General features: G+C 48.0%; 2 protein-coding genes across 2 annotated transcripts; both read left to right on the forward strand.

Annotated features, from left to right (window-relative positions):
* The first annotated feature begins 23423 nt into the window (after nt 1-23423).
* On the forward strand, nt 23424-78948 carry LOC119440606 (phospholipid scramblase 2-like). The gene is made up of 9 exons (XM_049662981.1): nt 23424-23437; nt 24767-24918; nt 29172-29240; nt 38837-38941; nt 42783-42860; nt 45954-46093; nt 70365-70535; nt 76846-77004; nt 78852-78948. Exons 1-9 carry the CDS (start codon nt 23424-23426, stop codon nt 78915-78917), a joined length of 954 nt encoding a protein of 317 aa, XP_049518938.1. The 3' UTR covers nt 78918-78948.
* Nucleotides 78949-95633: 16685 nt separating this feature from the next.
* LOC119440607 (phospholipid scramblase 2) lies at nt 95634-136331 on the forward strand. The gene is made up of 8 exons (XM_049662982.1): nt 95634-95708; nt 102326-102370; nt 106902-107012; nt 107609-107686; nt 109955-110094; nt 117879-118049; nt 124551-124709; nt 136263-136331. The coding sequence occupies exons 1-8, from the start codon at nt 95693-95695 to the stop codon at nt 136329-136331; spliced, it is 789 nt and encodes a 262-aa protein (XP_049518939.1). The 5' UTR covers nt 95634-95692.
* The last annotated feature ends 7848 nt before the right edge of the window (nt 136332-144179 follow it).

Here is a 144179-nt window from a genome sequence, read left to right on the forward strand (position 1 = left end):
TAGTGGTCGAGTATTATCCTCACCATAGTATGCCTTGCTGTTCGAGGTGTCGCTGGGTTGTGTGTAGGCAGTGCTGCGGAAGCTTAACCCTTGAGCGTCCTGGAGGGCCTTGGACTGGGAGACAGGACAAAATACACCAAGTGCAATGAGGAGGGACTGCTTACTGCAACATGACTTGAAATTGTTGACCGTGCAAATGAAACACCAGATGCACAGTTGAAGCTAGTGCCCAGGACTAATAGCGACACCATTGGCTTCATTTAAAATTTAAGCCCAATAATGACCAGCAAGCAGGACATTGTTAGAGAGATCAGTGGCTGCGGCTATATACTGTATTTTTTATCTACTGTCCCAAAAAAATGTTGATAAAGCTTACCAGCACAGTTGGCAAGGTATAAATTCTATTACTGTAGTAAAATGTTGGAGCCTAGCAAGGGTGTTAATTATGTGTGTAATGAGAGGACAAGGCTGAAGTATAATTCAGAGAAGGAGTGTGTTTTCCTTATTCCAACTTTACTGAAAAAAAAAAGTTTTTCTTCTTACATAACACTGCTTTGCTGCAGTTTGTTTTATTTTCCTTATCTTGTACTTATCCTAGATTGAATAAAATGAGGTTATAATGCAGCATATATGGCTTTCATTCATTAGCACTTGCTTTTGCCGGTGTTAACAATGAAATATGAACGCAGTATGCTTGTCACCTGTGTCAAAAAAGGACTGTAATGTAGCCAATGATAGGTTGAACAGTTCTATCTTTCTCTTCATTCTGAGCATTACTAATACATCTTTTAAATCTGTCGAAAACATCTTATAAAAAGCTGTATGACAGTCTCATATGCATTTTTGAAACTTGAATAATTACTTTAAAGGTGAAATCCAAAATATATATTACAGGTAAACACCAGATTTTTGCAAAGCAGATCAGAACATGAATGAACCAAGGCACACATGTGAGAAAATGTCTTAAGCAAGCTCTGTGATCATTACGACAATCAAACATGCCAGGACATGTTGCATTTCGGAAGGCTCATCAGCGATGTCTGAATCAGTCAAGGACGCGCTAGCAGATGTAGCAGTACCCTCTGCTAGCACATCAATCAGACAAGCCCTCAGAGATGTCCACATCCATTGTGGCTTGAGAGAGACCTGCCTGAATATAAGAAAAGGATATTTCACTTCGGAAATCGTGGGGGACATCTACCACAGTCATGAAAAAGGTATGATCAAACTGGAAACATGCATTATGGCTGCATACAGCTGTGCATCAGCTTACTGGCTCAACTTGATGCTGTTATGTTCCCGTGGATGTAGCTGCTTCACTTTAAGGTTGACTCATTGCTGTGGCATCGTCCTTTGCAAGCGTCTGCAGTTAAAGAATAACCCACCAGATATTTTTAAGGTCCAACAATAACATTTGCTGTGGAATGCATTTACACAACCTTTGCAGAGTCATGCAAAAGACCTCGCATGATCTGTGCATGCTTTCCCTACACACCGCATCCCCTTGTGTAGAAAACTATGTTTGATCTAAGTGTGCTTGTAAAATATACATACAGCTAATTGAATCTCGGGGAAAATGGAGCTGTAGTAACTTTGAAGTGCATGTTTCACACAAAAATATCAAAGATATAGCTGTAACACATACATAATGTAATGTAATGCCCCCTCTGTAATAACTCCGGGCCTTCAGGGTACTACTAATAAATGAATGAAAATGATGTTCACTCCTGTAATTTAAAGTAAAACTGTGTTATTTCATCTCAACTGTCATTTACCTGTTGTTTAAAATATGTCAACCAACATCATGTCTTCTGAAGAAAAAAGAAAATGATAATTAGTCTCAACATGGGGAGTGATTGAAACTTTGCAACATGATGTTCGAACTTTGCACTCACAAGCCGAGTTACTGCGCGCAAAATATTTTCTACAAAATTATTGTTCTTGGCGACTATTGCAAAACTTGGTATGTTATGTGAAGACTAATCTTTCATGGTTTCTTCAATTAATTAGTTTTATTGCAATTTTGATTGTTTTCAGCCAAAAGAAATACATACAAAATTCAGTCAATAATAATTTTTATAGCAGGAAATGTAATTCTTCGACAATAAATAGCTTCACATCGTGGGCTTTTTAGGAGTGTACGCTAGCTGATAAAAGTACTTTAAGGAGAAATAAATGTTTAACACTTAGTGGGAAATATGACAAAGTTGAAAAAAAAATGGCTTGAATAGTATTGCACCACTATTTCATCGGTTATAATTCACACGAGCACGTAGTCACTAACGATCGCGAATATTACAGTTCCATTTTCATAAATAAAAGAAACGTTCATTGTGCTTACCTATGGAAGGACAGACCATCGCGCCGATTTTCTGTTCGATTAGGGCATCCTGGCACACAACACTTCATCACGCAGGTGCGCCTACTGCTGACAGGAGTTCTCGCCGGTCTGCTAAGAGGCTGAAGACTTTGAGCAGATCTCGAGCAACAGTGTCGACTGCGCTACCTTAACTACGGGCCGGCACGGCTCTAAATATGTTCGGAGTCTCCGGAACTCCAGTCCATCCTTGGGCACAAGACGGGACAAATTTTTTTCCCGTAGGGAAACAGTCGCTTCGGACAATGTACGCTCGCTTAATCGCCTGCACATTTTGCGGGGGCGAAAGGCATCATTGTTTCCCAGAAGACGTCGTCAAACGCAACGAATCGTCATCGGAAGGGCGGCTTGGTTTCCTTCACACGTTTGCAGGGCGAAAGGTTCCCTCGTTTCCCTGAAACCACACCGAAACGCAACCAGTCATCCTTGAGGTGATCCTCCCGGGTTGTTGGGCGCAATGCCGGTTAACCGACGCCTTCGTTCGCAACAGCCTTGGCGCCTGTCTGCTAATTAAGCGGCGAGACTCAACTGCTTCACACACTCGAATTCCTTCACTAACCTCGACGCGCGTTTGCCACGCTGACTATGTGCGCATATTCCGAAACCCCCGCAGCAGACGAAACCGAAGCCATCGAAGCGAGCCTAGTAATATCTACCGCTTGCCTATCACGTGAGGGCCTATTTCCCATCATCCCATTCCTCTAAATTTTTTATGACTAGGCTTCAAGATTGTCACGTGATGCTCCCTCCTAGTTTTTTTTTTTCCTTCTTCCATGGGAGCGACCGCACGGCGGAGAGCCAACGCGACATCTTCCGTGGCGTGAAAGGCGATTGGGGCAAGGGAGTGAGGGAGGGGAGGCGACGTTTAGCTGTGGCACCAAACACGTATTTATATAAAAACGTTGCGAGGCGAGAAGGTGGTAAAGACTTCCGACGCTGCTCGACGAGTGTCCCGCTCTGATCTCATTGGCGCTGAGCCGTGCTCCCTCAAGGGCTGCAGAAGATAGCGCCAACATTTCCCCTTTCCACATGAACCACTACTACTACTCTGATCACGTCGAAAACCTCGGAGCCCTCGCCAGAGGCACTGGCAACAGTCACCAACGCCGCGCGCGTTCGGTGCGAACGTGGGCAAAACGCCGACGGCGTCGACCACAGTTCTGCGCGTTGCTGGTGCTGCTACATGTGCGTGTTTATACAGCTGATAAAACTACCTTCCTTACTGCGTATAGCTCTCTACTTATTTGCTGTCGCAATTGATGCTTCGCCTTTCGGGTGAAACTGTGACATCTTTACTTATAGGTTCCTACGTTGTCCAACTCCTATAGGTTCCTACGTTGTCCCGCGCTTAGTCCATATTTAACAGCACATATAGCAGTTTGGAATTTATACAGCTTGTTCCTGCCAAATAACGTTTCATTCGTACAATGTTTCATTTTACACACCAAGTGATATGCAAGCGGCAAGTGCTTTTAAGTTCCGTGGTAAGCATCGAGAAGGAAACCAATTGGTACAAATCTCATTATTTTCGACGGAGCGCCTATAGCACCTAAAGCTTTTAAAATCTATGAAGCGCACGTTTTGGAGCAATGACAGCTGGTTTGTTAGTACATTATATAAGCGTTTACCTGTACTGTCATCGCAGAGTAATTCCGCAGAAAACTTGTAGGATGTCGGAGGCTGTTTTCCTAATAGCCCCCCTTTTTTTTTCATTACATATTCGAACTGTTGTTCGAGGAACTGCTGCGGGTCAAGGCGATGTTTCAAGATGGACGTTGTGGACTACAAAAACGACGCCGTGATGCGCTTCGTGCGGTACCTGAGATGCTATGAGTGCTATTTTTTTTGTTGTCTGCAGGTGAGGCTTACCATAATTGACTGGTATTAAAAATCGTGGACAAAGAAACTGCTCCGAACCACTGCGTTACATACTTGCCATTTTGCTTCCAGAGCTATGACATGGCTTTATAGCGAATATAAAGTGCGAGCACACGATACCAGGACTGACGGTGATGTATTACTGATAGCATTTCTTTATACCGGCTGGAACGTTTGTCATGAAGGCAGGCTCTATTCACCGAGAAGAGAATCTATAAGGCTGAATGAGTGGATACGAAGCTTCCTTGCGATATAAACATACAATCGCAATAATTAATAGCGTACATCGGACTCAGCTTCAAAAGCAGGAAAGGCCCGAGACAGTAGAAGCACGAAATAGCAAACAATCTATGGGCGTTAGGAAAGCTAGCCAAAAACTTCCGCTCAGTTTGTTTGTAGCCTGTAATGCTGAGTGAATTAGGCTGAGAGAAAACGTAGATTCATCTGATACGCAGCGCGGTGTTAACGTCTGAACATGACAATCGTTTCCCAGGAAGATGGGGACTTGATGTAATCAACAATGATCGGACAATGGATGTGTCAGGCTAAAGCCGATATTTCTGCTAGGGAACTCGCTTTCTTCAGGATTATAACTATTTGCCTTGGAAGCGTTTATAAGCTCATTCTTTCTTTCATCCAACGGGAGACGAGAATAAGCGGATGTGCAGAGGAGGGTGAGGGACGTCAAAATGTTAAATAAGAAATACATAGGCCGCAACATTCTTACGGCGACGGATTATCAACGAAGCTATTTAGGCTTCATACAATATGAAATCATACATTTTTTTTTCATGCGGCACCACACTACGCCGACACAAGCGCCGCCGCGGTTGCCGCAGCTCCCATGCTTCTGCCGCAACCGCTGATGCCGCCGTGCGGGCACCTCCGACAAGCGTGACGTTTTAACCACAGAAGCACAGGCGACACCCACAGGCGCCGTCGCCACATCCTTTCCCCCTCTCCCCCTACCCATCTTCATTGCTGCAGCGCTGTCGCCACACTCTTTCCCTATCTCCCCACGAACGAGCGTGACGTTATAGCCACAGAAGCCTAGGCCATGTGCACAGTCGCCTCCATCCCTGTACAGTTGTATCGTCTCCATTCCTGTCCACGATACGGACGCAAGCCGCCCAAGGTACCCCTCCTGGGTGCGCATGCGGGGCATGCATACGGGGGCTAGAGGTAAACAGCTTCGCTGCACAAATTACGGCAGGATTCATCTCACGATGATTGTCGATGGTAATGTGATTAGTATTCGAGCAATGCAGCGACACACCATATAGTTTACTTGATATTTGTAGTGGTCATTCTAAGAATCCCGTTGCCCTGGCATATGCGACATACTCCGGTTTCCTCTCCGCTATGGCTCTCACTTGCCAAGGCGCCAGTGAGCGTAGCGGCATGACGATGACGACAACTATTTCGACTTATACAACTATGGAATACAACAATGTCGATTTCTACAACTTTGAAACCGTTCTTTCGGCTCACTCGCCTTTTTAGCGGCCGGAACCGCTCTTTGTACGTTACTGTCACTAAAGGTATACCTTCGGCATCATGCAGACCATAATCTGCACCCGAGGGGACATCTCGCGCAAGTCGTCCACCCGCTTCGCCAAACGCTGGGCGCCAAACGCTTTTCTGTTTAGCACACGAGGAATAAGGATTATAAACAGGGATAAGGTGCCTCAGAAAGGCTGGCCAACGTTTCGATAGGAGGACCTATCTTCGTCAAAGGCGGCCTCGTCATCCTCGGCGGGGTCCTCCTATCGAAACGTTGGCCAGCCTTTCTGAGGCACCTTATCCCTGTTTATAATCCTTATTCCTCGTGTGCTACTCCATTAGTCAGCCATCTTTTTTTATTTTGGATTTCTGTTTAGCACGTCATTCAGTCAGCCCGCTACTACAACAAGGTTACGTCCGTGTGCATTTTCCGCGAGCTTTGCTCTTGCTCGCTCCACGACAGAGCCGAATGTCCGCCCTGGAAACATCTCTACCGCCGCTCTTTTGTCGCCTTTCACCTTCTCCACAATTGCCTCTGAGGCAGTACTCAGACTTGAGTCACCGGCGTTTATCGCGTTTTCCCTCTCACATTCTTGCCTCCCTTTGCCATGCTTTTCCGCGTGACTCGGATCCGACACGGGGTATTATTGACCCCTTCGTTCCTGCCTTCACTTTGTGGTCGCTTCAAGGTAGGTAAGCCTCTTTCCTACTGCCCCAACCACCAGTTCAACCCGTTCCACGCATTCCACGCGCACTGTTTGCATTCCCGCTCCTGTCACGCCGGGAGACGGTGTTCCGTCGTCACTACCATTTTCGTTCGTGATGGCGGCCCTGTTCAGTTTTTCATCGGCTGCTCGAAGTATTTTTCTACTGCCTTCCATACATCTCGGTCTATATTGATCTCATTTTTGAGCTCTTCGATCCGTTTCACAAGCTCACCCTGGACATCCTCTATTTAGGTAGCCAGGAAGATGGTTAGATACAAGTATACATTCATACAAACCTATAAACTTTAGATAGATAGATAGATAGATAGATAGATAGATAGATAGATAGATAGATAGCCCCTGGAAAGTGCGTGAAGTGACCCAAGAGTGCGAACGCATTAAAATAGGTTTGCAAGTATATGACATTTAACTGTGTTACCCATGGAAGAAGAGTACACCTCGATAGCTGGGCTAGAAGGTGCGAAAATATTTAGTGCTGCAGAAACGCGACAAAGCACCACCACTGACCACAAGAACTAATCCGTCATGCGTCATAAAGCTCTCACATGACAGCGCGTGCGTCTCAACAAGCTACGGTAGTTGGCATTCGGCGACGAACGTGCCCATTGTAGTACTAATACAGGCGAAGAAACCAAAGAGAGCTATTCGCTTTAAAGCGCCAGAAAGCCAAAGCAATGAATTCGCTTTGTTAAAGGAATGGCGCCCTTGAAGGCGCATATTTGTTCTAGTGGGGATATTTAGGTCTTGTTTGTTGTTTAGTTACAGTTTCGTAGAGGGCGACGACGTAGTTTCTGTAAGCCGGCAGGAGGCCGCGAGAAAAGCCGCTTCTGAGGTAAAAAAAAATGCTCAGGAACCACCGACGATAATTGTCTATGTAAGCATGCAAGAAATTAGCCCGAAAGAACGAGCGAGCGAAGCTATAGCAACCAACGAACGAGCGAGTGATCGGGAGTGAAAGAAAGAACGGACGTATTCCTTGCCCAGCACTCCAGTACCGCATGCAAACATTCATACACATCAAAGCTCACGCGGACTAGCTCGTGCGTACCGAAGATCTATAAAGTTGGCGTTCGCGGACGAGCACGTCCCGCAACTCGGTTTCGCGAGACGACGCGACGTTGAAAAGTAGCGGCGAGAAAAACAGAAAATGGTCTTCTAGAACGGGCAACACAACCCCGTTCCTTGGCTACGTACGTACGTATGCATACATAGTATAGTATACCTATGTATACCATACATAGTATGGTATACATAGGTATACCATACATATATAGTATATGTATACCATACATAGTATGGTATACCTATGTATACCATACATAGTATACCTATGTAACCATACATAGGTATACTATGTATGGTTACATAGTATACCTATGTACTACGTAAACAGTTCCTTCCCACCAAAACTTCCTTAAATCCTCTGGCTAATGTTAACGCTCTTATGGTAGCGTTTCGTAGAAAATAAGGAGCGCATTTGCTTAGTCTTTAGGGCTTTCACATTTACGACAGTAGATAGTTCCCTCGTCTGTCAGAATGATGGCAATCACAGGGAAGGAAGGATTGCAACACATGTGAGACTTTTAACGCACGGAGTTCAACGCTTGTATAAACCTTTACGAATTTTTAAAAGCGAAGGTTCTTTGAGAAAGCTAGGGAATTTAACGCTCGGTATCTGGTGTATTATTTGCCTATGCACAGAATTGGTGGAATAAATTTACAAAATGGGCAAAGTGCATTTATATGATGCGTACGCACTTGGACTACGAAAGGGCAGGAGCTATTTATTTATCACTTGTCTTTAACCAAGAGAAAAAGTGGGTGTAGGTCATTTCTCCACAGCTTTTCGTTGCCTTTGCGATTTCGCCAGGTAGTGGAAGTCCAAGCACCACCAGGAACTCTCATCGGTCATGTACGTCAGCTGTGGTCCATATGCTATCCTACGTACGCAATTTATGACCGGGAGGGGATTAGGCTGCTGGATATTGTGGGTCCTTTCTGCACTTGCAGCCTACCTTGCAAGGGTGACGTCGACTTTGAAGTGAGTAGCCGGGCTTTCCCTATATCTTCGAGCATGATTTTAGCGCCAGCGCTCGAAGCCTGACACGACTTGTCATAAAGAGGCACGAACGTTTCCAGAATAATATTAATGATAATAACAGCAATAAAGACCTCGGCCTCAATTAGGTCACATCAGTCGAGATGTGACCTTTCGGGCTATTGTCGACGTCACACTTCGCATCTCCGTTCAGCACTATGGCGCCCCATATAAACGCCACTGCTATACGAAGCAGCCTGGGAAATGGCGGCGCACAATACCGTTCATTCTTATGTTATACACTGTGCCGGTTGTTTTTTACAAGTGCCACGCCACATATTCTCTATTCGAAGCATTTGCTCCGAAACTTTTGATCAAGACCGTACTACTGGGTGAGAACGAAACGTGAACAGGAATAGCTAATCAGTACACGTTATGAGTAAATATTTGAAAAAGTGATCTGGTTTCCGTGTGTCCTCACAAGCTTTTTACCTAGCCATTTCATAGAATGTCTGTCGACACATATCTAAATAATCTGTGTGATGACTACGGACCCAAGCAGCCTACGATCTATTCGTGGCCTATCAAATTATGCCGTCAAATGTTTGATCAGTTATTGTCTTAAGATCATGTTTGGCGCGTGGAAACAAGAGGTAAAATATACAGTAAACTCCCCTTAAGACGAACTCGAATGGACCGTGCAAATGTCATCGTCTTAAATGCTATTATACTGGGGCACCAAAATACCCACGACAAAAGGTAATAAACGAAACAACATTAAAAGCGAAATGTAGATGTAAAATAAAAATTCCGCCTCCACTCCACCCTGTAAAAGTGGATGTAAAGCGACGCTGTTGCTGAGGTTAGGTGACGTTAGACAAGCACCACCGCCACAAGCGACGTACGTACCGCGCGCACGCACGTGTGCAGAAGTGCAGCATACATCGTCATTCCCCTCGGCCCTCCGCCAAGCGCAAGTGCGTTATCGAACTAATTTAATTTCTCAAAGTAAATTGCGGCAAAAACATTGCAAAGTAGAACTTGCACACAAGTTGCAAACGTGAAAGCTTCGGATTGTAATTCGAATACAGGAGAAAACGTAATTTTGTTACGCGGAAGCTCAAAGACAAAGCCATTTTCCCGCTGCCGTTTGAAGTCTGTCCGAAAGGCCGCGGCCGCTAGGTAGCGGAATTTTTGGGGGGGTGAGCACAGAACCAGCCGACTAAAAATTCCGACCAACTAGAGGCTAACAGCTCGGCTGCAAAATAACCGCAGACTTGTGCGCCCTTGCAGAACTACAACGCAATTTCCAGCGCAGCTGTTTCTTTCGAGCATTCCCAATAAGAAATTAAGTTGTCTGAAGTTCAACTACTACTATACATACCTTACAACGTTCCCAGCATATTACTATCCTGTTTAATCCATTCCCTGCATATAACGCTTTCGAGCACATGTTATGGTAATTGTTTACTAAGGCAGTGATGCACCCCCACGCAAGTTTACTTCGCGAGAACATTGGACGTAATGTTCCCCCATTTTCACTAAATTCGATGTCGGTAACAGTAATGTTCATAGTTCTCCAAAGCAGCGGTATAAATTCTGTCTTGACCGTGAAGCCCACTTATAACGCTTCGAATCGCTTGCGCACGTAATTTATTGGAGAGGCCACAAATAATCCACTCACTTTAAGCTTTGGTGACATATAACCCTAGCATACCACTTATTTTGGGAAAATTTGGAACATTTGTCTTGCCAAGTTGAACTTGGGCAACTGGGACACCTACCACAAACCTCTTGTAACGCATAAAAAGACAGAGTGAAAAAAAAGTACAGAAGTTCAGTAAATGTTTGCAACGCTCCTTAGAGTGCGTCGAGGAACATTAAAGATTCGCCATGAATCCCCCCCCCCCCCCCCCCCCCCACTGGCCCCTATTTCTATTACATGTAAACTTTGTGTAACGTTCAATTATCTCGGGACATTGGGAAGTATAGGCGATAACAGCGATATGCACATTTTAGCACTTTATCTGAATTTTTTTGTATGGGCAGTATTCATATTCCGCATGCATTTAATTTCGCAAACAGATTTGCCATATCGTTGCCCTCAGTTTTGCTAAATGTCATCTCGGTGGCATTTGTAGTTGTGCCAGGGTACTGAATTGAATTTGGTGTGCTCTTGATACACTCAGGCGCAAGTTGGAATACGCTAGCGCAAGACAGGGGTAATTGGAGATCGCAGGGAGAGGCCTTCGTCCTGCAGTGGACATAAAATATAGGCTGATGATGATGATGATAAACTCATAACTCCCCAGAGCGCTATAACGCGCCATTTATTACAAAAGCCGCAATGAACACAAGCACTTTGAACGTTGCCTCCACATATCTCATTACTTGAGGCATACTTTCGTAAAAGATAAGCAAGGTGGCTTGTTTATTTCACTGAAAACACCGGATGTACGTACTTCGTATAACGTATGGGAATACCGAAAATACGAGGATTAGGTAATTATTTGTAATGCTCCGAAGTAAGCCAGGAAAGTTTAAATTTCGCCGCACATTGAAATTAAAATGCCACCCGCTTCTCCCTTCTCCACATTTCTGTCAAATATAAATTTGTTGTATAATGGAGAGTTCCTTTTGGGCATCGGGAAACACAGCTTATGACGGCAGCGTGATACTTTCGAACACTTACTGAAGAAATTGCTTGCAAAAACTGTGTTTGATCAACGCGCATTTCATTCCGTACATACATTTCTCATATTTGTTCCCCCATTTTTGCTAAGTTTCTCAATAAAATTTGTGCCAATTATTGTGCGATGGCATTATGCTAAAAAGGGCAGCGTGCTAAATATTGGGCCGCTCGTAAAAAAATTTTACACCGCTCCGGAGCACTTGAATGCGTAATTTATTCCAAAGGCCGATACTATCGCAATGATTTTGAAGGTTTGCGTATGCGTAACCTATAGCATGCGTTACATTCGCCAACTATCAACTTGTTGACATACAATGGACATACAACGCTTTCGAGCACTGGATAAATAATTTTTTTTCAGAAGGCTGGGATTTATTCCATGCGCATATAAATTGTTAACACAAATTTTCCGTATCGTTCTCCACATGTTCGCTAAATTTGATAACAGTGGCCTTTGTAGTTATGCCAGGGCAGCGGTCTGAATTTCGCGGCGCTTGTAAAACACACTCATCAGGCTACGGATGTTTTGCATACGTAATTTATTCAAAAGGCCGCATTTAACTCGCTAACTCTTAACTGTGCCTACGCGTTACCGCATAACTTGCTCTTTGTTTTTGACATATATAAACAAGGTGCCTCATTTAGTTCAACGAGGACCCCGGAGAAACCGACTTTGAAGTTGATGTCTATTAGAGGTGTTCTAGGACTCAGGGAAATATTGCGGATAAAGACACTATGACACCCTGGAACCCGAGGAAGTAACGTTTCACAAAAACTGTGATCACCCTGGACATGTTCAAAAGTTATCGTCCTTCACTCACCAGATGCTCTCCACTTAAACAAAACCCGCAGAGGAGACCGGTGAAGAACATCTGTATGCCTCGTAAAACGCACAATAATTGGAAGATGAGTATTCAGTAAGCATTTTCAAATGACCAAAATAAACTATGCACTTATAACTTTGGGTAAATATTATCGATAAAACATGGCCTCCATTTCCTTTAAATATGCAATCTCCGCCGTTTAAGTCCTTTCAGGGAAGCGCGTATACTTCTTAAGCGTCTCAAATACCACCTATAAAGGGACTGAAAATGAGGGTTTAAGGATTTTCTATTAACACCTAATTGACACACACGCTTAAAATTTGCCTGCCTATTGCCCTTAGCATCCTGATATTTTCTTTTTGAGTGATCTCGATGTTTCAGAAAACCGCGAGAACTGACATATCAAATTTTTGTGCGCGTTAACAGTCGCGTTAACAGTCGCATTAACTAGTCGCGTTAACACCTTCGCGGCAAAAGATACATTTATTGGGTTCGCATATCAAACTGGCATATCAAATTTTTGTGCGCTTCCAGCCGCATTAACAGCTTTACGGTAAAAGATACATTTATTGGGTTCGCATAATACAGAGGGCACCGTTTGCTTCTCCTGTAGAAACTTTTTCAAGGTGTTCTGATCCTTGCCTTTCGCTAAGCCGACTATCAGGGTTCGATGGTGCTTGAAGTTCGGCTTAACCTCATTGGCGGTTTTTGCCAAGTGCCGTTTCTTGTTTTTTATTTTTTTTTGTTTTTTTGGGGGGGAGGGGGGGGGGGCATTCCGTCTATGGGAATATAGTTAAATGTTGACACGTTGTTTCTCATACAAAGGAAAATTAGTCGCGTTCGTCTGAACGGGAGTCTACTGTATAAGAAGACAGAGTAGTTTACAAGATTTGTTTAGAGAAGTTTATAGACCGACTTTACTATGTATGTAACGGCCTAACCGGCCTGTAAACATTATGTTACTAGGAAGTGTGCGAGAACAAATCACGTGGCAAAAAGCAAGAAAATATAAAATGCCAAATTTTGCGCAGGATTTCTTGCTTTCGCGGTGCCAATGAGACCTCTAAAGTTGACTTAATACCGCCTTTTAACGATCACCAGGACCGCTTCTATAAATCTGCCATGTGTTTCTCTGCAAGGTTCGAACAACAAACGGCGTCGTCGTAGGAAAGATCACCAAGAAGTGGAGCGGCCTGATCAAGGAGGCCTTAACGGACGCCGACACATTTGGCGTCACGTTCCCAATGGACTTGGATGTCCATACCAAGGCTGTACTCATGGCGGCCACTATGCTCATCGTAAGCATCGGATTACATTTTTCAGCATCTTACTCGCTCACGCAGTTTAACGAAAAAGAAAGGTTGTGGGTTCCATCCCCGTAAACGACCGCCTCATTTCGATGTGGGCGAAATGTGCATGTGCCCTTGTACTTAACCTCAACCTCACGTTAAAGAACCAAAATGAACAAAATTAATGCAGAGCCTTCCAATATTGGTGCAAGTCAACCCACTGTGCAGGTTGGGAGCGTTGAACCCCACAAATTAATTTTTTTCTTCAGAAATGCAAAAGCAATAAGTGAAGGTAACATTCCATAGGAGTTAAACTTTTCTGAAAAGATGAATCTTTTTTTTTGTTTGTTTTGCAGAGGGTCAGATCTGTTTGTCAAGACGTTTATTGATGGGGATGATGACGATAATGAAGTTTCTCAAATTCACTGCAGGGTAAAGCGTTTTAACTAACGACGGAAGCAAAGGTGGCTGGTTATGCCCCACCCAAAAGAATTAAGACACATCATTGATTCCGACGCCTTTCAGTTTTTTTTTTTGAGCGAGAAGCTTGAAGCAAAAGGTTTTGTCGCTCCTGTACACGCAAACCAGTCTGTTTCTAATATCTTAGGAATGAGCGTGAATAGCTAAAAATACCTAAAACTAACATTAATTAATAATGGGTTGTTTGGTACTGGCTGTTTGCCTTCGCTAATGATATGCCCAACATAACAATTGGCCGGTACATACTCTTACGAATTGTTCTAGCGAAAGAACATTTTGGGAATACGGAGCCTGGGGACGAATAGACAAAGGTTCATAAAAAGTGATTCGCAAGAGGCAGCAGAATTCGCAAATACTAAGGTCGCTATCATGGTATACCGGCGTCTGTTCTTCACTAATCACAAATAAACGTTTTAGTTTTGTTCACTGATTACATTTAAAGTTATGAGCTTGGAGTACCTCTGTGGAATTAAAGCTGTCCAATACGAGTGAATGAACGAGTATTTAGATTACGCAACCTGACACTATCATCTTGCGGTCAAGTATGCCGTCCCCGAACTACGCCACAAAATACGTTGAAATCACGGGTAATTTTGCCTCCCAATGTTTGAAAAAAAAAATAGCTTGGAAATTATCAATACAACAACCAACAAGATTTAGCAGGCAGTCTGTAGTCACATACCGGAAATGGCTCCTCTGGCTTCACTTTCGCAATGGCAACAATATAAATAAATAAATAAATAAATAAATAAATAAATAAATAAATAAATAAATAAATAAATAAATAAATAAATAAATAAATAAATAAATAAATAAATAAATAAATAAATAAATAAATAAATAAATAAATAAATAAATAAATTCTGCGGACAAGAAATCTAAGCAGGGTGAGACAGAAGATTATTAACACAAATGAACACACTGAAACAAGTTTGTAACACGCTTCTCACACAATTTCTTTGGTCATAAGGTAGACGATTAACAAAATTTAAACAACTTTGTTATAATACAACTCGCAATGAACTAATGAATGATATAACAACATAAATTGCGGAAATGGTATACAGGTCACGGGCGCTGGGGAAATGCTTCAGTTAGTTTATTCCAGTCAGCTATTGTTTGTGGAAAAAAAAAGTACCGAAAAGTACCTGTCCTTGCGAAAATTGGTGTTTGAGAATGAGAGTAGTGGGGTCAAGTGAGTGTGCTTATCAAGGGGGATACGTATGTTGCGGTGTCTAAAGTTAGCCTATGATTAATCAACATTGAAAGAAATTCTAGTGGATTTTTCTTTCTTCAAATATGTAATAGTTCAATGCCGTTTGCGGTTAGTAATGCAGTGGGGGAGTCAGTAGTCAAAATTTAATGTAAACAAACCGGTACGGCTTTCTTTGAATTCTTTCTAGGTTCTTAATGATAATTGTTGTGTGAGAGTTCCGATCAACCACACGAGCGCTTTTCCAAGTATATACACGTGTCTCCCCCCCAGGTTTAAATTTCTGATTATATTTTTTCTACACTGTCACCCTCCTGCGCCGTTTTTTTTTTCTCCCTCAAACGCGCGTTTTCCTTTTTTTTTCTCTCCACACGAGATCCACACCGAGACTGTCCAAAATCCCAGACGCCAGGATACCTTTTTCGGCGCCTTGACCACTCAAGGTCTCGCCGCGACGACGCCTAGGGCGAACTAGTGAGGCTAACGTCCCTTGACGGACCAAGCTTCTCCCTGTCAACCACAAAATTACCCGATGCCTTGATGCTACGCTACTCAAGTCATGCTTTCAACTCGTATTGTGACCTGCACACTGACCGGCTCTTCAGGGACCCCAAACGCACGCCGACCACGACTACTCCGAACGCTCACTCGCCTCTCGCTCCCCCAACCCCCTCTGACGGTGGTTTTCTTTTCTTTTTTTTTATATATATATATAATTTTTTTTGTCACTTTCTCGCTCTCCCGCTCTTGTCCCCTCGTCTTAGAAACCGCGCCTAGCCAGTCAAGCGCCGGCGCTCATTTTCTTTTCAGTCTCCCCCTTTACAGACAGCCACAGCGGACATCGACGTGACGTCACTCCACTAACCCTTTAAAACTAACCCGCCGAGGATGACGAGGCCGCCTTTGACGAAGATAGGTCCTCCTATCGAAACGTTGGCCAGCCTTTCTGAGGCACCTTATCCCTGTTTATAATCCTTATTCCTCGTGTGCTACTCCATTAGTCAGCCATCTTTTTTTTGATTTTGGAACTATGGTCTAAGTTTTGGTCTAATTAAGGAAAAGTGAGAGAGCAGTTTAACGCTACGCGGGGCAGTATTGAGTTTGTGGCGTAGAAGGCATAATTTCCGGAAAGCGACAGAGAAGATGTTATTTATGTGAAAGTTACACGATAAGTTTCTCGCTACTGTTAGACCTAAATATTTATAGCAGGCTACTTTTAGTGAAGGTGCTGCAGCTAAATTGTAAGTGTAATCTAAGGGGACATTTTTGTGTGTTATGGGGAGATAGACACATTTAGTTGCATTAAGAAGCATTCCCCATTGCTCACATCACTTTAACACATTGCCTAAGTTATAATTAAGGTCACATTGGTCCCTAATGCAGCTAACTTCTCTAAAAAAAAAAAAACAATCGTCAGCGAATACACGAATTTGTACTCGGGTGTTAAACACATTCATAATGTCATTTATGCATAGCAAAAAAAAAAAAAAAGTAGGGGGCCGAGTACTGTGCCCTGCGGAACGCCATAAGTTTAAGTATTAACTTAAAAGTTACTGCTAGATAAAGATTTTATCGATGATTACCGCTCACTATCTGATAACAGCCGGGCCGAATCACGTATTACGCAAAAAATAACTCCGTTATATTGATGGCACTCATAATTAGGAAATATCTGAGGTCTTCGCTGAAACGCATTACATAACGTTTTACTAACTTGGGCAAAACATTCCTTAGGCGGCATTTATGCACAACCGAAAAGCTTGCGGGATATTGGATATCAAGATGTCAGAAATTCAGATCATTTTGTGCCTCCATTTTCCTACTTATTTCTGCTACTTAAGTCATGCCAAATCCATAAGAGAAGGGAAGCGCAGTCGAGGACGTCAGAAAACTAGGTGGGATGATAAGGTTAGAAAATTTGCAGGCGCAAGTTAAAATCAGCTAGCGCAAGACAGGGGTAATTGTAGATCGCAGGGAGAGGCCTTCGTCCTGCAGTGCACATAAAAATAGGCTGATGAGGATGACGAGGATGAATCATTTCATTTCATTTTATTTGGGCATTTTCACAAAATACCCACGAAGGGGGCAAAAGGAGAGTGTGTCTCCTGACTAGGCCCATTCTCCGTGAGGCACTTCGGGCAGGTACAGCAGGACAGTGTACACCATATACAGTAATACACATACAAACAATAAATAAACGAGAAATACTATAGCAATTAGGGAAATATAAGATAGAAATGCAAATAAAGCTGCAGGGCTCAACAGGGCTTTTTCGTTCCTAGGTGCGGTTCGTCATGGGCTCATCACCTTCGTTAATAGTATGCCTTCATTACGATATGCTGGAAAATCCTCTTACGAATAGTTCCAACTTCAGGGTCCGCATTCCCAGAAATCTCTCTCTAGAGTTGGTCGTAAAAAAAAAAAAAAGCATCAGCCAATCCTGATGCTCGACATAGCATTAGCGAAGCCGGTTAGCCAATGACAAAGCACTCTCAAAGCTTTGTGAGAATTTGGCTCGAGAGCTTTTTCTCGTCAATGCGAGCCCTCTCTTTCTTACGTGACGTGTGGATAACTTACTTGAAAAACTGATGGTGGAATTCATGTTACACTGCCATGGGGATATCTTGGTTCAAAAGTGGACGACACAATAAATCCATCGTGTGTTTTATGGCTCATATCGGCAGTAGTTGATGCTGTTATCTGAAAAGTCAACAAGCAGCCTCTCTTATCATCACTACATTTACGAAAAGTGCATTCTGCAATACCTTGCTACGATTTAGCTCAACATATGTTCTAAATCTCTACGCTGTTGCTCGAAAACAGCGTGACAAGATCTAAAAAAAAAAAAAAAAAAAAAAAAAAAAAAAAAGACGTGCTACGTGTGCTTGTGGTGGCGGCTGCACTTTTCGTACTGTGCTATGTTGCATCTTTACGTGCGCGTTGATTCACTGGTGCTCGATTTTATTTCAGGATTACATGTTCTTCGAGAGCCACTGCTGATTGACTGGTGACTCACTACCACCTGCGAGGCTGGGATGACGCTTCAGTCTATGTTCTGAACAATAAAAGGCTACTGTAAATTTAGGACGGAAAGTAGTGACACGCATGCGGACTAGCGCATTTTACTTTTGCGTTCACTTACGACTGAAGCTGCTGCCTAGTTTAGGAAAGCAACAAAATGAGAGAAACGTTGGTTGCATTAAATTGGCAAAATCTCAGCGGTGTTTTAATTCACCACAATGAACGGTTCTAGGAGCGCGGTCATATCACGCTGATAACGTTCCCAATCCCCCCCCCCCCTCCGCCCCCCCCCCCCCCCTCCGATGATCTCATTGTGTTGATTTCGACTCGCAGCGATAAGTCACGTGTCTCGCGTTGAGTCTGACAGCGGGGACGAGCACGCGTAAGACACGCAGAATGTACTATAATGTGGCACCGCTGAGCTCAAGGTCGTGGGGGGAGGGGGGGGGGGTGGAATGCAAAAATGCTCTTGTGCAGAGCACGGTGTTCACGTTAAGTAATTCCACGTGGTACACATTATTCCAGAGAGCCCAACCCCCCCCCCCCCCCCCTCATACTACAGCGTACCACATAATCGGATCGCGATTTCGGCCTGTAAAGCCTTGAAATTCCTTTCTTTTTTGGCATGGGGCGGGCTGAGTAATATACCTTGTGGCTGAAGGCGACAGCTCAAACCTTCGCTCCTCGGTACACGCAATGGAAAGCAACGCGCGAGCCGCGGTTGTGACTTATTCTCTCCACCGATATTGAGAAAAATGTCTGTGATATTCTTATAGGTTAACGTAATTTACAAAGGAGGAATATGTTCTGAGCTTCTCCCGCTTTTATATCATTTTAGACGCGGATAAAAAAAAAACGCAGTCATTGCCATCAAAGAAAGCACGATATGCACAAGAAGTTGGCCTTGAGTAGCCATTGCATGAAGCGAACATCGCTCTACAGTAGACGTGACTGTTGTCCATGGTAGGAGGAAAAGGACTGCGGGGGAGCAACGCGTCATAAGCAGAGGAGATACTTGAAAAAGATTATCTACGGCTACAGTAAGTCGTAAATCACTCCTTAGAAGAAAAGTGTAAAGGGATTCGAGGGGCTATAATATTGTCCACTTGGAATTCGCTGATAACATTGAAGAGGCGGACATTACTTGCATGAGAAACCGAAATGCATATTGGAAGAAATAGCAAAATTCTAACATTATTTTTATAAGTACTGTACGACACATACTGAAATTTAGGAACCGCAGCCGGTGAGTTCACAAAGCGTGTACACTTGGAAGTAATTGTCAAAATGACAACAGTTTAGAGATATTTCCCCAAGTTTTCGACGAATTACATTGGCGGTCTAGTTACTCTTGAACTTCAATGCCTAAAACGGTGTTTGTTTTTAAAGCAAGAGAAACAGTGCATTTCTACCGCAAGTCTAAGGGCGCATATTTCGAAATTGGTGACATCTAATAAATTAGTCCCAAGTGGATATGCCTTGCCAACTCACCGACCACAATTCTTAAACTGCGAATATGTGCGATAACGTAATTACTTTAGGACATAATTATTGAAGTTTTGAATATTATTGAATTATGCATTTCAATTTATTGTACAATTATTGTCAACTTCTTCGAGCAATAAAATTCAGGGATGAGAACTGTTCTATACATTACAGGCAATTATTAAAAGTTACGTTGTCTAAAACGAAAACAATAAGAAACTTTTATACCGCATTGACCAACTGCGGTACTCCTGCTTGAATAGCCAATGTGGTAAATGAATGAATAAATAAATAAATAGTGCATTCCACTCACTTACAAACCCTTTGCATGGCTTGCAATTTCTAGACGAAAGGTATGCGGGATATACGAGGTCAGTTTACTGCAATAGTCGTTTTTTTTTCTTAGAGATTTGCCGGAAACTTCCGGATGCAATGAAAATTTGGACATCGCCTGGCAAGAGAGCACCTGTCCCGCTTCGGCTGTACGGCTAGCCGTTTCTAATTGGTTTACTTATTTCCCGGTAAGTGAAGTGGTGCTGTAGAATTTCTCTGCGCTTTATCTCACCTGGGCAGCAAAGTTCCAGCGTTGTCTCGGTGGTCTTCTTAAGATTGTTACTCGATATCGAGGAATGAAGGCGTATAGCTATAGTAACACAGGGACAGTTCGCGATGTCACTGCAATGAAACAGGCGCGCCATCTGTCCCCGCGACGAAAAACAAATTTGGGCAGAACCAATCCCATAGTCCATGCCGACGTTAATGCGATTATTAGGGAAGCTATGTACGTAGCATCACGCCGTATTGCCGCCAAAGAGACGCTTCATGCCTGAGGCATCTATGCTGCCAGTCTCTTGTGTTTCTCTCTGGACACGCTGGGCAATCTAGTGGCGCCACCGCGAAGTGCGCGCTTGGAGCATGTGTGAGCATACATTCGGACAAGATTGTCCAAATATACAGGGTGATCATTTTTGAGTTCAAAACAATAAAAAATATCATGTTGCAGATAACATAATTCTAATCATTGAGCGGGAATATCCAGAGAGGCGTACATTACTTGCACGAGAAATCGAAACACATATTCAACTAATTGACAGAAATCCACTAACTATATTTAGAATAATTTACTTTATGGCACACACTGCAATTTATGGATCGTAGCCAGCGAGCTTGCAAGGCGTATCTGCTTGTAACGAATTTTCAGAATGACGCCAGTTTGCAGATACGCGCCATCAAACTTGCCGCAATAATGCACGCTCCTGTATGCATTGAAGAGCAAAAGTAACTGGAAGGCCTATGCTTGTCGTTCCACACTTGGAGAAATACTATCTCGAAACTGGTGTCATCCTGGAAATTCATTTTCCAGTGGATAATTCATTTTCCAGTGGATACGTCTTGCAAGCTCACCGGCTACAATTCGTAAATTGCAATATGTGCCGTAAAGTAATTAATTAGGAAACAGATTAGTGAACGTTTGTTAGTTAGCTGAATATATGTTTCAATTTCTCGTGCCAGTAATGTTCGCCTCTTTGAATAATCCAGCTCAAGGCCAAGAGTTATGCTATCTGCCATAGGCGAAAGCCAAATATGATTGCCATGTATATGGCGCGGGTTCAATTCCGCTCTGCACCGGAGACATTTAATCCTTTTTTTCGTGGAAGTACTGTTGGTACGCACTGATACGTACCCAACGACTCAATTTCGCGTGATAGAGGTTCAATAAAGAGTGACGCAACACATTCGCGCATACCCAGGGACCCAAGTTGGTGTCAAAGAGGTACACTGAAGTGCGGCACATACCTAATGCGCATACACAGTAGCACATACACAGTAATACAAGCTGGAGCGAAAGGGTGGCACATACCCACTCTCACATACCTACAGTGACCCAAATTGTTTCCACAGCTGGTTTCGAATTCGGATCACTCAGCACAGCAGCCAAATGTCTATCCATTAGAGCGTGGATTACCCATTTACCAAAGTTGGCAGGAAAATGGCTTACATAGGCAGACCGACAGGCAGATAGACACTGGAAAGTGCCTGAAGTATCATATGAATGCAAACCGCATTAAGAAAGGTCGCAGTTTCACCCGAAAGACGAAGCATCAACTGCGATATCAAATTAGTAGAGACCTGTACGGAGTAAAGATAGTAGTTTTATCGGCTGCATAAACTTGGGCACATTCGCTTACTAACTGAATTAACAAGCATGGTGTCAGCGCGCACAAGCAAACATGAATAGATCACACTCGATGGCTGCAGACAACCACTGTCAAAACGCTGGCGTGAGCAAGCGCGGTCGCAGCAGCGAGCGAAGGCTAGTGCAGTCTATCGCTTCAACGGAAACTGAGCGGAGTAAGCACAGCGCATACAAAGTTCAGAGCCGTCTGGAGATCGCTTTCAAGATACGGTGCGTGCGACAGCCCACAGCCGCGCAAAGCACAAGTACACAGATGCTGGCAGAGTAGAAGCCGCACCGCCTCCTTCGCGCGCTGCCTTCCCGCTTTCCTCCTTTCGCGTGGGAGGTTGAGTCGCCAGTTCCCCTGCGCCCGGTCGCATGATACGCATTTGTTGCCGCAGCTAAACGTCGCCTCCCCTCCCTCCCACCCTTTCATCCCCCCACGGCCCTTCGCACGACGGAAGACGTCGCGGTTACTCTCCACCGTGCGCTCGCTCTCCCTGAAAGCGCGCGTCCCTCGCGCGCTTTCACTTGCACATACAGCATACGGCGCGCGGCGACGATTTTATCGCTCTTGGACTTTATATGGAACCTTACGGCGACGGCGACGCCGGCGCCAGAAATCCACTTGGAGTGTCCATATAATTGCTATCGAAATAAAAGTTAATGGAACAAGTCATTTTGCCGCCACAAGTTGGATGCGCATATCTAGAAACTGGTGCCACGCTCAGGATTTGTTCCAAGAGGATACGCTTTGCAAATTTACCGGCTACAATTTGTAAATTGCAGTAAGTATCATAAAGTAGCTAGGTAAAAATCGCGTAGCAAAGTTTTGGTATTACTCAATTACGCATCTCGATTTCCCGTGCAGGCAATGTCCGCAGCTCTAGGACTAGAATTGTGCTACCTGACAAATGCGAATTAAAAAATTCAGAGCCCTTCCACTACTGTGAAGATGGCAGCCAGCGAAGCTGTGACTATGGCGGGTCTGTTGTAGTGGTTATTGCCCCCCCCCCCCCCCCCTGCCGATTGGGCATGTGGTAAGGTGAGGTGAAATGAACTTTATTTGGTCCTGAAGAACACCAATCAGAAAGCCCCGAAGGGGGTTCCACCGGGGTTGCTGGCCGCGCCGGTACTGGAAGACCGTGGCCCTCCGCCCGTTCGCAGACCTCCTGACATGCCGGGAGCTGGACTGAGGGTTTGCCGGTTTTAAGGGCCCTCTAACAGTCCAGCTCTGTGCTGAACTTGGCGCCACGTAACGCCGGGCACTGCCAGAGCATGTGAACGAGTGTGCACTTATCCGCCCCGCAACTAGGGCATCGTGGATCTGTGCCTTCAACAAAGTGACTAAACGTGCTACGAGACGGAAACGAACCTGCCTGCAGCATCCGGAGAGCCGACGACTGCGGTCTAGTGAGCTTGGAGTGCGAGAGGGTGTACCTCCGCCTTTACAGCTGATAGTGAGACGTAACTTCGTGAAAGGTGCCAAGTTGATCCCTGAAGCTTTGCGCGAACCCGCCTGCGGACCCACTCAGACCGCCGCGGCAGGTGATTTCTCGCGCACGGTTATGGGCAAGTTCGTTGAAGTTGGAAACTGACGGATGAACGCCTAAGCCCATGTGGGCCGGGAACCAGGTAATTGTGTGAAAGCCTACCGCAGCCCCCGAACTGAGGATAGCGGCAGCCTTCCTGGAGACCACCCCCGATGCGAAGGCCCGGATGGCAGCCCTGGAGTCAGTGAATATCTCAGGACGCGAAGGATTCTTCATCGCTAGAGCTATTTCTACCTGCTCTGCTGCGGAGGCAGACACCTTCCCAACGGATGTTGAGTTGAGTACGCGACCGCGATGATCAACAACCACGGCCGCGAAGCTATCGGAGCGGCCATACTAAACCGAACATGTCCATCATGAACGTTCCGGTTGAGAAACTCTCTTGAAACCTGGCCGTCGCACCGGGGAAGTTGGCGCTAGCGTTGCGGCACCGTTGTCGGGTCTTGGAGGGCAAGACGACGCTGACGTTTGGCCTCAACATCGCGCTCCCGCAACTCGGGACCCGCGGCTCTTCGCTGACGTTTCGCCTGGGCTTCAAAAGACCTCACTCTAGAATCGGCACGTCGACGACGAGCCCTTTCCCGAGCGTGTTGGCGGCGTCGTTGCTCAAACGCGTTAGGACTCGTCGTCAGTTGCTTATGAATGGCTCATACCCCTTTAAGCAATGGCTCATACGCCCGTAAACTCGGTCACCTACGTGGGAGACGCCCGCTACGCCCTAAGCGCGTCCTGCAGGACCTAAATAAAGTTTTTCCCAGTCCAGTCCAGTCGGCCTCCCCATTACGACAACAGAAGAGAAGTGAAATTCTACGCTGGAGTGATTAGCGGCAATGCAGCCAGCTGTGGAAGCAAACGACGACGACGAACATGGAACCAGTGGCACGAGCGCGTGCTCGGCACGCGCTCCTGCTCGGCACGACATCCAACGGCACGAAGTGCCAATGAGCCAGCTGCGGAAGACGACGACGACGCTTGAGCCAATGCTGATGATGATAGTTTTTTTGTACACGCGGACATGATCCTGGGGGAAATAGCCCTTAACATTTTCGCTGTAAAAAATGGTATGAACTCTAAAAATAAAACACCCCGTATAATCTTAGGCGCTCACTTGAGGTCTTCTATTGCCAGTATTCCTTTTATTTTCACATGCAAAGTGATCTCACATAACCAAATCACACAATAAACGTAGATTCCTTCCTAGAGAATGAAACGCGGGAGAAAGAAGATGCCCGTGTAAGGAAAATGAACATGTGGGCCCTTTTATCGTTGATGTTAATGTTGATTCCTTTTCTGTAATGTACTTTAAAGAAGCCCTCTCGTGTGGAACGCCAGCCGCTATATTGGCGCTTTGCAAGCTTCATTGCGCTTTCGATTCAACTTGAACTTTCTAAGCAACCATAAACAATTGAAAGGTCGACTATCCTCCTTATACTTCAACTTATACTATGAATAGAAGTAAAAACTTATTTTTTATTATTAAGCTAACTTTTTCTTTTGTTATCCGCGCAGCTATTATTACAATCCAGGTGTCACTGGCGTCGGCTGCAAACATCTGCCCCCAAGTCACGGATCGGATTCACCAGCACAGGAAAAACAAACCAAATTCGCCAATCGCGTCGTGAACCAGGAACTCAAGGTCAACGCCATGGCTCATCAAAAAGGTAAGCGGGCGTACTGTGCACAAATTGGACAAGAAAAATGGCACGGCGTGCTTTTTTTTTTGTGCAGAGTCCCATTGTAGAGCCCTCGATCGCTTTGGCGACCGAATGTGTACATTCGACTCTCAGTTGTACTTGGGTGGGACGCTAAAGAAGTACCCTCGAACTGTAAAGCATGTCATAATGTTTAAAATTGTTTGCTTAACGTTATTAATCGCTTTATGCAGTATAGGACTATTCAGTAAGGGTGGGGTGGATTTCGTTGTAGCAGAGGCTTCTACCCCTGCTTGGTCTAGTCCCCTTTGTTATCTACCTTGGCGGTGTCAATGACTGTTCACGGGTTGACGCCACATTTAAAATTTTGACGCTGGTTATTCGCGACTCAAGTTAAATGTTCGCTACCTAGCCACCGCGCTGAGAAACGGCCGATCCAGGTTCAGGTTTGAAGCGAAAGAGGGTGTCCTATCCCGGCATGCACTGAATGCCCCGTAGTTTTGAAATCGTCGTGATGCCTCCGTGCACAAGCTCTAAAATGAAAAAAAAAAAAGACGGATGTCGAAAGGCTTTTGTTGTGTAATATTATGCATGTCATCGTGGTGGAAAGACAGCAATGTATCATTTCATCGTTTCTAGAAAGAAGCAGACGACGCGCATCGGAGAACGACTAGGATAACAAGCTTCCGCATCGGGAAAAGCAGACTAATATTATATCGGTTTGTTCGAAGCACTTCACTCAGGTTGACTTCTATATTACCATTACTTCCTTTTTGTTTATTTTAAATATCTTACCGGCGTTTGAAATCGGAGAGTGTACTTTCTTCAGGTAGGCGCTTTGATAAATTATAGTGATGTACGCTTAAGCTTCATTTGAATTTGGTCTTAGCTCAACATTAGTGTTACTAATACTTTAAGCACCAGAAATTTTCACGCTATGTACTTTCATGTGCAGGCATGGTAGCAGGAATGATAACTGCCTCGGAAACTGTGAAGCAACATATCGTTTTCATAGCATGGTTTAGATTAGCGGTACGAGCAGAATATGCTGTTTTGACATTCAATGCGGTGACTTGTCACTTTATTTTCGCGCAAAGAACTTAGAAGCAACTGCAAACTGCGCTCGTTCAAGTTTAGGAGCGTTGGACCTGTGCACAGCGCCGCTAGTTTGCTTTCCGACACTGTGTACACAGCTAAATTACATTACAAGTGCTTCTGTTTGTTTCCATGTTATGCATTTACACTAATACAACTGACTTTGCAAGCAGAAAACCCTCGCTAAGTATAGGAAACCTGTTAGAAGCAACTGAACTTGGTCCGAATGGTTGTTATTCACTTTTCACGTTTCACCGGGTTTGAGAAGTTCCATGGGCGGCACGTGTCTGTTGTGTTCCCAAGCCTGGGCCCTATCTCGAAGACTGCATACTGTGAGCAGGAACAAGCGCCATTCACCAGATGCAGACGGCCTTATCACACGCATCAGCGAACTATAAAAAGAAGGTACACCCCGATTCAGAAACAGAACTATATATATATTTTTTTGTCCCAACACACACTGACCAGGTGACATTGCAGTTTTTAGCCTTGTTCTATCAGTGCAGAATATCCATATATAGCTGCTGAAAACACGATAGACATCACTGCCTATATGTTGCGAGATGCTATATGTGATATACTCAACACGAGTCGCAGTTTGGAGTTGCCTATGAAGGTCAAAAAAAGTCAAGTATGATACCTATAGCTGTGGAGCAACCCCGCGAACAAGCTCTTGCCCCTTTCTGAGGCCCCCTACGCACAAACATTTCCTTTTTAGAGCGAAAGGTCTACCACGATATGTCTCGCAACGTCATTCATCGCGTCGCAATGACCTTGAGCCGCCGGAGCGTGAGCCGCCGGAGCCCAAGTGTGGCAGCTGTGACGTCACGCCACGTGATCCGTGTGGAGAGGCGTCGCAGCTGCGCTCGCTCGGAGCCTCTCGCTGCGGTACCACGTGACTGTGCGAGGGTTTAATGGCTGCTTCGCCGGTGCTTGGTCACTCAGTCTCACGCGCCGGCTGGGCCGTCTGTGCGTGCGCTTCAGCGCAAGCGGCAGGCTGAATCCACTCATCCAGTAGTATTACCAAGATGTCAGGCTGCGAAATCTCAAGCAAAGGCAAAGTTGGCTGCTGAAACAGCGGAGCAGAGGGAGGCGAGATTAGTACATTATAGAGAAGCTTACCAAGCCCGGAAGCGTGCATTAATGAAACCCTGTTTGCCTAGTGCATTTAAATTTTCGAATAGCGCCAAAAAACACGGACAAGGGAGAACACGGGACGAGCGCTGTCCCGTGTTTTTGCGCTGTTTTAAAATGAATGAACCATACCAACTAGCTCGCACCCAAATCCTTCTGAGTGTGCCTAGTCTTTATAAAACCAAGCCAAACAGAGCTAGTGATAACTAGGTTTACAAAAGTTAAACCTCAGCCAATTTTTCAAATCTCCGGCTTGCTTGAAAGGCTCGTCCTTAAAAAAAATCAAAGCGTCTTTCTTAAAGAAACATGGTTGAACGCGAAGCTTTCTCCCTAGCAAACTGAATGAAAGTCAAAGTACAAAGCCAATGACCACGCAACGAACCCAAGAAATGCTGAGCGACCCCATGCGATGCTTATGTGATTTGATTGCTTGTTTAAGATTGTATTTTTTGAACATTGCAGTTGAATGAAGACACATTTCCTTAAGTTGCATAGCCTTTATTTTAGATCATGTAGCCGTTGATTGCACACACTCACACTTTAACGGACGACTCTACACTTGCACAGTTTTGCCTTGTGATCGCTGTGGTAGACGGTCAGAGGCTCTGCTATTGCCGATACACGGGATCGGTCTTACGGGCACGATCGCGCTCGCACCTACCTTCGCGTGCAGCAGCCTCTTCTTCCGTGCGCTGCACCCGCGGCCTACCCATGGTGACAGCCGGGAATGCATTGGATGACGCGCGTAATGCTGTGCAGATATACACAGTTCAGTCTGGGTAGCGTGGCGTTGCAGTTCCCATTGTTCTTATTGGTACAACTGCGAATGTAAACTGCAGTGTTCTACGATACGTATGTCGTGCGCCGATGTTCTATTGTGTGCGCAGATGCGCAGATGTATTTCCCTTGTGTAAACTGGCTTTCCTGCAGTGCGTTTTCGTCGTTCACGGACGAGTCAGTGAGACAGTCTCATCACTTCGACATTCATTTTCAGTAGAACAGTTATCAATAGGCACCACTTTCAAAATCAGTCGACTCTCAGGTGGAAAATAAAGGTTTCCCTAAGATTTGCCGCCGCGCGACCCGTGTCGGCCATGTGTACGGTCGCTCCGCCCTCTCTTTGTCATAGTTCCAAGCGCTTGCATATCTAGTTTCCTTCAGCTCTCCCAGCGACGTAATCCAGTCGCGCGTGTCTAGTTTCCTCGGGCTCCCCAGGTGGCGATAGTATACCATGCGAATGCTACCAATCAAGACCATCGATCAAAATAAAAGTGTGTGTGCGTGTGTCTTTCTTCGGTATGACCGCCTTCGCCATTCAGGAGAAATAAAATTTACTCATATCTTTGATCTAAATTCTGTGTCACCTCTATATGTCGTGTGCTAAACTGTTTCACTGGTAATCCACCTTCACAGTAGTGGAATGTCGCGTGATCTTTTTTTCGCTTCACTTGCAGTATGTCATAGCAACAAGGCTGCATTTCCACCTTTCTGAGGGTTCGCCCAGTGCGTGGTTCTCGTACTGTTGTACAGTGTGAACACGCCCTAGCTTTCACTGCAGTTGCAGTCAAACGTAGTGTAGAGGAGAATTTGCAAATATGATCGAGCACTCATAATTAGGTGTACGTTAAAGAACTCCAGGAGCGCACAATTAACCCTGAAACCTTGGCTATAAAGCACCCCCCCCCCCCCCCCCCCCCGATGGCCCACCGTTCGACAGGGGAGTGTACACCTCAAAATTTAATTTTATTTTGCTTTAAACAAGAAAAGCGTATATTATATACTTGAATTGAAGTACTGAAGACCATACTGATTTTCAACCTATTGTAATTCCCCGTCAGGGCTATTCGTCCTCATCAAGATATCTTCAGTTGCTACTGTACTGCGTCCCGAACGTCCCTGTGCCTGACGATTTGCTAACCGCGCCATTTCGTGTAAACACTGAAAGCGTTGATTCGTCAGGTATTTTTGCTGAGGTATTCTCTCTCCTAAGACAACCACTAAATTTGTTTATATGCATGCATGTGACTTCGCAGCAGCAAGCTTGTCGCCCCGCGGCCCACAGTCAGCGAAACCAGGTGGTTCCGCGCCTCCTCCCCAACCATGTGAGTTACCTATGTACTACGAAGCGCATTGTGCTTTTTTTCGTAGCACACGTCACCAGAGAAGTTCTTGTTCCTCCTTCTGCGCGCTTGGTTTCCCTTCTTAAACAGATTGTCTGGCCATTTTACAAACGAACACAAATACTTTTGGAAGAATTATTGGCGCACACTTCTCATCTTTAAGCAATAGCAGCGATAAGAGAAGCACTTAAATAATTCTCAATTTATTATCAAACTCAGCATTTTTTTTAGAAATGCCGCGTTGAGGACAGAACGCACTGGCCAGAGCGAACGTGACGTCACACGTGTGTGTGCATGGTGGTCGGGCCATTCTTAGCGTGATAATTCCATCACTCGTGCCCCGCTATCTCAACATTTTTTTTCTGAATTTTGCGCTACAAGTTGTTTCATTAAGTAACGCCGCATAATGGGAAATTATAGGTGTTGCGTAGTGGAATGTGTTAAAGGCACACCAGACGTGAGTTTTCGCAAGTTCTCCATGTGAAAAGCGTTGTAGAATTGCAACTGGTATCTGGTAACTTCAATTGGGCAGCCATCGAAGCGTATTAACGGAATGAATTGATGCTGACAAATGCAAGTCAGTCTGTTGAAAAGATGCTGGATAGCAGGGATTTCCCGGCCGCACAACCACTCGGCATTATGCGATGGCCAATATACACCGCATATTCACCTGAAACGACGCCGTCGTGGTCATTCGTGCAGTTGTGTATTCGTAAAAGCCGATCCACATTCAATGTTCCTGGCGGTGTCTTCCAGCGTCGTTCGGTGTCGACGTGCATCCCGGAGGCTCGATAATATGGCCAGGGTTGAACATGCAAGATCCTAACGCGGGCGCCTTTGCCTGCGTCGGCTGACGAGCCGTCCCTCCGCGTTGCTCGGCTTTTTCGTGCCGAAAGTTGAAAGCTGGGACACCAAGGACAGAACACGACGGATTCTTCTTCTTTATTATCGTGGAAACCAACGTTTCTAGTGAAGCCGAAATAGCTCAAGTCAGAGCCGTCGCTACTTGACAGCTCCAAAAACGCTCGCACAGCGCTTTGTTTTCTTGGAGAGAGAGAAAAAGTTTATTTCAGTTTTCGGTAGATTAATAAAAGACCCTCACTCCGGGATCTCGCTTGGTGCATTCACCGGTACCGATTTGATGAACGTGCGTCGCAAGAAATTTTTCTTGGGTTTTTGAGGCTTGAATCAGCCACCCGACGTTGGGGGGCAGGGAGAGTTTTGTTTCTGAGGGGAAGAGTGGTGGACTGGGATATCAGTGCCAGAGTATGTGTCCTCTGTTAGCATGTTTCCCGTAGTGTTTACATTTTTTGAGGTAGTGAGCCTGCTGAGCCCCGGGCACGGTAGAGTCTATGCAGATGTGGGTAGGGTGTTGTTTTGCACTTGTATTCTAAGTGTGGCCCTGTCTGCGTTGGAGCGCTGGGCATATTTTGCGGGAAAAATCATCTGTCCTACTGATAATGCTTTAATTATTTTACGGGCCTGGGTTGTAACAGCGGGTGGGTTGTGTGAGGGATATCCAGCGCACGGAGTAGCGTTTCTCAGGCGAGCTGGTTAGCCCATTCATTTCCGGATAGTCCCGCGTGCCCAGGTACCCAAATGATTTTATTGGTTTTTTAAGGTATTCGTAATGTATTTGATGTAAATTGGTTGGTAGGGGAGCCCGCTTTTAGTATTCTGAAAGCGCGTTTGGAGTCCGTGTAGATTGTAATGTCTGCGGCAGTGGTTGGTACATGCTGCACAACCCTGATTACGGCTGTAAACTAAGCCCAGCGGGGTTCCTTGGAAGTGGTTACTTCTGTATATACGTGATGACTGGCGGCATTTGTTACAGCTACGGCTGTTGCTTTGTTGTTGACAATTGCATTAGAAAACAGGCGTGCGTGTCGTGTTTTTTTTTTTCGAACGTATTTTTAGGAGTATAAGCCACTCTGTTCCCGTCAGCTTACGTGACGGGATGGATCCATATGTCGCGGAATGGGCGCTATGGTTAGTAGGGCAGAAGTGGTATGGGGGAGTATTTTAAGTTCTTGTGGTGGTTATTTTGTGGTGATGCCTTTGGAGCTCAGTATCGGTGTGGTCAAATAGAGGTAGTTTTTGTACGCGTTTGTGCACATAGGTGAGTTCCTCGAGTGTATTGCAGCTGCCTGTCTGTTCGAGAAGCTGCGTATTTCTGTTGATCGGAACGCCGAGTGCGAGTTTGGTTGTTTTGCGAATGAACATGTCTAATTGTGTTGTTTCCTTCTTGTTGAGGTTGGTGTACGGAATGTGGTACCGAACGCGGGACATGAGTAGCGTATTTCTGAGTTGCAGCATGTTCTGTTCTTGCAGACATTTGTACCGGTTAGATATACACCCCATCATCCGTAGTGCTGGCGACCCGTATATATTAGGAGGTGCTGTGTGGTGGCTGCGCCACCCAATCACGTTGGACGCGGACGTCTAGAGTTTTGAGTTGTGTGGGTTGTGGTATTGTGGTTCCCGCGCTATGTATGAATACGTGCGGTGGTTTCCATCTGTTACTGCGAACCTACAGAAGCCCTGACTTTTCGGGCCAGCATTTAAGCCCGATGCTTTGCGCTGCAGTGTGTACCGCATTCATCGCCGTTTGCAGGTGTGCTCAATGTGGCCTGGTGAGTCCCTGTTGATTCGTATTGTGGTGTGGTCAGCATAGGTGGTATATTTGATGTCAAGGATTGGTTGTAGAGCTTTGTGTATTCGAAGCATGACCAAATTGAATAGTGTAGGGGGTAGTACTGATCCGTGCAGTACGCGCTTTTGGGGATGTGTATATTCGCCAGATGTGTTCGCTTCGACCTCAAGCGCAAACTTGCGGTTATGAAAAAAGTGGCAGTTTCACCCGAAAGGCGAAGCATGGATTGCGATAGCAAACTAGTAGATAGGTATACGAAGCAAGGATAGTAGTTTATTAGGCCGTATAAAGTTGAAAACATTCGCTTACTAACTACCACAACTCGCTTACTATCACAGACAAGCACGGCGTCACGCGCGCACCGTTGAACATGAATACATCTCGCTCGATGACCGCGGAAACTCGTGAAAACGCCGGAGTGAGAAAGCGTGCCAGCAGCACTTCCTGCCCCCCCCCCCCCCCCCCCCCCCCCCCCGAGATCTATCCAAGCTACGTGCGTCCCGAGCGTTCTCCAGAGTATCAATGTGGGCTTGTTGAAGGGCATCTTGATCTGAGTGTTTTCGCGCGAATAAGACTGGATAAAACAAGACAGACAGGAGAGCGCCGTGTGCGTCCTGTGTGTCCTCTGTGTCTTGTTGTGTCTGGTCTTATTCGCGCTAAATAAACTCAGTTAAGCGAACGTTCTGTCGCAGCGCCGAGCCTGTCCGGTATTTCGGTAAACGCTTTGGCGGGTGGGCGGAGGCGTAAACTAAGGCCCTTCCATACTGCTACCGCTGTGATGAAGGGGCTTTAGCGTAAAAGTGAGTGGCCTGAGCGGCCTGCACGGTGCCTAGCAACCTGTTGACGCAGAGCTTAACCAGACAAAGAGCTACTATTGCTGTAACCAAATGTAAAACATTTTAAACAATGGGCTCATGATTACGTTCCTGCAGAACACTAAAACCAGCTGGAAGGTAGGAAAGCAGAAAGTAACACTTGGTTACTGATATCTTAGCTCTGTGTTTGTTTGGTAGAGCTCAGTACAACCGGGTGTCTGGCCCCGTGCAGGCCGTGCACGTTTGCGCCTCCGCATGGGTGACTAGACTAACGGCCCAATTCGCTTTTTTTTTCGTTTATTTTATTCGGACATTTCAGGAAATTCTCACGAAGAGAGGCAAAGGAGACAATCTGTCTCCTGACTGGGCCTAGCCACCCTACCTACGCCCATCCGGCAAAACGCCCAGTCCGCTGGCGCTTGAGTTTTCCCGAATAGCAGACAGACTAAAATTCTCTATTGTGGTGGTAATCCTCTGGCGTGAAGTGACATCCGCAAACACGTAGATGCTGGATCCGATCGAATACCAATAGCCCGAAGCACTGCTGCCACTCCACTTGCATGTTTCCTCGCAGAGGGACACGATGTCGCAGCTTGACGTGTCGCCGATCGCCAGATTTGCAGCCCACAACGTAACGAGGGAGATCCATGGTGCTCGCGAAAAGAAAGCTCGACACCAACACTGACCGCGTAGCTCGCGCCAAAACGGAGAACGTTGTAACACAAAGAGACGACACTTGCTGTGTGCCGGAAGTGCTTGAGTGTAGTGATGAACAATCGTTGTGTGTTCTCTTCCTGTTACTTCTTTAGAGAAACAAATTCACCAACATTCCAACTACTACGAACAACATTTGTTCACCATAAAGTTGGAAAATTATCGATGACGCGACCTGGGTAGCCAATCGGATAGCTCGCCCAACAGACATCAATTGGGCTAACTACGTCAATTGGGAGGATGCGGATGAAAACGAAGGGGAGCGGCGCCGCTGTGATCGATAGTGATGCACATTTTTAAAACCGATTAAAATCACACGCTTTACGCGGAGCACTTAAATGCATCACTTAATGATCAGAAGGACCTAACCTAACGACTCACTACGTTTGTACAAAATCGGCAAAATCGTTTCAGGGTCCCTTTAAGAGCCCATGACGTGCATCCCAGAGATGAAGATGCTTGTCTGTTTGCGACTGTCTGTTACCTTCTGTATCACGGTTTTGTGGGCTGTACTGCGTTTGTGAAGAGCTGCAAGTTCAGTATTTCAAACTTAGGCATGCTCCTCCCGGGAGTCTCTGTTTGCGTGTTGCCTCCCAGTTATTTTGTGCTTATGTACACTTTGCTAGGCGAAATCACCTGTCCACAGAAAACTATCATCATCAGCGTCGTCGTCTTCTTCTGCAGCTGGCTCGTTGGCTCGTGCTCGGCACGCGCTTGTGCCACTGCTCCCGCGTTCGTCGTCGTCGTCTTCTTCCACAGCTGGCTGCGTTGCCGTTTATCATTCTAGCGCACAATTTCACTTCTGTCGTCGTAATGGGGAGGCCGCGTTTACGGGGGTATGAGACACTGCTTAAGGGGGTATGAGCCATTCATTGTGTTACGTAACAGACAGATTTAATTTTGAAGCAATTTAATTTAGAAGAATCACAAGCCGAAGTGGCGGGCGAATACTGCTAACCACGCACCACGCCACCGAGCAAACTCGAGAGAACGCAAGTGACAACGGCGGACTGTGGGCGGACTGCCAGTGACGTCATTCTCTCCGTTGCAGCAGAATGCGTGTGTAACCTCTTAATTGAGAAATACTTAAATCAACCCTCGGGATTAACCCAGTGATAAATACAGGCACTGCACGTTCCAGCTTCGCGGAAGGGCCGATGAGATATTTTTTTAAAGGCAGATATGGGTATCTAGATTTGTATGAGATTGTTATCTGTAAGAGTACCGTGGGTGTTTATCCACGTTGTTTGGAGTGGGCCATTGATAATAGTTAGGTCAGGTGTTATGTCGCGCTGCACGGAGTTTTCGTACTTTGCTGGAGAGTTGTGCTCGTGGAGCAGCGTATATTGGGAGTTTTGTATAGTCTGGACTAAAGCGTTGCCTTGTGGCGTGTTGCGCGTATAATCTCAAGCAGTGGGCTCAGTTGGAGTCCCCGCTATGAGGTGACTGAACTGTCTTGTTTGTCTTAGTCTATCCAAATCTTTCAGAAACTAAACTCCTGTGCGAGGGCGATTATACACGTTTGCGATGTAGATTTTGGGAGGGATTGTTCTGCATGTTTGTGCAAAGTCTGGGTATTATTTTTAAGCTGCTTGATTTGACTGTGCTGGGAACGACTTCTGCAGCCACATATTTCCTGACTAGTGTCGCATGCGTTTTTTTTTTTTCGCAGTAGGCTGTTGCTCGTTAAAGTGGGTGGGCTTCCTGCAGTACAATTGTGTCCGGCTTTTGTTGCTGTGTGACAATGCTTTTATAGCTTCTAGCCGTCACTATTGATCACTCGTGAGGGTTGAGCACGATATGTGTTGGTCGACTGCCTGATGGCTGGCTCACCTGCGATTGTCTCTCTCTTGATTTTGAGTGGTCTCTGCGACTTACGGAGGTGCAACCGAAGCATGGCTGGCCCCGATTTCTGGACTAGCTTCTGCCCTTTCCTTGCCTTGTACCAGGCTCGGCATCATCGGTTGTGATCACTTTTTTCGGTTTCTTGCGTTCTTCTTAGCAGTTCCTGATATGTTTTAGGCAGCCTGATTGCATTGTCTGCTTGCTGATGGAGCTCGCACATCGGGTCATCGGCTTTGTTGTCACCTTCGCAGTTTGGGCAGTGCGGTTCACAGGCGTGGCGTTCCTCCGGGTGTGCAATCACTTTTCCACAGGTGCGGCAGCGTGACTTGTGTGCGTTGGGGCACACGTCGTATATGTGGCTGATCACGTAAGCACGTAGTACAAAATTGTGTTTTCGGTTTGTGGTCATCCCATCGGTATGCGGCTCCTTTGAATAAAAGCTCTTTGGGCATGTAAGTTATATTCTCTTGAACGTGATAACCGCCGTCGCTTTTTTTTTGCGCATCATTCGCGCTGAGGTTATCTAGTAACCTGGCGCTTCAAGCTCTTTCATTAGAGCTTCGGTTGTAGTGCCAGACTCTACGTTGTGGACGACACCGCGGCATGCGTTTTGGGGAGGGACTTCATGGTTGGCAATTTGAAAGCATTTTTCGTCTGCGTCCAGAGTTGTGGTTTTCAGAAGTTTTTTAACTGCCTCTGTGTTAGAATAGCTTAAGATGGAAATGTTTTGCAAGCTTCTCAAGTCGTAGGCAGCCGACCGCTTGGGCCCAACGCTGCGCTGATGCCTGCGGTAAGGCTTAATTAACAGCATTCGGTGGCTCCACTTGGATAGAGTTTGTCCCATGGCTGGCCTGAGAATGAAATTATTGGAGAGGGAGGTACCCGGTGTCGCTTTCGAGGCACGTGAGATTCATCCGTTTGAATCCGTGGTGAAGCGGGGAGTCATGATGTGTAAGATGGCCGGCAGCGTCGTTAGGTTTGCTTTCCGGTCGCCTCCGGCCGTAGTCGTATTCGTCGGTAGACCTACACAGCAGTTACGCTTAGTTTAATTGGTCGTGAAAAACGGGAATATCTCCTGAGGGTGTAGTATGATGCTCAACAAAAGTGATTAAGCCATCTATATAGTAGGTGCTTAGACATCTATCTAGACCATCTGAGAGCAGGAGGGCTGATAAATTCTCCCGAAAGAGTCGATTTTCGACGCAGCAATGTGGGAGTGTGTCGTAGAGCGCTCGTCGCCATTCCAGTACGCTTTTCTGGGAAGACATGACACTGAGGGTCCGAGGAAACGTGTCGTGCACACAGCTGGGAAATAGCGGCAAATAGAATTCGCTATCTCATGACGTGCGCCCAGTTCACAATGTTTACAACATCACGGGACAATCCCTTATAACTAATCATTCATATAATTATTGGGCTTACATCTAAGCATCTTCCTACTCCTAGACATATGCCAGTGGCCGGCTCTCTTCTATTATACGAAATTGCGCGATGAAAGAAAAAATGTTATACAGATTGCTGCAACAAATATACGTGTTTGTTATGGTGAGGACATATGGATATCGTTATGCGCTGATAGATTTACAAGCAGATAATTTAATAAAGCGAAGCTTTTTATGCCTTCTCCTGGCGCGTGTGGTCGGTTTATCGGTGAGTGAATCCTGGAGACGGTGCATTTGATTATAAGATTTAATTACACACTGCACGAAGGCTTCGCTTTGCATATTCCATCATATGCGTAGGATCAGAGATAGATTGGATCTGAACTGTTTTTGTTTCCGTTGGAGGGGCACGACTTGGTTGAAAGAAAGGTTTTGAAGTGCGTTGACTAGACGTGGTATGTAATGGCTGGTACCTTCTCGAGGGCGCAAGAAATGTACATTGTAGACAGAGACGTGTGCTTCTGACTTCTTGATAACTCTCGAGAATACAAGAAGCACAACGATTTTCTTTATTGCCAGCGTATTTTATTGTATTACAAATATGTTTGCTACATTGAGAAGTGTCACTTGTGTGAGCTACTGATTTATGCCTGTTCTACATTTGGATAAATTTTTTTCGCCTAACATTGCAGCCGTTATTCAAAAAGTCAAATAAAGCTGGTGAATCTGCAATTATGCGTATTCAAGTGGTATAGGCAAAGCAGTAACTGTCGGTTTACTGAATGTTAAAAGCAACACTAAAGACAAGGAAAGCAAAGAACTTCAACTTTAACCATTAGTGCACATTGCAGATATTCACACTACCAACACCGGGGTAATGCGATACTGCAGCAACTTACAATGTAAGCTTGCCAGTGTTCGCTACCGGATTAATGCAGCGAATGTTGGTGACGCTGCACATGCCGACGTATTGTTTCCTTGTTAAAATATTTTCATTAAAAATGTAACGAAGTGAAGCAACTGACAAACGCAAATCCATTCGCCTTCCGTCTCCCTCCTCCGCATTCCTATAGCACCATTTCGGAAGACGTAGAATCATCGCAACGTCTACATGCGTTGAAATATTGGAGATTTACTTGCTTTTAGGCAGGGAACCTTTGCTCCATTCTGAGCAAGTTGCACCATCAAGTGAGGAGCTGCTGTTATGTTGCACTGTTACCAAAATTACTTTGGCAACCGTCTCTTTATAATGGCGGGGCTTGTGTTCATGGGTCAGCATACTCATTCATGAGGACACTGACTCACTCTTTCCACGCCCATTCGTGATAGAGCTTAAGGGAGGAGCGAAGGGTGTGAATTAACGTGAGTTTAAACGGGAGTAAGTGATGGTGTGCATGAGTGGACGTGAATATGAATAGGATTGAGGGCCGGTTAACGTGACTACGAACGGAATTCAGGGACGGTGATTTTCAATGAACCTGAGTAGAAACGTGTGTGACTCTCGGCGATTGTGAGTGTGCTTTATTGAGTGCCGGTGAGTGCCAGTGGACGCGAATATCAGTGAGAGTGGGTGGCGGTAAATGCGAATGGTAGTGACTATGAACGTGGTAGTGTGTTGACGAGTATGAGTACGCATGAATTCGAGGGAGTACGTAGCCTGAGAAAATATTGGTGAGTGTTTATGAGTGAGTATCTGCTTAACCAGCCGGCCTATGCTTGTGCTGCTTCACAAGGATTCACATATGCCCGTGGCGTATGTAAAGACTATATCTTGCACAGAAACAAGATTTACCTAGAAATCCCCGTCGTCTCGAAATGTATCTGCCTCTTATTCTTCCATCAAGCATGTTATTCCTGTCTAGAGCATTTTATTACAGATGTTGGGGGCAAGAAGAAATCCCACGCGCATTCGCCCTGACATTACCATACGTCGCACACGAAGCGTGACTGCAATGCTTCAGCTTGTTTCATCTTTCTGCGAGGACATCAGCATCTCTGCACGGCCCCTTGCTCTGACGCCTAGCTGCCCAAATTGTGTGAAGCAGAAGATATCGGTAAATTAATGCGATTTTATTGTAATTGATGCAAACGCTTAATGTGCAGCTGTTGCAATCGAGTGCGCTCTCAACATTTGTCAATCTTATGACTTAACTCTGTTTTCATCCATAGCATACATGCCGAAACCAGGGACCTCCGTCGTTTGTCCTCCCGGCCTTGAGTACCTGACAGCCATAGATCAAGTTATAATACAGCAGGAACTTGAGTTGGCCGAAGGTAAGATGGAGGTAGCGGTAAGTTGTGTATTTTCTAGTATCGTGTGCACCGTTACAACGTTTAGACTCGATGCTTCTTTCGCCGTTGTCTCAGTGCTGCTATAGTTACACGCGTGCTCGCGTCATAACCAATTGGCGCCTTGCACAAATATACGTTGGCTTATCTGCTAACGTCTTGCGGAACCCTAAATGAGGCTGCGAGCCCGACCACCTGCAGAATGCGTCGCATAACTTTGATTGCCACAGTGCGTGGGAGCTGCATAAATGTTGATTTGGGGCGCACTTCTACGCTGCCAACAACCGCGCTCGTCGTTCGTTCGACCGCACCGTCTCTTATCTCCACACGGCTCTGACCTTTATGCGCCGTGCATTCGCCGCTCAGTTTCCGTTGAAGCGATAGACCGCACATACCTTCGCCCGCTGCTGCGGCGTATATATGCGCTTGCTGCCAGCGTTTTCACAGTCGTTGTCTGCAGTCATTCAGTGTGATCTATTCATGTTTGTTTGTGCGCGCTCACACCACGCTTGTTCTATCAGTTAGTAATAGTCGGGCCACATTTTCCAACGCACGCTACACATGTAATGCTGCCCGGGTCGGCAGTGCAGCGCTACAGGTGTGTCCCTTCGCACGCGCTGCCCACGGGAAGCGCTTCTCATCAACACCACCGTTTCACACGCGCCTTCTCGTGGTCATCGAGTCTCTCTTCATGTCGGTCTACTTGCGCCGCAGCACACCTGCTTACTTAATCAGCTCATGTTTACTACAATTCATATTGCTACCAAAGCCGCTCACCTTACTTCGTATGACATTGCTGTGTTGCTATCGCATTCATCGCTTCGCCCTTAGGGCGAAACTGTGACATTTTTTTTTCGCGTTTACGGCGATAGCGCTTACGCAGCGGCATCATCGCGACCCGAAACGGCTATTGGAATGAGCCCATAACAGCGTACGCTGTAAAACATTTTTCTCATCATCATTATTGAAGAGGTGCAGAACGAGGGGAAACAGGAACCTACTTTTCTACCTCAAAGTACCTTGTACGAAGCAACTAATGCTTCGGAAGGAAACAAAAACGAGGGGTAAATTACACTATAGTGGCGCAAGGCCAAAGACACGGCCGAGCTGATCGGTTCCTAGCTGGTCCTGGCTATACGAAGTGATGCTAAGTTATACGAAGTGTATAAGCATTTCCTCGTGGTCTGTGGCATCGGGGAACGCCTCGCGAAGCACTTGCACTCCGACCACACGTAGGGGAAGTGGGGCGAATGAATGCGGGCGGCGGGCAGCAGACGACACACTACGAGGACGTCACGGTGCATGTGCAGTAGCGCGCAGCAGGTGGGAGCTTGGCCGAGCAGCCGCCATAGGCGCCTGCTGCAGTCACGGACACCGCGAGCGTTCGGTTATAATGCCGGGAAATGGAGAAGCGCGAATGGCGTCGGCAGAACTTCTGCGCGTTGCTTCGTTGGTGCTGCTATAATTTGTTTTTCTGTCTCTCTCTCGCTCATTTTCTCTTTCTCTCTCCCGAGCATAGCGCACGACGCGCGCACTCTCGCCCGCTCTCATTTTCTCTTTCTCTGTCCCGAGCATAGCGCGTGACACTCCGCGAGGTGATTGCTAGGCAACGCAGTGGCAGGCGGAACACATTACGGCCGGCTTAAACACCTCCGCTGCTAAAAGACACCTTGGAGACAACTGGCAAATTACTGCACCCGATGCGGTTGTTCCCTGTTCCTTGACAAGATGACCCGTTCCGAAGCGCGCGAAAACACACTAACACACACAAAGCCCCCCCCCCACGTTTTCTTACTACGTTTTGTTTTTACTACTTCGAGCTCCTTTACTACTTCGAGCTCCAAGCAACGCTTGGCGCTGAGCCGTGCTCCCTCAAGGGCTGCAGAAGATAGCGCCAACCTTTCCCTTTCCCTCAAGAACCACTTATCATCCAAGCAACGAAGAGATGCCGTCCACGCTTCCTTGGTAGTCGATCGCGTAGCCACGAGTACCATGGCCACCGCAGTGTCCGCGTACGCCGACCCTAGCTCGTCGGGCAACTGGATAGACAGCCTGGCGGAAATAATGCGTGGTAGTTTTTGCAGCCAGCTGTCGAGGAAATACTGAGGTTTCGTGGATTTCAAGATGACCTTACCCTTTGGGTGGGCCCAATGAATGCCTGACCACAAAAGATGGCTAGTTGCAGCAAACCGGCTACACGGTGCTGCAAACGACAGGGACCATTATGAAGGCGACAAGTACACCGGTCCTGAAATGAAGCTCAGCTTTGATGTATGTTTTCCTCCCGCTCTCGTATGTACGCGGTGAGTCCAAGCAGCGCTCTTCTGCGGACGAGGCTCGCGAGGGGCACTACTCCGACGCAGCAGCTGTGCCATGGAGCCCTTTGACAGAGAGGTCGGCAGGCTGCCCCGTCGCAGGCACCAACCACGGGCTGGTTGTTCCGCTGCTGTCTCAGACTCTGCGTTTGTATCCGCCACCATACCATCAGGGCCAGAGGCCGAGACCAATTCCCATCCTAAGCAGTCGCTGAAGCGGCTCCCAAACGCATCAACACTTCGGCACACCGAGGCGCCGGCTCCTCTCGTACTTGACGCGCTACCACTTCGGGCACCCGACCTATCCACAGATTACAGCACGGAGACCCTGCCTGGACCGTCGAAGCCACACCCTCAGATAGCAGCGCGGTCACCGACCGAATGCGGAATACGTTCACATTGCGCAAAGAGTGGCCTCTCTAAAAGAATCCAAGGTGACGAGCATGGATGATGTCATCATTATCGCATACCTGACAGTCTGGCGCAAATCTCCCTATCAGACGCAAAAGAGCCCACAGGTTTCAGAGTAAATGCAGGTGCCTCTGTTTGGTACTCTGAAAAGCTCCCACCTACGCCTTCCGCACCGTACATTACGAGCCATCATCTTCTCCCGATGTTCCAGATTCATACCAACCATCATCCGGACCTTACCCATGGACAGCTCAAATACCAGCGACGTATCGGCGAATTCCTGTGATTCAAGCGCATGGCGGAGCCTTGGTCCACAAGTTAGGCCGGAAGACATTCAAGCGTTCCTCAAAAACAAACTTAGGCTTATATAGCTGAGGGCCCACAGTGATGTTGGCGCAAGACCCTCGAATCCAGTGCTTCACACGTCTACTTAAGCGCCATCGCACTTGAACCAAATCAGACAAACCTGTGCGCGACATCGTGGCCTATCCGCAACCGCCAACATTCCTGCCGCACACTACGACGAACGCCACTGAAACTGTTCTCGAGCAGGGTACGATGCAGAGGACAAGCGCGTAATCGTACTCCTGCTGTATGGCAAAAGGACATCACCTGGGCTATTGGCGTTACTTGCGATGTCAACAGCGGCACCCGCTGCTTACACCAAGGACGGGTATACAAAAGCCCAGACCAAAGCCTATCAGTCAGTGCCGCCCTCCAATGAAGCTGGTTGAGCGCTGGACAGCTGACCAACGACGACCTCACTCTCGGCACTAGTCGAATCCCCCATGCTAATTTGCGTAGCTCCAAGTCGCGCCGGAATCTTGAATTGGGGCCAAGTGTAAAGGATGAAGTGCACAAGGCAGTGTGGGCAAGGGCACAAGTAAAGAAGGCGTTCGGAGCAACCGCCTCTCGTCGCCTTTTGATTCTTACAGTAAATAATTATAATGCAAAGGGCCCTACTGCACAGTACGCTCTGTTCAGTAGACATTTACCGGTTTCTTTGTTTCTGTCCTTTGTATCTAACCTAAAGCTTTGCATCAATAGACCCAGAAATATGTTCGAAAGTGTGACCCTTTATTTTTGTGTTCATTTTCCAGCTATGCTTGGTGTAGAGACTTGCAACAAATACACTGCTAAGAACAAAGAGGGCCAGCTCATATGGAATATAAAGGAAGGTAAGCGCACCTGTGTACGCTTCATCTGTGTAATAACTTGTGCATTACCATACGACAGTGTTATGGAGCAAAGGGAGTTACGACTGTGAGTACCGAAAGAAGTGTCATTAGAGTGTTTTAGCTTGTCCCAAAACGTGTTATTGTTATTCTTATGCACGTAATAGCTGGTTGCCAGAGACGTGGACGACAGCAACAACGCTAGTAACAACATCTTGTGACGCTTTCTCCAACCACATCGCGTTATAGATGTTTTCGTCTTATACGAAAGTCATTGTCGACGAAAAAAAAAGTTTACATCGCTGCCGAAACCCAACACCAGAGGCATAGTATAATATAGCTAGTAATTGGAATGATAGGTCTGCGTGTTTCGTGGTGAAACCCCACGCCGACAGGTGGCGCCACCAACCCGGCCAAACACGTAAACGTCTCCGGAACCTGATATTCCACAAATGGCCATTCTAATGTTTTCTATTATTCCTACAGTTGGGATACGTACCCTTCAGCACACAGGCCCATCAAGTACAGACTTCGCTATGGTTTTGAAGTCACAGAGCGCGCGACTACAGCAGTCATCGAACCACGTGACGGGGCCGCTGTAGAATTTGGCCATTCAGTGTCTGATTGACAGGCTGAAAATGAAAGAGGCTGTAAAATAAAAAAAAATGACTCGTCTTGTTCCTTACAGGTTTAACGAGCCAGTGCAACTCACTTCACAAATTTTGGTTCGCGAGACCGACTGCCCTGACCTTTTTTCTTGCAGAGTTGTGTTCGAAGCGTTCGAACGTCTTAGGTTTTATGAGGAGCAACACGTTTTACGAAATCACTTAACTCCTAGACCCTGAGAACACCTATGAAACTATTTTTTGCACTTTTCTTCCAATTTTGCTTTGATTAAAAACGGAGCCACTCGTAATGTTTGTACACTTAATTACTACAAGACTGCTAATTTGGATTGGTTGGTGTATGTTACAGCTAAACGGAGTAACGGTGCATAGGACAGAACACATGTACCAGCACTCTCAAATTAAGTCTCTTCTGCACTTCATTACTACTACATCGGGCACCATTTTATACTTCCCTCTGCTTCGTTCATTGCTTGGTTGGTGTGTCTTTTCTAGCGACTCAGTACTGAAGAATACACCTGTGCGCACGGGCGCACTGAAGAATTCAGTACTATCACTGGCAGTCAATGCTTTTAGGGGCGATGCTCCTTAGGGTCGAGCCTTGTCTCTTGTCGCGCCGTCGTAGCCACGCTAGTACTCGCCACTCCCGCTAGAGGCGCAGCTGTGCTCTCTTTCTCTCTCGTTCCCGACGCGCGCGCTCTCTCTTTCTCTCGTCCGTAGCTAGGGGCGCTGCGGTGCACAAGGGCTATATAAGCGCTGTATATACTGTAGTATATATATGTATATACAGGGTGTTTCAGCGAACGCTATCATAATTTATTTAAGGATGCCTGTGGCAGATAGCCCAATTCTAGTTAATGAGCTGGTCGACTCGAAGAGGCGAACATTACTTGCACAATAAATTGAAATGCATAATCGAATCATTAAAAATAATTCACTAATTAAGTTTTTAACGAATTACATGGTGGCCCATATTGCAATTTACAAATTGTAGCCGTGGAGTTCGGAAGGCGGATCCACTTGGAATAAATTCTCAGGATGCCACCAGTTTCGAGATATTAATTCCCGAACTTTGTGGAGAAATGCATTGGCGTTCCAGTTACTTTTGTACTTCGATGCAGAAAGCAACGTTTTGTTAAGCAACTAACTGGAACGCCAATGCATTTCTCCGCAAAGTTCGGGAATTATCTCGAAACTGGTGTCATCCCGAGATTTCGTTCTAAGTGGATCCGCCTTGCAAGCTCCACGGCTACAATTGGTAAATTGCAATATGGGGCATCAACTAATTAGTTTAAGCGTTAATTAGTGAATTTTTGTTAATTATTATAGTATGGCTTTCAATTTCTTGTGCAAGTAATGCCCGCCTCTTCGAGTAGACCAGCTCATGAACTAGAATTGTGCTATCTGCCACAGGCAACCTTTAAGAATTTATGAGTGTTCGCTGAAATACCGTATATATATATATATATATATATATATATATATATATATATATATATATATAGTATATCTACGCCACGCTCCGTCTTCCGGTTCCGGGAGCCGGAAGCCAGCTTCCGGCGTTTTGCCAGAATGATCTCCCGGCCGGTGCTTCGCCCACTCATCATCATTCACTTCGTGGATATGCGGTGTTTTTTTCTGTTGAATCCATTTCGTCCGGTACCATGCTCTTTCGTTCCATGTATCACTCTCATATGTTTTCATATGTTTTTCCATGTATCACTCTCATATGCCACTGCAATCCACGCTGTCTGCTCAAGTAGAGCGAGCGTATATGCTTAATGCTATCTCCACACCCATGGCAAGGAACCTCACGCGCACCATAGTGCATTGTATGTACATAGTATGTTGTATCGTTGTACATATAGTATGGTACTCGTGTACCATAGTACACGATCTAGTCTACCTGATTTTCACAGACATGTCCGAACTGCACAACACTATGGTACTGAATGTTAACGAAATCAGATAAATGACGCCTCGCTGTCCACTCAATCAAGTTAACAGCAACAATTCTAAAAAAATTCATGAATTGCTCTAGAGGACGTTCGAAAAGGCCTCCAACTGCGGTGAAAGCTTTTCTACGGAGCCCACAGTGCACCTATACTACTTTCAATTTTCTACTGTTTGTTCCTGCCAAAGCACCTTTTATTCATAGGATGTTGCATTTCGATGCATTAAGTGATTCGCAGACGGCAAGCGCTTTTAATTTTCCCAGCAAGCATCGAGAATGACACCAATTAGCACAAATGTGAATGTCTTCTACGGAGTGCCCATTGTGCGTAAACTTTTGAAACTCTTGGAGGATACATTCCTGGCGCGAGTGTTTTCCACCGGTTTTAGTCACAATGACAGCTTTGTTAGTACATTAGATACGCGCTTACTGTATAATTATCAGAGAGTATTAGGTCCGCAGAATATCTGTAAGATGTGAGGCACTGTACTGATAATAGCTCTTGTTTTATTACAGATTCGAACTGTTGCACGAGGGTCTGCTGCGGGCAAAGTCGATGTTTAGTGATGGACGTCCTGGACTACAAAAACGACGCCGTGATGCGCTTCGTGCGGCCCCTGAGATGCACGCAGTGCTGGTGTTTTTGTTGTCTGCAGGTGAGACTTATCTGTCTTGACTGGGATTAAAACTCGTGGACGAAGTAATTGCTCCGAACCACTGCGTTACAGATTCGCCATTTTCCTTCCAGCGCCATTACCGGGCTTTCTAGTGAATAGAAACTTCCAATACAGGATGTCAATAATGACAGTTTTGCATTCGTGACATTCTCTACACCGACTTGAATGTTTGCCACGAAGGCATACCTAATTCTCTGATAAGATAATTTAGAAGACGTATCATGCTCTGAGTGGACAAGAAACTGGCATGCAATATTATAGTATACAATTGAAATAATTTTTAGCTAGCTTACTTAAGTATAAATTCAAAGCAGGCAGGGCACGAAACAGGGCAACTTCGAGACCAATCATTTGGAAAGGCATTACGAAAGGTAGCCAAGAACTCTCGCTCAGTTTGTCGGTAACCTGCTATGTTGTGAAATATGCTAAGAGAAAACCTAAATGTATCTTAAGCAGCACGCAGCGTGGTGCTAACGTGCGAAGACGACAGATGTTCACATACAGATGGAGACTATGCGATCAACATTGACCGGACAACGAGTGTGCCAAGCTAGAATCAACGTTTCGACAACATATCTCGCCCTCGTCAGGGCAACAACTGCTTTCCTTGGAAGCATGTACATAGGTCACTCTTCCGTCCCTCGAATGGGGACCATAAATGTGTGCGTAGATTAGGGTGAAAGAAGTGAAAATCATAAAAACGTTGGAAGGCTATTCAACCTCTAATGTACGTGAATGAAAGACAAAGTCCTCCTGAGAAAGATGGGGGCGACATCAGGGCGTATGAAAGATATGATTTATTCTGAGAGTTCCGCAGCGTCTCAAGCGACAGCGCATGCATCCGCGTCTTCTACCGCAGGCGCACCGTCTCAATGACAGGCGTCACAAAATGCTAGTTGTCACGAGAACGCTCCCCTTACTGCCGATGCCACCAAGAAAAAAATAAAAATAAAATCGGAGCCCTCCCGCTACGGTGAAGATGGAAAACCAGTGAAGTTGTGACTGTGGTGGGTCTGCTGTAGTGGATATTGCCCCCCACGCTGAGAACGGGCGTATCGTCGTTGGGCATCACGCATCGCGTTGAAGCCTGGCCGTCGCAGCGGGGATGTTGGCGCTAGCGTTGCCGAGGCCTGCACGACCGATGTCGGGTTCCTGGAGGGCAAGACGACACTGACGTTTGGCCTCAACATCGCGCTCACTCAACTCTTCGATGACGTTTCGCCTAGACTTCAGAAGCCCTCGCGCTAGAATTGGTACGTCCATGACAAGCCCTTTGCCGAGCGCGTTTGCGGCGGCGTTGCTCAAACGCGTTAGGACACGTTGTCAGTTGCTCATGAATAGCTCATACATCCCCAAGCAATGGCTCATACCCCCGTTAACGTGGCCTCCCCGTTACGACGACAGAAAAGAAGTGAAATTCTACACTGGAATGATTAGCGGCGACGCTGTCAGCTGTGGAAGCAGATGACGACGATGAACGCGGGAGCAGTGGCACGAGCGCAAACCGAGGGGCGCCAACGAGCCAGCGGCGGAAGAATACGACGCTTGAGCCAATGCTGATGATGATAGTTTCAACAGCAGAGCTGTTCTTAATCGAGCCTTCCCAGTCTGGCCGGTGTCACGCAGGTCACTTGAGCTGGAGAGGATGAGAGCCGCGCCGGGGGAGGGCAGGTCACGTGACCAGCAGAGAAGGAGCGGCGCGCTGGGGGAAGAGGGAACCAATGAGAGGGGTAAGATAAGGGGTTTCTTTGCAGCCCACCACGAGTAGTGTGTGCTCCTGAAGAAGAGGCTGCCTACCGCGAGCGTCAGTGAAAGCTGTCTCGTGAACGGGCTCGTCGCTTGCTCTATTTGGTGCGTAAGAAAGGGGCGGTGCAACTTGTACCCGAAAAAAAAAAGAATTGCATTACACAGAGAAACCTTACGCGAAACACAAACACACACACACACACACACACACACACACACACACACACACACACACACACACACACACACACACACACACACACACACACACACACACACACACACACACACACACACACACACACACGCACACACACACACACACACACACACACACACACACACACGCACACACACACACACACGCACACACACACACACACACGCACACACACACACACACACAACAACACACGCACACACACACCACACACACACCACACACACACACACACACACACACACACACACACACACACACACACACACACACACACACACACACACACACACACACACACACACACACACACACACACACACACACACACACACATCGGCAGCCCGGACGCTGCTGCCGACGCCGTCCGCGTTACCCCGCGTTCGTGCCGAACGTGCGCGAACGCGGGTGGCGCTCGAAGACGGCGGACGCTTTCCGCATCGGCTCCGTCAATAATCACCTATTATTGCGGTGCTTCACGCCATTGTCCCAAAATTCTGGACTCATCGTCACCGCCAAGTTCTCTGCTCCACCCGGATACCACCCGCGCCCAGGTGGGCCCATTTTTCGGCAACTTCTGCGTGTTTGATCTCCACGACGGCTCCCCGCCGGGGGGGGGGGGGGGGGGGGGGGGGAGGGAACGCGGTTGGCGTTTGCCTCTTGCGTGGTGCGGTGCATCGGCTCCGTCAATTACTGACGAAAGCCACGGTCAATTTCGTGCAACCCCATCAATTTTGCTTCCATCGGACTCCTAAAGCTGCCCGGCACCCGAGGACACCAATCTCATCCAGGTGGGCCCATTTTTGGCAAACTTAGAGCGATTTTCCGTTCCGGCCTCGCGTTGCCGACGCTGAGCCTAACGGCTACGTCGGCGCGCGGGTGAGAACGGACCGGTCTTGCAAGATGACGGATCTCTCTGCTCAACGCGGTTACGATCCCGACGCCATGGCGTGGGCGACGATCCCGGTCCCCGAGGGACAGCAATCTGCGGCTGCGGACCCCATCCGCAACGAAGAACTCTTTCGCATGGTTGAGCGCCGCTCCCAGCGCAAAGCTATGAAAATGGCTCCATCGGCCCCGCCCGCCGGCAAGGCACCTTCAACTCAGACAGGATCCGCCACGCGTGCGGCAAAAGGATCCGGCGCGAAGCGCAGCAAGCCTACAACGACGTGGAAGCCTAAGCCTCTGCCTCGACCACACCCAGAAGACTTTGTCGTCATCATCAAGCCTCGTGAGCCAGTGGCGCTACGAGACGTCTTTCAACGTGGCGCGCTCGGCGCCGCCTTCGTTACTCTCGTCGGAGTACAAAAGGCGGCGACGCTCAACCTGCTTCTCTCGCCGGAGCAGAACCTCATCATCGCTAGCACGCGGGAGGCCCAAACGGCGGACCAGCTGCTCGGCGACTTCGAGCTACAAACTGACAAAGGCAAGATGGACGCCCACGGCCACCTGAAGCAACATGGCGAGGACGTCTGCTACGGCGTGGTCACGGTCGCCAACCACGAGACGACCGACACCCTACGCCAGGCTCTGCAGTGGCGCGCAGGCGAACTCTTGGATATACGAAAATTCGGCACATCGAACAAGGCACGACTCACCTTTGCTGGTAGAGTCAAGCCTCGCTACATTCATTACAACTCGGAAATCACCTTCGTTCAACCCTATTACCGGACCATTCCGGCCTGCGGACTGTGTGGCACCGTTGGACACCGGGCTGATTCGTGTCCCAACCCAGCCAATGCAAAGTGCGGCCTGTGTGGACAGCAGGCGGAGCTAGTGGAGGGGGTGCGGACCCCTCACGAGTGCAACCCAAAGTGCGCGGTCTGTGGAGGAAGCCACGCCACCAACTCGCGCGAATGTACAGCCAAATACAGACAACCCAAGATGACCACCCCTCAGCAGAGCGGCCTCCCCAAGTCGGGGAAGAAGACTCGTCATCATGCGGCGTTCTCGCACGGCGGATCACGCTACGTCGACGTCACAACGCAGCAGGCGCCACCACGTGGAGGTGACGTCAAGGGCCAAGCGGCGCAGCAGCAGCCACCACACGACGGCAAGGGGAACCGCGGCCAGCAGCAACAACAGCGAAAGGATGTGGGAGCCGGTGCCTGGGCGAACGCAGTGAAATATGGCAAGCAGGTGAGCGGTCCCGGTGGGGCAGCCTCCCCTTTCCAATCCACCCCTCCCTATCCTACTCTAATTGCCGAGGAGATCCGTAAGCACACGGAGCCTCTCCGCGCTAAAATTGCGAGCCTTGAGGCTCAACTCTCCAACCCACCGAAGGAACGCTGCCGGCGCTCGGAGCCAACGGACGCATCCGCATCGAGCTCCGTGATTTTCCGACTTTCTCGCCGTAAATATCCTTCTAGGTAAATGCTTTTTGCACGAGTGGGTGCGCGAAGTGTTTCCGAACCCGTGGATACCAATTTCACGTGCTTTCTGAAGGCCATTCTCAAGTGAGAGTTTCTTTTTCCCTCGACCACATTTTCTCGCCCGACAGTTGGGCCTAGCGCAGTTGCGCGCCTAGGCTCAGCGCGGCCGCGCGTTCTCTCGCGGCCGCCCGCCTTTCCTACCGCACCCGGCCGCCCACCGACATGAAGTGCGTAGTAGAAGGAAACACGATCTCGACCGACGAATGGGAGGACGACTCTTGGCAGCCGCCGCCCGGTTTTCGTGCCCAGGAGAAGCGAAGGCTCGAGCTTCGCCAAGCCACGCCGGACCCGAAGGACGCCGAGCAAACGCGGCCACCTCGCAACGATCCGAAGCCACGACCGCCGCCCCAGCGACGACGCGGCCCCTTACCCAGGATGCCGGCCGACGCCATCCACATCGTGGGACGGCCCAAAGCCCCAATCGACCTCACGAAGCTGCCGCCCTGGCAACTATACGAAGCCCTACTCAAGGCAGCATCGCTACCGGACCAGCCGCCGGCGTCCCGCGACCAAGTGAGGGTCCACCCTACCAACAATACATTCACTCTAAGCGTGCAAGACTCAGATAGAGCAAAGACGTACCTCCAAGTTACGTCCCTAAAATTCGGGGACCAGGCCATCGAAATTCACATTTACGCCCCTCCTCCAGACGATGCGTTTCGTGGGATCATGTTCCACGCGTTCGACAATTTTTCCGATGAAGAAATCCTGCAAGACCTACAGGAGAGCAACCCGAATATGCCCGTGGTGGGCGGCCGCCGTATGGGACGGACCAGTCACATACTCGTCACGATGCTCGGGGATCATCTACCCCGATGGATATTTTACCACGGCGTGCACATACGCCTCTACCCTTTCTATCGGAAGGTGGAAGCCTGCTTCAATTGTCGCAAGGTGGGCCACCGAACCGACGTGTGCCCTCACCCCAGACGCAACCGCTGTTCCCGTTGCGGCGAAGACCACCCGCCGGCCCCGCAAGACGCCCAGCCGACATGCCAGGCCCGCTGCATTGTTTGCAACGGCGGACACACCACAAACAGTTCCAACTGTAAATATCGCTTCGTGAAGAAGCCAACGCCATCCGGCCCAAACTCAAACCGGTCTAAATCGCCTCGACGACCGTCGATCCTACGAACCGGCCGCTCGCCGTCCCGCGATCAGTCTTTCCCGCCTCTCGGCCAACCGCCGCAGCAAGAACGGGCCAGTCGCTCGAGATCCCGCACCGGCAACAGATCTCCGTCCCGCTCGAGGTCCCGCTCGAGGACCCCGTCAACCAGCCGCTACTTCTTGGCCTCGTCCTCCCGGGGCGCTTCGACATCGGTCGACTGTTCCTTGGATTCGACCAAGGGCTCGTCGCAGTCGTCGTCCGGCCCCACGAAGGTTGCCTGGGCCCAAGGACCCCCGTCCTCGCTGAAGTCGTCGTCACAGGACCCGTCGCAAGACACACAGGTGAGGGAGCTGGTCAGAGAGAATACCTCTCTTAAGGCCCGATTGTCCTCGCAGCAGTCCCAAATCTCAACACTCCTATCCCAAATAGAAAACCTCACTCAGCACATACAGTCGCTCGACTCCAAATTGAATAGGGCCCTCACCCAACCGCCCGTAACAACCACCGTCCCACAGCAGCAGCAGCCGCAAGCCGCCGCTGCGGGAAAGCGTAAAGCCACCACTTCAACTGAGTCGCTTCAAATAGACGCATCCATTACAGGGGCAGTCACGAAAGCCGTAGCTGAGGCATTTCAAGCCAGCGACGCAAAGCTCGAATCCCGCTTTAACGTCTTGGATGCGAAATTCGAGACCCGTCTCAATAGCATGCAACAAGCCATAGATGCCCGCTTCGCAAATCTAGAGCAGGCAATCGGCAACACGCACGCTTCGTACAACACTCTGAAGCAACACACAGAAAATGCGCTCGCTAGCGTTCATAAGCATCTTGGACGCCACCGCTCCTCATCGCGCAGTCGCCCCTCCACGCCGCTAGGGGCCACTCCCATGAATTAATCATGGCTCGTATCAATCTGATCGTATGGCAGTGGAACTGCAGGGGGTACCGCAAAAAACGGAGCCATCTGCAGCAACTCATAAAGAAATTACAAAACGATCCGCAGGCAAACACTGAATCAATTCCGGACGTCATCGCGTTGCAAGAAACGTCCGCCCCAGCCACCCTTCCTAGCTACGCGGCCTACCAGCAGCTCGACCCGCACGGCTCCCCTTGCATTTCCACGCTTGTACACAACAACCTCACGGCCACACAGCACGATATAGAATACACAGACATCCCACACACACTCGTCGAAATCCTACCACGAAAACGCATGGACCGGTCGCTATTCGTTCTGAACGTTTATTGTTCCCCGCGAGCAGCCGTAGAAAATTTCTCTCATCTTTTTCGCAAAACACTAGCACTCGCCGGCGACGCGCAACTGCTCGTGCTCGGCGATTTCAACGCACGCCACCCTGACTGGGGCTACATGCACACAAACCCCCGAGGCAAAAAGCTATGGTCCCTCGTGCAGGATCTGCGCCTTACTTTGCTAAACGACCCGCAACAGCCGCCCACCCGAATAGGCAACAGCGTATGCCGCGACACCTCGCCAGACCTCACGTTTTGCAAGAACGTGACGCGAGCGTCCTGGGAGAACACGGGCCTACTTGCGGGCAGCGATCACTACATCCTTGCGACCACAGTGCAGACATTCGTCTGCAAGAAGCCCAAGCCCACGGCACGCATCACGGAATGGCCCAAGTTCCGCAAGCTGCGCGAAGAGCAAGCCCCGGACGCCATTACCGACCTCCGCGACTGGATCTCTTCTTTGCACGAGCACGTGAACATCACGACGCGCGAGATAGAAGCGACCGCCACCGATTCGCCTACGACTGACTCTCGTCTTCTGCACATGTGGGATGCGCATGCGAGCCTCCTCCGCAGGTGGCGACGGCAACGACACAACAGGAAGCTGCGCCGCCGCATCGAGGCGCTCGCACGCGATATCGAAAGCCACAGTCACGCCCTCGCGCGGCAACAGTGGGGCCAGTTGTGCGACGGCCTGAACGGGCAGATGAGCAGCAAGAAAACTTGGCATCTTCTGCGTCACTTGCTCGATCCCGGCACTTCAAAGTCGTCAGCCCAGAAACAGCTGCAACAGCTCCTGCACAACTACCCGGGAACGGACGCCGACTTACTCGCCGAGCTAGCCGACCGCTACGTGGGCCTTGCCCCACCGAATACACCGCCACCACCGTTGCCCCCTTACAATGGCGATCCAAACCCCACGCTTGACGCCGATTTTACGGAGGCCGAAATGTATGCGGCTCTTCTCAAACTTCACACGACCTCGGCGCCTGGTCCCGACGGCGTTACAAACAAAGTACTAAGAAACCTCGACAACAAATCGGTTGTCGCACTCACGCAATATGCAAACGAGTGCTGGCATTCGGGCAAACTACCTCAAGAATGGAAACACGCGAAACTCGTGTTCATCCCGAAACCGGGCAAAAAGATGGATATCGCCAACTTACGTCCCATCTCGCTCACCTCGTGCCTCGGCAAATTGATCGAACACGTAGTCCTCGCCAGACTGCAAACTTACGCGGAAGAGAACGACCTGTTTCCACCGACGATGCTGGGGTTCCGTGCCCATCTTTCCACGCAAGACGCACTCGTTCAAATACATCACGACATACTCCGGACACCGCCTCACGCGGGAACCCGCGCCCTGCTCTGCATCGACCTCCACAAGGCCTTCGATACGGTGCAACACGCGGCTATTGCCTCGAACCTTGCCGCTATACATCCGGGCGAGCGCACGTACAATTACGTATGTGAATTCCTTTCAAACCGAACGGTAGAGCTCTCACTGGCCGGCGGCCTCACGTCCGCACGAATGAACCTCGGGGACAGAGGCACCCCTCAAGGGGCAGTCCTCTCCCCATTTCTTTTCAATCTGGTCATGAGCACACTTCCTGCCTCACTCGACGAGATCCCCGGCTTACGCCACACCATCTATGCCGACGATATTGCACTGTGGACGGCCACGGGCTCGGATGGCCAGATTGAAGAGACCCTTCAACGTGCCGCCGACGCCGTCGTTCACCACGCAACGCAGGCAGGCCTCAAATGTTCGGAGAGCAAATCTGAACTCTTGCTGCTTAGACCTCCCGACCGCCGCAAGATCAAACACCCCCCTTTACCGACCATCCAAGTCTACGTAAATGGCACGGCCTTACCGCAAGTGAACCACATGCGAATCCTCGGTCTTCACGTCCAAACAGGCCAATACAACACCACCACGCTCGACCGGCTCACCGTTGCGGTCACACAGACGGCCCGTCTCATCGCACGCGTGTCTGCCCGCCGGCAAGGCATGCGCGAAAAGGAACTTGTCCAACTCATTCACGCCTTCGTGATATCGCGCATCACCTACGCCCTACCGTACCTCCGCCTTTTACGCACCGAAAAGGACAGAGTCGAACGACTCATTCGCAAGGTCTACAAGCTAGCTCTAGGCCTTGCCCCCACCACCTCCACGGCACATCTCCTGAGCCTCGGTCTTCACAACACCCTCGACGAATTGATTGAGGCACATCGCACTGCCCAAATACAACGTCTTCGCGGAAGCAAGACCGGCCGGTGGATCCTCGATCGCATCGGCCTCACTGCATCGCCCTCTGGCCAAGACCCGATCGGCCTACCTTCTCCGATACGACAACGCTTTGTAGTAAAACCACTACCAAAAAACATGCTGGCCGGTCACCACGACGGGCGTCGACAGGCGAGGGCGCAGGCCCTGCACGAGACCTACGCCTCAAGCACAGAGGCAGCATATGTAGATGCGGCCCGTTACACCTCGCAGTCGAAAGCGTACGCTCTCAGCGTTATGGCTATCCGCACTCCCTCGGACACGACTACTGCCTTACGCATCGCCGGCTCCGTCCGCGCCCTAAACCCCGCCGAAGCCGAAGAAGCGGCTATCGCGCTTGCGGCATCTGCCGGTTACACTACAATACTTAGCGATTCGAAAACCGCCATATTTCACTTTGCTCGCGGCACCGTCACCCCTGGCACCCTACGCCTTCTTCAACCCCTCGCTCGTCAGTCTGACGACGAGGACCCCCCACCCATCTCGCTAGTTTGGGTCCCTGCACACGCGGGCAACCCGGGAAACGAGGCCGCCCACCGGCAAGCTCGAGGATTCGTCAACCGAGCGGCGGGCAGTGCCACGGATCCCGAGGAGGGCCCCGGCGAGCCTCTGACCTCGTATCACGAAATCGCGCAACACTACCGCCTCGCTCGCCAAACAAAACCGCCACCGCACCCCAAACTCACGAAACCCCAGCAAATCGTTTGGCGCCGCCTTCAGACCCATTCGTGCCCTTGCCCGCAAATATACAGTCACATATACCCCGACCTCTTTAGCCGACACTGTTCGCAGTGCGGCACGACCGCCACCCTTGCCCACATACTCTGGGACTGCAGCGAGGACCCACCCCCGCCTGATCTCCTGACCACTCCCTCGCCCGAAGCGTGGGATAACGTGCTCCGGAACTCTAGCCTCGACGTGCAACTCCGGGCCATTCAACGAGCCGAGGAGGTGGCGGCCAGGCACCGCCTGACCACCATCCTTCAGTGAAATTTTTTTTTCACTTAAATAAAGTTGTTTCTCTCTCTCTCTCCAACCCACCGTCTGCTCCTACCTCCCCCTCCGCCTCCAGTGCGGAGTCCATGGATAGTGAGATTACGCTGCCGAAGCCGTCGGGCCATGATTCTTTTGAGACTATGGAGGCGCGCCTCAGCGCAAAAATGGAGCTCCTGATCGGCACCGCGATGGCCCAGATGCTCGCGAAAATTGATGAGCTGATCACGAGTAAAGTTAATCAAGCTGTCGCTGCGCAACTCCGCACGCTGCGCAAAGCGGGTCCCCTTAGGGACGTATCCGGCCGCCCCTCCAAATTTTCGCGTCGCATTGTAGACATTGACGATGACGAAGACTGCACCCTGGCAGGCCTAGATGCCAAAACTCTGGTCCTGCCTACTGGCTCTGGGGCAGCTCCACTCACTCTTAACGCCCAACCTAACCATGGCGGGAACCCCTAAAGTTAGGCGTTCTGCCCCCTCCAAATCGGCGTCCCCCATCATCATAACCCAGTGGAACTGTCGGGGCCTCCGTTTTCGCACCAAGAGAGCGGACCTCCGACTTTTCCTCTCAACCTTCGAGCATCTGCCCGCGGTGGTTGCCCTCCAAGAGCCAGGGAAGCGCGCCACCCTTACGAACTATTCGACGTTCCAGCAGGACCCCTCGTCTTGTCTCTGCGTTCATCGAAATTACACAGCTAACAAGGCCGATCTTGACCTCCAAACCGACTATTCCTACGTAATGGTGACTCTCCTCCCGCTCCGCAAACAGGACCCATCCATTCACATCCTCAACGTATACTGCTCTCCAAAACTCCAAAACGTCTCATTCGCGGACCTCTTCCGTCGTGCGCTGAGAGTTGTGGGCCGGGACCCCCTCCTGATTGTGGGCGACTTCAACGCCCCCAGTCGGGTCTGGGGGTACCGCCGTGAAGAGAAGCGTGGCCGCAAGTTGGCGGAGCTTACGTCCACGCTGGGCCTCACTCTTCACACTGACCCTGTCCATCCAACTCGGATTGTCAACTCCGTGACCAGGGACACCTGTCCGGATTTGACCTTCACACGCAACATTCAGTTCGCCGACTGGGTCAATACTGAGGAAACCCTCGGTAGCGACCATTGTCTCATCAACACAACCATTCGCACACGCCCCATGGCACGACCCTTCAAAAAAGCCCACATCCCAGATTGGACGAAATTCAGACAAAATTGGCAGGACACTGTTCCCATACACACGCAGGGCTACCAGGCCTGGTCCCAGCAATTGGTTTCTAGCTTGCGTTCTACGGAAACACACATCAAACTCTCAGAGGCGGTCTCGGATGTGGATAACCACCTCCTCCACCTTTGGGAAGCCCGGCACAGCCTCGTCCGCCGATGGCGCCATCAGAAACACAATAGGCAACTAAAATCTCGCATAGCAGAGCTTACCCAGAAGGCGGCAGAGTATGCGGCCCAGCTCGCCGACTCGAACTGGGTTAGCCGCTGCAATACGGCTGCGCGACAAATGTCCAGCCGAAACACATGGCGTCTCTTTCGCGCCCTCATTGACCCCACACAAACCCGCACTGAAACGCAGAAACACTTGCAGCGTGCCATCAACGGCTTGGCTGGTAACACAACTCAGCTAGCACACAAGCTCAGGGACCAATACCTGTGCACTACTCAGGATACCCGAGGGACGGCATACTCATATGCAGGCTCTGAGAATGCCGAGCTGGATCAACCTTTCCAGCTCCATGACCTGAAGGCAGCCCTGGCCAAGATGAAACGTGGCACTGCACCCGGACGGGACAAAATTACAGTCAAGCTCCTGGCAAACCTACCAGACTCGACTTACAATTCACTGTTGGCATACTTCAATTCTATCTGGCTGGGAGAAGTGCCCCTCCCTATCGAATGGAAGACAGCACTTGTCACCTTTATTCCTAAACCTGGCAAAGCCGTAAATCCGGACAACCTCCGCCCCATCTCTCTCACCTCTTGTGTGGGCAAGTTAATGGAGACGATGGTGCAGGACCGGTTGTCTACTTTCATGGAAGACCATAGCACATTTGCGGACACCATGTTCGGGTTTCGCCCCCACAGATCCGCACAGGATGTCCTCCTACAACTTAATCGGGAAGTCCTAGACCCCATCGAATGCCCCCATAACGACAAATTGGTTCTGGCCTTGGACCTTAAGGGAGCATTCGACAACGTCACTCATGAAATCATCCTAATTCATCTCTCTCAAACCAACTGCGGGCGTAACGCTTTTCAGTACGTCTTACAATTTCTAACACAGAGACACGCATACTTGCACATACAGGACACCGAACATGGCCCATACACTCTAGGGTCCAGAGGTACACCACAGGGCGCTGTCCTCTCCCCCCTATTGTTCAATCTGGCCATGAAGAACTTGCCTGCCCAGCTGGAGGCTGTCTCGGGGGTGCAACACGCACTCTACGCGGACGACATCACCATCTGGGCCACGCAAGGCTCTTTGGGAGACATGCAGGCCAACCTGCAGCAAGCGGCGACCATAGTGGACCGATATGCTCACGCTTGTGGCCTCCAATGTTCCCCCCAAAAGTCTGAATTCGTGCATCTCCGCCCCTCGCCCAAATGCACGTCCAAAATTGCTCTCTCTCTCTAGAGTATGGTCGAATCCCTGAACAACACGAAATTAGAGTCCTCGGACTTTTCATCAACCAACACCGCCGGTCCGACACAACACAAGGGAAGCTGCGGAAGGTGGGGGACCAGGTGGGCCGCATGGTCCGCCGGGTTTCCAACAAGCGCGGGGGTCTCAGATGCAAAGATGCCTTGCGGCTGGCTAATGCATTTGTGACTAGTCGAATCTTGTATTCGACTCCATACCTCCATCTCCGCAAGCATGAGGAGGACGCCCTTGAGGTCATCCTCCGAAAGATGATTAAGCGGGCCCTATCTCCCGGTCAGCACCTCTAACCAGCGCCTTCTGGGCCTGGGGATGGTGAATACGTATCGGGAGCTCAAGGAAGCTCATCTTACCAACCAAATCACACGTCTTTCTCAGACACTGTCGGGTCGCCGCCTCCTTGCCCGACTACACCTCCAACCTCTCAGACAGATGGAAGAGCGCGTACGTACGCCACAAGAATGGCGCTATGCCTGCACGTGCGCCCTCTTCCCCGGAACATGGCATGCACACACCATGATGGCAGACGCCTGGCTCGGGCGGAGGCCCTGGCGCGCCATTATGATTCCAAACCCGGCGTTTTCTACGTGGATGCCACCGGCCCACACCATGGGGGATGGTTTACGGCCGCGGTGGTCCACGAAGGCAAAACAGTTAACGGCCTTAGCTTTCGCGCTAGAGACATAACATATGCGGAGGAAGTCGCCATCGCGTTGGCTATATCCGATTCTCGCTTTCAAACCATCATTACCGACTCGCGAGGGGCCTGTCGGAACTACGAACAGGGTCAGATACCATTCCTGGCCTATCGCGTCCTTCAATCTAGCTGCCGAACCGGGGACCCCGACCCCCGATACGTCGTTTGGGCTCCCGCTCACATGGGATTAGAGGGAAATGAGGCAGCGGATGCTGCCGCCCGCGCACTTTCTCACCGGGCTCCTTATTTCTCTGACCCCGCCGATCAGGACTCCACCCCAAACCCAATCTACTCGTATACAGAAATTACAGCTTATTATCAATCCGGCCACGAACTCTACCCCCACCCGTGTAGAGGCCTCAAAAAGGAGGAGGAGCGTCTCCTGCTCCGTCTCTTCACGAACACTATGCTGTGCCCGGCGGCTCTTAAACATTTCGATCCGGCCTTTACTGGAGCTTGCCCGCACTGTGCGGAGAAGTCTTCGGACCTCTACCACATGGTGTGGGCTTGCCCATCCAACCCTGCCTTACCCAACCCTACCCGGGAGGACTGGGAGGCTGCCCTGCTTGGCTGCTCTGACCTACGGGCCCAAAATGCCCTGGTTAAGCGCGCCCAGGCGGCGGCTACTGCCACTGGGGTCCCGTACTAGGGACTCCACCTAGTGTTTGTAAGGGGCGGCCTCTTCAGGGTCGTCCCGAGCATACCTCCTCGTACGTTTTGTCGTACAAATAAAAGTTTTTCACCACCACCACCGAACGTGCGCGGCGTCCATAATTGCAGCCTATAGCCTATGCCTGTGGTGGCGGCTCGGGAGGTTCCAAACAGAGAACACTCGTCGAGTAGCGTCGCAAGTCGCTGCCCCTTCTCGCCTCGCAACGTTTCAATATACGTTCCTGTTGCAGATCTGCGTTTACTTGCGTTTACGCATTCGTACGCGCTCGTAACACCCGGTGTAGCTAACACAGCTTCGCTGTTCGACCATCTTCAGGGAGTGGAAGGGGCAGTGATGTTTTCAGGCTCACAATGCTGGAGCGCCACCAGCGCGAGCAACAGAGCATCTCCCATGAATTACAACAATAGCAAATCCACACATTGACACAAACCCTCCAGACAACCACTTCCTCTCTAACATCCCTGCTTATCAAGCTTAATGAGCACCTTTCTACGCTCATAACCCCGTCCTCCAATGCCCAGGTCACGCCATTGGCTGACTTGGTCGAAACCCCCACCACCGCACACCACAGTCGCTTGGTTCAACTAGAAACTTCGATTATACAGATTCTCACCTCCCTCCAAGCGCAATCCAAGCAATTGGAATCCTTCACCTTTATGCTTCACTCCCTGCAGGAGTCTCTCCCCCCAGCCAAAAAAAAAAAAGGGACGCGCCCCCACAAACACCTCTACAACTACCCTATCTTAGATGGCGCGTGGAACGGACTTCGGGATTGCCATAAAAAATCACAGCATATCCACGGGGTGAATGATGATCAGTGGGCGAAGCTCCGGAGGGAATCATCGGATCTCCCGCTTAAGGGGACGCTAGCACAAACGCGTTAGAAACGTGCAGTACTCTCTAGTAAGGGGGAGCGGCCACAGCGTCTTACGCAGCCATTTACACATGCCGGAACGTGCACCGCGTTTGCCGACACCATCACATGACTGCTGAGAGAGTATAACCCCCGTATTCATAAACGCTCCTCGACTTGAACTTGACTTGCCACCGCCTTGGGCAGCGCGTTCGAAACGCGTTGAAGGTAAGGCGGAGAGGCCACAGCGTCTTACACCAGCTTCTTACACGGGCCGTAACGCGCTAGCACAAACGCGTTAGAAACGCGCTAGACATGCGGCCTTTCGTTAATGTTGGGTATTTATTGCCATCGTGGTTTGTGTGTCTATGTGCGCTTCGTAGCGTAGTGGTTAGCGCCGCGCGTTCGGAAGCGAGGGGTCCCTGGTTCGATTCCGCGCTACGAACACAACTTTCGGAATTTCTTTTTCATAAAACGCCGGAAGCGTTCTCCGGAAGCCGGAAGCTGGCTTCCGGAACCGGAAGCGAAACCGGAAGCGGAAGTGGAACCGGAAGCGGAAGTCGGCTTCCGGTTATACTATACGTATACATATATATGTATATATGGGTATACATACATATACGGACACACAACGCCATCTATTGAGCAATTCATAAAACTAGACGTGGCTACCTACTACGACGGGGACGAACGGGTGCCGCTATAAGGAGCTTCGCCCCTAATAAAACCCCCCTCCACCAGTATGTCCTCATCCGCCCCTCCCTGCCCCATTTTCTCCTTCTCCAGGGGACGCGGACGGCCCGCATCGTCCCAGGTTACGGCGCCTACCACGCCACGACGGGGACGCCGCTTGCGTCCGTTTATGTGCGCAACGACGTTCTCGTCGAGCCACTTGACATCCCCTCTAGCCTCCCTAAATATTTAGCTGGTGTGGTCTGTTACCAACCTCCATCCCGCATCTCACTTGCCCTTCTTCCATTCTCTCTTCCATCCACCACCCATCTCTTCCATGGATTCTCTTCCATCCACCACCCATCTCCTCCTTGGGGGCGACTTCAACGCTCCTCACACACTCTGGGGCTACCCACAGACCCTCAAACCCGGCCCCTTCTCCATTGTCTTGCCCAGGAACGCCACCTCACTCTTCTTAATAATCCTGACTCCCCTACTTGAGCGGGCACTGTCTCACAGCGCTCCCCGACACCCGACCACACCTTCTCTCGGGGCGCCCTTTCCTTTCACTTGCAGGTCACAGCCGAAACCCTTCTCAGCGACCACTTTCTCATTCATATTACCACCTCTCCAACATTCCTCGCTGGCACCAAGTCACTCACACTGACTGGCAGGCATTTCGCACTAATCTTCTTTCCGTGTCCTTTGAATCTTACGACGACTAGACGTCGTGCAGCTCCGCAGCGGTGTCGGCCAGTAGCCGTCGCGTTCGCTCACGTCACCCGATCCCAGACCCGGATCCCCACTTTCTCCGTTTATGGCGTCGCCCTAAATGTCTCCAACGCTCATTCCGCTCCCAGCCCCAAAATGTTCAACTTTCCTCCCGGATTGCTGCTCTGCGGGCCGAGATAGTCGCCCACGGCGCATCCTTCGAGCATGCTCGTTGGAGTGCGCTCTGCGACGGCCTCGACTCTGCATAGCACTCGCGATCCACATGGTCTCTTTTTAAATATCTCTTAGGTACTAAGCCTGCCCTTGCACCCACTTTAGCCAAAGCCCTCACTCAGGGGACCCCCTCCTAGGTCTTTGAAAAGCTCACCTCTCTGTATCTCCCGCCCCCTCTTACATCTTCCTACCCAGCCTACTCGGGCAATCCTAACCCAGACATGGACCGCCCTTTCACTCTCCGGGAGCTCGAGGCTGCCCTGGTTTCTAATCCTTCTCCCTCCGCTCCCGGCGAGAACGCCATAAGGTACACCACATTCCGCAACCTTCCTGACCACGCCAAGAAATTCCTTCTACAGACTTTCAATGAGGCCTGGGACAGCGGCTGCCTGCCGAGCTCCTGAGCATCTTCCCTCATTTCTATGATTCCAAAGTCGGGAAACATCCCTCCCTCTCTAACCTTCGCCCTATCTCCCTGACGTCGTGCGTTGGCAAGACCCTTGCGCGAATGGCTCTGACTCGCCTCTCTGATTTTCTTGAGGCGAGAGAGTTCTTCCTTCATTCTCTTATCGGCTTTCGACGCAGCGTCTGTGCACAGGACATGTTCTTGATCCTCCAGCATACCTTCCTCTCACCCACTCCCAGCCAGATCCGCGCTCTTGGGACTGTTGATGTCAGCAAGGCCTTCGATGGTGTGCGCCACGACTACATCCTGTCTCAACTTTCCTCCCTGGGATGCGGCAACCACTTGTACTCTTATCTACGCTCCTTCCTCTCTAACCGAGTGGCTCGCTTTCGAGTCGACATTCATCTGTCCGACCCCCACGTCCTCACCCGTGGCACTCCTCAAGGTGCTGTTCTCTCTCCTACCCTTTTCAATATTGCTATGACCCCTCTCGCCTCCCAACTAGCCCAAATTCATGACCTCCACCCACATCTTTTATGCCGACGACATCACTTCCTGGTGTTCGTCTGGCTCTCCCGGTCACGTACAGGACACCCTGCAACGTGGGCTAGATCTTATCGGCTCCTTTCTGACCACAGCTGGCCTGTCGCCTGCTCCGGAGAAATCCGAGCTTCTTCTCAACCACTCCGCATATCAGCGCTCGCACAACGCCCTCATCTACCTCCATCTTTCTGGCTCTCCCATTCCTACCGTCCCCCAATGCAAAGTGCTTGGCTTCCCTTTGCATACAGCCAAGAATGCGCATGCCCTCCACCACGCTGTCATGACCTGCCACTCAGTAATTTACCTTCTACGGCGTGTGGTCACTCGGCGCTCAGGCCTCCACGAGAATCATGCGTGCCGCGTCACCCATGCGCTCGCCCTCAACAAGTTTCTGTACTTTGTACCTTAACCTTTCCTTCACGAACACTCAACTTAACACCCTTGAAACCGCCCTTTTAGGCCTCTACAAGGCAGCTCTCAACCTCCCTATTACTACCTCCACCGCTAAGCTTTTTGCCACAGGCCTCTTCCACCCTCTCCGTTCTCTTCTCTCTCTCTCCATAGTGACTCCCAGCTTGCCCGGCTTTCCCTTACCCGTCAGGGTCTGGCCCAGGCGGGTATATCCCCCATTCCCGCTTCCACATTTACCTCTTCTATATCCACCCCGGCTCCCAACCTTCGTATCCTCCCCCTGCCGTCCAATATGTCCCCCGTCTTGCATGCCGGCCGTCGTCACGCGGCAGCGCAGCACCATATCCCCCCCTTTACTACCCAAGGAGTAGCCCACACGGACGCCTCTTTCGTGGCTCCTCGAGGTTCCTGCGGCTACGCTATCTACCATCCCCACCTCCCAGCACCTGAAACTCACACCAGCGGGCCGTTCCTACACCCTCCGGATGCACTCTCTCTCGAGGTCCTTGCCATTGCCCATGCCCTACAATCATTTCCCTCGCTTCCCTCTCTCCCAGAGTACACAATATACTCCGATTCCCAAGCCGCCATCCACCACATACAGAACCGCACACTACCTCATTCACTCCAACAGGAGGTCGAACGAGCGGTCTCTGCACTGCAGCCTTCCACCGTTTTCCTTCGGTGGATCCCTGGGCATTCAGGGATTGACAACAATGAGCTGGCCCATCAGCTCGCCCGTGACGCTGCTAACCGGGCACCGTTGATCCCCTGGCCCAAGCCCTCGGAGGACGGTGGGCGACTCTCCCTGCGCCGCACCATCAAGGAAGTCTACCTCCAGCTCCCTCGCGACAAGCGCCTCTACCCTCCCCCTCATCCATCACTCACTGTGCCGGAGGCTCGCCTTCTGCGGCACGTCCAAATGAATGCACTGGTTACCCCCTCCCGTCTGTTTCTCTATCGCTATCGATTCGACCCCAGCTTTCCCAACTGCCCCTCTGCATATGCGGACCTAGCTCATTGCCTTTTCTACTGCCCCGCTGCTCAGCAATCGCATTCCTATCCTCCCCCTTCCCTTCCATCACCACCTGGCTCGACTGGCTTGACGCTGTAGGGGAAGAAGAACAGCGTAGACTTGCAGCCCAGGCGGTTGATATGCTCAGCCTGTAATTTCTGGCTGAATAAATGTCTACTACTACTACTATAAACTTGCAAACATAGGCATACTAACTAAATGAGCAAGCATGGTGTCACGCGCGCACAACCTAACATGAACACATCTAACTCGACCGCGGAAACTCGCCGTCAGAACGCTCGAGTGAGGAACCGCGGCAGCAGCAGCCAGCGAATTGACCTTCATGCTATGTCCCTCATCAATGCGAACTAAGCCGCGAAAACACAGCGCATGGAGGACTGTGTCCCCGACGCAGATAGCTTTCAAGATACAGCGGCCCGGGCGTGCGCGCGTGGCCGCACCGGAGTAGAACGCGACCCCTCCCTACTCTCTCCCCGGAACCTTGCGCGTTACGGAAGACGGCGCGCTTCCTTCCCGTTTCTCTCTTTTGCGTGCGCGAGATTGAGCCGCGATCGCCGGCTCACCCTCGCAAGCTTTCACGCGGACATACAGCATACGGTGCGCGGGGATATTATCGCCTTCGGACTTCATACGGAACCTCACGGTGACGGCGACGGCAGAAATGCGCCTGGAGTGTTTATATAATTGCTATCGCAATAAAAAATAGGGGCAGCTTCACACTAGTGGTGCGAAGTCTGAGCAAACAGCGAAGCTGGTGGCCCTTCCCTAGCTTTAACTTGGTTCTCTGTTAGCTTTAACTTGGCCTTTCTATTAGCTTGGCTTTATTAGGTCTTAGGTGGCGGTGCTGGGGAAACTCTGGATCGGGGCGAAGTCTTGGGAGTCGCTCTCGAGTGGCAGCGCGGGGCTTTTTCCGCCGCTTCTCCGCTTCTTCGGATGTGACGATCTCCTTCGGACGACCCATGTGCTCGGCCCAAACTCACGAGGCAAAGTGTGTCTCCGCGCCTTGGTGACGCGGAGCTATATAGTCTGGAGTGATGTCATTGCCTAGCTTCGCCCCCGCGCGGCTGTGGGGAGAAGCTAGGCAGAGCTGTGGCGGAGGAGCGAGCGGCGCTGCTGCGGAGGTTAAATAAGACATTGCTAGGTGGCGCTGTAGCGGGAGCGGGCTATGGGGATGCCAAAGGTAAGATGCGCTCCGGGGTAAGTGAATGGTGAAATGGTTCCAGGGCTTACATTTGGAAATGCGGTCCTTTGCTTGAAGTTAGGGGTACAATGAGGACTCGGTGGCAACCAAAGGTCAGTGTGGATTCAAACCAACAGTCTATCATTCCACGTGGGAATGCTCTAGTCCACGGTGTGTTCCTCCTATCCCCAACCCCACCCCTACCTCTTGGGAGTCTGCACTGCTCAGCTTAGGCCGGCAGGAACAGCAACAGCTGGTCCAGCGGGCTCGCAGTGTCGTGCAAGGCAATGGAGCCCTGGACTGAGGGCCCCATCCAACGAGGAAGAATTGCCTTGCCTTTGTGAATAGAAGTTTATTCTCTCTTCTCAGTGGGACGACTTGCGTTGGGCGCTTACAAGAAGACTACTAATGAAGCGGTGCAGGGCGGCATGGGCTGGATAAATCTTTAATTAAGGGATGCTCAGAGTAAAATCGATTTTGAAGGACGACTGAGGAATATGGAACAAATTAGGTGGGTTGCAAGGGTGTTCAGGAATTTGTACCGGCAAAACATTGACTCACAGTGGAGGAAAAGAACTAGGAAGCTTACCAGCAAGTATGCGACCGGTATGGTGAGCAACACGGCAACAAAGAACGTCTAACGCAAAGTGAGAGAGGCTGAGACAATGTCATGGGTGGCGGCAATGGAAAAGAAACCTGCTACGGACTAACTACCTCAAAAAAAAAAAAAAATCTGGAAATAAAAATTTATGATAACTCAAAGGGAAGTACCTTACTTTTCGAAGCGAGATCGGACACCTTAGAACGCGTAGTTATCAAGCGAGGTACACCAAGGACGAAGACGCATGTGTTTGCTGTGGTAAAGCTAGAGTAACGGTGGAACATGTTTTATTCGAATGTGAAGAAATCTACCCAGCTGCAAGTCTAGCCTCCTCTGACCTCCTTGAAGTCCTTGGGCTCAGGGATAACAGGGGCAAAGTAAACAATTCCGCAATAGAGCTTTAAGGTGGTTGGAGCGTAAGAGGTGGTAGGAGGTTTGGTGGCACAAAAGTAGGGAGACCACAAACAACGGAGAGTACAGAAACAGGGTTCCCAGTAGAGGTCCAAAAAGTTTGATGCTTGGAATTCTTTGTATTTGTGTGTGTGTTTTTTTTTTCAAAAAAGGAAAGGTAGGACATTAGGCAAAATAATACCAAGAGCTTGGTGGCGCAACCCACCACCCCGTTTCTAAGGGAACGTTCATAGCATCAATCCATCCATCCGGCGGGGCGAGGAGGTGGCGCTCCGTTGCTAGGCGACAGCCGTGACGTCATTGCCAGGCGGAGGTGTTTCTTTGCGTACACCACCGGACTACCTTCAGCCTAAACAGCTTCGCTGTTAAAAATGTGTGTGCATCAAACTGTGACTGCCTTTAAATTTGCCATTTAGAGAAATGCCCCCAAGGCACTAATAAAAAAAAAATTGATTGCTCCAACGTAGGAGCGGCCCGCTGCGCGCTGAGTCGCGTACCTCAGGACTTTATTTATAAAGTTTTGCATCCATCCATCCATTGGTCCCTCTTTCATAGGAATAGGAAGAACACGAAAGCGAAACGTGTCTTCACAGAAGCTGTTGCATGTTTGCTTCGTGAACTCACGGTCCACTGCAGTGAAAGGCGCACGATTTGCGGGCCGGCGACCGCGTGGCAGGTTTGCTTGGCGCGCGGCGTGCTGCTGGCGAGTGGCTTCGGCGAAGGTGCGAGCATTATGGTCTAGCTCCGTAGTGGTTACGGCAGCGAGTGGACCTGCGGCACGCAGAGCTGCAAGAATGCTAGTGGCAGAGTTCGCACCGTGCGCCGCGAACGTGCGAAGGCATTCTGCTTCACGCTGGCGTGTCTCTCGCCGGAGCAAAGCGAGATTCGCCCGGCGACGTCGTTGCCTTTGTGCGCCTTTTCGCGCAGCAGTTGTCATAGGTGGTGCCACCGCAAGCGAAACAGTAGGCGATGCACTGCTGATGCACGTTGAAGCCGGAATCCGAAGGCAACGAAGCGCCACAGGCTAATCCGACGCTAGCTGCCTACACGAGGCCACAGAAATACATGGATTTGTCTAGTCTTCGTGCTTGTGGTTTTAGACGTTCTTGTGGCTTTGTTTATTGCGCTTTATGTGCCTTCATTGATGTAAATTTCAGAGCAATCTATACTTCTCGAAGTGCAGAAGACGCTGCGAACACGCACAATCGCTACTAATTACAACGGTTCAGCTTGTAGAGGTGGCGAAATCGAAACGCGCCAAGCGTCTCAATGCACTGGCTTGCCCGCGATAAATTCATAAGGGTGTTTTAGGTCGCGCGTGGATGCATGCGTCAATGGCGTATGTCACGAAACTCGGAGACGTGCTGAACACCAAGCCACAGAAGAGGAAGTGCTCCAAATATTGAATGCCCTTACACAGTTGAAAGTTCATAAGTAAATCCAACTAGCCTTACACAGGCTGGCGGATGTGTTGTTATATATGCCACTAAAGAAAAAAGTGCGTCCGTGGCGTATTGTTTCAAACATCGGGTTTCTCTGCTAGAGTTCGCGTGTTCGAATCGTGCCATCGGACGATTTTAACAACTTTTTAATTTGATGATTATTTATTGTATAATTATTGTATGAAAGTCTATGCACGAGGCTACACTTGGTTCTTTATTATATGGCTACACCGCGTTGGAGCCTCCGCTGCGCTGTGACTACTGAAGCGCTCCCTGTGTGCGCTCGTTAATATCACGATGCAGTACTTCGCTTCAACACGCCTAGATGGTGGCGCTGGAGCCGACGTTCACATCCGTTGCCGGAAATCAGTCGGGAAACCCAGCATAAAAGAGTTTCGTGTTACAAAAGTTTCATAAACGAAGTTTTCATTATTAGTCTTCTTAAGCTGACGTTGTTAGAGGCGAAAGTACGTCTGCCTCGCCCATGAACTCCTCTCTTAAATCGCCACGTTAGCTGCACTAATGACATATTCGAAAAAAATAATATTTATGGTCTAAAAATTGTGGGGATCAAGGCGCCTTCCCGCGCCTCGACCCCCAGCTCGCGCGCGGCGCTTAGCTCGATCTCCGGGAACCGCCGCCGTAACGGCAATATGGCGGACGTGGCTAGCGCGCCGGACCTACTTTCCCGCGCAGACCGTGCTTCTTCCCCCCGGGATTGGACTTGCCCCGCGAGGCGAGAACACGTCACCGAGACGCGCCCTGATTGGCCTCCCGAGTGGTGGCCCCCCGGGCACCCTCTCCACACGAGCTCTCGTCCACTGAGCGCTTCCTCGCCGCTTCACTGCAGATGCTCACAGGCCCGCAACGAGCTGGTTACATGAGACCTTTGTTCTCGCGACTCATCGTACTCGCGCTTGGCGGACCACTACCCGGTTAGCCCTAGCGCAGCGGGCGCGCGTACTCGATCTGTCTTGCGGTGAGCCTTGGCCCGTAAGCGCCGTGACTGTCGCACTGTGCTATATCTTGGGTGAATAGACCCGTGTTTGTTGGCGATCTGACTCCGGAGCCTTCTCTGCGCCGTGTCGGAGAGTCGACGAACCCTGCCGTATAGCGCCTTTGTGCGTTGCGGAGTGGAGGAGCGTCGTGCCCTTTCCTGACCGTCGCTCGTAGGGTAAGCCCTGTGCAAACCCATCTGCACAATATAAAAAAAAAGACCCTGCATAGTGTTGACACTGCCTGTATTAATAGTAGCTTTTATTAGAAAATGAAGAGCGTCGTTGCTTATTTTATTACACTAGCGCTTCCTCGTCTATGAGATTGATGGCAATCCCACTGAAGGAAATATTGTAATTTGAACGCAGAGAACACAACACCCGTAGACACCTCTGTGTACGTCTTTCTTAAGAAAACGAGAACATTTAACGCTTTGTGTCTGATATATTCGTCTAGTCAACAAATAAAAAATCATCATGCTGCACTTCAGTATAATACATATTAGAGAAAAATATTTGTTGAGAAAGCTCACAAAAATGTGTAGAGAGCATTCAAATGACGCCTGTACACTTGTATCATGAAAACAGGAGACTTCTTTTTTTGTTACAATTGTCTTCAAACAAGAGAGATTAAGTGAGAAGAGGCCAATTCTCTACAGCTTTTCGTTGCCCTTGCGATGTCTCCAGGTAATGGAAGTCCAGGCTCCACCAGGGACTCTCATCGGTCATGTACGCCAGCGGTGGTCCATATGCTATCCTACGTACGGAATTTACGACAGGAATGGTACTAGAGTGCTGGATATTGTGGGCCCCTTTTGCACTTCCAGCATGCCTTGCAAGTGCGACGTCGATTTCGAAGTGAGTGGGTCTACCCTTTCCTTTCGAGTACGACTTAGGCGTCGGCGCATGTAAGCTACACGACTACCCCTAATGAGACACGAACGTTTCCAGAACGAAAAAAAGTAAAGTCATCCGTGTTAATAGGGTCACATCAGTCAAGACAATGAAATTGGTTGTGTCACTAGTCTTTAGGCGACTGTCCACGTAACACGAACCAGCTTTGCGAGTAGTTCTGAGGCCACTGTCCACGTGACTGTACACATATTTGTTCCGCGCTATGGTGCCCCGGTAAAAATTCCACTGCTCCGAAGCAGCCTTGACAACTGAGACTGACAAAACCATTTATTCCTCTATACTACACTGCACCGGTTGTTCTACACAGATGTCGCGCCCGATATTCTCTATTCTCGGCTTCGAAACTTTTGTTGAAGACTGTATTATAAGGTGGGAACGAAAGACGGATGAGAATAGCTAATCAGTACACTTTGTGAGTAAATATTTAAAAGTGCGATGTGGTGTGTTTACAAGCTTTTACATAGCATGTTCATAGAAAATTTGTGGACATTTATCTGCCAAGTCAATGTGATGACTACGGACAATTATTAAAGGTGACCTGTGAACTACTACTGGCCCATCAACCTATGCCATTCTATTAAGAATCACGTATTGGTTTTAGATTCTGTCTGGCGCATGTACACTAAAGGTAAAATAAACGGCAGACTTCTCCGAAGATGAACTCTAAGGGACCATGCAAACATATCACTTCATAAGATGATCAAAGAACTCAAAGTACGCTATTCTTGGTACACGGTTTGAGGCTTGGGCTAGTTGGTTATTCATAATTAAAACCACTTACAGCGCGAAGGCCAAGGACTAAAGGAGACGACACACACTGCGCTGGCTTCCAATACTATGTATTGCCGTAGCTAAAACACACACACACACACACACACACACACACACACACACACACACACACACACACACACACACACACACACACACACACACACACACACACACCACACACACACACACACACACACACACACACACACACACACACACACACACACACACACACACACACACACACACACACACACACACACACACACACACACACAACACACACACACACACACACACACACACACACACACACACACACACACACACACACACACACACACACACACACACACACACACACACACACACACACCACACACACACACACACACACACACACACACACACACACACACACACACACACACACACACACACACACACACACACACACACACACACACACACACACACACACACACACACACACACACACACACACACACACACACACACACACACACACACGCACGCACACACGCAGCACGCACGCACGCACGCACGCACGCACGCACGCACGCACGCACGCACGCACGCACGCACGCACGCACGCACGCACGCACGCACGCACGCACGCACGCACGCACGCACGCACGCACGCACGCACGCACGCACGCACGCACGCACGCACGCACGCACGCACGCACGCACGCACGCACGCACGCACGCACGCACGCACGCACGCACGCACGCACGCACGCACGCACGCACGCACGCACGCACGCACGCACACGCGCACACGCGCACACGCACTCACACACTCACGCGCAGGCGCGCACACGCGCACACGCGCACGCCTATATATATATATATATATATATATATATATAACCTGCGGCAAGTTGTTTTTTCAACCACTTTAATTTCCATTAATTTATGCTGTCTTGAATCCAATTAGTAAGTACAGGGCACACATGCTTTCCCTTATGTTGTCCATAGTGTCTTTGTTTGTTGACTTCTTCTGAAATTGTTCATAAAAATTGGGCCCCTCGGTTCCCTTAATTCTCGTTCATGACATAACGAGGGTCTCCACTCCAGCAACATTCATTCCTTCAGGTAGCATATGTGGGTTTGTTGACCAGATGCCTTACCCCAAAAGACCACGTTCTCATGACGCCTGCGGCAGAAAGGATGTTTCACATCCGCCGCCAAGGTTTGTGAGTGGTGGCGCTGGCTAACACTCCCAGCTTTAGCCCTAGTAGTAAGACATAAATACCCCAGAAAGGGGATGGCAAAACGGCGCCGCGGTAGCTCAACGGTAAGAGCATCGCACGCGTAATGCAAAGACACGCGATTGTTCCCCACCTGTGGCAAGTCGTTTTTTCATCCACTTTAATTTCCGTTAATTTGTCATTTCTTTAATTCAATTAGTAAGTGCAAGTAATTTCCCCTTTGTTGTTCATGGTGTCCATGGTGTCTTTTTGTTTGGTAGCTTCTTATGATATGATTAATAAAAATCGCGCCCTCGGTTCCCTTTCTTCTCGGGTGTTCAGAATTAAGTTTTACGGAATTTTGGAAAATCGCCTGTGGCAGGTAGCATAATTATTATCATTGAGCTGGGTTACTCGATGAGGCGGACATCAGTAGCATGATAAATTGAAACACATATTCAACCAATCACAAAAATTACTGATTACCTTCTTAGTTAATTACTTTACGACACATATTGGAATTTACGAATTGTAGCTGATGAGATTGCTAGACGCATCCACTTGAAATGAATTTCCAGGGTGACACCAGTTTAGAGATATTTCCCAAAGTGTGGGACGAAATACATGGGCGTTCGAGCTACTTTTATGCTTCAATGTATAAAACATATCTGTAGGCGCATATCTGTATGGCGCATATATCTCCAAACTGGTGTCATTCTGGAAAAGTATTCCAAGTGGATACGCCTGACGAGCTCACCGGCTACACTTCGTAAATTACAATATGTGCCGTAAAGTAATCAACTAAGAAGTTAATTAGTAATTTTTTAAATTTGTTGAATACGTGTTTCGATTTCCCATGCTACTAATGTCCGCCTCATCGAATAACCCAGCTCAATTATAAGAACTAAGCTACCTGCCACAGACGATTTCTAAAGATTCCGTAAAGCTTAAAACACCCGGTATATATCTATGAGGGGCCATGGACAGAAAATGAAAATAGAAGAGTACGGAAGAGGTATCCTAACATCGAGTCATTCGTACTAACCACATCGTCACGTGTAAAAGGAACGCACTTTACTATCAAAATATGTTTAGATACATGATTTCACTAGGTGTCAGCGCGATAAAAGGGGAACTAACGCATAAACTTCCCAGCTTTCTGATGCAATCGGCTTCTATGGTTTCCCGTGTGAGCGGCAATCTGTGTCTCGACAAAACTTCAGCACCTTCAAAGAGAGGCACGCAGCCGCAACCATGCAATGGATGCACAAATGGCCTCGTACAATGTTATCAACGTTGTCATGGTGCTCGCTTACGCGCTCGTTTAAGCACCTGTCACTTTGTCCAACATATTTGCCACCGCATGACAGGGCAATCTGGTAAACAACGGCTGTGGCGCATGGCACAAAATGTCTTCTGTGCTTAACATAGCAAAGACTCCGATGAGATGCAGGCGTGAATTGACAGCTTTCCGGAGCTGAGAAAACCACAGTGATGCCCGCACACTGCCGAATCTTTTTCAGCCGATGGATCTTTCCTGAAAGCGCAGTTTTTATTACTTCTACCTTCTGAAGAAAAAAGGTGGTTTCGCTGTCTTGCCTTTGGGTGATTTTTATTCTAAGGTCACCCTTGCCATCAACGCAATTTTTAAACATGGCGACAGTGTTTCCATTACAAACGTGAAATCGAAAGCTAAAAGGCTTTACAGTGCCCTTTGCCTTGAGAAGCTAGTTAAAGTAATAGAAAGAACTAAAAAGCTAAGCTTAGTCATCTTTATTTTCAGGTATACAGGCGTTTAACATTGATTGCCCTTTTCAGGTAGAAAGCTTGGCAGAAAGCTGTGGCTATGTTTTTTCAAGATAAACTTAGTCTTCTAATTATTGGCGATGCTTTCCTTGTTAGGGATTCTCGCGTAGGCATCTGTTTTTTAAGAAAAAATGATAAGGGACTCAAGCTACTATCGCTTGATGTTAAAGATATCTACTATTCACTTCCGCATTTCACGCTGTTACTATATGTTGAAGATTGCATATGCGGTTTTGGATCAGCTGCCTTTCACAATGCTGCCAGTGTTTCTGTTGGCGGTTTTCTTGAATTGTTAGCTTCCTATTTAAAATCAACGTTTACTTGATGGAATGAGCGAAATTATATTCAAGGGAACGGTTTTGGTATAGGTTCGCGCCTAGCGCCGGTACTAAGTGATATTCATCTGGCTCATCATGACCGCAACATGTAATGTCACCTGCACGCGTCTCGGGTTGTCAAAGTGTCTAGGTTAGTGGATGACTTCCTATTGTTTATTGATGGTACTGATCACGCATTCAAACTTGCTATTTCTGGAATTTTAGAGACATTCAAGAAAGATCTGCTGCTTTTGAAACTCACGCACGAGCTTCCTATAAATTACTCTTGACGTTTTCTGGATCTCAAGCTGTGTCTTTCGAGCAAACGTGGGTGCTGGGTCTTCAAACCGAGGAGTAGAAAGCCACTCTTGCCATTTAACTCGGCACACTCAAAGCTTGTTAGACGAGGTACTATAAATTTATACCTTGTTAATAGCCTCAAGAAATTATGCCCGCGTGCGGTGCTACACCGTCTTGCAGCACAGGTTGGTCGTCTATCTGGGACTCGATACCCAAGGCCACAATTTCTGTCGTAGCAGAACAACTTTTTAAGCGCACCAAACGTGATGAGAACGCTCAGTCAGGGTGTCAGTCTGATGAAAGGCGCCGGTTTTCAGTCCTCCTGTACGTTCATGGTCTCCCATCGGCTGTAAAAGATTGGGCAGCGTACGGCCATCACTGTGATTTTCTCCGCTCTGGAAAAAACTGCCAGAATTCTGTAAATGCGTGAATGCGCCTACATCGCATCGAAGTCTTTGCTCTGTTGAGCACAGAAGCCGTTCTGAGCCACGCGCCACAGCCGTGGTTTACCAGACTCCCCTGTCATGGGGTGGTAAATATGTTGGACACACCGGCAGGTGCTTAGACGAGCTCTTAAGGGAGCTCTTAACATGCATAACACTGTACAGGACCATTTGGGCATCCATTGCCGTGATTAGGACTGCGTGCTTCTCTTCGAATGGGCTGAAGGTTAGGCGAAACACAGCTTGCAGATCACGCGGGAGACCATAGAAGCTGATTTCACCAGAAAACTGGGTAGTTAGTCCGTTAGTTCCCACATAATATGACAGTAATGTGCGCTTTTTGTGACACTTTTCATCTTATTATAATATTTGAGAAATTTATTGATTAATTAAGACTAATTATGTAATTAGGCGGAATGCGAAAAACAGAGTATGTCCAAGCGACGGAAAATAACATAACCCAGATTCTGCCCAGCTAAGTGGCATTTACATAATTTGAAATCCTGCTGCATGATAGTCGAGACACGCTGTATATATATATATATATATATATATATATATATATATATATATATATATATATATATATATATATATATAGGTGCGTGTGTGTGTGTGTGTGTGTGTGTGTGTGTGTGTCTACGGCAATAAATAGTGTTGGAAGTCAGCGCAGTGTGTGTCGTCTTTTCTCTTAGTACTCGTCCTTCGCGCTTTTAGTGGTTTTAATTATTCTTGGTATGCCCACATACCAAGTACAAAAAAAAGTAATAAATGCAACAGGGTTAAAAGGAAAAGACAGACGTAAAAAGATACATTTATTGAATTCGCATGATACAAAGTACATCATTTGCTTGTCCTGTAGTCCCCTCCTCGAAGTTTTCCGATCCTGGCCTCTTGCTAAGCCGACTAGCAAGAGCCAGTGGCGGCTATAAAACTTCGTCTTAACGGAATTGGCGGTTTCTCTGAGGCGTTTTTTTTATTCAGTCTCGAGGATACCAACTGAATGTTAACATTATTTTCTCATATAGAAAAATTTGGTGTAGTCGAGTCTGTCTAAACGGGAGTCAAATGTAGAAGAAGATGGAGTAGTTTACACGATGTGTTTAGTGGATTCCGTAAAACCATTTTAGCTATGTGTGTATAATGGCTTATTTTGCCTGTAAAGACTATCTAACTATGAAACTAAGTGTCCAAGAAGGGATCACGCAGCGCAGAAAGCAGACTAAAAAGAAAGTAAGAAAGAAGAAAGTAAAGAAAAAAAGAAACGAACAAGAAACAGCGGAATTGTCTGCAGGTTTATTCTTTCTCAGTGCTAATCAGGCATGTGAAGTTGATTTAATGCCAGTTTTTAATGATTACCGGGATAGCTGCTGTAATTCTGCACGTGTTTCTCTACAAGGTTCGATCAGCAAACGGCGCCGCCATAGGAAAGATCACCAAGAAGTGGAGCGGCATTTTGAAGGAGCTCTTTACGGACGCGGACACTTTTGGCGTCACGTTTCCGATGGACTTGGATGTCTGTATGAAGGCCGCCCTTATCGCGGCCACTATGCTCATCGTAAGCACCTTATTATATTGGCCATATTACGCGCCCTTGCAGTTTCGAGAAAAAGCAAGGTCGAGGGTTACATTCCCGGAAACAACTGCCCCATTTCGGAGAAGTGCAAAAACTCCCATGTGCTTAGATTTGAATGCATGTTAAGGAACCTCAAATGGCCAAAATTATCCTGGAGCCCTCCTCTACAGCGGCCTTGATAAACCACTGCGCAGTTTAGGGACGTTAAACACATCAAGTTTTTTTTGTTTAATGTTCGAGAAAAAAAAAAAGGAAAAGCTAACTTTCCATAGCAGTCCAGCTTTTCTCAATAGACAGATTCTGGCTTTTGCAGAGGTCAAGGTCTCCTTGTCAAGACCTATGACGATGGTGATAATGACGACAGTGAAGTTTCTCAAGTTCACGGAAGCGTATGGCGTTTAAACGGCGACGGTCGCACTACTGATACGGTGTGCCCCACGCATGAGATCTTAGAGACTAAGTCACCTTTTTTTTTTCTTGACTGAAAAACTTAATGGAAGGATGTTGTTGCTTCTATAAATGGAAGCCATGCTGTCATTCATATGTTAAGAATGAGTGCGAACAACTATGCATTTGGGCCAGTATTCATAAAACAATGTTAAGCAATAGAGATGATCGTAAAAACAAATTTGAGCCAGTCCTGCTGCCGGACGTACTATTAGCGAAGGTGACGGCATTATCTGAAGGACCACTTGAGAATGAAACTCTCTGTGAATACTGACCCTGCGGTCGGCGAAGATTTTAGTTTCTAAGAGCTGTTTTGTATAGGTCATTTGCCTTCGTCATAATATGTCAACATAACGACTGGCAGGTACCTTTTCAAACGAATGATTCTAGTGTAAGAATTTGGTTGCGAATGTACACTCTATCATATTGCAGTTATGTATGACATCCTCAAATTATGACACAAAGAAGATTGAAATTACGCGCAATCTTACCTCCGGATTTCCAAGAAAACTCTCTTAGAAACTGTCAATGGAACAAGAGGCACAATTTCGCAGCCAGTGTGTGTGCAGATATGTTGAAATCAGAAAGAATCTTGTTCAATTTCGGAATTGCAACACGATAGCTTAAGTATAAGTTAAAAGGGAGGTTCACTTTAGACACAGACGTAATTGCTGATTATCGTTAACTTTCTGATATCGGCCAGGCCGAATGACGAGTTGCGCAAAAAATAAATCGGCTATAATGATAATTAAGAAATGTTTACGATCTTCGCTGAAACACTTGACATGGCGTCTTAATAAATTGGCCGAAACATTTTTTCAGCATAATACCGCTCCGAGAATAAACCGAGAAGCTTGCGGTTTAGTGAACGTCAAGATGTCTAAAATGCATATAATTTCGTGCCTACAATTTGTGACTTAATTTTAGGACCTGAATTCACAAGGTCTTGCGTCGTACGTAAAAGCCGTTTGTCAATGGCCGACTGCCATCGAAAATAGTATATTCAGCAACACGATTGACTGGCACCTCACTTTACGAAAAGGTGTAACGTAATATCTTCGTCCTCATATGAACGGCACTATTAGGTCATAGTGAGGTTTTCGATTCATGCGGGCAATAGTTGAACCTGTTGTATTAAAACTCAGCACAAAGCCTGTTTTATTATCACTACATTCACGGAAGATGCGTTCTGCACCACCGTGACTTGGTAAGGCGTAATTTCTGTTGGAAATCTCTACACAGGTAAAAAATAAAGAGCATGCGATAAGATTTAACAAAAAAGACGGGCTACGCACGCTTGTTGTGTTAGCTGCACTTTGCATATTGCATTAGGTTACATCTTTTCGTGCGCGTTTATTAACCGCTGTTCGCTTTTATTGCAGGACTACACGTTCTTCGAGCAAACATGCGGGAGGGGGGCTGACGATGCACCTGGGATGGTGGCATGACACTTCAGTCTACGTTTTAAGCAAGAGCGGCTGCTGAATTGCAATGCAGATAGTATTAGCATGACTGCAGACTGGCGCTTTTTATTTCTGCGTCCTCTCACGAATAAAGCTACCACCTGTTTTGGAAAAGCGTAGGAACATAAAATAATGTTGGTCATTTAAGATTGAACGAACAGCTGCGGTGATTTAAATTACCCACATTAAGTGGTTTTAGGAGCGTGGCCAAATCGCGCGCGTTATGTTCCAATTCCCTTCGACGATGTCATTGTGTGGTGAGTGCCGACTCGGAGCGATGAGTGACGCGTCTCGCGTTGAGCCAGGTAGCGGGGGCGAGCACACATAGGACAAACATAATGTTGGCATGTTACCGTGAAACTCGGACTCCCACGGATACCCGTAATAGCGGAGGGGTTTCGAAGCATTCGCGTGCTTCATGCGTCCGGTTACACTGCTGTGAAAGCGCAGCACAGTGAGAAGGCTCTGTGAGCAAATAAACGATTACATTTACGAAGGTCACTTAGTTGTATGGGTGACTCGGGCCAGTTGAATAAAATGTGGAGAAAGATGACAATGGACTTGGGTACATCTAGCCGGCGTTTCCAAACCACGAACAGCAGTTTTCCACCACCGTTGAAATACATGTAGACGCTCTATATGTCTACCAATTCTCAGGCTTGGAGCGGAAAATTTGAAGCCAGCAAGTATTATTGAAAGAAAACTTAAGATCGCGCCTGTAGCAAGGTAAACAAAACTTACAGACGTTCTAAAAATGAATATTATGAAAACAGTTGTACAAATTATGGATAAAACATTTATCCTGTGTTACCTGCGGATATTCTCAAGGCTATTTAAGCGTGGAATAGGTAACTGGTGATTGTTGCACCGTACAGACCACCGGTTGTCTTGTACTGATCCAGCAACAAAGCGAAAAAAAAAAACTGTGAAAGAAACGACATACGCGCTGGACTTAGTCTTCATATCGGCGGCCACAGAAACATGTAGGTCTAAGTCGATTTAAATAAAAGGTGCTGCTAAAATCCGAAGGCGCAGTAATTTTTGGCATCTCTGAAGGACGGGAGGGGCTAGTTAATTGGGTGCCTACCACGCCGCTGATGCCAGATCATTTATTGAGGGGACCCCGATGCTCATGCGCCGTATTGCTGCAAAAGCTATCCTGTAATTAGGCTGCGATGTGGTTCAAGTGTATCTGTTGTGATTGTGACGACGGCACATGTCGTCCGTTGCCCTAAGCTGGATACTGCCACTCACATTGTATTAAAGTGTACAGCATGCTCAGAACCTAAAATAAGAGGGAATGTGTTACGTATCCCGAAAGATATCCCTCCAGCCGATGGTATAGCCACGGCAAGGTGAGCGCTTTTCTTATGTGGCTGAAGACCTGTCTTGCCTGTAACGGCCCGAGCGTCCTCCGTTACAGCAGCCGACGACGGCGAGACCTACCACAGCTGAGGCCACAATGTCAATGACTAGCACAAGTGCAGAAGGCAACATTGGTGGTTATGGAAGTCAATTACGCCGAGGTGAAAATAAGCCTAGGATCAGCAGACTTCAGTGATTCTGTTTGTTCTTAATTCAGTTACTATAATTGCGGTAAGCTCTCGTGACGGTCACCGCTATATTTTAAAGAACAAACCTAACGTAGTCTTCAGCCGCTACACTAATGCCTGTTGCGTCTTCCTAAACACATGCATTGACGCCACCATTCTTGTCCCCCACAAGGCCATCCTTGCCCCACCACACTAGCGGAACATACAAAGAGCGAGCCTTTCGGGAACGTACTGTATATAACTTTTCCCTTGCCCGCCGCAGCGTCCAAAATGCACACCGAGGAACCAACATAACCGCAATGTGTGTGGGAGGCAAATATTTGTCATCATCATCATCATCAGCCTATACTTATGTCCACTGCAGGACAAAGGCCTCTCCCTGCGATTTCCAATTACCCCTGTCTTGCGCTAGCTGATTCCAACTTCCGCCTGCGAATTTCCTAACTTCATTACACCACCTATTTTTCTGCCGTCCTCGACTGCGCTTCCTTTCTCTTGGTATCCATTCTGTAATGGTCCAACGGTTATCCATCCTACGCATTACATGGCCTGCCCAGCTCCACTTTTACCGCTTAATGTCAACTAGAATATCGGCTATCTCCGTTTGTTCTCTGATCCACACCACTCTTTTCCTGTCTCTTAACGTTAGGCCGAATATTTTTCATTCCATCGCTCTTTGTACGGTCCTTAGCTTGTTCTCGAGCTTCTTCGTTGACCTCCAAGTTTCTATCCCATATGTTAGCACCGGTAGAATGCAATGATTGTACACTTTTCTTTTCAACGAGAGTGGTAATCTCCCAGTCAGGATTTGGTAATGCCTGCCGTATGCACTCCAACATTCAGCACTCCAGCATTCTTCTATAAATTTCTTTCTCATGATCAGGGTCCCCTGTGAGTAATTGACCTAGATAAACGTACTCCCTTACAGACTATAGAGGCTGATTGGCGATCCTGAATTCTTGTTCCCTTGCCAGGCTATTGAACATTATCTTTGTCGTCTGCATATTAATCTTTAACCCAACTCTGACACTTTCTCGGCTAAGGTCCTCAATCATTTGCTGTAATTCGTCCCCATTGTTCCTGAATAGGGCAATGTCATCTGCAAACCAAAGGTTGCTAAGATATTCGCCGTTGATTCTCACTCTTAAGCCTTCCCAGTCTAAGAGCTTGAATACTTCTTCTAAGCATGCAGTGAATAGCATTGGAGAGATTGTGTCTCCTTGCCTGTCCCGTTTCTTGATAGGCAACTTTCTACTTTTCTTGTGGAGAACCAAGGTTGCTGTGCAATCTTTGTAGATATTTGCCAATATAATCACGTATGCATCCTGTACTCCTTGGTTGCGTAATGCCTAATGACTGCTGGTATCTCTACTGAATCAAATGCTTTTTCCTAATCTATGAAAGCCATATAGAGAGGTTGATTGTACTGCGCAGATTTCTCTATTACCTGGTTGATGATATGAATATGATCCATCGTAGAATATTCCTTCCTGAAGCCAACATGTTCTATTGGTTTTCTGAAGTCAAGTGTTGCCCTGATTTTATTTGAAATTACCTTGGGGAATATTTTATACAATATTGAAAGCAAGCTAATGGCTCTATAATTCTTCAATTTTTTAACGTCTCCCTTCTTATGGATGAGTTTAATGTTGGCGTTTTTCCAGCTTTCTGGTACACTTGAACTCGTGAGGCATTGCGTATAAAGGGCCGCAAGCTTTTCAGGTATGATATCTCCGCCGTCTTTTATTAAATCGACTGTTATTCCATGTTCTCCAGCAGCTTTTCCGCTGGTCATGTCTTTCAAGGCCCTTCTAACTTCATCGCTAGTTATAGAAGGGGCCTCTGTAGCCTGTTCATCACTACTTCGAATGAAAGTATCTTGGCTGCTCTGGGTACTGTACAGGTTAGTATAGAATTCTTCCACTGCTTTTACTATGTCATCGAAATTGCTGATGATACTACCCTGTTTATCTTTCAGTGCATACATTTTGCCTTGTTCCATGCCTAGTTTTCTTCACACTGATTTCTTAATGCGTCCATATTTTACTGCTTCCTCAATCTTTTCCACGTTTTAATTTCAGATATTCCTTATTTTCTTCTTGTTGATCAGTTTCGACAGTTCAGTGAACTCTATCTGATCTCTCGAGTTTGACACTTTCATATTTTGCCGTTTCTTTATTAGGTCCTTTGTTAGTTGGGAGAGCTTACCTGCTAGTTGCCTTGGTGCCTTACCTCCCACTTCAACTGCTGCTTCTGAGATCAACCTAGGTACGGTTTCATTCATTACCTCTATGTTGTCTTTATCTTCCTTTTCTAAAGCTGCATATTTGTTTGCGAGCACCAGCCTGAATTGGTCTGTTTTTACCCTTACTGCGTCTAGGTTGGCCTGTTTCTTCGTGACTAACTTTCTTCTTTCTCTCTTCATATTGAGAGAAATCCTACACCTCACTAGCCTATGGTCACTGCACTTTGCCCTACCTAACACTTCTACATCCTGCACTATGCTGGGATCCGCAGATTTCATTCTTTGTTTTTCCATTAGGGCTTTTCGAGGTCCACTTCCTGTTGCTGCGCTTTCTGAAGAAGGTATTCATTATTCGGAGCTTATTCCTTTCCGCGAATTCTACCAACATCTCTCCTCTAGTGTTCCTAGAATCGATGCCGTAGTTGCCAATTGCTTGCTAGCCAGCCTGCTTTTTCCCCACTTTTGCATTGAAGTCGCCCTTGACTCCAGTATACTGAGTTTGCACCTTTTCATTGCTAATTCAACATCTTCATAAAACTGTTCTATTTCTTCATCATCGTGACTGGAGGTTGGGGCCTAGGCCTGTACAACCTTCATTCTATACCTCTGTGATGATGTGGATAGTGGCGTGCGGTGGCGAGAAGACCTGCTTCGAATGATGATTGAGTTGTGGCTACAAGAAGATGATTGGTGATGATGGTATTGGAAGATGACGACACGTGCCACGAACGAAGAAGCGACGAGAGCACGCAGAGCGAGAGAGCGAGCGGCAGCCTCGAACGCAAGCTCGCAAAACGGCGGCTCCAGGCTCGGGTACCGGCGACTGGGTGTCCAGCTACCGTGCGAACCTGGTCGAAGATCCAGCTCGTGGCTGGGCTTTCCTGCGCACCAGCGGCCTGCTGTGATAGCGGCCTGGTGCAGTGCTTCCTGCTTGGACCGGGACGCCTGAGCTACCAGCCTGCTGAGCGAGCCCGAGGACTGGCGACCGGGCGTCCTGCTACCGTGCGGACCTGGTCGTGGATCCTGCTCGTGGCTCTGCTCTCCAGTGCACCAGCGGCCTGCTGTCATAGCGGCCTGGTGCAGTGCTTCCTGCTGGCCACCGGGACGCCTGAGCTGCCTGTCTGCTGACCGAGCCCGACGTTACAGCGTCCGAGGCGTTACAGGCCAGGTGCTACTGGCCAGCTACAGCAGTGGCCTGGTGTTCTACCGGCCTGCTGTTTTCTCCTGCTTCCACGTCGCGACAAGGAGCGGCGTGGTGCGACAAGGTGCGGCACGACAGCAGCGTCGTAGCCACAACGACGCTCCACCGTCACAACCACCGTCACGGGCACCGCAACGACGATGCACACGGGCGAGTGATGACGCATGAGTGCTAGGCACGTGTTTTACATGGAAGGACAACTTCCGAACTATAGTCCACGTACATGTAAATCGTCTGTATGTAAATCGTCTGTATCGTGCTAGCGTGTCTGTTAAAGTCTGCGTTTCGTGTAGCAAGCTCCCGTCTGCCGTGTCATTATTAAAGGATCCTGGGCCCAACTGGAAACCGGCGAGTTTGTTGTCGTTGTTTTTCCCATCACAACCTCATATTCAGCTTTATTACGACGACAGATGCCCTCTCATTAATGCTGTAGAATTCATCAATGTTGCCCGCTATGTCTTTATGGACTAGAGATCCTACTGCGAATTCTTTCCTATCTGGAAGACCTCTGTAGCAGAATACGTGGCCATTAGTCAGCACTGTATAAGCCTCACCAGTTCTTATCACCTCACTAAGGCCAATAATATCCCAGGCAATACCTGATAGTTCTTCAAATAGCCCTGCTAAGCTAGCCTCACTCTATAGGGTTCGCGTGTTGGACGTTGCCAGGTTCAGTTTCCATTGGCGGCCTGTCCGGACCCAGAGATTCTTAGCACCCTCTGCCGCGTCGCAGGTCTGACCACCGCCTTGGTCAGGTGCTCCGCAGCCACTGGAGACTGAGGGCCATGGGTAAATTGTAGGAGTATTAGGTAGCTAGCTGCCGAATACTGCACCAGCGAGGCCAGTTCCTGTTCTGGTGAGGGAGTGACTTTGTTGAAGTGGCTCCTGGCGGTGGCAGGCGCCACTCCATGCCTGAAAATGTAGTGGACTGGAGGAGGATTCGGACTTACGACGTTCAGATTACTATACTAAAAATCGAACAGAACATTACCCTAAATAAATGGTTATTGAAATATAATATGCGGCACAAATGCTATGAGCTGTCTGTACGTACTGTACCTAAATGCCCCAATGCGCACAATAGCGCGGAGGCCATAGTGTCGAGTTACCAACTGCACATTTCCATGCGCATGAGCAGAATCACAGTCGTGGTAGGAAAAGCACCGATTTATTTATTTTTTCCCCCTTTGGTGAGGATGGAGGGGCGACCTGACCGGCACTGGGCGAGAGGCGAACCAACAAAATATTCAGCTTTTGAGGTCTCAACTGCAACCACGCTTAGTGAAAGAAAGCCTTGATTGAGAACGAACTCATGCTTACCATGTGGTTCTTACCAAGTTCAATCTCCTATAACGAACCGCTGTTAAGGCCGGACTCGGCGGCATAATGTTTCGTCTGCAGGAACAAATACCGTCATCTTGTTGAAAGAAAGATGGCAATGTATCCACCGATTCATTGAGGGTGCGTCGAGCCATGTCTAGTTCGCAAATGATCACACCATGTTGTATTGATGACAGTCATAGAATCAACGCGTTCTTTTTGCAAGGAGTGCTTTAAGTGATATACCCGACGGCGCAAGGCGAATAACGCTCAAATACTAGCTCTCTTATTGCTTGTTTGTTCCTAATTTATGGCGCTTACCCAATACGTAGGATTGACCAAGAAGGCGACGGTTAAAGCTTCTAAACAACCAAAAGAAACGCGCTAGCGGCGATTGTGCGCTTTCCTCTTCACTGATGTTTAGAAAACCGTGACTAATATTCCTGTGTTAACGTCAGTTACACAGGAGGATGGGATTTCTTTCCCGCTTTTAAAACATTCTAGGCGCGGATAGAGTAATGCGGCTATTGCCGTAAGTGTATTCACGATATTATTACGATACTGTCGACAGACACCGAATAGGCAAGCCGCGGCGAGGAGGACAATGACGTGTTTGGACTCTTGGCGCGAACGAGTTTCTATGTTGGCTTTTGGTGGCGCTGCTCATGTAAATACAGTGCAAATAGTTTACTTCGTTGTTTCTTCACACGTTACAATATGTACAAGAAGTTGGGCTTGCGTAGCCATTGCGAGAACACCGCCCATCAAAAAGAAATTACTGAGGAACGTTGAAATCTCATTGGTCAATGCCGAATAATATAGTTGACAACACATTTAGCGTTTGTTAAATATCATTCAGGTAAGTGCTGAGACCTCTACTATATTGGAGACTGAAATTTTGTTGTAGGTTCATCGGGCTACAAATGTTGAATGTTTGTTGAGCCGCCAGTGTAACAGTATTGAAAGTACATTGTGCGTTTGTTGAAATATCATTGAGGCAAGTGTTGAGACCTCTTGAATATTTGTCATTAAAATTTTATTTGAGCGACATCTTGCTATAGCTTTGTTTAATATTTGTTGCGCCGTCATTGACACAGCAGTGAAAGCACGTTGTACGTTTGCAGAAAAATTGGCAGTCACTTTAACGCACGCTAAAGTGGATGATGGCGAAAGCCTACGCGCTCACGAGACAATCATTAAATTACTTTAACATTCACATTCGAATGCGTTCTTACTTCCTATTGTTTACACTTGTTCTCTTTTTCAGTTGCCTAGACGTCGCCACTGTCCCTGCGTGGTTAAAGGCACGTTAGAATGGTTGTGGCAAGTCTATGAAGATCATTAAGACACAAACTGCAGGTTCACTGAAATATTTTTTATTTTAACACTTTAATCGACGAGGGTAGCTACAAGGGCCTTTATATATGGCGCCTTCTTTTTTCATGTAGCGCAGAATCAGAAGGACACGGAAAGGCATATTAGACAAACGCGCAGCGCTAACTTTCAACAACAGATTTATTTCCAGTTCTTGCAGACGTACTTATACTCCTCAAAACGTCATAAGACACGTGTACACTGCTCGGAAATTATAGAAAAAACCGGTAAAACCACACGCAGACGCTTTTGTGGCCGCACTGTTTATTTAAAACGGTGTCCGTTCAACGCGAACAGAGATAATCAAGCTCTTTTATTCAGGAAGAAATTTATGGATTATTGACGCATGCACTTCAATTTTGGTGCCACAGCACCGGACGGTCAATTTTTCGACCCATGAACCATCTAAGGCTATCGCCGTAATAACTCGGCTCGTTTTATCCTCTCCAATTAGAATCGCACCGCGAGCATAAAAGCTATAAAAGCGAGCCTTTCCCTCCCATTTTTAGTAGCTCGTGGAAATCTTTGCCGCCCGAATTTCTTTCGCACAATATATAATATATCACCTGGGGGGGGGGGGGGGGGGTACGCTCTGCGTGAGGCTAGGGCTGAAGGCAAGCTCTAGATCTAGCCACACACAGTCATTCCGTAGTACTCCTCAATCCGCAGCGCGTGTAATCGCTGCTACGTTGGGTTCGGGCGAATAAGGCAACCAGCTCAACGATGTTCATTGCTGCGAGCAATAAGACGCTTGCAGAGGGAAGTCCACTCTGTCATAAGTAATAAATAGGCTTGCCTCATTGCGCGTGATAAGCAACGAGGTCCCTCACGGTTTGCGGCAGGTATCCGTATGCCTTAGGCTCGAGGTCGGGGCGCCAGAGAGTAAAGACTCCCCGAGTGGCGATTTTACAATTGCTAGGCAGCGCAGCGGTGCGTGGCATTTCAGGAATCGCCCGACGTTTGGGCGTGGGCGCGAGTAAGAGCGCGTGCGAGAGAGAAAATGTGAGGGCTTTTGCTCCTTGATTATCTGACTTTGCCTAGGTACTACAGGAGCCATTGGGCAAAAAAAAAAGGTTGTTCTACATCCGGGCGCCATGGACTCTGAGTGGTGCTGGATCACACTGCCAGGGCTAGATCTCGCACAAACAAATGCCCAAGTTAGTGGACAGATTGATGGCAGTCGCTGTAGCATAATTGGTAAGAGCATGGCACGCGTAATGCGAAGATGTGGGTTCGTCCCTCGGTGTCCTTCCGAGGGACCCGATTTTTAACAGTCATATCATAAGAAGCCAACAAACAATGACACTAAGGACCGCACAGAGGGAATTACTTGCAGTTCCTAACTGAATTAACTAAATGATAAATAAACGGAACAGAAAGGGGATGAAAGAACAACTGGCCGCAGGTGGGATACGAACCTACGTCTACGCATTACGCTTGCGATGCTCTTACCATGCAATTGAGCTACCGCGGAGCCGTTTCCCATTAAACCTCACATTAGATGGGGCTTGTTGATTGTACATGTTGAACCATTGCAGTGTGCTACTGTGAAATAAGACGCACGGGCACGAAGAAAGGACGAAGACGACACTGGACAAGCGCTTCTCCATCAGACATCAAGCTTCACCCGCCGTAGTTGCTTAGTGTATATGGTGCTGGATTGCTAAGCACGAGGGCGCGGGATCGATTCTCGGCCATGGCGGCCGCATTTCGATGGTGGTGAAATGCGAAAACACCCGTGTACTTAGATTAAGGTGTACGTTAAAGAAACCCCAGGCGATACAAATTATTCCGGAGTCCACCGCTACGGAATGCCTCACAACCAAATCGTGGTTATGGCACGTAAAACCCCATAATTGAATGGGACATCGAACGTCTTCGAATGCTCGAACATGTCGAACGCCTTCGACAGGTTCGACAGGTTCGACGCTCGGTAGGGGTAGCCCCCTAGTTAGCGGCGCACGAAGCGCACCTTACGCACCCGATTTGGTGCTGACGTCAGAGCATCTAACGAGCGCGCGCTCGCGCGCGCAGCTGTTGCGAGCAAGCAAGCGAGTCAGCAAGCAGGTGCGCGCCGGGAGAGAAGAAGCGAGAGAGGAGGGAGTGACGTCACATCCGCTCCGCTAGGCAGGTGTTCAGTCATGCCAGGCAACTGTTTTCCATTAATAAGCCGGTTAAATAGCGCATGTCATCTTCTTGTGTGTGTCGTGATTAGAGACGTCAATACTTCCGCTTTCTAATTCCGGGCTTCCAGGAATGTCACCTAAGTCGCGCTCACGTGGAGGGTGTCCAAAATCTACGATTCTGTGCTTTGGTGTGCGGTAATCAGTGATTTTGAATTAATTCTAATTATTCCGGACACATCACTAACTCTACTTGTAACTAAACTTATGCTCTGGCATCATAACTATAATGAAACCCATGAATTTGGTACTGCATTATTTTTTCTATTTTTTTCTGATTTGTTTTGAATTTTTTCTCCGGTAATCAGTGATATATAATTAATTCTAATTATTCCAGACACTTCAGTAACTCAACTTGTAACTAAACCTATGCTCTGATATCATGTCTATAATGAAACCCATAAATTTGTATGCTACTATTTTTTCTGTTTTATTTTGAACTCAGTCCCCGATAATCAGTGATTTCTAATTCATTCTATTGATTCCAGACACTTCAGTAACTCAACTTGTAACTAAACTTATCCCCTGATATCATATCTACAATGAAACCCGTGAATTTTTTCACTGTACTACGGTTTTTCTACATTTTTCTGATTTATTTTGCATTTCGTCCCCAGCCGTCTCAGGAGGTGAACCGGAAGTGCTGCGCAGGAAGCAAGAGTGTCACTCGATGCTCATGGCACTTATAAGTTAACCAGTACATGCAGCTGTAGATGTAGATGCAGAGCGTAGATGTTAGTGGCACATACCCACTCTGGGGCATTGGCCAAGAAGCGCGTAGTTCAATATAACAATAAGAAACAAGAATTATAAAAAATGTGAACCAAATTTGTGATTAGGTAATGAGAATTAATAGATTATAGCTTTTAATTTAGTTAAAATCAAGGAATAAATGAAAACAAAAAACTGTCAGCCCTTCCACTGGGGTCGAGATGGAAGACCAGCGAAGCTGTACTATGGTGGGAATTATGTATTTACAATTATGACTGAACTTAATGGAAATGGGGTTGCAACAAGCAGGAGTCACCTCATGAATTCGTACGTATAACTGATCTAGGAGAGTTTGCATAAAAATAATTTGAGGTGTGTGGAAGCGCGGTCAGTACAAGCCAAAAAACACATCGGGCTGGGAGGTAAAAAAATTCACCAATGATTACAATTCCTTGATGCGAAATTTGAGCGCAGCTCGATAGATGTTTTCATTTTTGCGAAATAGTGACTAGCGCGGACAATCTGTCTCATGCGGAATGTTGCAAACGGAGCGAAGTGTGGCGCGACTGCCTCGCTAATCAGGAGATCGCGAGAGGCATTGCGTGGGTGAACAGACCTCCACTCATGCAAGGCTTTGCTTCCATAAAGACGACGCACGCTACTGTGGCGCCATCTCGTAGCCATCGGCGCCGCCAAGGCCGTCTTGTGCGGCACTACGCTTTTCTTCTCAAGCTTTCGCCATACCCTCCTCTTCCACTTGCCGCTTAATGGTTCCGCTGCATACTCCTCCTCCGTTTTCGTCCTCGCGCTGTCTTCGCTATCGCCGTCTTTCGTCCGTCGCTGTGCTCGTTCACTTGGTTACGAAGCCGACGCTCGCCGCAGGAACGGCCAATTAATAGCTGCGATCTAAAATTGTCTGTGAACGCCTTATGAAGGATTCAGATAGCCTTAAAATGATTGTACAGCTAACAATGGAAACCGCGTAACAAGAGAAGGCATACTATATTCCAGATGTAAAACTTCGTTTTCTATAAATTGTGATAGCCCTAAACATTGCCGTAAGGCCTGCCTCTCCAGAAGAACAAGGGGGCGAAGTTTATGTGCAGGAGCTCTAGATTACAACACACACCCAAATTCTCATACCGGGGCGAATATACGTATGATAACAGCGTTCTTCGCAATCCTGATCAATAGTATACTATTGCCTCGCCTACGCAGCAAACATACCGCACGAACACCCTTTGCTGCAATATAGTCTATGTACGCCTTCCAAGACAAAGAACCGTCATATATTACACCAAGATACTTGACAGTTTCTACTTGTGGGATGATATCTAGATGAAAAGAGAGAGAAATATATATGGGCTCCTGTAATGGAAACGCGAGCACCGAGCCTTTGTTAACGTTGAGACAGAGACGCATCGTAGCAAGCCACCTTTCGGACAAGTATGTCTGTAATATTTGATAAATCTTTTGGACGTTATTTCCGGACGAGAAAAACGCTATGTCACCAGCACAAACGTAAGTATGTACGTCATCGTGACATGGGATCAAGCTCATTAGAACATTAAATAAGACTGGAGAAAGTACTGCCCCTTGTGGAACGCCTCTTTCCTGCGCGTTCATAGCCAAAATGACGCTTTGGAAGCAATAGAATTATGTGTTCCTTAAAGGGATGCTGAACAAAAACTTAGGGGCACCTTCACACTAAGTGGTGCGAAGACTGGACAAACAGCGAAGCTGGTGACCCTTCCCTATAGCTTTAACTTTGGTTTCCTTTGCTTAATTTGGTTTGGGTTGGCTGGTTCTTAACTTTGTCTTTGCTTTCCTTTGCTTAACTTGGTTTGGCTTGGCTGGTTCTTAGCCAAACTTAGCCGATACTTGGGGTCGGCGCGCAGTCTTCTAAAGGCCACTTCAAAGCCCGACGTAGCGTGGATGCGCGAGCGCACTCGGCACTGCGACGCCACGCCAGCCATAAGCGCAGCACTCTATTGACCCTTTTCCCGGCGCTCCCGTGGGCGCGGCCATGTTTGATCACGTGGTGACGCGTCCATTGCTTGCCTCAACTGCCTTGTTGCCTACGAGTTTACAATGCAAGCGCGTGACGCCGGTGCGGCGCAGCAAACCTCCGTCTCTACGCAAGTCGTAGACGGTCACTGTGTGGACGACACGAAGCTTTGACCACAGCTTTAGAAGACATACAAGGTGCTTTCAGAGCGCATTACGCCGTGTCCAAACGGCGCGGGCAGCGTATACGATGCTTGTACTAAAAGCGAGGCTAGAAATGTAGTCCGAGCTCTCCAAACTTTCCGCTTATAAATTCAATCAGGATCACTGTGCTCCTTCTTTATTCGGCACACATTTTGAAGCAGCGGCTTGTCATGCTTCTGACTCAGTAAAGTTCCTCGGCCACTATTTGATTGTTTAATTTCAGCCTAATCGCTCGCGGGTGTGCTCTGTTGCGATGGATTTGTTCTTGCTGCGCACAAAATTTGGAATGTAAATGTTCTGTACTTTTTGGTAGTTTAATGTATAGAAAAGAGCTATTATCGCTAGTCCCTAGTCGCCGTCACTCATGCTTCGGCACATTGATTCAAGTGTGCGCCCATTCACTTATTATTGATACGTTGGCGATAAGGTGTGTGTAAGTTTGCGTGCGATTAGGGGGTAGATGTGTGTCGGTTACTTACGAGAAACTTACTATGCCAGTAAGTGGCACTACCTTTTGTAACGAGCGGTACTCACTCTTAAGTGCCGACGTTGCGGAGTTGAAGTCCTTTCTTTGGAGGTTAGCTATACAGCGCTGGCGGATGACAGTGGCAAGAACTTTATTTGGTCCTGAGAAACTGTGTCCGAATTATCTGTTTTATTGCGATAGCAATTATATGGACACTCCAAAGCAGATTTCTGCCGTCGGCGTCGCCGTCGGCGTCGCCGTGAGGTTCCGTATGACGTCAATAGAGATGAAATCGTTGCCGCGCGCCGCCGAACGCTGTATGTGCGAGTGAAAGGGCGTGAGGGACGCGCGCTTTCACGGGGAGTGAACGCACGGCGGAGAACAAACGCGCGTTCTGCGCCGTGCTCCCTTAAGGGCTGCAGAAGTAGGCGTCTCTTTCCTCCTTTACAATCACCTATATGTAGAGCAAACGCGCCTTCTTCCGGCGCGTGAAAGGCCGTGGGGGGGGGGGGGGGGGAGGGAGGCGACGTTTAGCTGCGGCACCAAGTGCCTATTTATATCAGAGGCTCCGGCAACAGTCACCAACGCTGCACGCATTTTGTGCGAACGCGGGCAAAACGCCGACAGCGTCGACAACAGATCTGCGTGTTGCCGGTGCTGCTGCATGTCCAAGTTTATACAGCTGATAAAGCTACTATCATTACTCCGTATAGCTCTCTACAAATTTGCTATCGCAAATGATGCTTCGCCTTTCAGGTGAAACTGCGACAACTTTTTTGTCCTCGAGGAAAGTCGTGCATCGCGAAGGGCCGGCAATACAGGCAGTCCTATGTAGCAGCGGTGACACAGGTTGATTCCATTCCTTAATATGCGAATCACTATTTTTGCAGCCGACTACCACACAAGTCTTTCCTTTATCGTTGCACATTTTGCAGCATGAATTGGCCACAGTGCATTAGCGAACACCCACTTGCATTTCCGATAGCTGATCGGACAGTAGCATGGCGGCAGAAACAGTAATGGTTTCGTATTCGTGCGCATTCGCTGAGGCAACGTACGGCGCGCCGCCGAAAGCGCCATCTCGTTCCTCTAGAGCAAATTGCTCCGCGAAAAGGGTCAATAGTAAGGCGCGAGGCGTGGCCGACGAACGCCGGATACGTCGGCCGCGCAACGCGTGGTGACGTCATCGCCACTCGCAGTTTTCTGCTAACGCTCCACGGCCGAACCAAAAGCTTAAACAGCTCCGCTGTTAAAATATGAAAAAATGAGGGAAGCATCGAAATTCGACTCGGACGACGTGACTGCTCCGATACGCAGTGTTTATTATTGCGATAGGAATTATATCGACACTTCAACCGGATTTCTGCCATCGCCGTCGCCGTGAGGTTCCGTATAAAGTACAAGGGCGATAAAATCGTCGCCGCGCGCCGTATGCGCGAGTGAAAGCGCGCGAGGGACGCGCGCTATCACGAAGAGCGAACGCACGGCGTAAAGCAAACGCGACAGTCGCGCGAAAAGCCGTGGGGGTATGGGAGGGAAGGAGGCGGGGCGACGCTGTGCTGCGGCAACAAATGATTATCTTGCAACAGGCCGCAAGGGAAACTGACCACTCAATCTCCCACGCGAAGGCAAGAAAGCGGAAAGGCAGCGCGGGAGGGAGGGAGGGGGGCAGCTTCTACTCTGCGAACAACTGGGCTTGTACTTTGCCCGCTTGTGGCGGTCACCCGCACCGTCTCTTATCTCCACACGGCTCTGACCTTTGTATGCGCTGTGCATTGGCCGCTCAGTTTCCGTTGAAGCGATAGACCGGACGAACATTCGCCCGCTGCGGCGGCTGCACTTGCTGCCAGAGTTTTGACAGTCGTTGTCTCCGGTCATTCAGTGTGATCTATTCATGTTTGCTTGTGCGTGCTGACAGCACGCTTGTTAATTCAGTTAGTAAGCGAATGTGTCCAACTTTATGCAGCCGATAAAACTACTATCCCTACTCCGAATAGCTCTCTACTAATTTGCTATCGCAATTGATGATTCGCCTTTCGGGCGAAACAGCGACATTTTTAACACAAATTTTTAATGGATGGCTGTTTTTTTTTGGGTTGATGGTGAGCACGCGGCGACTGCACGTCGGCAAGCGTGGGGCTGCGCGCCGACTGCCGTGACGTCATGTATACCCGCTTGCAGCAGCAGCAGCGCGCATAGAGGCATTCTCCTGCGTTGTGCTAGCTGTTTCACTGATCACATTAAAAAGTAGCACATAGCACAAGCGACGATATAGAAGACTTGGGCACAAGCTCCGCTTACGAAAACAAGTAAGCGGCCGCTAGCTACTGCGCAGTTGAGACGTCGTTCGCTGCCGGTCGGCGCCGTCCATGCGGGTGGAGAGACGCGGGCGATGGCTCGCACGCCAGTATGTGGTACAGATACCGTCACAGAAACGTCACATCCTATAGTTTACGGTGCGGCTGCTCGACGCGGTATTTACCGAAAAATGCAATAAATTCATTATTTTCCGCTAGTTTCTGCCTGAAAGCAAGGTTGTGTCAACCAATTTCAGCACCCAAGCTTCCATTTAGGCTAAAAATCCCGGCGGCAAAAATTTAGTTCAGTATCCCTTTAAATATGCTGCAATCCATGCTTCAAGGCATTTCGGAAAGTTAATGTTCCGAAACTGATTGAGCAATATCACAAGCTCAACACTGTCGTAGGTTTTGTGATGTCTAGAGTGACTAATGCCGCATACTGCCTTTGGCGCCGTGCCAACTGAATACGGCTTTCAAGGTCAATATGAGCCTGCCATATTGAACGCTGTGATCTGAAGCCAACTTGTTTTGGACTCAGGATCGATTGCTCATTATGAAAATTTATCAGACGAATATTTACAACTCTTTCAATCAACTTTAAGAAATTGGAAGTTAGCGCGATGGGTCTAGTATTGTCTAACACATAACCGTCACCTGGATTTTTAAGCATAGGTATAACCTTGAGAAATTTCCACTCCAATGGAAGCCATTCCCTTCTCGCGGAATAACTGATGATGTCTAACAAAAATAAATATTCTTGTGAAGCTTTACATAAAATTTTCAACATGGACGAAGTGATTATTCCATCGGGGCCAGGAGCCGCTGATGAAAAGCTGTAAATTCCGAAGGCCTGCCCGAAATTTTTGTTCTCACTTTCCGCCAGCTTCTTTGTCAACCCTCCATACTGGCTGAGTGTACGATTAATTACTATTATTATTCATGTAAAAATTCTTAAACACCACGAAGAAGAATACAGTAACATAGAAGCCATCATGATAGCAAGCAAGCATAAGCAAAAGCAAAATGAACAGAATGTAGAAGGACACAATATATTCACGCAATATGTTTAATAAATTTTCTCACTGCACGGGGCTCTGGCTTAAACCTTGGCGGCAGATCGCCATCGTGAGTATGCGCAAGGTTTATGAGGGGCCAACGAGGAGAAGGAGGGAGAACACATCAACGGTCCACCAGCCATGCCTCCGAAACAAAGTAAGTATTCGTACTATACTGGAGAAAACGGCACCTCCGGGTGCCCGAGCGTCCTGTCTATGCGTTTATGACTCGGCTATCGCCGTACTACAGCGTACTAGAAGAATTCTAGTACGCTGTAGCCGTACAAGCTAGACCATACTCGCGCTGGAACGCAGTAGGAACGCACTGCTGCTGCTGCGTTCGAGCGTGGCCGTGGCTCAACGCAGGCACCACCTCTAACGCCGGACATTCGCTTTAAATCACTGTCCCATAAAAAGCATCTAATTTAATTACGACAACGGTGTCGTTTTCGGTGTACACTTCACCATCATCATCATCACCATCATCAGTTTTTTTATTTATGTGCCCTGCAAGACGAAGGCCTCTCCCTGCGATCTCCAATTACCCCTGTCTTGCGCCAGCTGATTCTAACTTGCGCCTGCAAATGTCCTAACTTCATCAGCCCACCTATTTTTCTGCCGTCTTCGACTGCGCTTCCCTTCTCTTGGTGCCGATTCAGTATCTCGAATTGTCCACCAGTGTACACTTAGATCATCGCTAAAACGAATGTGTGTAGGCCGCCATGCACTTGGTGACTTGAAAAAAAAAATCAATGCACCCGATTACAGCGTACTAGAATAATTCTAGTACGCTGTAACCCGATGTCGTGTACTGTAGCGAAGAAGACTGATACGCATTTCCTAAAATAAACGCACTGAATATCTTTAGAGCGCACCTCATAGGAGCCCGTTCCTGCGTTGAGCGTCGGCGTAACCGAGTGAACGAGCACAGCGAAGGATGAAAGAGCGAACGCGGAGGATGAAAGACGGCGATAGCGAAGAGAGTGCTAGGAGGAAAGCGGAGGAGGAGGCTATTGGCCTCGCGCGCAACCGGTGGCAGCTCTGTGAACGGCGCTCCTACAACGTCAGAGGGTGGACTCGCCATTGTCCTCTGCTACGTTCCGGCTAGAATAGCTTCATTTTCAAGTGTTTGCTCGCACTCTAACTGCGTGCTCGCGTAGCATGGCGCTCTCCAATAACCATCTGTATTTTTTCCTAGTGTTTTATTACTGCCAGCATTATGAGGACAACGAACCTTGTATATTAAATGCGTCTTCCATATAATCGTCCGATGTGATCGCCCAGTGGCTCTGGCGTTTCTCTGCTTAGCTCGACGTCGCAGGTTCGACCTCTTCCGTGGTGGCCGCATTTAATTGGAAGCGAAATGCAGACACGCTCGTGTGTACTTAGATTTAGCTGCACGGTAAAGAACCCCATGTAGTCAAAACTAATCCGGAGCCTTACAATACGTGCCTGATAATCATGTGGTGGTTTTGGCCCGTAAAATCTAAGACTTTATTTTATACAGACATCTTTATTTTTTATATCATCCCATCTCTCCTGGGCAGGGACACGATCTCATGACTCAGTCATAAAACATCGCGCCGAGTCAGTAAATGATAGTCTATATGCTGCTTTGCAAATGAAGCACGGTCGCAGGGCTCATGCGCAAGATCTTGTGTTCACAAAGCGGCACTGTAGTTGAATGGGAATTTCACTTTTCGCTCGTAATTCCAGTAGTTTCGGATTGCAAATTTAAAACTTTTACTGACAACAAAAGTATCGTTATTTTACTGAGAAGTGGTTTACCTTGAACATTAGTGGGGCAGTACGCGCTATTGTTCCTAATTTCCGTGCAAGCATGCTTTGCATAATATTCTTGCAAATAAATCTCATCGCCACTTTCTAATGAAGAGAAAAAAATATGCTTGTTTCGATTAGCATAGCGAGAAATATCGAGTGCCGACCATTCATTAAAAAAAACAAAGCACGTTTCGGCACCGCTACGCGGGCCTTGTCCACAATGAAGGGAACTTGAAGTGAACTTGGTAGGGGAGCATAATACTCTTTCGGTTCAACGCACTTTCCAACTACCGGAGGCCACTCGGAAAAGATCATTTTATCAGCGTAATAATGAAAGTATGATGTTAAAAAACGCTGAAAATCTTGAAAACATTTCGCCTTTATACGTCTGCGCCCCCCCTTTTTTCTTTGTGGGCATGTTTAGCGCTCCAGAAACTTATTCAGTATAGTTTCCAGCAAACCTAAACTTACTAATTTTCTTGTTTTAGTTTTGAATAGGTATGACCCGCTCACAGAGCAAAATATATTGCAAATGGTGATCTAAGAAAAAGTTGCCTTATTTACGCGATAGCACTTATTCTCATCTCTGGATGAATCTAGCCCGGGGAATGTGCACGCTACCCGTGCACGCCAGGAGCAAGGAAAGCAAAGGGTTACGCTGAGCCGACTAACATGCAGGGGTGAGCTGTGTCACGGTGGAAGTAATCCATGTTATTTAAAAAAATATGCGAAGGTCAGTACTGCAGCACAAGACTACGTAATTTTGTTTTGCTCACTAATATAGTCCGCCTTTGTATCAGACGTTACAGACCACATTTTGCTCCAATGCCTCCAAAGCAATGCATGCATTAACGTACCGCAGTGACCACCTAGTTTCTTGAGAATGGCATATCAAAGATCTTTCGTGATATGCTTAGCGCGTTGGGCAGCAACAAAAACGGAATGTTTAGGGCAAACGTAGTGGGCGACCAACCACGCAGCACGCGTTGAACAGACGAACGCACTATTACAGCGCAGGCACCGAAGCTGAAGGCCAGAGCCCGCAGTTCATTGTCAAAAAATTGCCGACAAATTATTATGAGTGCGCCATGAAAACGGAACAGCAATGAAGAGAGGCCAACGCCGTACACACACGTATATGCATACACACAGACTAGCAGATGACGCCAGGAGCAATCCACACTGAGCGTGGTGACGACTACTTGGCTCGATTTTGCAGGGAATCGTGTCCTGGAATATTCCGAGAATATGGTCGAGAAACTTGCTGACTCGCTTTTCAGAAACTCGAGCAGAGCAGGACAGCCTAAAGCTTCAAGTTGCCTTGACGTGCACGAAGCTAGCGCGCGCGCGCGCGGCGCGGCAGGGGAGTCCCCCCATTGACGTCACACGCCATTGTGCGCCACTCAAAGATCTCGCGGCGAATAGCGCAAGCGGGTGAAGAAAAGCGTAGTGCCGCGCACGACGGGCTTTGCCGTGACGATGTCTACGAGATGGCGCCATAGTAGCGCGCGTCCTCTGTATGGAAACAAAGCGCTGCATGAGCGGAGGTCTGTCTGCGGCGTCTGCTGTGAATCGCGCCCACGCGTCACGATTAGCGAGGCAGCCGCGCCACACTTCGCTCCGTTTGAAACGTGCCGCACGAGTCAGGTTGTTCGCACCAGCCAATATCTCGCGAAATGAAAAGACGAATAGAGCTGCGCTCAAATTTCACATTACAGAATATCGTAATGGTCGCTGAATTTTTTATGCATGAACCGCAGCGTATTTTGGGGCTTTATTGAGGCGGAAAAGTTGCAATAAAACATCGTCCGCATTCCCCGGTACACCAAATCCACAGGTAGTGGAAAAATTTTGCTTCAAGACAATTATCATGGAAAGGAACGGCTTAAACTTAAAGGGCTCCTAAAACACCTCCGACATTTTTTTAATGATAGAAAGTAAACACGGCGCATCGAGTTCAGAATGCTGTCACAATCAGCGATGCGAAACGCTGCAGCGCTATGGGTCGCCGGCGCGCCACAAAAAAAAAAAAAAAAAAAAAAAAAAATGACGTGCTTCTCTCCGAGCCTTTCCGGTATCCCCAGCTGTCGTCGTGACGTCACCAGGGCGCATCTGGTGATGTCATCGGAGGTGACAATGTCGATTGGTCGAACAAGAACCTACGACTTCCGGTTAGTCTGCTAGCAGGTACACGCGCTCCCTGCTCTCTCCTCGTCGTGTTGCTCGCTTGTGCGTCCTTGCGAATCGGTAATTACAGCCCGCAAACGCAAGTGCCAAATCGGTCACGTTCCAACACCGTCGTGCTTAGCGGTCTGATTAGCTGCGCGAACAGAGTCCGACAGTGTTGGTCTTTCTAGACGTGCGTGCAGCACAGGGTCTATAGCGGCACGCTTCGCATGAGCACGCGTGCCGGCACGGCAGCAGGAGCGGGTTAAAACCCCTATATATAGAAAGTAGCGCCATACCCTTCCCTCCTCCTCCGTTCCACTATCGCGCTCGGCGCGACCAGCGCGATGGAGGCGCGATATCGACAGTGGCGCCGCCTGTGTCGGGCCTGCCGTGGCAGACGACAGCTAACGCGCTATCAGAAGAAATCCGAGGGAAACTTCGATCGCGCCCTAAGGAGAAGTTTTTGAGGCGCGATTTTGCTTCGTCAGTCAGTAACTGGTCTTAATAATGCCGTTTTGGAAGTAGCAACGCGACGATGCGAGACGGCGCAAATATCAAGTGTGCAGCAAGCGTTTGCGCACGCCGGATGGTAAACAAAAAAAGCCTTTTGCCCTCGCCTTGTCGGTTGCGGCAACTTAAGGCGCAGCAGCATGCCATCACAACGAAGTTCTTGTCCCTAACACGTTTGATCCGTTTGTGCGTACAGCACTTTCGTCGCACAGGCCCGAGAATGGCAGTCGGAGCGCGCTCGAAAGAAAAAAAAAAATATATACAAAAGCGCAACGCGTGCTTCCACGTGACATGGATTGGCCAATGGGGGAGCGGAGGAGGCTGGGGCGACAGGAGGCGGCGAGGACGAAACGCCGGGGTGAGCGCGGGGGCGGCAAGATCTAAGAATGGCGCTACTTTTTATATAGAGGGGCTTAGCGGGTAGCCGAGAAGCGCCGAGTCGCGGCTAAGATCCGTACACGTTACCAGCGTGTAACTCGCCTCACACCGTTTGTTATTCGCGGGCCGCAGTTTGACGGCGGTTTTTCTCGCGAACAGCGAGATTTTCTTGCCGTATAAAGGGGATGAAACAGGGACCCATTTGTGCGGCCGCCTCATCGCCGCTGATCGCTTGACGGCGCTGATTTCGTCGCTAGGCCTTCTCCGGTTCACTTCAAAGTTAAAGCGCACGGCGCTTCGGAATGACTCGCCAAGCCGCAATATTTTCTTACCGTTGTTGTCAATCTTCGCAATAATTGTACACAAAGAAGAAAATACGCTGATATTAGTGGCGCCGTCGGGTGCGATGCTAGCACAGCCAAGGAGGTCGCCTGTCATCGGTAGCCGTGCACTGCAGCTGAGCTCGACAAGTATCGGAGCTCTGGTTCATGTTTAACGTTTGACAGTTGATATCGTTTTTCATAAAGTGTACAATTTACGCATCACTTTATCTAGCGGAAATTATTTTGCTTGGAACAGAAGCTGCAGTCGATGTTTGCGTCACCGGTGGCGGAGGCGCGCAGCTTCGCGGTCGTCGATTGGCCCGTACGTCAGTCGGGCGGTGGGCTGTGCGCGGGCCGAACTGCCGTCTACTTTTGACCCCTCTCGCACGGCAGACGTTCTACGGCACTGGAGGCCGGTTCGCCGTCGGTATATTTGCCGCTAGCGTGGACGCGCCTTAACCGGAAGTGGACAGTGTTTTGAGAAGCGCGTTGGCGATGACGTATGTGACGTGACATTTGGATGAGCACTTGGCGAGGAGGAGAGACCAGCCGACGAACGGAGAGCAGTGAAGGAAAGAGCGAAACAAGCGAGGGCCGTGTTTCGATCATCAAACGCGCATAACTCCGCTATTACGGCACCATTTCGAAAAATTCTCGCGGCTACGTGTTCGTTGTAGACTCGTGCACAACTGCAACACCACAACTAAATTTCGACCTCTGGGTGGTTTAGGGGCCCTTTAAATTTCTCTTTACGCGAGAAACAACATTGCGGGAGTGTCAAGTAGCCTGATGTACAGATTGCCTGTGATTATGGAACATTAAATAAAATAGGTTGAGACGCAGAGAAAGGGACGCAGTCAAGCTCTTTCTTTTTTCATTGCCATTACACTTAGAGAGAGGTCGGCCACAGACGGTGTTTATTTTAATGCGTTATTACGCACAAAAAAAAAAAACGTATCCCATACATGGCACGTATGTGTACTTACATGCACATTTCTAGAATGTGAAACGTGTGTATGATCCTCAGCACAGCACTGTGTATTTACTGAGGACATGTCATCTCAACAGTGTTCTTATAGAACCAGCCTGGAAGAAACGTAGAGATAAACGCCGTTATTATCCCACCGTGATGTTTCAGTGGCTAAGGCGTTTTGTGGCTGAATTTGAGGCAGTGGGTTCGTTTCCCGACTGCGACGCTCTCATGCCGATGGGGACAGAATGCGGACATGTTCTTTAAATTGTTTGAATTGTGCGCCTTTTAAGGTAACTTAGGTGGCCAGAATTAAGCCGGTTCATTCCACTACTCTATCAATCATCGACAGATTGTAAGATTACCTAGGTCGCGAAAGAAGGTAATTTTTTCTTTTTTCAACGCTGTTGTTTATACTCCCAGCATGTAACTATACCTTTTCCGAGCTACCAGTTATTAAGAAAACGTGTACACCTATCCCTTTCTTTAAAATGCATGTGTGTAATTTTTGTTCTTTGCTAATTGCTAGATAAGCCAGCTGATATGGTGTTTTATAGTGGCCAACATTTTGGGAACGCGGGAAGTTCACTGTGTGGTCTGATTTTCCGCATTGTTGTGCGGCATGTATATTATGCTACGCAGCGACTACCGGCAAACAAACGTCTGGACCGCGACGACAATCCGCAGGTAAGCCTTTACATGTGATGCATGCAATTTGTATCGACAAAGTCACCAGCACAATCCAGCAGCTGATTCCTGCTGTTAGGACACATGCAAAAGACTGACAAAATACAAAAAAAAAGAAAACAACAACAACGTGATTCTTTAGAATTATGTCACACGCTGAGCAGCAATTGGATGGTGCACAACTATAGCCTACCAAGTCGTGACACCATGAATGAGAATATGACTGAGACGAGACAGTTATGAACGTTGCATTTTTTGTTGTTCTGTGGGCCGACAAAAAAAGAATACATGGCTTGCTGCCCCAATCTGTGGAGGTGTCCAAGGGATTACAAGAACAAAAAATTGCCCGCCAATCCACCCTGTGAAGGTGGTTGGAAAGCTAAGCTTTTTACGCCACCCTCACGGTGACTGCGGCGCACTTGATATTTCACACACTACAACGTAACTTTAACCACGGCCTTTATTATTATTTACTTCACAACAATGTTCACTACTGCTTTATGATCGGTGTGATATACACTCAAATTTTCAGTTTTCACTGTAGTTACATTCTTTGCCAAGGTTAAATCAATGCACGTTCCGCGAATGGTGGTTGGTTGTTTTGCATTGGTGAAGCACACGAGTGCTAACTCTTTCCGTGGTCTACCCATAGCGGGGTAGTCTAGAAAATGAACCGAAGCAGTTACTAGGCTGCAAGGGTTTCGAATGACGTCAACCCTCTTTCAAGCAGCTGCATAAGCTTTGCAACAGCTGCAATCTAATCTTATGGACCGCGCCGAGCCTGTTTCCGTTGTTTGCCCGCAGTCCTTATCATCCATCATGTTGGCTCATCACTTTGAAGCTTGTTTTTGTGGTTTTTCTTGCGAAAACGAGTGCTTAGTTGTACGCTGAATGCCTGAATTCAAGTAAGCTATACTGCTATATCTGCAATTGTTAGCGGCTCGTCGGGATCGTTTTTTGATTACAACGGACACGACAGAACCCTTGGCTGGTAGAGGTACAAAGCTTCGCTTTAAAAGGATAGGGCCAGGACTCGCAAAGCTTTTCGTTCCTAAGTGCTGTTTGCCATTGGCGGGCAGCCTTTGCTAATAATATGCCTGGTATCACAATTATTTAGAATTTGCCCTGACGAGCAATTATAGCGTAAGATTAGAGCCTTTTGTGAATACGAGCCCACAGGTAGAACTGGTAAAGCGCTTTGTGAGTGCGCAAGCATTGGCTGGCAGCCTTCACCAGTTATATGTCCAGCATCAGGGTTGGCTGTAATTTGCTCTTACGACCAATTCAACAGCGTAAAGTTTTTTTTATTATTATGTTATACCAATACGGCTCTAGAGGCGCACAATAAAAACGCATCTGTCTAAGAAGGACACTAGTGTGTGAAAGGTAATAATAGAAATAACTGAGTGAAATAGAAAACCGTTGTATAACTTCGACAGTCTTCTGGTGCCAAGACTGGCGGGCCTAGTGCTCCCATGTGATCACTTTCAACACATATGGTTCGTCAACAAAACGTGCCAAGATAAGGAAAGAAAAAAATACCTCCAATGCTTTTGTCACGACCTTACTTGTCAAGCAATCTCTGCCACTCAAGCGTATCGTCTCATCAATGCCGCACCCACGCCCAATCGACAAAAAAAATGATAAAAAAAGTTTCACTCAATACATTGAGCGTTCATGACTAAACCGCGTTAGATAAAAAAAAAAGGAAAGAAAGAAAACTAACGAACAATGCTACCTGGTGCTGCGAAACACGCAACACACACACGGCGTCGACTAATAACCGACCGACTGACTGACTGACAACAGTTGTTAGCCAGCGCTGTGTCTGCGCGCGTCTAATGCTTTTCCATCTAATCTTGAACCGTCAGTCATTCCTCGCGATAACGCTGCGTTTTACAATGGTCGCGCAGCGCCAGTTTTGTGCTACATGACGTGTTTTAGAGCCCCCCCCCCCAAAAAAAAAAACCCATACGCGAGTAGTAGTGCGGCGTGCTTGTACAAAACTGATAACGGAATGCAAAGCAACAAAATTAGCTAATGGGTGTATAAAGAGACACAATTGGGCAGGGGTTGTCTTTCGTAACGAGCCCTAATTATTTTATCTTTCTTTTTTTGCCGTTCGCTTGTGACTCTCGCTCAGTCACCCTCCGGTATTGCCGAAATTGGTCCATTCAGGAAGACGGACGATAAGCAATCAATAGAATGGGATGAAAATACTTCTTGCAGAATACGGCCGCTAGGATTGTAATGACGTCACCATTCCACTCCAATTCGTTTCCCTTCCACATTTTGTTAGTAGTCTGAGTGGCGCTCCGTTTACGTTATCACCTCCATCAGCTGGTCGCGAGAGGTACAATGTAGGCAAAGGAATCGCTACATTATACAGGCTGAGAGAGATCCCCAACTACTTTGAGACAGAATATATATATATATATATATATATATATATATATATATACATTCTGTCTCAAAGTAGTTGGGGATATATATATATATATATATATATATATATATATATATATAGTGGAATTGATGATGGTCTGCTCCGGGCTATACCGTAAGTTGCACTTTGCTCCTCGAAAAGGCAGGACGTGTTTAGAGTGAGCTCCTGAACAACAGTTTGCAATGTGGTGCACACCTTTTGAATAATGAAACCGGGACCTGAAAAAACTACATCACGCTGACGAGTTTCTCTCGCATTTACCGACTCATCGCCGCAAATTTTTTATTGCTTTTTTTTTAGGGGCGGGGGATGGGGGATAGAATGTCTACTGACGACTATACGTTCGTCCATGGGTTAGATGTAGATGCCTAGGGTGTAGCTAGTGTTTGAATATGGCCTCATGCACAAAAAGCACAGACAACGTAGGGGAATAGAAGACATTCTTCATTGACAGTATTAATTAAAGGACGTACATTTTTTTTCATGAGAGCATTTGTGTTGACACAGGTGCATTCGCGTAGTGTGTTCATATTGCACATGATATGCACAAGGGCCGAGCTTGTGACTTTATTTTTTATGCTGATATTTTCGGTGTGTTTATTGCAATAATATTGCAGCATAGAAAAGTCAAACGAATTTCTGATCAGAGCTTTTCTTCTCATGAACCTAAAATGGCACATGTACAGCTACCTGTTGTGACAACTGAAACGGTGCTAGCAGGTTGGGAAGAACAGTTGCTGCGCTTTGTTGTAACTATATAAACGATGCATAGCACATTGACACTAGTACTCGCGCTCACGAATTTGCACATTTTCTTTATAGAGAAACAAACCATGAATTTGGGTCGCAGTGATTTGTGGAACTTTCTTCCCGGCTTGCGCAATAGAATGACCGTGCAATTGTAGATTGTAGTGAGACAAAATAAACGATGTCTGTTTACACTATACGGCAAATTGATTTCATCGTATTCAAACATTTACTTTACTCGTAAATGCTACGAACCATAATACAGGGCTACAGTGCTATAAGAAACGATAAATTGTCTCCTTCGTTGGAAATTTATTCGCGCCTTACTTCTCCCTAGCTTTTATTTTTCAGTCATAACATGCCCTACATTGATGTAGAGCAGGTTAATTGTTGTTAAGGTAGTATTGACGAACTCGCACACCGGCTGCCCTCTTTCCGTCACGTCCCAAAATGCGCCGAAGTTAAGCTTTGTAAGGATGATTGAGCAGGTTTCTAAGGCAACCAGCGTATGTATATTGCGAGTCTCACAAGCCTTATCGTGTCCCCACTCTCACCCATTTCTGGGAAAGAGCGGAGACCCGCTTCCACCCGAGGTCACGAAAGCTTTTGTTAGAATGAGAACGTGTTTATCAGCAACATATCTGTAATGTTGCGCAGAGACAAACAAAAGTTTTTATAAAAAATTGCTGTAATTTGGTTTTACTATGCAGGCTGTTTGGCGCCAAGTACGGTGCACGAAGCAAGGCAACAGGAAATACAGATGGCGCTTCTTTGTGTCTTTCTCGTTACCGTGCTTCATGCTTTGTACTGTGCGCCAAGGACGGCATGTGTAGTAAACCTAAACACCAACTTGCCAAAGAACAAGTTCTTTTGGTGATCTGGATGTTTCCATGCGTTTAGTGATGACTACAATAGTCCTTGCCATCTTCCTTGTTTTTTTTTTTATATGTAAGTACGCTGTCTACTACGAATAAATTTCAGTTGCAAGTTTGCGCATGTCTTTTATCTACCTTGTTTTTGTCCTGTCTAAGGTGTGCGCTTGGCAAACCTGCAAGTACGAACTAAATAGCTCAGCAACACGTTCGATTCCCTTATGATTTTTAGGCCGTCTATATAAAGGTTTAACAGTTACAGACCTTCTGTAAACAATTTTTGACTAGTCTAAAGACCGGTAATCGACTAAGATATTAAAAACATTCTATATATTTTGTCTATAAACTGCCTATGAACTTCTTATAGACAAACTAAATCCAGAAAACCAGAGTGGTTTATAAAAAGTATATAAACAGTATATAGAAAGTCTAAATCATATTTGTAATATATTTGTGCTTGCATAAGCTCCGCTGCAGGCCCCGCCAGCCCCACCTGGCATTGTGTGCGCACCTGGCCTCGAGTACTTGGCGTTGGTTGATCAAATCATAATACAACAGCAAGTAGAACTCCTCGAAGGTGAGGAACATGTGCGGTTCAGGTGATTGGCAGCTGCCTTTCTTATTCATTCTGACCAAAAGCACTAACGCCTAATTGACTACCAGATGCTTCTGGCCTCGGCGAAAGCTAGATGTCATAACGGGAAATTAAATAAAAGTGCTCCGAACGTGGTTTAGCTGCGCTGGTTGTGCGGCAGTTCTTATTAGTTGCGTGTTCGCAGAGAAGATTGGCATGCTGCCCATGAAGGATACATCCGTCTGAAGTGCTCTTAGTAACATGTTTACCGCTGCATGTCTCGTAAGACTTACAAACTCATGGGGGCGCTCATAAATCGGGCAATTCATCTTTCGACTGGTATTTGCGACAGAGAGCTGCTCAGAAAGTCCGAAAACTTCGGAGACATTTGTAGTAGAGACTGAGGTTTGTGACCACCTTACTCAGAACTTGTGCTCTCTGTGTAATCAGCTTATCTCATAATGCGGCAGCGTGCGGCCCGTACTTTTGAACTCGCGACTTTGTGATTAGCAGTGGAATTCCGTAGTTGTTCAGCCACTGTTTGAGGTCAAAGCTTTAGTATCCAATCGAGATTTCTAAGTGGATTTCCTCTGTTGCAGCTATTCTGCATTACGAAACATGCAACGCGTATGTTGCGAAGAACTCCATGGGACAATTCATGTACAATATTGCTGAAAGTGAGTACAAATACTCAACACGCATGTCGTTTGAGTTGTGCCACGGCTGTGGGGCCCACAGGCCCCTTTTTATTTGTTTTAATGATACAGCCTAGAGCAAAAGCTGCGTGTACCTTATAAGTCACATACGGGGAGATATAGGCGCGGCATGCTGTGTTGCTACCACTATACCTTATAACAACGTAAGCCACAAACACTCACACTGAAAATTTTGCGCCCTGCGGGGTACTGGTTTATCCCGTGACAAAACTTCTTAGACTTAGGATAGTAATACAAATATTATTGAACAAGACAACACACCCCACCTACAGCTGCAACGAAAGGAACCCGTATAGTTTAAAACAGTGCAATTATTATTACTCCCCGGTGCGCTAAAAAAAAAAAAAATGGCTGACACTACCTTTTGAGAGCGATCACTGTTGAAGTTGATTTCGTGCAGTTTTCGCGCCATCTGTCACAGATATAACGTTTCATCGCCACAAGGGGTCTAAAAAATTGTGCAGAGCCCGAATCACGGTGGCTGTTGGTGTTATTACAATTAGCATTTAAGCAATGTAGCAACACTTCGTATATCTTAAAACCCTTCATTTGCAATCTGTAGTGGTCGCTCTGAGATATTCATTGCTTCAAATATAAAGCGGCAAGCACTGTCTCCGAGATTGGCCCACTTTGCTTTGACACCTGCTTGCCAGGGTCGGCGGTGACTATGACCGCGTGACGATGATTGTATGACGGTGATCGTCCCCGCGTCACCGTCATACAATCATCGTCGGCGGAAGCGTTGCGAACGGCGGCGGTGTGATGGAAACGGAGGTGGTGTGACGGCCATGGCATGAAGGCTTGAAGACAATAGGATGGCGATCTTGAAATGATTACGGTGGTTATAACGACGACAGCGTGGCCGCGTCGGCAAGAGGACAATGAGATGACGAATAGTTTATGACGACGATGGCGTGACGATGACGTCACAATGACGATGGGACGACGAGGATTGCATGACGACGATAGCCTGACGGCGACTCTGTGATTACGTCATAATGACGACTGTATATATGCTAATCAATATATGACAGCTACTGTATGACGAAGAAGTGTCGACGACGATGGCATGACTGTGGAGGCATAATCACGATTGAATGACAACATTATTACGGTGGCGCGATGGCAACAGAAATATTTCATGGATTCTTTTCAAAATTGAAGACCAACGTAAAAAGGTTAGGTAGATCGACACAAAGTGGCTGAAGCAGGTTTAGAATGCTAATCGCATAGAAAGAAAATTCTATTTCTTCGAATCAACGATTCGATCTTACCTATTTAGGGCGATGGCCTTAGTCACGGGACAACCGAGCAGCCATATAGGTGTACAAAACATTTTACTGCTTAAATGCAAACTTCAACCAACAAATTTCGACTGAATAATAGTTTAGCTATTAATCTCAATACATCTTGTTATTGCGGAATTGAAGACGAGCAGTAGTAAACTCGCACCTGCTTAGCAAAAATATTGAGAATACAATTAGTTTCGATATAGCTGTTTTTAAGAAGTGTTACCAAATATGCCCATGTTCTTGCGAATATTTTCCGAAACGCTTCTTCTGTGTAGTGAAGGACGACGTTAACTGGAACGCGAACGCGCGTTTGAGGGATATTTGGGCGCGGACCGCACGAAATAATGATTTTATCGGTATTTCTGCTAAGTGGCTAGGACTTCTTTCGTATTTGCCCTCATTTCTGCACTTGTCAGACCGGCCTAAATGGGGCAAAAAATAAAAAAAAAGATATTTAGGTAGGCTTTATTTAATAACTGTACACTGTTATTTGTAAAGCAAGTGATGCTGGTGCTTCCTAGTAATTAAACTGAAGAGGTGCAAGGGGAGGGGGGGGGGGGGGCTCTTTGGTGCAATCGATTTTAAAGAAAATGTTTCGATTAAAAAAAGGAAAGCAACACGTTTAGCTGTAAAAGCGCAGTGTTGTAAAATATGCACAGATGGGGGTGTGTGGCAATATACGACTCTTTGACGAAAATATACGAAAACTTCACCATCTTCAGCATCCAATTAAGCACGAACTTTGAGTGCGCTGTAATATATTTGCCCGAAAATTTTATTGCCTACTGCGTTCACCATAGTAGGCAAAGTTCACATCAGAGTTGATGGAAAACTGTTTGTTTGCTTTAATTGTACTCAATTTCCAACTCAACATCTTTGTTTGCAGGATTATGTACCCTGCTGATTCTTATTCGACCTATTCTTTCTCATCGCGTAGATTCTTCATGCATGGCACGGTGCTGTTGCGGGCCCAAGCGGCCCTTCGAGATGGACGTATTCGACTACAGAAACGTCGCCGTGATGCATTTCGTGCGGCCCTTGAGATGCGTGCACTGCTGCTATTGTTGCTGCCTGCAAGTAAGCATGTGTTTCCTCTTAGCTGTTGAAATAAAGATCGTACAGATCTTTGGAATAATCTGAGTTCTAGCGTACCGTTTTTTCTCCAGAAGCTGGCTTTGTGAGGTCTCCCGCAGACATTTAACATATGCGCCGAAGGCATTTATTTTAACAGATACAACGATTTGGACGTCATAGCACGAGATGATGGCAGCTGGCCTGCCCAGTCCTGCCTGCTTCAGCTAGAACGTTGGGTTGTTCCTGACCTGTTGGCTCCCTCTATTAGGAGTGAATTGCGTTGTAGACTTTCGCTACGCCTTATGTCACCGCGGTAGCTAATTTTGGGCGTTGCCTCGGCGGTCTTCTTGGCATTGGCTCTTTGATGTTGAATAAAGAAGGAGAAACCTATGGTTGGTTACACAGAGGTAGCTAGCGATCTCGCTGCAACAAAATCGTGCCGCAATCTGCTACGCCTTCGGCAAAACACGGCGAGACAAGTCGCGCGGTGACAGGTGTCACCACGGTTACTTTGCAGAGAAATCAGCTTATTGAGAACCGGGTCGATGCAGAAAACATGTACTTGCCATTGCCTTGGATTGACGTTGCGTCAGGCAGCAATCATATTTTATAATAAAGAAGAAGCATTCATTGCGATCCGTTTCGCGGCTCAAAACTATGCACGTTGATGGCCACATGCTAATACAGTTTTGAATTGCAAATATTTTAATGGGAAGCATTCTATTTGACCTTCAGGCGCTTTGAATCTATCTATCTATCTATCTATCTATCTATCTATCTATCTATCTATCTATCTATCTATCTATCTATCTATCTATCTATCTATCTATCTATCTATCTATCTATCTATCTATCTATCTATCTATCTATCTATCTATCTATCTATCTATCTATCTATCTATCTATCTATCTATCTATCTATCTTCCGTGTTGGTAGTTTTTGCAACTGGGTATATGTCAGAATAGTCATAATGGCTTTCATAAATTATGAAAAAAGCATTTCATTCATTAGAGATACCAGCCGTCATAGAGACATTGCGCAATCAAGGAGTAGATGAGGCATACGTGAATATCTTGGCAAATATCTACAACGATTGCCCATCAACCTTGGTTCTCCACAAAAAAATAGAAAGTTACCTATCAAGAAAGGGGTCAGGCAAAGAGACACAATCTCTCCAATGCTATTCACTGCATGCTTGAAGAAGCATTCAAGCTCTTAGACTGGGAAGGCTTAGGAGTGAAGTTTAACGGCAATTATCTCAGCAACCTTCGGTTTGCAGATGACATTGTTCTATTCAGCAACAATGGGGACTAATTAAAGCAAATGATTGAGGACCTTAACCGAGAAAGTGTAAGAGTGAGGTTGAAGATTCATATACAGAAGACAAAGATAATGTTCAATAGCCTGGCAAGGGAACAAGAATTCAGGATCGCCAGTCAGCCTCTAGAGTCTGTAAAGGAGTACGTTTATCTAGGTTAATTACACACAGGGGGCCCTGATCACGAGAAAGAAATTTACAGAAGAATAAAATTGGGTTGGAGTGCATACGGTAGGCATTGCCAAATCCTGACTGGGAGCTTACCACTGTCGTTAAAAAGAAAAGTGTACAATCATTGCATTCAACCGCTGATAACATATGGGGCAGAAACTTGGAGGTTAACAAAGAAGCTGGAGAATTAGTTAAGGACCGCACAAAGAGCAATGTAACGAAAAATGTTAGGCCTTACGTGAAGAGACAGGAAGAGAGCGGTGTATTTCAGAGAGCAAATGGGGATAGCTGATATTCTAGTTGACATTAAGAGGAAGAAATGGAGCTGGGCAGGCCATGTAATGCGTAGGATGGATAACCGGTGGACCATTAGGGTTGTAGAATGGATACCAAGAGAAAGGAAGCGCAGTCGAGGACGGCAGAAAACCTGATGGGGTGATGAAGTTAGGAAATTTGCAGGCGCAAGTTGGAATCCGCTAGCACAAGACAGGGATAATTGCAGATCACAGGGAGAGGCCTTCGTCCTGCAGTGGACATAAATATAGGCTCATGATGATGATGATGATATATCAGAATAGGCATTGGGAGGGGGGGAGGGGGGCATGCACACATAATAATAATGAAATGTCATGACATTGTCACATAGTGCATGCCCGCGTCCCTCTTGACATGTCCGCCGCAGCCGCCGCGCACCTAAGTCGCCGGCGCGCGACGAGGGACAGGCTAGCCGCGGCGAGCAGGTAGAGTGGTTTGGAAGACGGAGCAGCGTGGTGGTGCATTGATAGACAGCTAAAGGATGCGATTGGCGAGCTGAAACCCCAGGCCAGAGTCATCGGCAATAGTCGAATAGACGCTGCAAGCCCGCCATAACCTTCGGCAGCGAAGTGCCAGCAGCCCGACGCTTCTTCAGATAGTGATCTCGACAAGCTGGCTACAGATAGTCCTCGTGTTCCAACCTGCTCTCAGAACCTCCCTGTTCTCAGAACTCCGAAATCAGGACTCTTCTTTTTAACAATCTTTCATATTTTATTCAATTAAACATCGCATGTTCCTTTTTGTATATTCTGTTAGTGTAGTGTTAGTCGCATTTATTATCGCGTCTGTTTTTCCTTTGTGTCGGGTATTTCTTTTTTACTTTTTCGCGAGAGTTGTAAATTCCGACGTGTGGTGGGTATTGTGTTGCGCGTCGCTTCAAAGTTTGTGTTTGTGCCCCGCAAGCCTTCAGCGAAGCTTTGCACTGTCTGCGTGTAGATTGCTTATTCATTTTTCACGTCTCTTGCATGATTTTCTTCCAATAAACAATTGAGTGTTCGTCTTTACGTCGCCTCCCGTCTCATGCCTCTGGTCAAAGGTCGATCACGCGTGGACCTTATCCCTGTCAGCATGCGAACCATCCGTAAACGCACGCGGATTGGGTTTTTTGTCGCTCCAAGCCCTCCGCTCGGACAGTGAAAATAATTTAATCACTAAGCTTTCACAGAGATATATACCCTTACATATTTGACATGACATGTGATGCATATCTGTATACATATGCCGTATACAAGGTAATAGTGAGATTATTGAAAAGAAGCGAACTACCCTGATTCTGCGACGTCGTTAAACAGCAAAAAGCAAGGACTGTCCGGCTGGCGCCTGCACGTCGCGCCGTTAGTGGGAACCCCTCGGCCTGCACAGGCGGCGCATCATAAGCATTACCCTGAAGCTTGGGAGTGCTTTATCCAGGCCGAAGCACGCCGTCCCATTGCGGGCAATCTGAAGCCTGGACATTCTGTTACGCGATGCAGACCGGTAACTACTGCACTTTCTAGAGCACGTAAATAAACAAGTTGTTTCATTACGAAGGTGCATTATCTTGTATGCCATGACTTATGTGGTATGAATGACATGATCCCCTCATGGTCGTTTCATTAACTAGATGTATATCAGAATATGACATACATGCATGCACGACATGACATAAATGTCACGAAATGAATGGCATGACTGTCATGACAAGAATGACGAGACATGCATGCACATGTCATGATCAATGACGCCACATGCGTCTATGGCATGTATGTCATGACAAATATGGTGTGAATGACATGATGCCATCGTGGTCGCTGCTTTAAATATATATATATATATATATATATATATATATATAATCAGGATATGAATTGCATTCATGCATGACCTGATATAAAGGACATGACGTGACATGCGTGGCATGGCATGAATGATAAGACCTGCCTGCGCATGCCATGACATTAATCACATCACATGCGTGTCATCGCATGCCTGTCATGACATAAATTGTACGATGGCATGATGCCGTCGGGGTCGTTTCTTTAAATCGCTATATATCTTGATATGCATAACTTAACTTGCATACATGTCTAGCTTAATGATATAACTTAAATGTCATCACATAAATGACATGCATGTCATGGCATGAATGCCATGAATTAGCTGCCAAGCTTTTAAATGCGTGAGCATTTCTATGCCTACCCAACCAGGAAACCCGTCTGTCGATCCCTCCGTCACGTCAAACAAGATCGCTCTCACGATAGGGTCCATGCGTATCACTTCAAAGCGAACTAAACGGCCAGAACACAGTGCCCACGAAGCTATCAGCACTCGCCGCCCTCTGTTCTCACCGCAGATGGCTTTCCAAATAGAGCCTGCGCGGCCGCGCCACACGCAGCCGCCCAAGCGGCGAGAAAAGAGCACAGCCGCCGGCCGGAGTACGGTTGACAACGGTTGATGGCTTGATCAATGCGGATTGATAAGGCGCTAAAGAGCGATAATGGCTTATAATGATCGGAACGTCACCAGCGCACCTGGTGCCGCCACCTGCAGTGGTTTGCGTCAGCATTTCACCTTGTGCCACCGTCCGCAGCAGTTCGTGTCACCGCAGCGCTGTCGTTTATACTGGTCGGACCGATGGTTATATGTTCTTGTTCGTGATCCGCTGATGGTCATTGCATCATCTGAGCTTCATCTAAACATTTGAACCCACTTCCGAACACATCAACCGGCCCACCACCCCATTCAAAACGGTACACGAAGCAGGCAAGAATGACATAAAAGAAATGTCGTGCGGTGGCTCAAACACCACCCTTTATAATTAAATCACCACCCGCTCCACAGAGATCGTCCACAGAAACAAAAACTTTCATGCCGGCTTCGACTCTCTTCAGTTCCAACTCCGATCCCTGCAACACAACAAGTTCACCATGACCAAGAACGCAATTAAAGGCAAGCAGTCTGGCAATAACAAAAACGAAAAGATTCAAAGTTTACCAGCACCGCAAAGCGTTTCTAAAAAATCAGGTGGCTTCTAGCAGCGAAGATTAAGAAGAACCGTAAAGAAAATTCTAAAACCGACTCCCCCCTTGTGATCTGGCAGTGGAATTGTCGCACCTTCAGTTATAAATAAAGCACCTTCCAGCACAACGTCAACAGTGACGCACCACTGGACGTTATCGTTATACAGGAAACTGGCGCTTCGCCGAAACTTTCGGCCTATGACACGCACACATCCACTTCGGGCAGCAGAGGTAAAATTCTCACGCATAATGCACTAACAACAATAACCCACTATTTAGTCGACATCGCCATATCGCCATCTACCACTCCCTTATCGAAATTCTCCCTGGCCGGAAAGACGACGGCGGCGTCTTTGCTCTGAACGTATACAGCCCCCGTGAGCAAACTTATCGGAAGTAGACTACCTTCTACGACAATGAAGCTTACGCAACGTCACTGCGTGCTAATAATTGGCGATTTTAACGCCGTCCTCCCAGCATTACGTTGCACGAAAAGCACACCGAAAGGGCGAATCCTGCACAACGGCACCCAACAACACCGGCTCATCGTGCTTACAGACCTGGATCATCCCATATAAATCGGCAATAGTGGGAACAGTGACATGTGCCCGGACCTCGCGCTCACCCACCTGATCCCGCATGCTGAATGGTCAAGCACAGAAGAGACACTTGGAAGTGAACATTGCCTCCAGGTCACCAAAATCTACATTGGCACCATTCCTCGTTAGCGAAGCCACCGCACCAAGCTCACTGAGTGGGATGCCTTTCGTAGTGAAAGAACCCCTCGTGCTCACAACACCTTCGCGCTCACAACAGAGAACCCCGCTGTCGACCCAGACTTACTCCATCTCTGGGAGGCCCGGCATAGCATGAAAAAGCGATGGAGATGCCAAAAACACAATTGTCGGCTTAAAACTTCGAATTGCCAACATTACCGAGGCAGCGGAGAATAACGCCATCCAGCTAATGAGACTGAATTAGCAACATTTCTGCAACAAAGTGCGAAGAACACTCAGCATCACCAAGACATGGGGAATCATACACCATCTGCAAGATCCCTCAGAGAACAAGACGATTAGCAACGACACCAGGACAAGATTCTCCATGAGCACTCAGGCACCGACGCGGATGTTCTCCGAGAACTGCAAAACAAGTATATCGGCCCCCACACCATCCCAGCAGCCCCTTAGCAAGATCGCAGGGGAGCCCCCAACGAGTACATCACGTTCCCATCAACCTGCCCCAACTAAGGCAAGTTCTCACTCCCCTCACCAGCAACACCACACCGGGGAGAGACAAGCTCACAAGCAAAGCTACCCCGTAACCTGGACGACGGTTCTTTGGAGGCTCTGATGGATCTCTTCAACCATCACAGGGCAAACTGGCACTTTACTCCAGGAGTGGGAGCACGGAGACGCTACTCTCATTCCCAAAACTTGCAGGACTCCGAGTCTGAATAACCTCCTACCCATCTCCTTGACATCCTGTCTGCGCAAGCTTTTTGAGCAGGTAGTTCTCAATTGACTACAACCTTACCTGGAAACTCACCTTCTCTTGTCAGACTCTACGTTTGGCTTCCGCCCAAACCTAGTAACACAGGACGCCCTTCTTCAACTAAAGAGACACTCGAACGCGGCACCCACCATCGCAAGCGCCATCCGTGCCTTAGGCATCGAAGGAGCCTTCGATTATGTCTCTCATCAGATCATTCTTACCAACTCCAACGATATCAAATGTGGAAAGTAGATGTATGATTACATCTATGCTTTCCCCACCGACCGAACAGCCACCACTGGAATAGATAGTCTGCGCTCTCAACCCGTCCAAACACCCAATAGGGGAACGCTGCAGGAAGCGGTGCTGTCACCCGGGCTCTTTCACATTGCCATGATGGGACTCCCGCGTCAGCTAAACTCAATACCGGCCATACATCACGTTATGTATGCACACAGGGTCACGAACCGGACCACTAAAGGATCGGCGGGCTTCCAACAAGATGCACTCCAGCAAGCAGTTGATGTTGATCGGTACGCCCAATAATGCGGTCTCCAGTGCTTACCAGACAAGTTGCAACTTCGAGTCCTCCGACGCAAGACGCAGTCCGGCGACCGCGCGAACTCCTCCTAAATCTCCCTAATCCGCGCAGGACACCCCATTCCGAAGTTAAACAAATTAGCATCTTTGAACTTTAGCTCCAGCGGGTGGCGGCGGCGCTGTCACCCTCCAACGCTTTACCACCACAACATCTGAACTCTCGAGGATCTTTCGCATGATCACTTCCCGGCGCCACGGCCTCCAAGATAAAGATGTACTTCCCCTCATTCAAGCCCGCATTCAAACCCCGGCGGAGCTCTACAAGGTTGACGTTCTTCTCAGGAAGGCGTACAAGCAAGCCTTGGGGTCCTCTCTGAATAATAACGACAAAACTGCGCTTATACTTTTTACCGGGCGTGATAAGAGACTAAGCGATGGCCGATGTTAACATTATTTCTTGCTGTCACGACGGAGCGCAAGTACCACGGAGAATGAGGATCGAAGCGGGCAGTCAGTTCTCGGCGATGTTGTTATGCAAACATTGTATCGACAGAGCGTTCCTTTAAGCTCGTTCCGGAGCTTGCTGAACTCCGCGCATGCGCACTCGTGGCAGCCGGTATACGATAACGTTCGGCTGAAACTGTTTATTAGCTTGACGTACGATCGTGGCGGCAGTTGCGGTCGCACTAGAACTGCCTCATTCAAGCCCTAATACAAAAAAGACCTAAAAATAGAAAAAAAAAAGAAAGAAGAAAACACGAAAATATATAATGTGCGTAATTTTCCTAAGTGGTGTTCGTGTTAGAATGTTTGGTTTCCTACTGTGTCTGCGATAAAAGGTATTAGGGCACTTATTTTTTTCTCAACGCGATTCGCACAAACATTGCTAGGCGGGCACATAATCTTCATTTTTATGTAACCATTATACTTCTCTCGGCATTTTGTTTAGGAAATGCAAGTTCAAGCACCTCCAGGAAAAGTCGTCGCAAGCGTGGTTCAGAAGTGGTCCATGTGCTATCCGACGTTTGTCGTGAACGACCGCAATCAGAGAAGAGTGTTGGACATAGTAGGACCACTCTGCACTGCCAGCATACCTTGTAAATGCGACGTCGACTTTGAGGCAAGTGAAGTCATCCTGGTATTTAGGGTGTACCTTAGCGAGACATCATCTGAGCAAGAAGAATATGAAAATGATCAACGTAGTTTTCTTTCGTTAGCGAAGTGAAAACAGTAAGCCGAGCAGTCGAAACACTGTTATAAGAGCTAGAACGTATTCTTGGCTCGAGAGGATACAAATTCACAGATATCCGTCCTCGTGAGTTCTTAGAAACCTTTTCGGTGAAACCGTAGCTGCTTACATTACACAGTTACGTATTCTTCAGCGTATAACACAGGCCTTACTAGTAGAGCACCCGACACAAGACAAGAAAGCCATACAATTACATGTACACATGGCACCGTGGGAGTGTATCTGTGTCGCTATTTTGTCCTGTGTTTTGTGCACGATCTCTAAGGTTCTTATTTTGACGTAACAACAAGGGAAACATGCAGCCATTATTTCTTCTTCGCCCCCTTCATGGTAGAACTAGCTTTCCACTCAACCTTGTAGACTTTCTTCTGGAGTCGCAAAGTGCACGTCCTTTCTTTAAAGGGGTCCTGAACCACGTGACGAAATAAGCGTTATGGGCACGCCCCGCTCTGCCGTTGCTTTTGCATTGCAAGGCGTTGAATAAGGAGCTTAAGCACCGTGACGGGGGTGTTCGACTGCACAAAACTACGCTCCTTCTGAACGCACTGAAGTATCTTTTCCGGCAAGGCATTCCTGAAATAACGTAGTTTAACTCAAATGCATTTCTCGACTTTGATAAGAAGTCGTTCGGGGCCCCTTTAATTTTCTTTAATACGTTAGCATTATAAGTGTACTTCGTGCACTATTAGTGCACTTCGTACCGCTCTTCTATGAACCCATCTCGGATCACTGAGTATGCGCCACTGAGTGTGCGGCAAGCAAGGGAACAATTCTCGGCTTCCCCAGCACCGGTGCGCCACGTATCTTGTCTCGGAGACCGCGCGCGGACTTCTCTACAGTGTCACTAGATAGCGCAGAGAGTCCGGAAAGAAGTCCGAGAGAGGAGCCGGTTGCCGCATGAAGCGTTTCTCAGCGTTTGCACGCATCGGCGCGCCATGCATTTCGCATGCTTGACGTGTCATCAATTTTGCTTGACGTGTCAGTGAATAGATAATAACGGGAGATCTTAACGGTACCACGCCAGTGACGTGCTCTCCAAGAAGGCAGTCATGCCCTTCACGAATGATCAGAAGGCTAAAATGATCCTGGCTCTGGGGGCGGCGAACGGCGACAAAAGGAAGGCAGCCAAGCTATTCTGGATGTGGCATTGTGGAGGACGCCCTATAGTCCGTCAACAATACTTAGAAGTCCTTTGCGAGACGGGAAGCATCACAAGAAAGCGACGCAGGACAGCGACGGTAGTCCAAGAAGCGGAAATGGATGTTTTGGCATTCTTTGCTGCTAATCCTCACGGTAGTGTGTGCGACGCCAGTGCGGAGGCCGGAACCTCAAGGTCATCAGTGTGGAGGATTTTAAGAAAAAGGTCAAATGCACCCGTACCAAGTACATCTTCATCAAAAACTTGAAGACCGAGATTTTTAAAATAGAATTGACTTTGCCAATTAAATTTTTACGAAGTTTATTTATTTATTTATTTATTTATTTATTTATTTATTTATTTATTTATTTATTTATTTATTTATTTATTGATACTGCAATCCCAGGAAGGGATTTTCGCAGGGTAGGCATACAGATACAAGCACGGATCAAATATTTACAAACAAAGCCAGAAAAAACAATGGCCGCAAATGATTAGTAAACAAACAAAATGGATCAGCATTGAAGGCAAAAAAAGTTCAATGATGGCATGTGGAAATGCGAAGGAGAACCGGACTTTCTCACTCACGTGCTTTGGACGGATGAGGCTAATTTCTCAAATCTACCAAAAAAATTCAATCAATGTTTAAAAAAAACACTGCGCAAAAGAATACGAAAAGAAAGAAAGAAAAAATAAACGCAGCTCTCGGAAGAACAGAAAAGAGCTACGCAGGAGTTTACTTCAAATAAAAAAATCAACCAAAAGCACTTAAGGCGTCTCAGCCGCCCACAAAAGAACATCGAAAGGTGCAACTCGTTTAGCCATTTACCCTTTCTGTCTCTTGAACTCTGGAAAAGAGGCAAAATGAAGCAGTTTTTTTACCTATTTCTATCTTTGTCTCAAGCTTTTTTTTTTTTTTTTTGTGTAAGGATAGGGTGACATCACGAAGCTGCCTTTTTTTTTCTTTTTTTCGTGCTATTTCGCGCAGTGTTTTTCTTTTTTTTTAAACAGTGGTTGAATTTTTTTGATAGCTTTGTTTCGCGATGCGCGAATGTTAACGTTATCCAGAGTGCCTCATGATCGACCACAACATTCTCGCGTCCGCAGATGCATGACGCTTATCGCACCACGATAGTTAGGTGGCGAAACCTCTCGAGCATACATGACAAAGCCTTGTACGATGCGGCGATAAACGAATGCAGTCGTATATCTTTCTTAAGGTTGCTTGGAATTAAGCGCTTGAGTAGCGGCGGGCGAGCGCGCATCTATTTCATATTTCGAGCATTTCGCTGGCTTTTTGTTTTAGGGGCGAAGCTCCTTAGGGTGTGGGTCTGTCCCTCCTCTGTAGTATGTAGTAGTAGTAGTAGAAGTCGTCGTCGTAGTAGGTAGCCACGTCTACTTTTATGAAAAAAAAATTCCGAAAGTTGTGTCCGTAGCGCGGAGTCGAACCAGGGACCCCTTGCTTCCGAACGCGCGGCGCTAACCACTACGCCACGAAGCGCACATGGACACACGCACCACGATGACAATAATACCCAACATTAACGAAAGACTGCCCGTTTCTAACGCGTTTGTGCTAGCGCGTTACGGCCCGTGTAAGAAGCTGGTGTAAGACGCTGTGGCCGCTCCGCCTTACCCCCGTATTCATAAACGCTCCTCGACTTGAACTTGACTTGCCACCGCCTTGGGCAGCGCGTTCGAAACGCGTTGAAGGCGGTGGCAATCAAGTTCAAGTCGAGGAGCGTTTATGAATACGGGGGTTATACTCTCTCAGCAGTCATGTGATGGCGTCGGCAAACGCGGTGCACGTTCCGGCATGTGTAAACGGCTGCGTAAGACGCTGTGGCCTCTCCCCCTTACTAGAGAGTACTGCACGTTTCTAACGCGTTTGTGCTAGCGTCCCATTAAGCGGGAGATGGTGCAATTATAATGAAGGGCGCTGTTATAAAATAGGAATGATGTCACATATGGCGCGTGTCATTGGTGGAAGTCAATCATTCGATTTAGTGCGGCGAGACTGGGCGAATTACACGGAAGATTCACGGTTTACCGATGATTCCCTCCGGAGCTTCGCCCACTCATCATCATTCACTCCGTGGATATGCGGTGTTTTTTTTTTCTTTGAAAGAAAAAAAAAAAAAGCACAACCAGGACCAAGAATTTTCTTCTTCAGCACGAAATAAATGTTTTACTCGAAGGTTATTTGAGGTGCCCTACAACTTTGTATTTGACGTGCTTGCGATTCAAGCAATAATTAGAAAAGTCCACAAATTCTAAGCAATTATTTAATACTTCGTGATGAAAAAGAAATACTGGCTGTAAGTACACACGACTGCCGCTACTATGCAGTCGGTACGTTTTCTCTACCGCTCTTGTTTTTTAAAAAAATAGTCGTAGTTTCACCTGAAAGGTGAAGCATCAATTGCGATAGCAAATTTGAAGAGAGCTATACGGAGTAATGATAGCAGCTTTATCAGCTGTATAAACTTGGACATGCAGCAGCACCGGCAACACGCAGAACTGTTGTCGACGCCGTCGGCGTTTTGCCCGCGTTCGCTCAAAATGCGTGCGGCGTTGGTGAATGTTGCCGGAGCCTCTGATATAAATGGGCACTTGGTGCCGCAGCTAAACGTCGCCTCCCTTCCCTCCCGCTCCCCCCCACGGCCTTTCGTGCGTCGGAAGAAGGCACGTTTGCTCTACATATATGGTGATTGTAGAGGAGGAAAGAGACGCCTACTTCTGCAGCCCTTAAGGGAGCACAGAGCAGAACGCGCGTTTATTCTCCGCCGTGCGTTCACTCCCCGTGAAAGCGCGCATCCCTCGCGCCCTTTCACTCGCACATACAGCGTTCGGCGCGCGGCGACGATTTCATCTCCATTGACGTCATACGGAACCTCACGGCGACGGCGACGGCGACGCCGACGGCAGAAATCTCCTTTTGAGTGTCCATATAATTGCTATCGCAATAAAATCTTTCTCCAAGTTAACTGGGACACCCGGTATATACAGGTTGTCCCAGCTATCACGCAGCACGATTAAAAAAGCACGAAAGAAGGTTTCGTGGTTTACAGTCTGCCATTGTCTTGCGGCTCTGCTTATATAGGCCAGACGGGCCGATGCGTTAACGTGCGATTAAGGGAACATGCGGCCAACCTACGTTGTGATGGTTTTTCGCACATTTCTCAGCACTGTCAGAAGTGCGGCTGTGCGCCTCAGTTTAACCTCACAAGCATTATTTCAAGGCATCATGATAAGACGACTCGGGAAGTAATCGAAGCATGGAACATTCAAAATAAAAAACAGTCTTGTATCAGCTGTCCCTCTATTGCGCTACAGGATAAAGAAATCCTGTACCTGAATGGTTAACGTGTTCTGGTTTTTGGTTGTTCTTTTTGCGTTGTGTGTGGCCACGTGTGTGTATAAATCTGCTCTGTGATGTGGAATAAACCTTAGTTGGTGAGTCGGCGCTTGTGTTCGTGTGTTCTTTCGTCTGTCGTCTTCGTTGTTGCTCCGTTCTGAAGCCAGACATAAATATAGGCTGATGATGATGATGAGAGCATAAACTTCTGGGATGGTTATCCCCTATTAAAATTATTGAACTGCTTCATGCACAATTTTTTTCGTATTGTGTCTTTGGAAAAAAATAAAATAAAAGGTCTATGGGATTATTGTGTGGTGGGTGTATTTTTGGACAGGCTGTAGCATGCGTTGTCAAACACGCTCACATTGGCACATTCTCACACGCAGTTTAAGAAAAAAAAAAAGTCACCTCCTTTTTTAGACCCTGCAAGAGTCACTCAGTCCTCAATGGACGAAAGTCATATGAATAATATACACGGTCTGTGTTAAGTGCAATTGGAATAAAAAAGGCATCTGCTCAGGTTTTCGTCAGTAAACTGTATTAGTGATTCTCTTATCCAGGATAGACACTTGCCTTCGTCTCGCCTAATAAACTCCCATTTGAAAGAGTTCTTACACAGATGATGTGTATTCTCATCTTAAGTTGTAGCCATGAACAGCCACTGTGCTCTAGTGCGTTTCATATCGTATGCGGTTGCGCCGTTTCATTTTTAAATTTATATCGCGGCCACACTGAATTCGCGCAACGATGATTGAACGCTTTTCGGAGTGTGAATGGCAGCAGATATAAGCACGAAATACGTTTTTCGGTGCAGTCACTATTTTCTTCTGATCGAGGGGTAGCACGTGGGATAACGCTTTTATTTTTTTATGCTTCGATGAACGGCTAGACCGGACGAAACAAATTGTGGGCGCGAGCATAACTTGAGTGTGCTTTGAGTGCGGCCCGATAGATCCGTGTTAACGTCATTCACGCCCATTCACGCCCAGCACAAGGACACAAGGAACATTCATGTTAGCGAAGCATTAAGCCTGGTATACTTATCCTTTAATCGGAAATAAATTACTTCATTCGCGCTTTGAGTTTTACTCACTCCACTATGAACGACAATTTAGGGGACGCAGAGCAATGTCATGTCAAGCCGCTGGCGCCGCTAAGCTGGGACCGCTGACCGCGGCGCCACCTATCGGCTCGCAGCAGAGCTACTCCGCACGCCCGCGCACTGCCGAACATATTTGGACGCTCGCGTGCGCTCAGTGTCAACACCTAAATGTTCTTACACCGTGCTCGGCACCAATCTAAGGCTCCTCTATTTTTAAAAAGTAGCGACAACTACACGCGTGCCCTCTCGAGGGGTTCAAGGAGCAGCGCTAGCAGACGATGCGCCGCTCGCTCCCGTGCATTCCGCGGACGCCTGAAACCGCACTAGCGTTATGAGAGCGAGTGTCCGCGGTCCTCGAGTGTTGTCTTCACGTTTGCGTGTGCGCGCAGACAACACGCTAGTTACTTTAGTTAGTAAGCGAATATTTCCAAGTTTATGCAGCCGATAAAACTACTTTGCTTACTTCGTATATTTGTCTACTAATAAATAAATAAATAAATAAATAAATAAATAAATAAATAAATAAATAAATAAATAAATAAATAAATAAATAAATAAATAAATAAATAAATAAATAATGTGATTTAGTTTGCATGTCCTAAAGGAACTTAGATGTCCTTGTGATATGCGCATTCTGTGCACGAAAAGCGAGGTATTATGGCGGAGACAGTGACGAGAAAGGTAAATTTGTAAGGGGCCAAAATTGCACATAGAATGCCACTTTACAGGTATGCGGTTGCTCGTTCAGTTCGTATGTTATTTCTCTTGAAGGTGCGCAGTACCAATGGCGTCGTCATAGGCAAGATCACCAAGCAGTGGAGCGGGCTCGCCAGGGAGCTGTTCACGGATGCCGACACCTTCGGCGTCACTTTCCCATTGGACTTGGATGTACACGTGAAGGGCGCCCTCATCGCAGCCACCATGCTCATCGTAAGCAATGGGCTCAGTGGCGCACCGACGGGGGGGGGGGGGGGGGGGCTCGGTGGTTGTAATCCCCCCCCCCCTCCCCTGTGGCCGACTTAACCCCCCCTTTTGTTTAACCCCTTTTCTGTCCTTGCGCATTTAAAAAGAGTACTGCAACTAAGATGTAAGACGCGCAATCGTCTTACACTCGCACACTCGCAAAAAGCGCATGTTTTAGGGGCGAAGCTCCTTATGGCGGCACCCGTTCCGTCCCCGTCGTAGTAGTAGTAGTAGTGTGTAACCAGTCTGAGAAAAATGAGAAAAAAATTCCGAAGTTGTGTCCGTAGCGCGGAATCGAACCAGGGGCCCCTCGCTTCCGAGCGCGCGGCGTTAGCCCACTACGCCACGAAGCGGACATGAACAAACGCACCACGATGGCTATAAATACCCAACATTAACGAAAGGCCGCGTTTCTAGCGCGTTTCTAACGCGTTTGTGCTAGCGCGTTACGGCCCGTGTAAGAACCTGGTGTAAGACGCTGTGGCCTCTCCACCTTACCTTCAACGCGTTTCGAACGCGCTGCCCAAAGCGGTGGCAAGTCAAGTTCAAGTCGAGGAGCGTTTATGAATACGAGGGGTATACTCTCTCAGCAGTCATGTGATGGCGTCGGCAAACGCGGTGCACGTTCCGGCATGTGTAAATGGCTGCGTAAGACGCTGTGGCCGCTCCCCCTTACTAGAGAGTACTGCACGTTTCTAACGCGTTTGTGCTAGCGTCCCCTTAAGCGGGAGATCCGATGATTCCCTCCGGAGCTTCGCCCACTCATCATCATTCACCTCGTGGATCTGCTGTCATTTTTTTACAATTTCCCGTGAAGAAATTGAACTTAGTGCTGTTTAGTTGGTATTGGCAAACTGTCAACCCCCCCCCTCCCCCACCCCCCCCCCCTCCCTCTGGCAAAGATCCTGAGTGCGCTACTGAATGGGCTTGACATCGGAATTTAAAGCTACTGCCTTCTGGAACGTATTTTGCACATGTTAAATGCATGGCCATCGCCCTGTGCCTGCATGCCTGCTTTGCGCCGCGCATCTGTGGCGATGTTATCAGGCTTTCACCACCAAAATTCTGATATTTATTTATTCATTCAGTTACCATAGGCTCGTCAACGCGCAAATTTTGGTCTTAAAAAGGAGCTTTATAAAATGTCTCTTTCTAGAGCTCTTGGATGCAATTGTCGTATATTGTGTTGGTCATAATTTCTCTTTGAATAAATGTTTTTCTTATTTCACGGATAGAGGATTGGTTAGCTTCCTGCTAACCAGCATTTCTGATCAGGCGGCCACAGTGATCTCAGCCCTGCTTTGAGGCAAATCATCATTTGGGCGCATTTGAGGGTTTCGGTTGGCCGTTTTCCATCAGGACGCGAGAAATTGTTATCGTCATCATCATATATGGCACAGGTTACGCATCGCTCTAGTCCCGACTCGTATTGAGAAAAAAAAGCACTTCTTATGAGTTGTGAATGCGAAATAAATTATGTCCTATTGAACACCGTTGAGCCGTCCTTCGAGTTATGAACTCCACACGGGCAAGCGAGTGCGTTGAGACACTTGGCCAACACCTCCTAGATAGCACAAGGCCGGTTCACTTTGATCCGTGGCATCATGATACTTTGCGCCACTGTCCTAGAATCTAATGGGGACGCTTCCGAGTAAGCCGCGAGGATTTTAACGTCACCGCTTTCGTTCTACCCGGATTGGAAATGGTAATTTCGGTCCAAGTAGCATGAATGTTATAAGAATGTCGCAGTTTCCCCCGAAAAGTGAAGCATCAATTACGATAGCAAATTAGTAGAGAGCTATACGGAGTAGGGATAGTAGCTTTATCGGCTGCATAAACTTGGACACATTCGTTTACTAACTGAAATAACAAGCGTGGTGCCAGCGCGCACAAGCAAACATGAATAGATCACACTCGATGACCGCAGACAACCACTGTCAAAACGCTGGTGTGAACAAGCGCTGCTGCCGCAGCAAGCGAAGGTTCGTTTGGTCTATCGCTTCAGCGGAAACTGAGTGGCGAAAGCACAGCGCATACAAAGGCCAGAGCCGTTTGAAGTAAAGTCCCTAGATATTTTTTTTCTTTAAGTAGCGACAAGTTTTGAAGTACCGCCGACGAATCTTATTGGGCGGTGCTCATTCCAGCAGCCATGTTCTTCCTAACGCTGTTCACCCGCATTCCCTTGCATGCTGCTACGAACAACGTAGATAGCAGTGGCAGTTGAAGGTCGCATGCTATCTAGCAAGATAATGGCGGCCGACGGAGTAGATGTCGCTGCTTAAAAAAGGGCAGAAAATCTAGGGACTTTAGTCTGGAGATCGCTTTCAAGATAGGGTGCGCGCGACAGCCCGCACCATCGCAAAATACGCAGTTGTTAGAAGTCGCCCCCCACCTCCCTCCCGCGCTGCCTTCCCACTTTCCTCCTTTCGCGGGGGAAATTATGTCGCCAGTTCCCCTTGCGCCCGGTTGCAAGATACGCATTTGGTGCCGCAGCACAGCGTCGCCCCCCCCCCCCCTCCATCCCTCCCTTCCATACGCCCACGGCCTTTCGCACGACGGAGGAAGTCGCGTTCGCTCTCCGTGAAAGCGCGCGTCTCCCACGCGGTTTGACTCGCACATGCGGCGCGCTGCGGTTTTATCGCCCTTGGACTTTATACGGAGCCGCACGGCGGCGACGGCGACGCCGATGGCAGAAATCCGCTTGAAGTGTCCACATAATTGCTATAGCAATAAAACAGAGTGCACAGGCAACCTGACATCTAGGAGGCGCTGGTTAAGCCCAGTGGGTAAGACACTCAGCTTCTGGGCGTGGCGTCGTAATTTCGAAACTCGCTACCGCCAACATTTTTCCTTTCTAATTAAGTCGACAGTCTTAGGTGCCCTGTTGGCGGCACCCTTGGCGGTGACCTTGGCGAAACTGCGTTGTGACAAAAAACGGCCGACGCCGCAAAGCGCAAAAACATGTCTAAAGATACTCGGATTGACGCCACATTTATCAGAGTGGTTCTTGTGTACCAATGTAAATTTGTGGCCTTGAAAAAAATATTTGGTAAATTTCGGTCTGGGTGGGAATCAACCCCGGACTTCTGAAGTGCGAGACGAGCACGTTTTCTTGAAGCCACGGCTGCTTCATGGCTGTGGACGTGAAGGTGTGCCTAGTGCGTACCTGACTGCACACGCCATGTGGTCACAGAGACGTGCTCGTGCCACTGCTCGCGCGTTCGTCGTCTTCTTCTTCCACAGCTGGCATGCTTTCTTTCGTCTTCATGTTTTACAAACGTGTAACACTTGCCTCATTTTCTGTTTTAGGGGCGAAGCTCCTTATAGCGGCACCCGTTCCGTCCCCGTCGTAGTAGTAGTAGTAGTGTGTAACCAGTCTGAGAAAAATGAGAAAAAAATTCCGAAGTTGTGTCCGTAGCACGGGATCGAACCAGGGACCCCTCGCTTCCGAGCGCGCGGCGTTAGCCCACTACGCCACGAAGCGGACATGGACAAACGCACCACGATGGCTATAAATACCCAACATTAACGAAAGGCCGCGTTTCTAGCGCGTTTCTAACGCGTTTGTGCTAGCGCGTTACGGCCCGTGTAAGAAGCTGGTGTAAGACGCTGTGGCCTCTCCACCTTACCTTCAACGCGTTTCGAACGCGCTGCCCAAAGCGGTGGCAAGTCAAGTTCAAGTCGAGGAGCGTTTATGAATACGGGGGGGTATACTCTCTCAGCAGTCGTGTGATGGCGTCGGCAAACGCGGTGCACGTTCCGGCATGTGTAAATGGCTGCGTAAGACGCTGTGGCCGCTCCCCCTTACTAGAGAGTACTGCACGTTTCTAACGCGTTTGTGCTAGCGTCCCCTTAAGCGGGATATCCGATGATTCCCTCCGGAGCTTCGCCCACTCATCATCATTCACCTCGTGGATCTGCTGTCATTTTTTTTACACATTAAGCTTTTACAGTCATTACCGAAGCGTAGTTAGAACGCAGGCGAGAGCTTGCGCGGAGAAGGAATGCGCGGATAACAAAGGCTTGCGAGACCGATGGGGACGTGACATCACGGAGATGCCCTCACCCCTCACGCAACACCTTTTGCACCAGCGCGGCAAGTGCACCCTTTCGCCCGCTCGGCTCCATCGAGGCGCGCACGTGACGTCACGTCGCAGGCAATAAAAATTTAGGTGCAATTTTGCTGGTACATACGCTATCTTCTTCGCTCATCGAACCATTTGATGCTTGAGCATCAAAAGAAATGTCGCAGTTTCACCCGAAAGGCAAAGTATCAATTGCGATAGCAAGTTAGTACAGAGCTATACGGAGTAAGGATAGTTGTTTTATCAGCTGTATAAACTTGGACACGCAGCAGCACCAGCCACGGCCGCTGGATAAAAAAAGGATTTTTTTTTTATCCAGCGGCCGTGCACCAGCAATGCGCAGAACTGTTGTCGACGCAGTCGCCGTTTTGCCCGCGTTCGCACCGAACGCGGCGGCGTTGGTGACTGTTGCCAGGGCCTCTGGGGGCGGCTCGGAGGTTTTCGCCGAGATCAGAACTGGAAACTCGTCGAGCAGCGTCGGAAGTCTTTACCACCTTCTCGCCTCGCAACGTTTTTATATAAATACGCATTTGGTGCCGCAGCTAAACATCGCCTCCCCTCCCTCCCGTTCTCCCACGTCCTTTCGAGCGACGGAAGAAGTCGCGTTTGCTTTATATATATATGGTGATTGCAAAGGAGGAAAGAGACGCTTAATTCTGCAGCCCTTCATGGAGCACGGCGCGGAACGCGCGCGTTTGTTCTCCGCCGTGCGTTTGCTCCCCGTGAAAGCGCGCGCCCCTTGCGCCCTTTTACTCGCACATAGAGCGTCCGGCGCGCGGCGACAATTTCATCGCCGTTGACGTCATACGGAACCTCACGGTGACGGCGACGGCAGAAATTCTCTTTGAGTGTCCATATAATTGCTATCACAATAATTTTCAGCAGAGCCCATCACACGATGTCTGTCAACGGTAACCCATTTAACAATAATTCAGGGAACGTATTCTGCGATGATCACGGCGATACTATCGCCTTTGCGTGACGTATGCTCACCAGCCAATCAGCTAATCCAATTTTCGTCAACCAGCCAATCAGCGCGCGCCTGCTGGCCGAGGCGATAATATCGCCGAAAGGGATCGTCGCACAATACGTCCCCTGTATAGCGGCGCAATGTATTATCACCATCGAAACGCGTTATGCATGAGGCGTGTACTGCAACGGGATTCCCCTACTGCGCTTCCCAAGAAAACTCGGCGCCAAGTAGCGCCAGCCACCGCAAAGCCTCCAAAATGTATGGCACGCCGGTGTGATTGAACGCTGGGAAACGCCTCATGCGGAAACCAGGATCCTCTATGGGACTTTGTCTTACTTAGGGAGCCTACATGCAACGCTGTCTAGTCTTACTAGACATGCTGGGCCCTAGCACCTCCACCACAAAGATGTTACGTAAAACGACACAAGGCGGGACTATTTACACTGTATTTATAGTATGGGAGAGACACAGTAGCCAAGATGGTCGACAGCCACCAGCACCAGAGAGAACCGTCTTCGTCGTCTGCCCCAGGCTGAATGTCTTCTTCTTTTCTTCTTTCTGTCGGTTTTTACGAGAGAGGCTGAATGTCTCTCTCGTAGCATTACCCCCGGCGGTGGAAGCGCCGTCTCGGCGCACTTCACACATTGTCGTTAGGAGGAGGGCGGTAGGCTTTGAGTCTGCTAACGTGAACTATGTCACTGGGAGCGATCGCAGGCGGTAAAGTCAGAGAGACGGGAACAATCCCGTAGGTGACGTCCGTGACCTGGCGGACGATTCGGTAAGGACCCGTGTATCGAGATAACAACTCTTTGCACAAGCCAACACGACGGAATGGACACCACAGGAGAACTAAGGCACCGGGTGAGAAGCAAACGTCGTGATGCCGGCTGTCATAGAGCCGCTTCTGGGTTCCTTGCGAGGCCAACAGCCTAGAGCGGGCGATCTGACGCGCGTGATCGGCACAAGCGATGACATGACGTGCATATTCGCTAGGCGGCGCGGCAGCAGCCGGTAGTAGGGTGTCCATTGGTAACGTCGGTTCACGGCCAAACAGCATATAAAAGGATGAATAACCGGCGGTATCGTGACGCGATGAATTGTACGCGAAGGTCACGTAAGGTATCGCGAGGTCCCAGTCACGGTGCTCAGATGAAACATACATTGAGAGCATGTCCGTGAGGGGGTGATTTAGTCGCTCGGTGAGGCCATTTGTTTGGGAATGGTAGGCAGTGGTCAACTTGTGCTGCGTTGAGTAGAGGAGCGCAAAAGATCGTCGATTACTCGTGATAAAAATGCGCGGCCTCGATCTGTGAGCAATTGGCTAGGGGCGCCATGGTGCAGAATAACATCGTGGAGCAAGAAATCGGCAACGTCAGTAGCAGTGCTGGTGGGGAGCGCTCGAGTGATTGCATACCTGGTCACATAATCGATAGCAACGGCGACCCACTTGTTGCCGTATCGTGACTCAGCAAAATGACAGAGAAGGTCCAAATAACGCGGAAGAATGGTTCGGTCAGGATGGAGAGCGGCTGAAGCAGTCCAGCCGAGGGTGCGGCAGGACGTTTCCGACGTTGGTATTTGTCGCAGGAGGTCACGTAACGTCGAACAGACCGGGCGAGACCGCGCTAAAAAAAGCGGCGCCGGACACGGTCGTATGTGCGGGATGCACCAAGGTGACCAGCAGTTGGTTCGTCGTGAACCTCATGCAGTATCGTTGAACGCAGATGTTTAGGCACAACGAGAAGCAGCTCATGACCATCTGATTGGACGTTACGACGGTAAAGTGTGCCATTCACGAGGACGAACATGCGCAGTGCGGCGTCTTAAGGTGCGGATTCCAGCCGGTCATTGAGCGATCGCAAAGAAGCATCACGACGTTGTTCGTCACCAATCTGGAGAAACTGAAACATAGACATAACGCAGGGGTTAGGTTCGATGTCCGGTCCGTCTGGTTGGTCAACAGGGTAGCGGGACAAGCAGTCCGGGTCCCGATGGAGGCGGCCAGACTTGTAGGTAACTGAGTACGAGTGCTCCTGAAGGCGCAGCGCTCAACGACCAAGTCGTCCAGTAGGGTCCTTCAGTGAAGAAAGCCAACAGAGAGTGTGATGATCGGTGTCAACACGGAAAGGGCGGCCATACAAGTAAGGATGGAATTTCGAAACCGCCCAGACAAGGGCAAGACATTCCCGTTCCGTAATAGAGTAAGTGTGTTCAGATTTCGATAGGAGATGACTTGGTACGCAATAATACGGTCAACGCCTCGTTGGTTTTGGGCTAAAACTGTACCGATGCCGTGACCACTAGCATCTGTGCGCACTTCCGTGGGAGCAGCTGGGTCAAAATGGGCAAGAATAGGTGGAGTCGTTAGGGCGGCGATAAGGTCAGAGAAGGCGTCAGCTTGTAGTGGACCCCAACAAAACGGGTGGTCTTGTTTGAGAAGGTCAGTGAGTGGACGTGCGAGCGCCGCAATGTTTTTCACGAAACGGCGAAAGTAGGAACAAAGCCCAACAAAACTACGAATGTGATGGACAGACCGTGGAACGGGGAAGTTCGTGACAGCGCGTACCTTCGCTGGGTCTGGTAGGACACCGGAAGCGTCAACGAGGTGGCCCAGCACAGTAATTTGACGAAGAGCGAAGTAGCACTTCGAGGAATTTAGCTGGAGGCCAGCTGGTCGGAAAATTGCTAGAATGGTCGAAAACCTCACAAGGTGTGTTCCGAAAGTGGGGGAGAGAATTATCACGAGAATTATCACCATTTAAATCCTTGAAGCAGTGTGTCCATCATTCTCTTAAAGGTGGCTGGTGCGTTGCAGAGACCGAAAGGCATGACCTTGAATTGGTAAAGGCCGTCAGGGTTCACGAAGGCGGTCTTCTCGCGATACAGGTTGTCTACAGCGATTTGCCAGTAGCCAGATCGAAGGTCCAGGGATTAAAAGAAGGTGGCACCATGGAGGCAGTCGAGGGCGTCATCAATACGTGGAAGAGGGTACACGTCCTTCTTAGTGATTTTGTTGAGGTGCCGATAATCAATGCAGAAACGCCAGGAGCCGTCTTTCTTCTTTACTAATACGACGGGAGAGGCCCAAGGACTAGAGGATGGTTCGATGATGTCCTTCGCAAGCATTTTAGCCACTCCTTTTTGAATCACTTCGTGCTCTGATGCGGACACACGGTAAGGCCGACGGCGAATGGGCAAAGAGTCGCCAGTGTTGATTCGGTGGGCGACACTCTTAGTCTGGCCCAGGGGTCGATCATGAATGTCGAAAATGTCGCTGTATGAGGCCAAAACCCGGCAAAGAGCGTCGGCCTGGTCAGGCGAAAAGTCTGATCCAATCATGTTGCGAAAATTGCTGTCGTCGGAACTTGGTGACGAAACTTCAGCTTCCTCAGGTGCAGTTATGGCGACAACCTCGACGTCATGGTCTGTTGTAGCGTTGAGGTGGGCAAGCGACATCTTGTGGGGCAACACTTGGGGGGTCAGACCAAAGTTTAGTAGCGGGAGGAACACACAGTTATCAGCTAATGTGGCGATGGTATGTGGCGCAGTAACATTGCGCGTCACGCAGACGTCTGTAATCGGAGAGACGATATAATCACCGTCAGGAACGGGAGGGGTCGATGACAAACACACGTACCTGACGGCTCGCGGCGGTAGGCGAACAAAATCGGTGGGGCTTAAGCGCCTGACGGGCGTTTCGCAGGCATCTGATACAAGAGGAAGATCGAGGCAGAGTGTATCAGAAGAACAATCAATTAAGGCCGAGTGTGCCGAAAGAAAGTCAAGGCTAAGGATAAGGTCATGGGGGCAGTGAGCAAGGATGGCAAAAAGGACAACAGTGTGACGACCGGCAATGCTGACACGGGCGGTGCACATTCCGATCACGTGAACAGCACCACCGCTGGCAACACGTATTGTCTGTGTCGTAGACGGCGTCATAATCTTCTGCAGGCGGCGGCGTAAAGAAGCGCTCATAATAGACAAGTGTGCGCCAGTGTCGATGAGGGCGGTCAAAGGAACATTGTCGACTTTGGCTTCTAGGAGGCTATGGTGAGTGGGGAGCGTCAGTAGAGGATTTGCAGGGGACGACGGCATTGCAGCTTCACCTCCATAAGCTGCACTATCTAGTTTTCCTGCGGCGATCGTCCAGAGAAGGACGGCGAGGAAAAGCGGCGAGGCTGCGGAGAGCGGGATTGGCGGCGTTGCGGCGACGGGGAGCGGGAGAAGCGGCGAACAGGAGCAGTGGCGTCAAAGGGAAGAGGCTCGTCGGAGGACGACGAGTAGTAAGTAGGGGAACCAGTGGCTGGACCTCTGAAAGGAGTAGGGTGCATGGAGGTCTGGCGAGATGCGTAGGTCCAACGGCGACGGGAATAACGAGCAATGTGCCCGGCCTGATGACAGGAGAAGCAGATGGGCTGATTGTCGGGCGTTCTTCATTCCGCAGGATTGCGGAAGGAGACGGGAGAGGTGTAGGAGCGTCGAGTAGGTCCAGAGGAATAAGGCCGAGCGTCAGGACGAGTCAGTGGGCACGCTGATGGAAGGCCAAGATTGGCAAACTCCTGCCTGACGACAGCTTGAATGAGGGACACCAATGGCTGCGATGGGTCACTGGCGTGGCTTGTAAACACGGGGGGTTGAATAGGTGCAGGACAGGCGGCTTCAATCTCGCGACGAAAAATGCGAGTAACGTGGTCACAGGTGGGCGGCAGGCGAACGGCATCACACGATGAAGTTGCCACCGTATTGGGCAGCCGGGTGAATGTCTGGGTAATACGGCGGCTCTTCGCGTGTTCAAACTGCCGGCACTCTTTGATGATTATGTCGACGGCATCCACGTTGGTATAGACGAGCAGGTTAAAAGCATCGTCGGCGATACCTTTGAGCCCATGAGAAACCCTCTCAGACTCAGGCATGTTCTCGTCAACCTGGCGGCAAAGAGCGATAACCTCCCGAATTTAAGATACATATGACTCGGAGGATGTCTGTGTACGAGTCGCAAGTTCATTCCGCGCACCAAGCTGCCGATCAGTGCTGTCACCGAAAAGGTCACGGATCTTCTCTTTGAAAGAGTCCCAGCTGGTAATGTACGCCTCGTGCGTCTCGAACCACACCCGTGGTGGGCCATCGAGGTAAAAAAGCACGTTAACGAGCATAAGGGTCGGGTCCTACCTGTAGCCGGCGCTGATCCGTTCGTAAAGGTTGAGCCATTTGTCGACGTAAACCCCATCCTGGCCGGAAAATACGCCAGGACCATGAGCAGGAGGCAGAAGGATGTAGGTGGGAGCCACGGGAGGGGCAGGGGTTGAAGACGATGTGCCTGTACCGACTGACATGGTCGCAAGTGTGATGAGGCGGCCGTTGCGGAGCTCCGTGATCGAAACAGGGAACTCCCCAGCACTTCCACCACACTGCTCAGAAGTCCGCGCGTGGCCTCTGAGCCGATAAGCGTAGCGTGCCGGTGCATGCGAATGCTGAGAATTGTCTGCTTGCTGCACACTCAATGGCACACACTCAATGACCCAAGTTGGCTAGAGGTTCACTCAAGAGTGGCGCATACCCAGTGCATCTGTGGCACAGCCTGCTAAAGCACCGGGTTGCTGCCCTTGACGAACCCTTTGTGACGTGGGTTCGATTGCAGCCTGCATCAGAGAAATTGAAGGGATCTTATTCGTCATTCCGAGCGATAAATACCTAGTTACCCAAGTTGACGTCAAAGACATTCATTGAAGAGCGGCGCCGACCTATTAGCACATACCCAGCGACCCAATTTGGCATCCGAGAGGCAAATTGAGGACCAGCACAGTACGCGTGGCACATACTATACCTAGTGCTCCCAGTCGGCGCCAGAGAGTTTCTTCGAACAGCGGCACCTATCCAGTACCGCATCTGCAGTGACCTATGTCGGCGTGAAAGAGGTTCGTTGAAGAGCCGCAAATATGTACGTATTGCCACATACTCCGTGACCCAAGTTGGCCCGGTGGTTGGTTTCGAAGCCTGTTCTCTCAACACAGCAATCTGATGCGCTAGCACGTCCCATTCTACCACGGACTACCCAGTGACTCTCAACACGGCAATCTGATGCGCTAGCGCGTCCCATTTACCACGGACCACCCAGTCACCTAGATAGGCTGGAAAACGATTAGATATAGAAACATATATAGATATTTGGCTCCTGGAAAGTGCATGACGCATTATAAATGTTATCCCCATATTGAGCATTTAAATGGCATAAAAGTGGACCATTTTTACCGTCTTTGTAGCCCTATAGTATATTTCCTTGCCCGAGCCTCTTTATCTTATTTTACCTTGTGCGAAAAAAAAAAAAAAAAAAGCAGTCGGTGTATTTCTCTAATCCGCCGCGGTGATTTAACGGCTATGGCTGTAGCGGGATCAAATCCAGGTTTTGACATGTAAAACCTATAAACCTTATTTGATTTTTTTCACTCTTGCTCGTATGTGCAGGACTACTTGTTCTTCGAGGAAACGCACCAAAAGGGCGGCGACGACGTTCTGCCGGGAATGGCTGCATGATTGGGCTGAAAGTGACTATAAAATGGCCATGTTTGGGCTTAAGAAAATAAACTAAATCGTTTTCGGACCTCGAACTGTTGTCTCTTGGACATATCTTGTGCAAGCTTGCGGCATGGACGAGGAGGAGGAGGGAAAGAGAAGGCAGGGATGTTGACCAGAAATGCGTCTGGTTGGCTACCCTACTCTGGGGGACGGGAAAGACGGAATAGAAAGATGAGATAGAGAAAATTGTCGCACGACTGCTGCGGATTGAACGAAACTTTGCGGGCAAGCCGGAAGATTTCTTCTGCCGCAAAACGGATCGGTATCTGGGCTAATTCTCGGGTCTATAGAGACGCATGGGTGGACCAACACCAGGGCCCGTTTGCCTGTGAGGACGTTCGCATGACATCGTTGGCTTGTGGTATTTGTTGGCTTGTGGTATTTTTTTTTTTACAGCGACAGTTGTATATGCGGGGTTAAACACTGATATACCACACACCACAAATTGTGGCTGTATGGGCCTTTTATCACAGTAAATATAGCGAAATGACGTGAGTTTCTAACTTTCTTTTTGTGATTGGCGTTATAGTGCTATTATCAATGTGCGCTTTTAAAGGGAAAATTAAGTAGTGGGTCAAGATTGATAGTAACGTAAATTGAAAAACAGAACAATTACATCTCTTTATTAAATTCTGCTTCACAGTGAATCGCAAAACAAGGAAGGCCAAGTGAAAGGTTTGTATGAACACCTGACTAAGGAATGGCTACCGGAAACAATAAAACTAAACAGCATTTCAGAGCAGTATACTATCTAATCAACATGCAACCTAGTGAACATGCATTCAAGGTCTCCCTCTCGGGGGTTTGGTGTATGTAAGGCTTATATAGCAGGGAATGCTGACCAACAATGTAGTGCCAGTAAGCTACCTATGTTCTGCAGAATGAAACACTAAATCACAAAGAACCTGCACATGTAACACATATCTCTTAATCGATATAGCGTGTGACCTGTGAGTGCTCTTTCTGAAGCATTTAAGCGTGAACTGAGGGCGGAACTGAAGGAGTTCCGGGACGGCTTTGATCGTGATTTGTGAAAAGAAATGCGAGAAATTAAAGCTAGCCTAGCAAGTATCAATAAGGCGCATGAGGAAGTGATTGCCGAAAATCGGCTCTTGAAAGAGATTAAAACCAGGCTTGAAACACGCTGCAGTGACCTGTCTCAGCAGGTCAAAGAGCACGAAAACAGGCATATTCAGCTTGAGCAACACTCCTGTCTTGCAAACTATGAGATTAAAGGAGTGCCTTTCCGTAAGGCTGGTTTCCACGGAGACCGAGCTAGGGGAATACAAATCATCTGGGCACCAGCTCACTCTGGCCTGCCAGACAACGTGAATGCGCATGACGCGGCTCGAGGTTTCGCAGACCAAGACGACGTCACCAACACCAACACGGACGCATTCGCAATCCGCCGGTCGGGCAGAGATAGGCTGGTTTCCTTTAGGGAAATCATTGATCATTACAGACTAGCCAGGGCTAGATATCCGGCAGCACATTGTTCATTAAACAAGTGGCAGTCAGTGGCTTGGCGGCTAATACAAACCAACACTTTCCCCAACCCCATTGCCTTCAGTCACTATCACCCAGATGTATACACAGACATATGTAAGCATTGTAACAACCGAGCAGATCTTCAACACATAATCTGGGCATGCCCAACGAAACAATACAACAATAACTGTTCAAAACCACAACAATCCAGTTTAATAATAAGAAATGAGGAGCAATGGGAGACCGTGTTGCTCAGCTCGGACCCGGATGTTCAAGCAGGAGTAGTCCAAATGGCTGAGGACGCCGCCGCGGCTCAGGGGCTGCCGGCCGCCGTCTAAAGGGGGGACGGGGGAGGCTTCTAGTCATTACCCCCTCCTCTAACTACATTTTGGACAAAATAAAGTTATTTCTCTCTCTCTCTTCCGTAAGGCAGAAAATTTTTTGGAAGTACTAAAATTGGCGAAGTCATTCAAGAACCCGCAACAACAGCCGATATCGAAGTCATCCATCAAGTTCCTACAGCTAAGGGTCCCACTACAAATAATATTGTCGTACAGTTCGCCAGTCGCAAGAAACGAGACCTGTGGCGCTATAACATGAATGATTCCAAACTGTTTTGATCCAAACTCCTGACGTGAAATTTACGTAACCACTGACGCAAGCATCGGGCGGTGACCCGCAGCGTTGTCTGATCAACCCAATCAAACACTCTCGTGGTTTATAGGAGGTCACATATGTTCACTTTCAAAACCAATAACATTCTCTACACTCAGCGGTTTTTCTTATCTAATTGGCTGACAAGAGGCAAGGAGCATGCTCTAGTGGAGACGGTTTGGATGGGGCCGAGCCAGCACAGTGAAAATAGATAACCGCATGAAGAGGGTGGTGCCGGCTTCACCAATTGGTCCGCTTCGCCTCACTTAGCTTGCGATGGCTGGTCGAAAATCGTGGTGGTGTGCAACGGAAGGATAAGAATGCCGCTAAAACGGATCCTCAGCAAGGAAGAGTTGGCAGAGCGATGTCGTATGCATTCCGAAAGGGCTCGATAACGTTTTACTGCCACGCAAAAAGGTTTATCATGCGCAAATAAATACGTGCTCACCGGCAGCAGCGAGTAGCGAGGAGGGCCTTAGCGATCGGGGGGTCAGCCATCTTCTATTCCTTTCGGAAGGGGGCAGTCTGTGGCTATTCAGAAAATTTTTCAGTTTTGTTCGGCCATGGAGGAAGGAAACCCCAGGAGAGGCCCTGGCCAGCACGAGCGTATTGGAGAAGGTGTGGCGGAAGTCACGTGCTGTTTTTCGCAAAGGAGCACTGGGACGGGTACCCCAAATGTCAACGTTGCCATGACAACCGCGCTCCTGAAGCTTCGCTGCTACTCTCGGTCTCTGAAAAGTGAGATAAGATTTTTCTGCTGGTGTCTTTCCCGCAGCACCTTTTGTTCGCGAGAAAATCTGACTTTAGGGTTTGGTGTGTAAGCTTGAAAGTTGTGTTTTGGGTCTGTGAGTGTGAGTGTCGGCCAGCAAAAGATACACTCAAGCAATCATGGCGCGGGTGTTCGTTGTCTTCTTCAACGTGCCACGGAAAAACACAGGAGCGCGTCTGCTTCGCTGAAACTGTTACAGAAGTTTCGTAGGCTTTGTTTTGACACGCGTCGGCAGCACACACTTCCGGCTGCTCGTAACAATGCAAGTTCAAAGTTCACGCCCATCTGCTCCGGCGAGCTGCAGAACCCCTGATTGGAGGCGCAAGGAGAGGTGGCACACCAACACGGCTGCACTTCCGGCTTCAAAAAAGTGGCGTCAGGGCCTCTCCTGTTTAGGTTCCTTCCTCCATGTGTTCGGCATATTAATGCATTTATTTCGCGTACACGTCACTTTGACGTGGTGAGTTTTCGCGGTATTGTGAGGTCGCGTGGCAGACAGGCGAAGTGGGCGTAGCCAGAAAACATTGGACCAATAGCAGAGGGCTAATGGTGAAAAGGCGTCGAATCAGGAATGATTATTTTTCTTTTGGGCGGTTTAATCATGTATAATCAGTGTGTACACGTTATATCAGAGGGGGAGCTATCGCGGTTTTAGTGACGTCGCGTGACAGACAGGCGAAGTTGGGAGTGGCCCGAAAATGTTTTGACCAATCGTGGAGGCTGACTGGAGAAATTGGAATCAAAACAGTTTGGACTCATTTTACATTATAGTGCCCCTGCTCCTGGAAAAGGCCCACCCTATTAGACTCACAGGCAGCGATCTTGATTTTGTTTCAAAGGCTCCGGTCTTCATCAGTGAGCATTTGTGTGCATCTTTGAAACGCCTTTTAGGCCAAGCAACTGCTCGTAAGCGCTTAGTAAACTGGAAATATGTGTGGGTGCGCAATGGAAAGATCTTTGCCCGGCACTCTGATAATGCACCTCGTATTAAGATTCTACGAAGCGAGGATATTACTAGAATGTCGGCGCATGCTTGAGATAATATACCGTGAGGACTGTTTTGTACCGGTCTTATCATTCTGTGACGCGAAGCTAACTGCCACCGCTCTAGTCTATTCTTGTTTGCGCAACCGAGAGTGTGTACTTGTATCTTGTGTAGCCATATACGCCCCAAGTTTCGAAGCCATCACCTTAACTCATGTCAATCTTACATGTGAAGCACTTGCGTGTTCCCTTGCCCTCTATCTAAAAATTATTCTTACGTCTCTGCCACTCCCAGTGCTGTGTCTGTTCTTTGCGTCATGGCTGCTGTAAATTATTATGATCGGGTCATGTCACGCGACATCAGCAACAGTGCGAACGCCAACAATTATTTTTCCATGGTGCATTTTAATATTCGTTCAATGAAAAATAAGCACGATCAGATTGAAAGTTTTTTAGGTAACCTTACGGTGATGTTTGATTTTTTGTTATTCACCGAAACGTGGTGTCAGCATGAAGTAGACCTACTCAAATTACCGTCGTATGCCACCTTTTTTCTAAACAGGCCTTCCCGCAAAGGAGGAGTAGCTATTATTTTAGGTCTTCTTTGAACTGCACCATCATTACAGAATTTTCAGTTATAATCAACAACTACGATGCTATCGTGCTGCAACACAATAGTTACATTCTTTCTGTAATTTGCAGGCCCCTGATGGAAATCGTGACACCTTTTTCAAATTTTTGAACACTTTTCTTAATTACTGTTCACAAAATAATTATACACCATTGCTCGGTGGCGACTTTAATATTAATATAAACGAAGTGAACGCTGATTCAGTAGAATTTCTTATGGCCGTTGAATCCAACGGTTTCACCAACACCATCACATCTCCAACGAGAATCACGGTCTCTTCGTCAACCATTATTGGCTTGTTTATTGTTAACATAGATATCATGGTAACATCTTCGGATACACTGCCTTGTGATCTAAGCGATCATTGTCCTATATTTATTACAATAGAAAAGCGTCAACCTGCACCAGTTCGAAGAAGACCGGTAACCTTTCGGGCAATTACTGATACCAAAGTACAATCATTCAGGCGACTGATTATAATGAGACACCATGAACACAATGTCTCAACTATGGTTCAGTGGATGAGGCTTATAATGCGTTCACTGATAAACTTAAAGTGCGTTACGACTTAAGTTTTTCATTAAAAACAAGACAATCATCAAAAAAAGTTAAGAAACCATGGGTTTCACCAAGCCTTTTAAGAATGTTAAAAAAAAGACCGCCTGTACCACAAGTTTTCTGGTAACAAGAAATCCTAATTATTACGTTGTGTTTAGGCAGTTTAGGAATAAATTAAATAATGACTTGCGCAAAGCCAAGCGTGACTATTACTCGGAAATTTTCGCTGGAAGCAAGCATAATCCAAAGCTAATTTGGCATGCAATAAATGAGGTAATTAGAAATAGAAATGTATCGAATGACATTGGCGAATTGATTATTGACGGGTCACCAAAATCGGGCGTACGATTAGCCGATTGCTTTAACAACTTCTTCACCGAGCAAGCAACAGCAAAATATAACGAAGATGCGTGCTCTGTTATTTCAAGTAAAACGACTAGCTCAGTGTTTCTTAGCCCAACAGATCCATCAGAAGTTTTTACCGTTCTCATGTCCTTAAGGAATAATTACAGCTCTGATGTAGAACGCCTCACAATTAAACCAGTAAAGTTTGTTGCTGACTTTCTTACACTACCTCTGTGTCATATCATTAACCTTTCACTATATAGAATCATGTGTTTTCCCTGCAAGAATGAAAGTGTCCAAGGTTACAGTCATTTTAAAGTCAGGCTCGAAAAACGCAACGAGTAATTATAGCCCTATCTCTATTCTGCCCCTGTTTTCGAAAGTGCTAGAAAAAAATCTGCCCAAACGTTTGCAGAACTTCTTTGATGCTAATCAGTTAATATCGCAATCTCAATTAGGCTTCCGGAAATGTTTTTCTACAGAATCAGGTTTATTAGTCCAAAAAAGAAATTATTTTACAGAATATCGAAAACAAACTCTTAACACTAGGAATCTTTCTGGATTTTAGTAAGGCTTTCGATTGTCTAGACCATAATATTGTCTTAGATAAGTTAAATAAGTACGGAGTCAGGGGAAGGACACTTCAAATTTTTAGTTCATATCTTAAAGGCCGTGAAAAAATTGTGAACATAGACGGTTTTGTTCATCCAAACATTATCTGAAATGCGGCGTCTCTCAGGGCACCATGTTAGGACTTTTTCTTTCCAATGTCTACATAAACGATGTAGAAGCCCACGAATACACGCAAAGAGCGTCGAGCGGCCAGTCGTGCGGAAATTCTGCGTGTATTCGCGGGCTTCTTTCACACTCGGAAAAACACTTTTATGGAGCACGTACTGAGCAACGGAAAGCTGTATCGGGAGTTTTTCATGTTGCTCTACAACTTTCTCATTCACACTTTGATTATTAGGACAGTACTTCTCGAGTTAGATAGTCATTACAAATAAATAATTAAATCTCAGTAACGAAGAAATTACTGGCGGCTACTCCACTGTACTGGAAACAATGCGCACTAGGTTGGCTTCGCGTAACGCCGTTCCTCTTTTTTAAAATCGTGCTGCGTGATAGCTGGGACACCCTGTATATACAGGCGTATGCGCGCCACTTCTACGGGTGTTTGCGCGTGTACGTGTGAATATAACATGTCAGTGTACAATATAGTTTTGTATTGGTGTATGTATTGTGGGCGTTTATTACGCACATCTTCCTCATCTGTATGTTATCATCATCATCCTCGCACTTTTACCTATCCTCCTCTTCGCCTGTATATGTGTTCATCATCATCGCCTGTGTGCTGCGCTGGTTCGCTGACGAGCTCCCGGGCCTAATAAACGTCGTTGCAACCGAGACGTCACAGTATATGTAATTGTTTTACATATGTGTAAATGTATATATATATGTGAAATATTATATTTATTATTATATTATAATCACAGCTTGGCGCGAACGGTTTCTTTCTTCTTTTTTCCCCCCCTTTTTTCTCGTGTTCCGTTTTTCTCGTATTGCTTTTTCTCGTACGGGTGTACGACATACACTGCTGTATTGCCGCTGTTGCCGCTGCCTGTAGGGCCCCAGGCCTCGTCAAGCTACTCAATGAGCAGCTTTTTGTCTGGGGTCCATTTTTCCTTGAAGAAAAAAAAAAACTGTTTCTCATAGCGGATGGCTTCTTCATATTCTTAATTTTGTTACATTTAACATGCCTGATTCTTAGGCTACTGCTAGGGCTTCTAGGAGGGGGGGGGGGGGGGGGGGGAGGAGGGGAGGTTGCCGGGAGGGGGGGGGGGGGGGGGAGAGCTCGCCAGCAGATCTTAGAGCAGGGGGAAGTGAGGGATAGTTTCAGTGATGGTCATGAGTTATGGTCTGAGGAAACGACAGAAGACCCGTACTTCAAAATTTTCTTACTGCACATTCGATGCTCCGCTTCCAAAATCCTAACCTACTCGTACTCGTTTGCATGCAAGCATAATTAATGTTTAGGTGAGGTTATGTGTCAGAAACAGAAAGAGTACCGGCATTGTAATTTTAGGTCTTCAGTGCGACCCGGCCAAGTACGGAAGGAGCAGCCAAAACATTGTAATGATGCAGAACGTTGCAAGGGTTGAGTTGCGGCTTTGGTGGTACGATTTTTTAGACTGGTGTTTTAGCGCAAACTATATATTAAGACAAAGACTCTCCCAACAGAAGCGCTTTTGTTGTTTTCGCCTGTCAAGTCCTGGGGCACTATAACGTAAAATGATTCCAAACTGTTTTGATTCCAATTTCTGCAATCAGCCTCCTTCATTGGTCAAAACATTTTCGGGCCACTCCCAACTTCGCC

The sequence above is a fragment of the Dermacentor silvarum genome, chromosome 2 (assembly GCF_013339745.2).
Source record: "Dermacentor silvarum isolate Dsil-2018 chromosome 2, BIME_Dsil_1.4, whole genome shotgun sequence".
Classification (NCBI taxonomy): domain Eukaryota; kingdom Metazoa; phylum Arthropoda; class Arachnida; order Ixodida; family Ixodidae; genus Dermacentor; species Dermacentor silvarum.

Excerpts from the sequence above, each read along its gene's own strand:
- LOC119440607 (XM_049662982.1), top strand. Across the intron at positions 110,095-117,878 it reads GCTATTGTTGCTGCCTGCAA|GAAATGCAAGTTCAAGCACC; the intron begins GTAAGCATGTGT and ends CATTTTGTTTAG. Across the intron at positions 124,710-136,262 it reads TCGCAGCCACCATGCTCATC|GACTACTTGTTCTTCGAGGA; the intron begins GTAAGCAATGGG and ends TCGTATGTGCAG.
- LOC119440606 (XM_049662981.1), top strand. Across the intron at positions 29,241-38,836 it reads CGCGCCTCCTCCCCAACCAT|CATACATGCCGAAACCAGGG; the intron begins GTGAGTTACCTA and ends TTTCATCCATAG. Across the intron at positions 77,005-78,851 it reads TCGCGGCCACTATGCTCATC|GACTACACGTTCTTCGAGCA; the intron begins GTAAGCACCTTA and ends CTTTTATTGCAG.